Here is a 142,276-nt window from a genome sequence, read left to right on the forward strand (position 1 = left end):
CAGTGGTTGAGCATCTACCTTCGGCTCAGGGCATGATCCTGGGGCCCTGGGACAGAGTTGTGCATTGGGCTCCCCACGGGGAGCCTGCTTCTCCCTCTGCCTATGTCTCTGCCCCTCTCTCTGTATCTCTCATGAATAAATAAATAAAAAGAAAAGAAGCCTGTATGAGAGTGGCATAGGGGTTATGGGGGGCAAAGGACAAAGGGATCCTGAGGAAGAAATAATTTGGAGATGCTTCAGGCAGATGGCAGGCACCGAACGCCATCAACCAGATTGTTCAGGCTTTGCCAAAAAAGAGTTCAGCTCAGCAACTGCTCATGTTCACTGTCAGCCCAGGAGCTCTCTGCAGGAATGGAGGCTAGTGCTGCCTTCACCACCTGAGTGGTCGAGATAATTCTGCAGGTGCTCCAGCTTCAGCCCCTCGGCTCTGAGTGTACCTCTCCCAGTGCCCAGGCATGGAGTTCTCCACCATCCACAGAGCCCACAGCTCTTTCTGCCAACAACACGTATATATAATGATGGGATGAGAAAAAAATTCTGTGAGTCCATGGCTGGGATCTGAAATGCCCAGGAAAAAATACGTCAGAGAGTGGGTCCCTGGGAGGGAGGCAAAGAAGGAAGACATTTATATTCACAGACAATCCCGACCTACAGCAGTGCTCCGTGGTCAGCTACATTCCTCTTGGGACCTAGCTGCTATTTCGTTTTACATAGTCACAGAACCCCAGGAACTGGAGCCTGGAAAGGACCTAAGAGCTCCAGCCCAAGATTGTAGCCTTTTTTTTTTTTTTTTTTTGTCCTGGTTTGGAAGCCTTTGGATGAAATTTTATAGGTAATCTCAATTTGTAAATGAAGCAGAGAGCCCTGCTCTGGACTTTGGGGGATGGGCCTGGGACCACTCATTCCTGTGGGATTGCTGTCTGAGGGCTTGCAAGTCCTGATAACCCACCCACTTGTTTCATGAATGAAGGTTCTAAGTGGATAAATGAGGGCTCCCACCCTACCCATGAGTGTGCATGTGCAGGTACACACGCAACACACACACACACCAGATCAATCAGAGAATCCATATCAGGACTCAGGCTTCCTGAGAAAGAGTGCCTTAAAGGCACAGTGCTAGGGCACCTGGGTGGCTCAGTGGTTGATTATCTGCCTTCGGCTCAGGTCCTGAGATCGAGTCCTGCATGAGGTTCCCTGCAGGGAGCCTGCTTCTCCCTCTGCCTATGTCTTTGCCTCTCTCGAATATAAATAAATAAATAAATAAATAAATAAATAAATAAATAAATAAATAAATATCTTAAAAAAAAAAAAAAAGCACAGTGCTTTTCTTTGCTCTGTGGGGGAAGACTGTGGATGAGTGGGGCTTTCTAACCTGTGAGGCCACATCCATATCCAGAGACTTCTCTTGCCTAAGGACTGTACTAGACACCACCTCTCCACAGTGTTTCCAGATTGCCCAGCTAAATGCTTTTGTCCATTTGTGAACTCCCCTGGCCCTCAGATCTTCTTCCCATGTGGCCCTTGCCACTTCAGGGAACCCTGGACCATGCCAGGCTCCCATTCCCCATGCTGAATACTATACATGAGGTTTACTTCTTCCTCCTTATTTATAAATATCTATTTAAGAAAAAAATATCAAATTAAAAAAAATCATCTCACAAAACTGCTGGGTCGGCTTTGGTGCCTGCAAGTCTATCTATACTTTCCTTTTTCCTAAAACTGTTTCTGAAAACATGTAGACTGTCTTTTAGAACTGGATATCATTACCTTAACTATAAGGGAAGACAGGATACCCTGAGACTGAACTGGGTCTGCCAGGGTCCCTTCCGCCTGATTGAGCCAGTTCCCTTAAAACAGACTTGTCCTCTCCTTTCTCCCTGCTGCTGGAGCCAGGGTGGGGGCAGCTTGGCAGCCTTCAGAGTAGGCACAGCCCGCGGGCCCCTCCCTGGAGTGGTATCCTGCATGTCAGCTGCAGCGCTGAGCACGAGGGAGTCTAGCTTTCCCTGGGCCTGGGCAGAGCAGAAGCTCCAAGGCCCCTTTTCATTGCTTTCAGCTTTTTCCTTCCCCTTTTTCTTCCTGGGGCTGGGGGGGTGGGGAATGAGGCTTGGGATGAGGAAGCAACACAGTAGAAGCCTCTTAAGTTGGGCATAAGAGTCTGTCATCATAAAAGTGCTGGTTCTTATAAAAATAAGAGCCAGAGATTGAAGCAGTAGTACAAATACTATCCCCAAATCAATAGTTATCATATTCTCCCTTCTATTCTCTATGCTTACCTGCTACTCCCTTCCCCATCTTAAGGCACCTGAGGATTTTGCTTATTTCCTTTGTGGTTCCTGCCAAGGCCTACCGCAGGGAGCTTGGCACATGGTAGGAGCTTTGTAAATATTTGTGAATTAAGTTGTTGGCAGCGCATTTTACTTCTCTGCTTTGAAATGTGCTGAAATGAATATGAATCTATGTCGCCCGGAATTTCTACTTTTAAAAACTACTTTCCAGAAAGTGCAGGCTGGTGAAAAGGGAGCAGAGCTGAAATCTAACTTACGTCCAGCCCAGAATCTGTGAAAGGTGTGTGTGCTTGAATCTGAACCAATTTTGAAACTGTTCCATTTCTCCACATCTGGAAAGGGTTTGTAGCTATTCTGCAGATGCCCAGCTGTTTAGAGAGGGAGGCTAAAGGAAGAGCAAGTCACGAACACTAGTTCTCCCACCTTCTTGGTATCTGTCTGTGTTTTCAACAAATGTATGAGTGCTTCCTCTGTGCCAGGCACTGTTCTAGGTCCCCCAAGCACACAGCAGAAAAAACAGATACAGTTGTCTGATACTGTGGAGCCTACACCCTAATAGGTGGAGAGGAGAAAGACAGACAACACAAAATATGTGAAATACGTCTTTTGAAAAGCGCAATGGAGAAAACTAAAACTGCAAAGGGACTGAGCAATGCGATTTAAACCAGCAATGCTTAAGAGAGGCCTCCCCAAGAAGGTGCCTTCAGAGCAAGTGCCTGCTGGAAACGCAGAAGCCAGGCACAGGGACAATGGTCCAGGCAGAGAGACCGTACAAAGACCTGGAGGGAAGGACAGGCCTGGCACATTCTAGGAGCACCAAGAAGGCCTGCGACTGGAGCTGAGGGGATGAGGGGGAAAGGAATAGGTAGGAATTGCTTCCATGCTTATTCATAGGAAAGAAAAGAAATAGATGGTGATATTTTTAGTTATAAGGATCTTTGGATGCTTCTCAAACCATGCAGTCATGTGGATGCTTCTACCACCAATAAGAACTGCTGGTCTTTCTCCTAACCACTCACCTAACTACAGGAACTTATTGTGCTGTGTGCTGAATGTTACTATTTGACTTTTTTAGCTACTTTTTTGAGGCTACCTTTTTTTGGAGGTTATAAATGTCTTATTTCATATAAATTTTATTCTTTTCTGAATGTCCAGTAGGCACAGTCCTAGCTACTAGGGTTACAGCAATGAATAAATCAAAGTCCCTTTGACTTAAAGTAGGACCTAAAGTCCCTACTTTACATTCTAAATTTTCTGAGCTAATCTCTATGAAGACAACTGGCAATAGATAAATATATAATATAAGATTAAGTGGTGACAAAGTGTGTAAAGAAAAGTAACGCAGAGAAAGGAGACAGTGTGACGAGAGCTGATCTTTTAGAGGGACCAGGAAAGGCCTGGTTTTTGGCTAGGTGAGTGTCACTGGCATCATCTCCACACATAATATTTACAAGGCCTGTAATTTCACTTTCTTACCAAAATATGACCTCATAAAAGCCTGCATTACCCAGAGTTTATAAGAGGGAAATAGAAACGTGGTCTGTTGACAATACTGTCTGAGTACAGAGTAATGTCCTTTTCGCCAACCACGATCAGTCCAGTTCCTGATTTCAGAGCAGTTTGTCTCCACCAGCCAGCCTTGACTTCAAAGGCTGCTCTGGCCCTGAAGGCTGGCCTCCATCTGCCGGTCATCTGCTCGACGCCCCTCGTGCAGCTGCGGCGTGGCTCTGCTCCAGGGGCATCACGGTCCTGTCCCCATGGTTTGCCATGGGCCACTTACCCATCTGCTGCATCCCCAAGTACAAGTGACGCTTGCTCCTTGGTGGGGCTTCCAAAATGCTACCTCAGCCGTGATGGGAAGTTGGTTGACAGATGTTAAGTCAGTAACTCAGAGCAGAAAAGAGAGGGGGAAAATCCATGGTACCCTTTCATGGTACCTTAGACCTTACCTTTATATGTGATAGGTATGTAGCCCAGATAATCAAATTTCTAGGATAATTATGCAGGTTGAATCATTCAAAAAAAAACCTATTTAAGACTATTTTTTATTTCACACAAACTCAATTTTAGCTTTTGATTCTCTCTTCTTGCTCCAACAATTACAAAATTAGATTTTTCTCTCCCTTTTCATGGACAGATTATCAGCATCAACTCACTTACTGAACTGAAATATGCAATTTAGAATTTAGTTCTCTGTCCAGGCCAGTCCAACTGCCTCTGAAAGGACATTTGCTTCCCTGTCCCAGCAGCCTCTGATAGACATTGCTGGAAAGACTGAATGACACAACCAAACAGCCTTTAGACCAGAGGCAGTAGTTACTTTACATTCTAAATTATGTTCCCTTTAACTTGTAGATAAGCTGGTTGGGCCATTTTTACAAAAGACTGTGAAAATCACCAGATCATATAATAATTGATCAACTATTTACAGATATTCATCCATGGGACAATTTATATTTACTGGGTATCTGTGATGTACAGGAATTGTGAGGCAATGTCAGAAACGGTAAAATAAATCAGATACCAATTCTGTCCTCCAGGAAATTATAGTATTATTGGAGAACTAAAGCATATAACATAAGTAAATACAATGCATAAATAAATACATGGCAGCAAGCATCAAGTGCTATGAAGGAAGTACCAATGGAGTGTTGGAGCTCAGCAGAGAGAGACCCTGTACTCATTTGAAGGAATCCAGAAGTGCTCCAAGAAGAAGGTGGGAAACTTCCCAAGAAGCTGGGCCTTCAAAGAGCCATGAAGGGCAGCAGCATCTGAAACATAACCACCAGAACCACAATTTATTTATTGAGTACATGCTGTGTGTGTGATAGATACCATGCTAAAAGTCCTTGATAAACAGGAGTTTCATTTATTCCTCACTGCAACCCTTTGAGGTAGGTCTTATAATTCCCATCTCACAGACAGAAAGTAGGTGTAGAGAGGTAAGAAAAATTGCCTAAGATCATCCCTAGAATCCATACGTGGAGAAGCTAGAAATCACACTCCATCTCTTGCAGGTGAAGTCTCTCCACGTTAGATTACCCAACTGCCCTAAGGTAGGGGCACTTCCCCAGCCCAGATTCTGTTCCAGTCTTCTCCACTCCTGGTCATCCCTGCTCTCTCTCGCCCCCTTGTGTCACAGCGATTCATTGTCCCTGATTTCCCAGTCCCTGGCGGCCAGACCTCCACATCTTCCTACAAGTGGCTATGCGTCCTGATTGGATAACCAGGTCAACAAAATCCTAACTATTATTCGTTGGTTCTCCCAAGTGGCCCAATACCTTAATACAATAAAAATGATTATGATAACTACTCCTTGGAATTTCAAACATGATGTGAATGAGGAGGAGAAGTAGATGGTGTTATTTTGGAGAACTAAACAGTGATATTTTTAGTTATAAGGATCTTTGGACACGTCTCAAACCAGGCAGTCATGTGGATGCTTCTACCACCAACAAGAATTGTTAGTCTTTCTCCTAACCATGCACCTAACTACAATAACTTATTGTGCTGCATGTGCTGAATGTGACTATTTGAAATTTTTAGCTACTTTTTTGAGGCTACCTTTTTTGGAGGTTACCAGTGTCTTATTTCATATAAATTTTGTTCTTTTCTGAATGTCCAATAGGCACAGTTCTAGCTGCTAGGGATACAGCAATGAATACATCAAAGTCCCTTTCGTCCCTTTCTCTAATTTCTATGAAGACAACTGGCAATAGATAAATATATAATACAAGACTAAGAGGTAAGAAAGTGTGTAAAGAAAAGTAACTCAGAGAAAGGAGACAGTGTGAAGAGAGCGGATCTTTTAGAGGGACCAGGAAAGGCCTCTCTGAGCAGGTGTCATTTGAGAAGAAATTTGAATATAGGGAGGAAGGGAGCCATGGGAGAGGAAACTTTCAGAGACAGAACAGCAAGCCCAATCCCTCCAAGAGGGAGCAAACCCCATGTGTTTGAGGGATAGCAAGGAAGGGCCATGTAGAGCTTTAGAGAATGAATGAATGGGCTCTGGTAGGTTTTTTCCTTGGAAGTCTCTGTATACAGTGATGACCATATGTCTAATATTTCTCAGAAGGATTCTCATTTATGAATTTTATTCTTTTTAAATGATTCATTGAAGCTGTAACAAAATGTGATTTGATATGCATACCCTTGAAAGGTTTTCCAGAATAAATATAAATTTGGACATCAGAAAAAATGTCCTTTGTTATCTGTCTCAATTTGGGTTTTACAAAACTACTGTGTAAAGAGCCATGTGCTTCACCTTTAACTTCGGCCTCCTCCCTCCAGTTCTTGGTAACCCCCTGGGGTAAGAGGATTGAGGTCAATAGGCTTTAAGAAAAAATAGGCAGATATTCCAACTAGTCAGAAGAAAAATCTACAAATGAGTTGAATTTCTCAGATTTAGATAGATTCAATGTCAACCAAGAAGAAGAGGGCCTTAAGGGAGTGGAACATTGTCTTAGAGAAATTTCGGTTGCACGTACCTTGGCAACAGCTCCATGGAAACAGACCGAAGTCTAATAAAGTCTGTAGCAAAGGCCCACATTTTCTCATGTTAACTCTTTGAACTCTAGGCCATTTCTAAGCAGATAATCTCCAAGTCTGCCTTTTAACACTGGTCTGGTTGGCAAGTTAAGGGGCACATCCATCATCAGTCCTTGTCTGGGAGGTATTCAACCATTTGTGAAACAGACTGGTATAGTAAATTGATACATCCACAGAATTTTGAGTAATACCAAGAGACTGACCTTGGTTATTTCAAGATAAAACACATGAACCACACATGGCTACGCAAAAGAGATCTCATGTACACCCCACTCACACCAGGTCACAATTTCACATAGGCTGAAGTGAAAAGAGGATGAGTTGTAAAGTGTGAAACATCTGGGGTTTTTTTTTTTTTTTTCATACAAATTCTACAACTACAGTAAACCACAGTTGCAAATTTATAGTCATTATTGCTGCCCAAATTCTATATGGCTCATCTTAGTTGGATGACTTCAATTTCTTAGGGACACTACCTTTGAACATAAAGTTGCTCAGGAAGCATTTATTTTTATTTTTTAAAGATTTTATTTATTTATTTTTTCATGAGAGACACACACAGAGAGAGGCAGAGAGACACAGGCAAAGAGAGAAGCAGGCTCCTCACAGGGAGCCTGATGCGGGTCTCTATCTCAGGACTCCGGGATCACGACCTAAGCCAAAGGCAGACGCTCAACCACTGAGCCACCCAGGCACCCCCAAGAATCATTTACGAAGTGCCTATTGGTCACTAGGTAGTGCCTGAAAAAAAAAAGAAGAGAAAAATGAGGAGGTCTCCCTGCCTTTAAGGGAAGAGTTTTGCAAAAAGAACACTATATAACTGTAGAGAGGCACTGTGGAACCACAGAGGTAGGAAGAGTCTCCTACCCGTTGACCATAGACAGGCTATGGAGTCAATGAAAGCAACCCACTGGAAATGACATTAGGGTTATCTTGACATTTCCTGACCCCAAACACTCTGGTGTCTCCTCCCTGTATTTCCCCCATCAGGAAGGCCCTACTCCGGGCTGGCATTAGGCACAAATATCATAACCCTGCCTCCCTTCTTTGTCAGTAACTCTCCATGCTCATTCTTGAGCCTTCACTCCAGGTGAGTCACGTGAAAAGGCCTGAAGGAAAGGACTCTTTGCCTATGTATGGGCAAGGTCAAGGGAATAAATGAGGGATGATGGGGTACACTGAAGCTAGCAATCACAGAAAGCCATTACTCCCTGCAGAGTTACAGAGATAAGAGCAGCAAATAGTGTTATGGAGGCTCAGTGGGAGCTAGAACCACGAAGAAGGGATGATGCAGGGAAAAGTATACAGCAGAGGGACACAGCTACTAGCAGAGGCATTAGAGAATGAGGGCAAGGAGAAAGAAGGAAATACTGCAACCTCTCTTTCTTCCCTTCTCTCTGATCTCTCTCCCCTCCATGCCTCCCATTGGGTGAACCTAAACAGATATCAGCCTGCAAGAGCAACTAGGTGATGTGATCTACAGCAGTCAGCTTTCCAGGGCACAAGACAGGACCAAGAAGGACTAGAGTCTAAGGAGTCAAAAAGAGAATAAATAACAAGCACAAAGCTACCTCTCTTGCCCTGTATAGCTGACTGGTTTTATTTCAAACTCAACCAGTGATCAACATGCCAAATATCCACATCCAAAGGTGCTGTGACATTGTGATAAAGCCTGGAACTCTGAGCTCAAGACCTGTGTCTACTTTGGACTCTGTTCATTACATGAGCTGAGTCAACCTCCTTACTCCTCATCTTGAAGTGGCGATATTTTCTTAGCCTACCACAAAGGGTTAGTGAGACTCTCACATGCAAGATAATGTGTAGGGTAAATATTATGGTCGTATTACTGGAGAGTTCTTTGGCAACCAAATGTGATATATAAGCTTTGAGCTTCTAGTAATATCACCCATTTCCTCCATCTTCCCTTCCTCTTCCTGTCATTTGTCTCCTCTCCTTACCCCTAGTGTTTCCCATTTCTGACTGTGGTGGGATTTTCTGGATAAATTTCTATAGAAATTTATCCAGAAATGTCTGTCTTGTTCATTGTCGTATCTGCAAAAGTGTTTTGCATATAATACCTCATCAACCAACATTTGTGGAATTAATGCACAGATGATTTGAAAGACCTCTTGACTGTTGAGTTCTGAGTCACCACCTATGGTGGTCACCCAGACTGACTTCCAGACATTGCCTGCAAAACCACTCAGGAGTACCAGCTCCTTGCTGAGTGAGCAGTTGCTTAAGACAGAGAAGCCTGGTGCTTCCAGCCCATGGGCCTTCTCATGTATTTAGGGCAACAGAAGGCATTTGCTTTCCTAGGGACATGGATCCCCTGAAAAAAATTTAAAAATCCTCCTACTCAGTTGATACCTCTTTACACCCAGTAAACAAGTCCAGAACCATGGTTTTCTCTTTCTGGTATCTTCTGTGACAGATAGGGCTTATGGTGAGAACTAAGAAACAGAAATTAACCCAGGCAATGGATCTGCTTCACAATTCAGTGACTCTGAAACTCTGACCACATCCCCATCTCCCTGAGATTCACTAAGCTAGTAAAGAGAAACAAAAGGAAAGGAAAGGAGATGAGCAAAAAAGACAGGTAGCAATGTTCAGAAAGAAAGTGAGGAAGTTACCAGGAGGATCTTTCCAGAGTGGCTTCTACCCCTCAGAAAGTGAGTGACATCAAAAGTCTATACACATGAACCAGAAACAGTCTAGCTGGCCATCACTCCTGCAAGTCCTGGATTTAATAAACATACTTTCCCCCTCCTTGGTTTCATCATTTCACCACAGGTGTTAGGAAGACAAGCTGTCCCCTCCCAGGCTACCTCAGCTTTTGGGTTCAAAGCAAAGAGAAGTTGTGATACTCACAGGCTGTGCTTCACTGTTAATATAATGATGAGAGGTAATGAGAGAACCATCAGCCCCTCTGAAGTCCTTCTCTTTCGGAATCTTGGAATTGAAACACTGCCAGGTCCCCGTGGATTTTTCTAGAACCTTTACTCCATCAGCTCTTGCTCTTCAGTGACTTAACAACTGAGCAACACCCAAGGCCCTCTCCTAATAAAAATAGGGATAAATACTTTGTGTCATCAGTGGCTAGATAGAATAGAGAGACAAAATGGCTGTGCTGAGTGCCTTCCAAGGTGACTTCTAACCCTTCTCACACACTGCTGGCTCCTTTTAGTGTGCCTGTCTTGACTCTATTCCCAAGTTTTAAATATTTATGGAGCACAGCTATGTGCAAGGCACAGAAAGACTAACAATACCTGGTCCCTTAAGGAACTCAAAAGAAAAGAAGTCTTTAGATCTTCCCTGGAGCTTAGATTTTACCCAGGGTCAACAGAGAAGATTCACACAAAGCTTCTAGGAATTGGAACTCCCTGCTCTGCCTTCTTACAATCTTAGACCCCTTTTGTCTGATACAGTATGCTGGGTTATTTTTAGCTTAGGTCTATTTCCCTTGCTACTCTAGCACCCAGCACAATGAGCTCAAAAAATGCTTGTTGAATAAAGGAGGGCAAGAAAAAGTCCTAGAAAAAGATTCTGAGGGGCAGCCACTTAGCTTGCTTGATTAGCAATGCCCAGGATCAATCATGGCTATATCATCATCAGGAGAGCCTGGTACATTGGGAAACAGCAGCTTCAGCTTGTCCAGGGAGCTGGGGGACAGGCCCAGATGGGAAAGAGGAAGTAGAGGAGAATGAGGGAGATAGATGAGTGGAGGCAGGCTGGCTTGCACTGGGGCTCAGGGACCTGGGTCTGCATCCCAGCTGCTTGACTTTGGGCAGAATCCCAAATTGCACCAAGGCTCAGTATCTTCAACTTTAAAAGCAAATCCTGGCATATATTGCACAAGGTTGTTGAAGTATCAGAGAAGTTCTGTTTACTATGCATTTGGTAGGCAGCAGAACTATAAACATCAGTTTCCTTTTGTTGTAGGTTAAATAATGTCCCCACCCCATCACCCTAAAGATGGCCATATCCTAATCTCCAGAACCTGTGAAAATGTTACCTTACATGAGATTTAGCAGGTATGATTAAATCAAGAATCTTGAGATAGAAGATTATCCTAGATTATCCGGTGGCCCCACTGTAATGACAAGGGTAATGAAAAGGTCCTTGTAAAAGGAAGGCAAAGGGGTCAGATTCAGAGAAGATGTGACAATGGAAGCAAAGTTGAAGGGATGCCATTGTTGAAAGGGAACCTAAACCAAGAAACACAGACAGCCTCTAGAACTGGAAAGAGAAGGAACAGATTCTCCTCGAAGGCCCCAAGAAGGAATGCAACCCTCTCAACACTTCGATTTTAGCTCATGAGACCCACTTTCAAACTTCTGACCTCCAAAACTGTAAAAGAATACCTTTCTGCTGTTTTAGGTCACTAAGTTTATGGTCCTTTGTTATAGCAGCAACAGGAAACTATTTGTCTTTTATTTCCCTAAAGAAAAAAGGAGCCAAATAAAAAAAACCTAATATCTGGCAACCTTTCAGCCCCTCCTAGCACTTTCTCATCTCAGATCTTTATGTTTCTTCCCTTCCTTCTTCCTTCTCTCCTTTGTTCTTCCCTCCGTTCTTCATCTAACAATGCATTTTAAAAACTGGAGCAGCTTTAGTAGTCCTTAAACTCTTAAATAAATAGATCTGATGACAATCAAGATCCTGAAGGACAAATGAAGCCTGACCCACCCACTAAGCTGGGAATCACTGGGGTAGGGACGAGTCCTGTGAATTCTCCTTGGGAAGAACAAGCCTTCCCTCTGAGTATTTGTCTATCCTTAAATCTCAGGCTGTACTTTTCAGTGTCCTGTGCTTATCTTGTTCACTATGGATCCCTTTAATTGTGTCTTGGCTTTGTGCGCACGTGTGTGTGTGTGTGTGTCATGGTTTTTTAATACCTACGTATCATAAGGCCCATCTGAAGACTGATCCAATGGGACAGGTCATCCTCAAAAACCAAAAGATAAATTATTAAGTTAGCAGCAGGGGCTTGCTTGTTAAACAATGCTGTTTTCCATATAATGTAGTTTATCACAATTAATAGTTTCCTCTCAGCTATTTTAAAAAATTCAATAGGCGTGCATGTGCTCAAGCATATGAGTGCTTGTGTGTGTGTGTGTGTGTGTGTGTGTGTGTGCGCGCACAGGGGTATGTGTGTGAAGTCTGATCTGAGCCATTTTCTGTGCTTAGGTGAAATCAATTTGCTAATTTTTGAGCAAGACTAGCCCTTGTACAAATGGGCAGTAGAATCCTGTAGCAAAGAACACGGGTTTAGGAGTCAGACAAATTTGTTTTCAAATGGGGCTCTGCTACTTGTACCAAAGAGACTTCAGGCAAATTATCAACCTCTCTAAGCCTCAGATTTCTCATGTGGAAAATGAGGATAATAACAGAATCCTCCTAATAGAGTTGTTGTGAGGATTCAATGAGATCCTCAGTGGTGGAACCAAGAGATGACCCGTTACCTGTTGGGACTTTCAGGCACTATTATCACACAAACAATCACTGTCCATGCTCTTGAGCCATCCCAGATAAACTTGTAGTTTAAGAAAAGACAGTGGATCTATCTTGTAACCTCAGTTCAAGTCTCCTAGCCCCGCCAAATAAGTTCTAAAACCTTCCCTATGCAGAAATTCTGCAGCCACTTCTGAAGATTATGCATGGATATCACTTAGCACAATGTCTGGTACGTAGTAAGTAAATGTTAGCAATCATTGTTCCTATGTTTGTGATTCTCTCATTTACTAGGAGAGAATCCCTGTGCGCTGACAATTTCATAGAAAATGGTAAAAGTCAACCTGCCCTCCTACAATGGGTCACATTCACTGTTTGTCAAGGGGGTCATTGAATCCAATAACGTATTTTAACTTCTAATACTTACCAATATCCATTCATTCATGCATGCCTAAGTTGCCTTATTCTAGAAAGGATTTAAGACTGCTAACTTCTGATGTAGTTTTTGCATATGTGGTCACTTGGGTTTCTCACTTCTCTTTTTTTATTTTTTATTTTTTTACTTTTTGTATTTCTGATTATCTGAGTAAAAATTGCCAAGCTTTTAATATATTTCCTTTTTTGTACATATAAAAATTTCCTATGTATAAAAATGTTTGTATATATGTATAAATGTGTATATAAAATGAGCAAAGTGTACATATGTATAAATGTGTACAAAAAATGAACAGTGTATGTAAAAATGTATATCATATATATAATTTCATGTCTTGCTATATTCCATACCTAACATTACACACTTTTAAACATTTCTAATAACCACCAAATGTATATTCCAAAAATTCTTAATCATTTGGGTGTTTGAGTGACTCAGTCAATTAAGTGTCAGACTCTTGATTTCAGCTCAGATCTTGATCTCAGGGTCATGAATTCAAGCCCCACATTGGGCTCCACACTGGGCATGGAGCCTACTTAAAAAACAAAATTCTTCATCACTTTTTAGTGTTGGGATGTATAAGTTACCTAGAATTCCTCCTTATTTATTTTCAACCAGTGTGTAGAGGGTAAGAGTAGGAGATGTTGGTAACATCTAACAAGAAGAAAGAAAACATAACCACTGTGTGGCTATTTCCTGTGGTTGGGGTTGGGTAACAGCCAGCCATAGCTGGATCAATGGAAACCAGCATAAGTGAAAGTTTCCTGGAGCATTCTAGAACATACATATGCATATCAGGGTTTTTAAAAGATTGGGAAAATGATGAAGAGTGTAATACCTGATGTGTATGTAACATTTTTCTCCCTTACTCTGTGCTGTTTCAAAAAGGAATTTAGGATTAACTCTACAACAAAAAACAACCCAATTAAAAACTGAGCAAAAGGGATGTCTGGGTGGCTCAGTGGTTGAGCGTCTGCCTTCTGCTCAGGGTGTGATCCTGGGGTCCCAGGATTGAGTCCCACATCGGGCTCCCCACAGGAAGCCTACTTCTCCCTCTGCCTATGTCTCTGCCTCTCTCTCTTTTTTATGAATAAATACAATCTTTTTAAAAATAAAAATAAACTGGCAAAGAATTTGAGGGGCACTTGGCTGGCTCAGTCGGTAGAACATGTGACTCTTGATCTTGGGGTTGTGAGTTCGAGCCTCACATTGGGTGTAGAGATTACTTAAAAATAAAATCTTAAAAAAAAAGAATTTGAATGGACATTTCCCAAAGAAGATACACAAATGGCCAATAAGCACACAAAAAGATGCTCAACATCACTAATTATTAGAGAAATGTAAATCAAAACCACAAGATATTGCTTCACACCCGTTAGGATGGATGCTATTAAAAACAAACAAACAAAATAACAAGTGTTGGAAAGGATGTTGAGAAATTGAAACCCTCCTGCACTGTTAGTGGGATTGTAAAATGGTGCAGCCATTGTGGAAAACAGCCTGGTGGTTTCTCAGAAAATTAAAAATAGAATTAACATATGATCCAGCAATTCCACTTCTGGTTATATACCCAAAAGAATTGAAAGCAGGGTCTTGAAATAATATTTGTACCTATGTTCATGCTTCATTATTCACGATAGCCAAAAGGTGGAAGGAACCCAGATAACCATGGATGGATGAATGGATAAACAAAATATGGTATGTACACACAACTGAATATTATCCAGCCTTAGAAAGGAAGGAAATTCCAATACATGCTACAACATGAATGAACCTTGGGGACCTCATGCTAAGTAAAATAAGCCAATCACAAAAAGACAAACACTGTATGCTTTCAGTTATGGGATTTCTACAGCTGTCAAATTCACAGGCGCAGAAAGTAGAATGGTGGTTGGCAGGGGTTGGGGGAGGGAAGAATAGAGAGTTGTAATTGGAAGAGAGTTTTGTTTTTGCCAAGATGAAAAGAGTTCTGGAAATGGATTGAGCAACAATGTGAACGTACTTACCACTACTGAACTGTATACTTAAAAATGGTTAAGATGGTAAATTTTGTTATGTGTATTTTACCACAAAGGAAACATTTTTAATTACTTTTAAAAAAAGGGTTTAGGGTGCTTATAGTATTGCGCAGTTTCCAAAATGTTTTCACGTACAACATCCCAGTGGATCCTTAAAACAACCTAGTGAGGGAGCAGGTTGGGTATTTTCATTCCCATTTTAGAGTGGAAGAGATTCCCTTGTAGGAGTGTCATGGAGCCCCCACAGGTTTTAGGGGAAAGGGATGGCTCTGGTCTACCCTACCCCGGAATCCTTAATGATAGGATGTGATGTCATACTTTCTGATCCTCATCCTCATCTGATCCGTGGCCTAGTGGCCTGTGCCTGGGCCCCAGCAGGCTCGCTCCATCACTCACTCTCCTAACTGCAGACTCACTCAGGGACAGGAGGTTCTGCTGGATGCCCCAGGACTGTACAGAGATGGAGTGATAGCCTCTTTTCACAAAGGGACAGAATCTAAGTGTTATAGTTTGATGAGTTCTAACAAAGACATATAACTGTATAAGCCACACTGCTATCAGGATATAGAACATTTCCATCACCTCAGAACATTTCCTTTCCCAGTCAATACTCCCACCGCAAGGCAACTGTTTTGATTTTTTATTCCATGAGAATTTTTACTTTTTTTTTTTTTTTTTTTTTTTGTCAGGGGGATGGGAGGAGGTGGCTTTTTGCAGAGTGTTCTTCCTGAGTGATTGTTTATACCAGGACCTGGGGCCTGTTAAACTTAAAAAGAGAGAGAGAGAGAGAGAGAGAAGAAAAGAAAAAAAAGAAGTAGCTTCTTTTGTTCCTCCCTCATTTTAATTATAGCCTCCCTCTCCATGGGGCCTGTCTTTTGCACCAGTCTGAGAGTCCCTTGAAGGCAAGCACGAAGCCTATTCATCTCTGTGTCCTCAGGGCCTGGCACATAGTAAGAGCACAATACGTGCCAGGCACTCTTCTAAGCATTTTTCACACATCAATTTATTTAATCCTTGCGATGCTCTATGAGAAAGGTGTTATGATGCAGTCAGTCCATTTCACAGATGAGGACACTGAGAGACTTAACAGCTTGCCCAAGAAACCATAGCCAGAAGCAGCAGAATTGGGATTTGAGCTCAGGCAATCTCGCTCCAAGTAGGGCTCTTAATCGGTATTCTCATCTGCCCCTCAGTTACATGTGTTTGTTGAATGAATGAACAGTGATCCTTTTTCGCCTTCCCACCTCAATATCTCTGTAGCCCAATTAAATGGTTCACTCCCCAAAACTTCTTTTTCCCACATCTGGCCTCACTGCTTCTTCTGGGTCTCGGAGAAGCATGGAGACTTTCACCTCTTTCCTCCCTAGCCTCATTTACTACCTACCTGCTTACTCGTACTCACTAATCTTTGTCTTATACTTTTCCTTAAGCTCTTCTTTCTGGCTTACCTCTTCATTCAGGACATGGAACCCAAAACCACCCCTCAGATGATGGTGAAGGCCCTGATAAGACCTCCCACCAGCCCAGACTGCCTAGACCTTTTGAACTAAACCGTTACTCGTGCCTGCACACATAGACCATAGAGTGACCTCTGAGATGACCTACAACTACCATTACTTCATTATAATACTACAATATCTGCCCAAGGAGGAGCCAAACATACAACACATATAGGCATGTTTCCTTAAGGCACTTGAGCAACCTTACGCCCACCTCTACGTGTGAACAAGGCTTCCCCATCTAAATATTCATCCTAACCCTAAACAAAAGGAACCCATTCTACCTCTCGGGAAGTCATTCCCTGTGATCTCCTTATTTGCTGCAAATAATTTTTCAATGTGTGGCTACTCAATATGGTGCAGTTTCTGACTCACCAAGGCACAAACTCACGTTGGTTTGGTTGCACCTTTACAATTGCTGCCCCACTCTTTGGGAGACTAGGGGCTTACATGCATTATTATTTAACCTTCATGATAATCCACAAGCTAAATATTATTATTCTGTTTTCTGGATGAGAAACCAAATAACAAAATCCAGGTTCAAACAGGGTTTGTCTGGCTCTGAGGACTCTTCCATCTCCAAAAGGACTGGTGACCTTGAGAAAGTCACTTAACCTCCAAGAGTCTCAGATTTCTCATTCCTAAAATGAGGATAATAATGGTAATTACCTCATTATGAGAGCAACCGAGATAACAGCACAGTCCCTGACACACAGAAAGTGCTCAGTGATAATTAGCAATTAAAGTTCACAAAGCCTATAGTGTTCATGGATAGCATGAGAACTGGCTAATTGTAAGGACCGAAATGCTATCTGGAAGGGCTCTTGAACCACCGCTGGGAAGAAATTGCCATACCTGGCCCCCTGTTAGTCTCTCAAAGGAGGGCTCTCCAGGGAAGTGCTGTACACTGTATGAAAAAAATCACCTTACTGCTCACTTGGAGAATGCTCATTAGAAAATACATGCATTCTGGTGGAGAGTGCACAGTATCCGTAGCTCTGCCCTGCCTAGAGTGTGTGACCACAGGAAGTCTTGAAACCTCTGAACTTTGGTCATTTACAAATTGGAAATAATGCCTTCTCCCCAGGAATATTGAAATAACGCACATCCAGCCCATTAGGGCATTGAGGAACACACAGTAAGACCTACATAAAGGAGTTGTGCAACATAATCAAGAGTCAGATAAGGTATATGAGCGAGCTTTATGGCAAGGGCGAGATGGAATTAATTATAAATCAGTGAGAGTGACAAAACATGAGAGACAACTCTGGGAAACGAACAAGGGGTAGTGGAAGGGGAGGTGGGGGGGTTGGGGTGATGAGTGACGAGGGGGGCACTTGGCGGGATGAGAGCACTGGGTGTTATGCTATATGCTGGCAAATTGAACTCCAATAAAAAAAATAAAGTTATACCATAAAAAAATTATAAATCACATGTCATCAAAATAAAGTGTTAAAAGTGCAGGAAAGGTAAAAGGATAGTACGAATCAGGTCCTAGCGCAGAGCTTGAAACCCTAATTGGCCCCCCCAGTAGGGAGCAGGCAGCAGGGCGGGGCGGGGGCGGGGCCATACCGCGGGACCACGCCCACCCGCCTCAAGCCCCGCCTCCAGGGCTGCGTGACGCGCCGCCCAAGCCCCGCCGACGGGGGGCGGGGCTGGCCCTGGTCACGTGAGCGCGGGTGCGGAAGTGGTGCAGCGGGCGGCGTCTGTGGTTGGCCGCGGCCGCGGGTGCCGGGGGCGGGGTCAAGCCGGCCAGACGCGCCGGGAGGAGCCGGGGGAGGAGGCCGGCGCGGGGCCCGGCGTCAGGTTCGGGGATCCGGTGTGCCGGCCGAGCGAGCGCTGGAGCCGCGGCGGTCCGGTGCGCCCCGGCCTGCGCGCGCAGCTGCTCTGGGTTCCCCGGGCCGAGGCGCCGGCGGCTGCGGCAGGCCGGTGGGGTGGGCGGAGGGAGGCTCGGCGGGCGCGGGCGCCCTGTGCGCGGAGCAGGCGCGAGGCAGCCGGGGGCCGGGACGCCATGTCCATGGAGGACCCCTTCTTTGTGGTGAAAGGGTGAGTGTCCCCGAGGGCTCCGCTGGAGGAAGAGGTGGCGGTGCTGCCCGCCTGCACCTCCCCGCGCGTCGCGCTGGAGGGGGAGGGGAGACAAGTGGCGGCTATAGGGACGGCTTAGCTTGCAGGGCCGTGACCAAGCGTCCAGAGACGTGCCCTCCCCGTCCTACCTGGACTGTGAAACCCGCCGTGCGCCCCGAGCCAAGCCGCTGGGGCAAGGGGACGCCTTTAGGGCTGTGCGCGGAGATGCAACTTGTTTGGGGTTCGAGGGGATCAGCAGCTCTGCAGGCGGCGGGGGAGACAGTCGTCCCAGCCCTCGCTGGGGTTCTAGTGGAGCACGGGGCCCTACTTCGAAGGAGGGAAAACAGCATCTGGGCAGGAAAAGGGAAATGGCCCTCCTGAGCTTTGTAGTTGGCGTTGCTGGGGGGTGAACTCCCATTGTCCATTGAGTTTGGAGCGCCGGCCCCAGAGCGGTGAGACCACAACACGCCCAGAGGCGTCTGAGCACGTTTGCAGGCTGGGCTGCGGGGGAGCAGGGCTCCGGCAGACAACTCAGTTCAGTGGGGGCGTTTGTACTGAGTAATAGGAGGGGAGGGAAGCAGTCGTTCGAACTCGGCGATGATGTTGGAAGGAAAACAACATGAAATCAGCCAAACTAAACTTTCCTCAGCTTTCTATTAGCAACTGGGATTTTCCCACAGTGCTAAAGGAAGTGAGGGCTTTCTTTTTTAACTCCCTGATTTCATCCAGGCTCTTTGACAGGTTTCCCCCATTTCTTATCCAGCCTTTCAGAACAGGACTGCCTTAACTTATTTTTCCTCCCCCCCCCTCCCCCGCCCCCTATGAGCTGTCCTGACTCCATCTTTGATTGCTCGGTTGTTTGGAGATACAAACTTTCTTTGCATTCTGTTATCTTTGGAGCCATTAGGCAAATGCAAAAAAGATGGATTCGCATGCTGTTGTAACTTGTCAGCTTTATGTTTTAAATGTCAGTCATGGAAAAAATCCGAGAACTACGAAGATCCCAGGTACTAATAACCACGAAGTGTCCCTTTGCTTGCAACTAGTTGCTGCTACCTTCCTATTTCTGTAGTGGTAAAAGCTGACCAGTTGTTTGTGTTTTTTTGAGGCTTTTTCTCAGAAAATTTACATGGTTCTGTAGGTGAAGTCCTTTGTTATCCATGATACAATAAAAAAAAAAGCTTCATGACATTTCCCTAAAAGGTTTTTCTCTTCATCCTAAGGTAGATGGGGAAATGCAGAGTCATAGATTGATCAGTAATATGTGGCTCTCTACCTCGAAAATGTGTTGTTAGATTAGTTTAAGGGGTTAGTTTTTGAATGTTAAAGCCGTGTGTCTTTCCCTTGAATGAAAGTTCTTAATGCTTAGGTTGCAAAGATTACCTCTGGCAGTGGAAGCCAGGGATAATCAGAAATTTTTCGTTTGTTTGATTTTTAGTGAAATCTCTGAAAATGCTAAGCTCTGCCATCTTGGTCTTTTTTTCCTGGTGGTATCCAGTTGAGTCTCTCAGTGCTCGCTCACTGATCAGATATCACTGCTGTATTAGAACATTGGCCCGGATTCTTGGTTGACTTTTGTATCCTTTTGGCTCATGTCCTTAAGGTGTCTGAAGGAAGGGATTCACAATACCTTCTGCTGTAAAAGGTAAAGTTAGCCACATGGGTGTGTCCAGACTGTGATAGAATATCTGGGGGACTGTGTACCTCTGTTTATTAAAAGTATTGAAAATGCATCGCAGAATGTGGAAAGATTAAATGCTTAAATTGTGGCCCTTTGCCCAGAAGCTGATGGTTCTGAGAAGCAGCTTACCCCCCAAATTAAGTAGAAATGACAGGTGATAAATTAAGCACTGAAGCGAATCTTACAGGTTAAGTGCCCCGGAAGTTCTGAGAAAAGCAACTCATTAGAAATGGTTAGGATTGGAAAAGCTTTTAGAAGGAGTAATAGGTCTTGAATTAGGTTTTGAAGATAGGTAGAATTGAGATAACTCAGGCCTGTGTCTCATCTGGACTCTTATTAAAAAGAGTCTCTTAATTGGTCTGCCTACTTCTAGTCATCTGCCCTTGATTATATTGGGTTAGTGCTGTCTAAAATATAATATGGGCCATATATGTCATTTTATATTCCCTAGTAGCCAGGTTAAAAAGTAAAAAGAGAGGCACTTGGATGGCCTAGTCGGTGGAGCATGCTACTCGATCTCGGAGGCATGAGTTCAAGCCCCACATTGGGCATAGCGCTCACTTAAAAAAAGTAAAAAGAAACTGGTGAAATTAATTTTAATGTCATCTTTAATGTAGTCAAAATATCTCAGCATGTGGTTAATATAAAGATTATAACGGGATATTTTACTCTTTTGTACTAAATTTTCTAATTTGGAGTGTATTTTACACATATAGCCCATCTCAATTTGGACACTGAATTTTTCATCAGAAATATTTGTTCTATATTTAGAGTTCGTTAAATTTATAGAGTTGAAAATGTAGATTCACATACCCAAACATTCCAAACGTACTTGAAAATTTTCCAGTTACTGAAATGCTTATCAGTTTTTAAGTTGAAATTAATTGAAATTTAAAAGGTAGTTCCTTGGTCACACCAGTGCACTGCAGGCGTTCAGTCATCACATGTGAGGCCCACATTGGGCAGCAGAGGTATAGCTCTTGGGCAGGGGCTCCCTACTTAACATTAGTTAGTGGCTGGCTGTTGCATACAGAATAAAGTCCAAGCACTTCTTGACCACCACGATCCAGCCTTCCAGACCTCCACCCACTCTGCCTACCCACAGCTCAGAGTTCCAGCAAGGTCAGACTGAGTGATTGTGACCACAGTACTGGGTGCTCTTACTCCACATACACTCACTTTGCCTGGTTCACCCACTAAGTTTTGAAGATTCAGTGTAAGCATCTGCCCAGCCTCCAGGAAGTGCTTCCCCTTGGCACTTGTAACACGTTTTTGCACCTCTTCCTCTGGCTGTCTTTCATTATTATATTAGACTCTGAGCTCTGAGGGTTGGGACTGTTTATTTTTCCTGTATTTCCAGCCCAACACCTTGAATATGCAGCATAAATGTTAAATAAATACTCGTGGTGGTGGTGGTGGTGCTGGTGGTTAAGGAGTAGTGATTCATGGGTGGGCACATTGCCAGCAAATGCCCTGAGATGAGCATTGTGTATTAGAAATTATCAAGGAGAGCATCCCAGGTGGTGTAGGAAGTTTATTTAGGGGAAGTAATAATAATAGCTAACATTTAAAGGACGCAACTCTGATGCAGGCATTTTGTGCTAAGTAAGCAGTTTATAAAAATTTTCACTTGATGGGAACAGCTCTGCAATGTGGATACTAGCCACATTTTAGAGATGAGGAACTGAGGGAGCACAGAGGGGTTAAGTTATTGGCCTGGGGTCACACAGCTAATAAGTGGTAGACCCAGGATTCCAATTTGAACTGCCTGATTCTACACGGTTAATACTTCATAGTACAGGTAGAAGAGGGTATAAGGTAGAAGCCATTGGAGATTTTTAAATCTGGGAAAAGGCATGAAATTGGGAGTTTTAGGAATATTGATTTGGTAGTACTGTTGGATGCATCAGTATGAGGGAAAGATTTAAAGGGGGACCAGTTAGCTGTTTTCGTCTGGATCTGCAATTCTTAATGCCTCAATGTTTGAGACTAGTTTTGTGAGGTTTTGACACTATCGATGTCCTGTTCAGAGCAGAGGAGAACACCACCACATGGGACAGCTAAGCTCTTAGGGCACATGTGGCCCTCACCTGGTGTAGACATTCACAGTGGTATTTACACCAGAACTCAGGTCCCTGAAACTCCAGGTGCTACTGAATCACCTCTGGCCTGCCCTTAACTTGTAGCCTCTCTGGTAGATCCTCTCCATGTGTTCTCACTGGGTGAGCTTGATTATTCCCATTGTGTCCGGTACTCCCTGTCTATCTCTGCACATCCAGGTCGCTCTGGCCCTGCTCTCTCACCTCCCTACGAATGCTGGACCAGACCTTCCTTCTCTCAGCTGTCCACTCCTGACTCCGCATTCTCATTCAGTCCCGTGTCCACTTACTTGGTCATCCTATCCTATCAGTGCCATCCCTCGGATATTTCTGGAATCTTCTCTCCCTCTCTAGTTATGGTTCTGCTATCCTAGTTCATGTCCTTGTTCTCTCCCACCTTGATTCCTATAAGCAACTTCTTCAGCAGGCCTTGCATTGCTACCAGATGTGTCCACAGAGACATGATCAGGTCATTTCTCTATTCAGCATCCTTTATTCTAAATACTTATTGAGTGTCTGGTTTTGTTTGCTGGGAGCTAAGGGTACAGCAGTGAACAGACAACATCCCATCCTTATGGAGCTTACATTCTAAGAACAGGAAACAAATACATGCATGATATGTCAGGTGGTGATCAGTTCTGTAAGAATAAAGGTGGGTAATAAGAAATGAAAAGTGGGTTCTGGATGTAATTTTTCTTTTTATCTGACTTTTTATCAGGAGGCAGTGGAGTTTGGTGAAACAACTGATTTTTGGTAATCGGGCTGACCCAACATTGGCATCTCACTTTTCAATTACTTGGTGTAACTTTTGTCAGTTCTCCTGTTTGAACCTATTTGTACAAAATGGCTTAGCAATATACAAAATTGACTTAACAATACCGTTTTATTGGTCATAAGGATTAAATGACTTAATGCGTGTAAATTGCCTAGCAGTTGGGGCATATATTAAAATAAACATTTTCCTTTGAATGTCTTTTGTTTGTTTACATCCAGATAAACTGCCCTTTCTGAGAGGAAAGACCATTTTTGAGTAACATTTAAACATTTAAAATAATGTCAAACTAATATATGCTTATTTTAGAAACTCTAGGAAACAAAAATAAAAAAAGAATAAAAATGTGTTGAAATGCAACCATCCAGAAATAATTTGTTAAAATTTTGATGTATTTTTGTTTTCTTTCTTTCTTTCTTTCTCTTTCTTTCTTTCTTTCTTTCTTTCTTTCTTTCTTTCTTTCTTTCTTTCTTTTCTAGATTTTATTTATTTGTTATTGAGAGACACACAGAGAGAGAGACAGAGACATAGAGGGAGAAGCAGGCTCCATGCAGGAAGCTTGATGTGGGACTCGATCCCGGAACTCCGGGATCACACCCTGAGCCAAAGGTGGATGCTCAACCACTTGGCCACCCAGGCGTCCCTAATCTTTTTCTTTCTATTAATAGTTTTAGGTTATACTTTTCATTAGTTTTTGATCTCTTACTATATATCAGGCACTGTGCTAAGAACCTAATTATCTTTTTTTTTTTTAAGATTTTATTTATTTATTCATGAAAAGCACACAGAGAGAGAGAGGCCGAGACACAGGCAGAGGGAGAAGCAGGCTCCATGCAGGGAGCCTGATGTGGGACTCGATTCTGGGTCTCCAGGATCACACCCCAGGCTGAAGGTGGCACTAAACCTCTGAGCCGCTGGGGCTGCCCCCTAATTATCTTTTTAATCCTTATGAAGTAAGTACTAGTACTACTATCATTTTCCAAATGAAGAAAAAGAAACCGTAAAAACAACAACAACAAAACTTCAGGCTTACAAGCTTATAAGTGGAAAAGCCAGGATTTATATTTGTGTGTATTATTATTGAATAATTATTTTAGAAATTTGGTATAATCTTTTTATCTGTTTTTTTTCCATTGAGGCATTTTATTTGCATGTATGTATTACATCCCTAGATAAAGCTATCCCAGGATTTTCCTTCCTGTGTGTTTTTGTCTTGCTTCTTGATGGTCCATGATATCCGCTGAGGTTGTCAGTACAATGAAACCAAACTGGTAGGATGGGAACAAATTATTCTGCCATTTTTCTAGATCTTTGAGTTGTACATCACATCTAGGGCTGATCACACCTGTTTAACCTGCCTATGAGGTTCACAATAATTTTCCCAGCTCTGTGATCGTCAGTGATTTCAAATTTGCCAATGTAACCATGCTTCATCATCACAGTTAGGAACCAGACAATGACTTTGGAGCATGGCCTAATAAGAACCTGGCGTTTGCCTCTCTTTTCAGCATCGTTAATGCTCTTCAGAGCATCTGCTATGACATTCATGTGCACATTATGGCAGCACAGAAAAATGGCGGAAAGAGGATGGGAGGGCCATCTGTATTTTTCTATATCCTTAAAATGTCTTCAGTGGAGTGGGCTTTTAATGACCTCATTGTATTTTGTCATATAATTGTAATATAAATTACAGCCTAGGACGACAGTTATGATGTTTCTAATTTTTCACAATTACAAGTATAGTGGCAAGGAGAATGAATGCCTGACAGGTCTTTATTGCTGCTTCTGTTTATTTCCATAGCCTGCATCCCTGTAGCAGAATTCCTAATATGGAGCATAAGCACATTTTCAAAGCTTCTGAGGCGTATTACCAGATTGCCCTCCAGAATACACTGCTATCTCCACTCTCTCCCCCACCCCATCCATTTCCCCTGATCTCTTAATAATACTGGGCTCATTTTAAGTAATCTTTACTAATATGTGAGGTGAAAAAAATACCATATTTGAATTCTGTTATTTCCATCTTTGTCTTTAGTAGGGACTCATGCAGTGCTTGTTTGATGAGTGAATCCATTTTGAGTTTTGGGTTCTGTATTTTTCCCTCTCTTGTTGGCAGCCTTTTAGAATTTGCAACTTCTAATCGAACCGGCCAAGAAAACCACAAAATGAAGCATTGGGATATTAGGGTCTGTTGGTACCCAGTGAGCCTCTCCTGTAGGTAAAAGGCATGAATGTTGTGGCTTTTTAATATTTTGTTGTTTTGGAGGCTTTGTATGCCTGAATAAGGATAATTTCCAGGTTCTTGGCTGTGGATCAATGTTGAAATAATGGCATAAGTAAGCAGATGAGCAATATGGTATATATTATGTTGTATTCTCTAACCAATACTTGTCCATATGTGCAGCCTTTTTAACTCTAGATTATGAGTTCCTTGAAGGCAGGCAGCGTGCATTGTATTCACAATGTTGAGAAAACTGTTTATTGGTATAATCAGTGAAAAAGAAGTCTCTTGTTTGCAAGGTAATTTTAGTCTAATAAAATTGAATGTAAGTCAAATCTCACATTCTACTTTTTAAAATCAGAATCAGATGTTTCACGATAAGAACTTTGCAAACATGTGTTACAAATTTATGGCATGTCTAATACTGTATTTGGCTGACATTGTAGTCTCGTGGGACAAGACTATGCAGATACACAGAGTGTAGGTGAAAGACAATATGCATCGTGTGTAAGATTTTAGAGTTGAGATGTTGGAGACTGAAGTAGGGAAAGACCCCTGTGGGAATGTTGGTCAAGGACATTTTAGTGAAGCAAGTATAGGGGCTCATTCTAGCCCTTAGAAGAAATGTCTGCTGTTCATTTGCAGATATGTAGGGACTCTTGGATGGGGAAGCAGCAAGCAGAAGTCTAGAGCCAGGAACCAGAAAAGGGAGGACAGGCAGGAGACCTGCCAACTGACACAGATTTTGTTTTCGTGAGAAATCAGGTTGAATATTAAAGTCGGCCAGTTTGCAGGGGTGAGGGGGCGAGAGAACTTACCCGGTTGAGTTTAAATGTACTCTGTTTCCTATTGTAAGTTCTTAATCAGGAGGCAGTTTTAACTAGCAGTTACTGTTTACTCACCTGTGGGCAAGCAACTGTTAAGGGCTCAAACCGTGATCTTCTAATTCCACAAAGGAGGTAGATTTGTCTGGAGGCTTAGCAAAGATGGGATTGGATAGGTCTTGGTACTGGAAGGCACTTCATAGTCAGGGTCAGAAGCATTTGAGGCAAACAGCCAAGATGTCTGAGCCCCAGTTCTCCTGCTTGTTCAATGAGTGCAGAACTAGATGTTTTGAAAGTTCCTTCCATATCTAAAGTCCAGTGATTGGGCTTAGGTGAGAAGTTTAAGAGGAAGAGTGTCTAGACAAGTTTCAAATCTTGGAAAATAGAGGCACTATTGACTGACAACAGGAAGCTAGAGAAGGAAGCAGTTTTTTTTTTTTTTTTTCTATTTTATCTTTTTTGTTTGAATACTTGCTTTTTTTGTGTGTTATGGTTTGATTTAGTTTTTTTGGTTTTGTTTTTTGTTTTTTCTGTAGGCAGGATAGGATCAGTTTGGTTTTAGGCAAATGGAATGTCTTCTAGGCAACTGAAAATATAGGAGTTAATCCTGTGTGAGTGGCTAGGGTTGATAAAGCAGTTGGGAAATCTTCAGCTGAAAGGGATCTTTTGAACCTGAGTATTGATATGCACCTAGTAGCTATAAAAAGTGCTGAGAAACAGGAGGACCAAGCAGAGGAAGAAGAAAGAGAAAACTGGTAGAAACCAGAAGAACACAATGACACAAAAACAAAGGAAGTGAGAATTTCAAGCAAACAGATACAAAGGCTGTAGTGGCAAGTACATTGAAAGTGAGCATGAGTTCAAGCTCATCGTGACTTTGACCTACCATGCCATCGGTAGTAGAAGTCCTATCCCAGGGGAGTTGTGGAAGCAGCCGCAAATTGAGGTCAAAATTGTATGCAACTGTAGATAACTAAGTAGAGACAGTTTTTACCCCACAAGAGTAATTGCAAAAGGTGTCACAGTGCAGTTGAGTTTGGAAATGACAGTGAGGTCAAGTGAAAGTGTGTGTGTTTCCCCTTAAATACAAAAGATGTGAGTATGGAAATCAAGAAGTCAAGAGCTCCTCCCTTACCTAGCATGAGAGATTGGTAGTGGAGTGAGGTTGGTAGGATATGGGGCCAGTGCAGCGGGAGGGGTGGTGGCGGGGGATATGGTTGCAGAGGCTCACACAGCCTGGGTTTTCCAGGATTCATTACTAGAATGGAAACCATCTGCCTTTCCTAGCCTCTCAGTATATTGATGAAATAGGAACCTCTCTGTAAAGAGTCATGCAGAATGAGCACTGCCCCAGATACTGATATTGTGGCAGATTGTATTTTTCCAAAGGTGACCACCCCAGTATATATCCTGCCCCATTTGCTTTTCTTAAGTTGTGAAACTGGCATTCTTCTATCAAGCTGCAATCCTAGTCCCTTTCCCTGGAACCCGGGTAGACCTTTGTAACTGCCTCACCTGACAGAATGAAGCGGAAATACCACTGCTTGACCCAAAGCTCAAATCCTAGAAGAGAGGCAGTACAGCGTCCACCTGCATCTTTCTGACTCAGGACACAAGGCTGGGGTGTCCAGAGCGAACATGTAAGAAGTCCAGCTATCCCAAAGTGACTGTGCTAGGGAGAGCACGTCAAGAGACATAGACACAGAAGATACTACCAAGGAGCCTATGTTCTTGCAGCCACACTGTGCAGCAGGGACCAGGCATCTCTTCTATATTTGGCATGATTTCCTGACCCACAGAATCCGTGAGCATAATAAATGTTTGTTTTACACCACTGCATTTTGGGGTGCTCGTTATACAACCACGGTAACTGGAACAGATGCCAATTCAGTCTTATCAGCAAGATCAAAGATGAAAGAAATCAGAAGGCTGATGGGGGTTGCAGCTACAGTTATCTGGCAACTTGTTGGCATAACCAAATGCAGATTCTGTGAAACCAAATCTCCCTAATGGCTGAGATACTCCTTTCTCCAACTTTATTGAGAAACTTGGTGAGATCTAGATAAGAAAACTGATTTTTGTGGATATCTAGATGTAATGCCCTCAGCCCTTGAGGTTGGTTGGGATGTTGGGCCCTTCTCCATGGTGGAACAGACTAGAATGTTGTCTGCAAGAGACTTGGCTAGCAATGACAGGGTTAGTGTTTGGCTTGCTTCCGAAACAAACTAGGTTAGTCCTGACAGTGTCAACTTTTTATTTATAATGAGTGGAAGAATCTGATGCTTTAATGACTTCATTTTTGCCCAAATGATACATTCTTCAAAGATGTGGACTATGTTTTCACTTTTGACAGTTGGTTTTGACAGTTCCCTGGGCATTGAGGCAGGCTACAGTGAAGGACCTTCATTCTGGTGTTCATGGAGTTTAATCCGTGAGGATATGACAGCTCCCTTGATTTTGATCAACCATTTGGTGGACAGCAAGGCAGAAGAGCTTCAGCTCTAGCATTTTCTAACACTATGACACTAGTTGCCCATGAACTGTGTAAGACAGAACTGACTTTGGAAACATCTGCAACAGATGGGCAGCAGAAAATCTGTGACTATTGTGGGGACCTTTTCTGGGTTAGGAGCTAAACCCATACTTCCTAGGAAAGTAATTAGCAAGTTTTTGGTGGAATGGGGCCAGACAGGATTCAGAGCTGTTGGTGAGCTGCTCATTATTAACCATGGAGTTTGCTAAGCTAAAGAGCTCCAAAAATTCAAGGTATACCTGGCCCATCATGGAAAGTTCTGGGTGTAAGACTTAAGTCATCCCCTTCACATAGTTGAAAGAAAAATCTCAAATAGGTAAACCAGACTTCACCGAGAAAGAAAGCCGTGTTTTGTGATTTTGACCTTTCTGCAGACTATAGACAAAAGTGGATCTCTGTTGCCTAAGGAGTCAGCAGCTGTAGCCATCTGGTCCGGGTGCTGTGCTCCTCACGGGGTGCTGTGCTCACATGGGCCATGTGTGTGGGGAGTGCCTAACTAGCCACTTTTTTTTTTTTTTTTTTAAACTAGCCACTTTTTAAAGTAGCTACTCCTTTGCCCTTCCTGAGAAAGCAGTCTGAAGAAAACTCAGTGGGCTCTTCTTCCCTTTGTTAAAACCCTCACAAGAGGCGTCTGGGTGGCTCAGTGGCTGTGCATCTGCCTTTGGCTCAGGTCGTGATCCCAGGGTCCTGGGATCGAGTTCCGAATCAGGCTCCCTGTCTCCCTCTACCTATGTTTCTGCCTCTCTCTTGTGTGTCTCTCATGAATAAATAAATAAAATCCTCACAAATCTGAAACATGATACTGTTATATACTCCTCTTCTTTTTTATTTATTTTTTTAAGATTTTATTTATTTATTCAGAGAGACAGAGAGAGAGGCAGAGACACAGGCAGATGGAGAAGCAGGCATCATACAGAGAGCCTGACATGGGACCCGATCCAGGGTCTCCAGGATCACTCCCTGGGCTGCAGGTGGCGCTAAACCGCTGCACCACCTGGGCTGCCCCATACTCCTCTTTTTATTGTTGCTTTCCTCTGTCCTGTTAATTGATCTATCTGGAATGCCTAATGATTGCAGATACTTAGTTTCAGATATTTACAAATGCTTCCTAATTGAGGAAGTTGTATCACTAGAGTTTCACACATTATTAGTTGTGTCTTGTGGCTCTTGAAAGTGATCAGAAATCCCAGGTTCTCACAGTGAGATACCACCTCACACCAGTGAGAATGGTGAAAATGAACAAGACAGGAAACAACAAATGTTGGAAAGGATGTGGAGAAAGGGGAACCCTCTTGCACTGTTGGTGGCAATGTGAACTGGTGCAGCCACTCTGGAAAACTGTGTGGAGGTTCCTCAAAGAGCTAATAATAGAACTGCCCTACGACCCAGCAATTGCACTGCTGAGGATTTACCCCGACAATACAGATGCAGTGAAATGCTGGGACACCTGCACCCCGATGTTTATAGCAGCAATGTCCACAGTAGCCAAACTGTGGAAGGAGCCTCGGTGTCCATCAAAAGATGAATGGATAAAGAAGTTGTGGTCTATATATGCAATGGAATATTACTCAGCCATTAGGAATGATGAATACCCACCATTTGCTTCGACCTGGATAGAACTGGAGGGTATTTAATGCTGAGTGAAGTAAGTCAGTCGGAGAAAGACACACATTATATGGTCTCATTCATTTGGGGAATATAAAAAATAGTGAAAGGGAATAAAGGGGAAATGAGAGAAAATGAGTGGGGAAATATCAGTGAGGGTGACAGATCATGGGAGACTCCTCTAACTCTGGGAAACGAACAAGGGGTGGTGGAAAGGGAGGTGGTTGGGGGGATGGGGTGACTGGACAGGCACTGAGGGGGCCACTTGGTGGGATGAGCACTGGGTGGCATGCTATATGTTGGCATGTCAAACTCCAATAAAAATATACAAAAAAAAATCCCAGGTTCTCGAGAAAATTCTGGTTACCATTAATATTTGGCTTAAAAAAGGATTTGTGACACATGGTGTTTTCTACTCTCCTTTCATGCCTTCTTTTCCAGGCTAGCCCTAAGCTGTAGTGCAGTTGGGAAATGTTTTAACTTTGAGGGACCCCACGAGCTACTTGCTAAAATAGGATTCCTTGACACACTGCAGGTTTGGGCTTTTCTAGATTTGAACCATTGCTGATAGTTCCCACCTTTGTAATTCCTTGAAACATTTGTCTTAGAAATGGAAAATAATAAAGAATGAGTAATTTTTTTTAAAAAAGAAAGTTGCAAAATAATGACTGCTTTGCCTTTCTTATATCTGGGCCACTAACTGAAAACTAAAGATGAAACCTCTTTAGTGGTTTGGGAGATTGGGAGTGGACTAAGCCAGGTCAGTGGCCAAGGCTGTGGGATGTTGAATATTATTCTGGGATTGCTTTGTGGCGTTTTTCTGATTCCTGCCATTTCTTTGATGTCTTCTTCATAACATGCTTGATTTCACTCTGTGCTGTTAGAACTGGACCCATCCATGTGCCACCCTCCCCCTCACATCTGATTATCAGTGTCTTAGGAGTTGTGGTTATGAACTATGAAAGTGTGGTCCTTGGATCTCAAGGGGTTCTCGACCCTTTCACAGAGGAGCCCTTAGCTTAAAACACTTTTCATAATAACTCAGATGTTTACTTTTTCACCGTGCTGACATTTATACCAATGATGCAGAAAGCTGTGGCAGGTAAAACTACCGGTGCCTTAGTCTAGGTCAGGGTAGTGGCACCAAACTGTACTGGTAGTCACTGTGCTCCTCCTTCGCAGTGAAAAAGGGAAAAAAAGTCATATTTCCTTAAAACTGTTCTTCATGGGATGCCTGGGTGGCTCAGCAGTTAAAGCATTTGCCTTTGGTGCAGGGTGTGATCCTGGAGTCCTGGGATCGAGTCCCATATCAGGCTCCCTCCATGGAGCCTGCTTCTCTCTCTGCCTGTGTCTCTGCCTCTCTTTCTCTCTGTGTCTCTCATGAATAAATAAAGTCTTTAAAAAACAAAAACTGGGGCAGCCCAGGTGGCTCAGCAGTTTAGCACCGTCTTCGGCCCAGGTGGTGGTCCTGGAGACCCAGGATTGAGTCCCATGTCAGGCACCCTGCATGAAGCCTGCTTCTCCCTTTGCCTGTGTCTCTACCTCTCTCTGTGTGTCTCTCATGAATAAATAAATGAAATAAAAAAAAAAAAACCCACAAAAACTGTTCTTCATGAAACAGTAAAAATTATTAATCATATCATATCTTGATTCTCAAAGATACTTTCAGTTTTATTAAGTTATAATTTACCTGCAATAAGATTGACCCTAATTTTTAGCGTACAGTTCTTCAAAATTCAACAAATGGATACAGTCGTGCGTAACCACCACCTCCATGAATAACATATAGGACAGATCCATCCCCCCTAAAAGTTTCTCTATGTCCCTCTGTAACCAAACTAACATGAATTTGCTCCTTGGTGAGTCACAGATAAAAACTATACCAGGTGATGTCATGAGCACTAGGTGTTATATACAACTGATGAATCACTGAACTCTACCTCTGAAACTGATGATACACTATATTATATGTTAATGAATTGAATTTAAATAAAATAAAATGAAAAAAAAATATGACACCAGGCAAGTTGTCGCACAGAGGAAACTATTTGCAGCAAATAAGGGGATCACGGGGAATAACTTCCAAAGCTGTGACACCTGGAGCAAGCATGGGTGGGTTCCTTTTATTTAAGATTAGGATGAATGTTTAAAAAGGGAGCCTTGTCATCCTATGTAGAGGTGGGTGGAAGGCCAAGCATGTGCCTTAAGGAAACATGCCCCTGCGTACACTGTATGTTGTGTAAATGAGGCTTGTGCTCCCCCTTGGGTAGAGATTTTAAGTTACAGTGAAGTAAGGGTAGTTGCCGGTTAATCTAGAGGTCCCTCCATGGTCCATCTGTGTGGGCTTGAGTGAGGGGTTATGCTTAAACTGGTCTGGGTGGTCTGGGCTGTGGGGAGGGTCTTGTCAGGTGAGTCACTATTTCTTGAGGGGTGGTAGTTTTCAGTTTTTGGTGATTATGACTAAAGCTACTCTAAGAATTTGCAGGTGGTTGTGTGAACATAAGTTTTTATGTCACCTAGAAGTGAGATTGTTGGGTCATATGGTAAGCATATGTTTAAGAAAGAGCTACATTATTTTCCAAAGTGGCTGTACCATTTTGCATTGCCACTGGAAATGCATGGGAGTTCCACTTAGTCCGCCATCTGGACAGTACTTTGGCATCGTCAGTTGTTTGTTTTAAGCCATTTTAAGTTTGTGGTAGTATCTCATTGTGGATTTAATTTGCATTTTTTCTGATAACTAATGGTAATGAACATCTTGTGTGCTTAGCTGTCACCTGTATGTCATCTTTGGTGAAGCGACTGTTCACATCTTTTGCCCGTTTCCTCCCCCCCCCCATTTCTTAATTGGATTTGTTTTCTTGTTAAGTTTTGAGAGTTTTAAAAAAATTATATTCTAGATAAAAGACACTGATCAGTTATTTAATTCATAAATATTTTCTCCCAGCCTTAATACACATTTTACTATTCTGCATGACAAGATGAGAGTATGCCAAAGCATTTTTGCTATATTGTGAAATAAGATGGCTGTCTCCGAGAAAAGCAATTTGTGATTGAGTTGCTAGCTGAAATAGCTCTTTTTTTTTCTCCACAGATTCTCATTTTTTTTTTAATTTTTTAATTTATTTATGATAGTCACACAGGGAGAGAGAGGCAGAGACATAGGCAGAGGGAGAAGCAGGCTCCATGCACCGGGAGCCTGACGTGGGATTCAATCCTGGGTCTCCAGGATCGCGCCCTGGGCCAAAGGCAGGCGCCAAACCGCTGCGCCACCCAGGGATCCCAGATTCTCATTTTTACTTGAAAGAATGCCTGGCAAACTGGTTATTGAGACTTACATATGTTCTCAAATTTCAACATTATCTAAAAAGTAGTTGAGATATTTTCTCAAAAATGAATAAAGTGATCCTGTCACTTAATGGAAAACAATTGACAATTGTTTCCAATTTTGGCTGGTGATAAAATTAGAACTTTTTTAAAAAATAGAATTTTGGAAAGCTTCTAAGAACTGCTATCATCTTATAGGTTCTCAATAGTTAAGGTTTTTTTTTGGGGGGGGGGCAGAAGTTTATTAAGTAGAGATACAGAGAAAGCTCTCAGAAGTGAGAGGGGTCCCAACAGGGTTGCCCAATAGTTAAGTTTTTCTGATGAGCTTGGTGGAGATATTATATGATTTTGGATATTGTGTAGTGAAAACGGCATTTGCGAGACCTGTGTGATACTGAGTTAACTAATACTTTCCAGATGACCAGACCAGTACATGTGATAAAGTCAAACATGGGTAGGTAAAAGACCCATTCAAAATACCAGGTAGGACAATGGATTATAATGCATGAAGGGTTCAAAAAGTCTCTGATACAGTTTCATGTTCCACATTGCAACTAAGGTGGCGCAGCGGTTTGGCACCTGCCTTTGGCCCAGGGCGGGATCCTGGAGACCCGGGATCGAATCCCACATCAGGCTCCCGGTGCATGGAGCCTGCTTCTCCCTCTGCCTGTGTCTCTGCCTCTCTCTCTCTCTCTCTGTGACTATCATAAATAAATTTAAAAAAATTAAAAAAAAAAAAAAAAAAGAAACTGCCACTTTGTTGAGTTTTGGTATAGCGCCAAAAAGGAATATCCACAATTATCTAAAAAGGCTATTAAAACACTCCTCTGTTTTCCATCTGTCTATATGAGGCTGGATTTCCCTCATATATTTCAACAAAACAGGTCAACAGACTGAACATAGAAGGAGATAATGAGAATCCGCTGTCTTCTGTTAAACCAGATATTAAAGAGATCTGCAAACGTGAAAAACTGTATTTTTTTTGTTTTAGAAATTTGTGTTTTTTGCAAAAACATTAACATGTAGCAGCCTCATTATATTTGATTACTTGATCAATACTTTTTTTTAAATGCCTGTTTGAGTTTCTAATATGGTAAATGGCGATAGATAAGTAGCCCACATCAATCTAAGTTCTTTGGGGTCTTCATTAATTTTGAAGGGTCCAAAGGAGCCCTGAGATCAAACAAAGGTATGGATTGCTACTTAAGAGAATTTAATTCCAGCATCATGGCTGTGTTCTGGTGGTGGAGCATGTGGTATGCCCTGGCCTGAGGCTTCTTTGGTTTAAGGCTTCTAGTTCTCAAAAAGGAATTTATATTTACCTTACAGAATTGCTTATTCTTAAATTTTTCAAGATGAGATATCATTATAGATACCTCTAACTCTCTTCCACTCTTACAAATAAACCAAGTACCTCGTACTATGGGAAGATATGTACCTCTTTCTCCACCAAATCAACCAGAAACCTTACTAGAAAGTAAAAACACTTCATGCTTCCCCTTTTTCTGTTAAATAGTTTCTCATTAGCACTGAAAGTATAAGGCTGAGATGGGAGGAACAATGAGAGGACTCTGCTAACCCACAAACCAGGTGTTGAAGAGACCTCCTGGAGAGATGTCACTGTTGGCCACATAGCTCAATGAGATATTAAGCCTGGCCCAAAAGCTGTATTCTCTATTTAACACTCAACTTTTAGCTCTCATGAGTATTCTTAAACTGAAATATTCTTGTAGGGCACCTTTCTTCATCTTGTTACTGCTTTATCTTTTGGTACTTAAACTGTCAGAGGGAATAGGATGCATGCAGTTTCTGTCTTAAAGCTATAGGCAGCAAACACCTCAAGTGAACACCCAGAACTGGTTTAGAAATCATTGAAGGATCAAAGCAGATCTCTTAGTTTAGGTGCATGAAGATTATCTTTGTACACAAGAGACCATATGGTTACAAAATGATTCCTTTTTGGCTTTTATATGCAGTAGTATTCAATTATAACATTTAAATTGTGGCTATAGACCCATTGTTAGAAGGCCAGATTTTTTTTTTCTTTTCTGTGTCTATCTTTATTAGCTTTTTCAAAAAGTTACAGTGTCATTCTCACTACGCCAATATAGAATGCTACCTCAAGAGTGGTTGGTCTTTTTTTTTTTTTTTTAATCTCACTTTTATTTATTTCTTTTTCCGAGTTTTAATTTAAATTTCAGTTAATCTACAGTATAATACTAGTTTTAGGTATAGAATTGAATGATTCAACACTTCTATACATCACTGGGTGCTCATCAGGACAAGTGTCCTTCATCCCATCACCTGTTCAACCCAAATCTCTCCTCCCCCATCTCCCCACTGGTAACCATCAGTGTGTTCTCTACAGTTAAGAGTCTGCTTCTTGGTTTTCCTCTCTTCCCCATCAACCCATGTTCCTTTTTTTTGTTTCTTAAATTCCACATATGAATGAAATCATATAGTATTTGTCTTTTTCTAACTTTGCTTAGCGTAACACTCTCTAGCTCCATTCAAGTCAAATGACAGATTTCATTCTTTTTATGGTTGAGTAATATTCCTCTGTATGTGTATCTGTGTATCTTCTTTATCCATTCATCAGTTGATGGACACTTGGGCTTTTTCCATAATTTGGATATTGTTGATAATGCTGCTATAAAACATCAGGGTGCATGTAACCCTTCAAATTAGTATTTTTGTATCCTTTGGGTAAATACCTAGTAGTGTAATTGCTGGATTTTAGGGTAGTTGTATTTTTAACTTTTTTGAGGAACCTCCATACTGTTTCCAGATTGGCTGCACCAGTTTGCATTCCTGCCAACAGAGGATGAGGGTTCCCCTTTCTCCACATCCTCACCAACATCTATTGTTTCCTGTGTTGTTAATTTTAGCCATTTTGGCTGGTGTGAGGTGATATCTCCTTGTAATTTTGAGGTGTTTTCTTGATGATGAGTGATGTTGAGCATCTTTTCATGTGTCTGTTGGCCATCTGTATGTCTTCTCTGGAAAATGTCTATTCATGTCTTCTGCCCATTTCTTAACGGGATTATTTGTTTTTTGGGTATTGAGTTTGTTCTTTATAGATTTTGGATACTAACCCTTTATCAGATATGTCACTTGCAAATATCTCCTCCCATTCTGAAGGTTGCTTTTTAGTTTTGTTAATTGTTTCCTTAGCTTTGCAGAAGCTTTTTATTTTGATAAAGTCCCAGTAGTTTGTTTTTGCTTCTCTTGCCTCAGGAGACATACCTAGTAAGAAGTTGCTATGGCCAATATCAAAGAGGTTGCTGCCTGTGTTCTCTAGGATTATGATGATTTTCTCTCTCACATTTAGGTCTTTTACTCATCTTGAATTTGTTTTTGTGTATAGTGTAAGAAAGTGGCCCAGTTTCATTCTTCTGCATGTTGCTGTCCAGTTTTCCCAACACCATTTGTGGAAGAGACTGTCTTTTTTCCCATTGGATATTCTTTCCTGCTTTGTCAGAGATTAGTTGACCATATACTTGTGGGTCCATTCTGGGTTTTCTATTCTGTTCCATTGATCTCTGTATCTATTTTTGTGCCAGTATCATATTTTTTCTGTTGATAGCTACAGCTTTGTAATATAGCTTGAAGTCCAGAATTGTGAGGCCTCTGGCTTTGTTTTTCTTTTTTCTTTTAAAGATTTTACTTATTTATTCATGAGGGTCACAGAGAGAGGCAGAGACTTAGGCAGAGGGAGAAGCAGGCTCCCTATAGGGAGCCCTATGTGTGTGTGTGGTGGGGGGGTTGGGGGGGGGAATTGATCCCAGGACCCCGGCCTGGATCACTTGAGACAAAGGCAGATACTCAAGGACTGAGCAACACCCAGGTGCCCCTGTTTTGCTTTTTCAAGATTGCTTTGGCTATGTGGGCTCTTTTGTGGTTCCATATACATTTTAGGATTGTTTGTTCTATCTGAAAAATACTGTTGGTAGTTTGTTAGGGATACCACTTAATGTGTAGGTTGCTTTGGGTAGTATAGACATTTTGGCAATATTTGTTCTCCCAAGCCTTGAGAATGGAAATGGAGAAAATTTTTAAAGCCTTGTGGCTATATCTAATTTGAAAGCATTCTCAATCATACCATTTAATGGCCTAGTTTAATTTTTCTAAGCCAGAAACACACTCATTTGCTATATGTATGTTGTATACCTATATATGTTTAAAGCTATAATATTAGAAAATCTTCTAGTGAGATTTTGGATTTAAAAATGTCTCAGATTAAAGACAAGCTGCTGAATGGGAAAAAATATTTACAAATGACATATCTGATAAAGGGTTAGTGTCCAAAATATATAAAAGATTGATACAGCTCAACACCCCCCAAAAACCAATTAAAAATGAGCAGAAGACATGAGCAGGCGTTTCTCCAAAGAAGACATATGGATGGCCAAGGGACACATGAAAAGATGTTCAACATCACTCATCATCAGGGAAATGCAAATCAAAACTACAATGAGATATTACCTCACACCTGTCAGAATGGCTAAAACCAAAAACGCAAGAAACAAGTGTTAGCGAGGATGCAAAGAAATATGAACCCTCATGCACTGCTGGTGGGAGTGCAAATTGGTGTAGCCACTGTGGAAAACAGTATAGCAGTTCCTCAAAAATAGGACTACCCAACCACCCAGGAATTGCACTACTAGATATTTACTAAAAAAATACAAATACAGTAATTTAAAGGGTTACATGTACCCTTATGTTTATTGTAGCATTATTTACAATAACCAAGATACAGAAGCAGCCCAAGTATCCATTGATAGATGAATGGGTAAAGAAGATGTGGTGTGTATATACACATACACACACACACACACACACACACACACAATGAAACATGATGTAGCCAAAAAAGAAATGAAATCTTGCCATTTGGAGAACAACATGGATAGAGCTAGAGGATATAATGCTAAGTGAAATAAGTCAGTGAGAGAAAGACAAATACCATACGATTTCACTCATATGTGGAATTTACGAAACAAATGGGCAGCAGAGAAAAAGACAAATCAAGAAACAGACTCATTGACTATGGAGAACAAACTGATGGTCACCAGAGGGGAGGTAGATGGGGGGATGGGTGAAAAAGGTGATGGGGATTAGGAGTATACTTACCATGATGAGCACGGAGTAATGTATGAAATTTTTGAATCACTGTATTGTATACCTGAAACTCACCTAATACTGTATGTTAACTATACTGGAATTAAAAAAAAATTAAGTCTCAGATTAAAATACTTCCCTTCTGATAAAGAAGATGTGCTTTATGTATACAATGGAATATTACTCAGCCATTAGAAATGACAAATACCCACCATTTGCTTCGATGTGGATGGAACTGGAGGGTATTATGCTGAGTGAAATAAGTCAATCAGAGAAGGACAAACATTATATGGTCTCATTTATTTGAATATAAATAATAGTGAAAGGGAATAGAGGGGAAGGGAGAAGAAATGGGTAGGAAATATCAGAAAGGGAGACAGAATATGGAAGACTCCTAACTCTGGGAAACGAACTAGGAGTGGTGGAAGGGGAGGAGGGCGGGAGGTGGGGGTGACTGGGTGGCGGGCACTGAGGGGGGCACTTGACAGGATGAGCACTGGGTGTTATTCTGTATGTTGGCAAATTGAACACCAATAAAAAATAAATTTATTATTAAAAAATAATAATAAAATAAAATACTTCCCTTCTGAAAGACTAGCTACGTAAGTAACCCTTCTTCTACCCTTTTCACCCACACCACCCCTCGCTCCCCAAGAAAAGGAAAGCTGTGTTAGGATTTGTTCATATGAATATAAATTACTATCACACCAAATGGCAGCATATGTTAATGTTAATGTGGCACTTCAGTTAATTTGTAGGATTGCTTCTTATGTGACTTTTTAAGTATAGTCTGTTGAGAGAAAAATTAAATTTTGTCCTTCTGAAATAAATTTGAAATAGCTACTTAAATAATGACTATTTTATTCCAAGATCAGTTTAGAATATAATACAGTTATTTTTAAAGGGTTGAACTTTGATATTTGTCCGGGAGGAGCTTTCTCTAAAGCTCAGAAAACACTTTTGGGAATGGTAGTTGCTGAATATGGTATATGATCATAAGTGTTAACTTACGTCAGGCAGTAGTTAACTTGTTCATGGAACATGTTGTCTGTGATTTCTGTCCTTTCCCTTCACCTTGATTACAGAGAGGTACAGAAAGCAGTCAACACTGCCCAGGGATTATTTCAGAGATGGACAGAGCTCCTCCAAGATCCCTCTACAGCAACGAGGGAAGAAATCGACTGGACCACCAATGAGCTGAGAAACAATCTCCGGAGTATAGAATGGGATTTGGAGGACCTTGATGAGACCATCAATATCCTTTTCTATGGTGCCTATGCCTTTGGGGTAAACAGAACAAGTTTACAAGTGAACAAGTTTTTCTCAAGATGTCTCAAGTACATCAATTAGATATTTCCTTTTATAATTGATTGATGTTGCTCTTATTTGTATCATGCCACACTTGGAATAATTGCCTAGTAAACGAAGGCATAGGGGCCACATTCATCTATGGTGTGTGATAAATCCGGCACTGTAAGACATTATATAGTGCAGTGGTTATAAGCTCGGACCCTGAAGTCAGACTGTGTGTTCAAGTCCTGGCGACACCAGTTACTGACTGTATGACTCTGGGCACGTTGCTCTCTGCTTCAGTTTCCTCCTTGGTAGAAAGTTAGGGTAATCGTAGTACCTGTCTCATAGGGTTGTTGCAAGGTTAGCAGGTAAGTGTGGTGCCTGCTACACAGTGAGCTTCTGTGAGTGTCAGCAGTCATTATTACATAGACGTGAATACAGACCAGTGTCCTACCTTGTTAATTAGGAACCAAAAGAAAATCCTTTTGTGGACTTTTTTCCTGTTCAAGAAGTGATGTTACAATGCCACTGTCCATCAGAGAGGCATTTTGTATCATGAAACTGCACTTAGTAAAAGTAGATCTGTTACGTTAAGTCATGCTGTTGGTGTTCACTATGTCCACTGACCTAACTGATGAACCAGAGAACCATAGCATTTTTCTTCAGGTGGAAAAATTCCAGTTAATCACAAATTTTGAAGATCTGCCAGTTGCATATTCTCAATTCTCTCTTGTTCTCTCTATAAGTGCAATCTAGGAAACCAGCTTTTCAGGTTCATATAGAGTTGATGTGTGGAGGGCATAATCTTTATATTTCTGTTAATCATAGTGATCCTAGATGCTTTTTAAATTATTTAAAAAGTAGGTTGTTAAAAATTAGTGGAGCAAAATGAGAGGGTAGAATCAGAAGCACAGGTACAGGGAGATACTTGAGATGGAGGGAAGAGAAGAAAATTGGGGACACAGAAAATTGTGAGAGAAAAGGGGCAGCAGTGTTAGCAGATCCATGCACACCTTGGAGATAGTGCGAGTTTGGCTACAGACCATAGCAGTAAAGTTGAGTATCGTGGTAAAGCAATTCAAGTGAATTTTTTGGGTTTCCTGGTGCATATTAAAAGTTGTGTCAACACTATACTGTAGTTTGTTAAGTGCAATAGTATTTCATCCAAAAAGTGTGTGTGTGTGTGTGTGTGTGTGTATATATATATATATATATATATATATATATATATATATATATATATCTTAATTTAAAAATACTTTATTACTGGGGCACTTGGCTGGCTTAGTCAGTAGGTAGAGCATGTGACTCTTTTTTTTTTTTTTTTTTTTTTGAGCATGTGACTCTTGATCTTGGTGTTATAAGCTCAAGCCCCACGTTGGGTGTAGAGATTACTTAAAATCTTTAAAAAAAAATACTTCATTGCTAAAAAATTCCTAGTCATCATCTAAGCTTTCAGTGAGTCACAATCAATCAGATCACCATAACAACTACAATAATGAAAAAGCTTGAAATACTGAGAGAATTACCAAAATGTCACACAGGGGCATGAAGTGAGCGAATGCTATTGGAAAAATGACACCGATAGACTTGTTCGACACAAGGTTGCCAGAAGCCTTCGATTTGTAAAAAACAAAACAAAACAAACCAGTGTCTGCTAAGCGCAGTAAAACGAAGTACAATAAAATGAGATATGCCTGTGTATTCATCATTCATTCAGCAAATAATCATTGCGTGTACCACAGGCTAGATATTTTGTTAGATACTGAGATTGGATTTTTTTTTTTAAGATTTTATTTATTCATGTGACACAGAGAGAGCCAGAGACCTAGGCAGACGGAGATGCAGGCTCCCCATGGGAGTCCGATGCAAGACTCGATCCCAGGTCCCCAGGATCACCATCTGAGCCGAAAGCAGACAGTCAACCACTGAGCCACCCAGGTGTCCCTGAGATTGGATTAAGGCAAAACAGTATACCAGCCCTCACAGACCAGATGGTGGGGAGTGGCGAGGAGCTCAAAGGACAGGGGAACAGACATTGATCAAATAACGCTATATATTTAGCAGACTATAAGAGAAAAGACCAGAGAGCCATGCGAGTATCTGACAGGGGGCGGCAGGACCAGACTGGGAGTGAGGAGATTAGGAGAATGTTGAAAGAAAAATTGAATTTTGTCCTTCTCAGATAAACTTGATATAGCTACTTAAATAATGACTTCAGTTTGTACATTTGGGGATTAAGAGTACCCTTATCATAATGAGCACTGAATAATGTGTGAGATTGTTGAATCATTGTGTTGTACACCAGAAGAAGCCTCAGCCTCTGGATTAATAAGCAGGGTTAGCTTCTTGACATGAGTAGAGTGGTTTGGAATAGCAGATGAAAAAGGCATGCGAAGCTGTCCTGGGAAAGGTAGTCTATAGTCAGAAAAGAGTAGCTACCAAATGCTGGCAGGTGTCTGGGAGAGTGTAATTCAGCTGTAGTCAGCCAGCCATGGATTCCTAGTGAACTCAGCAGAGGCTGTGTTTCCTAACCCGGTGGGTCTTCTCCATTTGGAGGCACAGAGATCCTCATAGTGGTGGGAGGAGAAGGTTTGAGAATGATGTGTGGCAAGTTGACTATGTCTTAAGAAAACATTTAAGCTGGATACTGTTGCTTGCCTCTGAGAGATTTTGTGGTTTAACATGATGTTGTTGTTAGGCTTCTAATGATAAAATTGCTTTCCCTTGACTTTTTGACCCACGCATAGTTGAAGCAAACCCTAGAAAATTCAACCTCGATGCGACTGAATTGAGTATAAGAAAAACCTTCATCACAAGTACTCGGCAGGTTGTCAGGGTAAGAAATATGATCTAATGTGTTATTTGTGCAAGACATAGCTACTCTTCTCAGAACTTTTTCTTAATTGTAAACTAGTAGGTTTAACTCTGAAACCGCTTTTTAGTATGAATGAAATGCCAATATCCCTCACAGTTTCTCTGATTCAAATAAAGAAACTTGTTTTTAGTATTGTCAGGCTTATTTCTTAGAGCAAAAATGAGAGTAGATGACTGGCTTTGGGGAGGTTACTTTCCTTGGCTGTCCTTCCTCCAAACCAGTGATCTCTTTGCCTTGTTACTTCTTGGTATACTGTATTTTTGGACAAAAGGAAGAATTACTATTGTAGAAACCATTTGGTTTCTTGATTGATTGGTAATCACTTTACATTGTGAAGAGTGACTCTTACCGGGTTTGGATAGCGGCCTCTTCCACCATCTGAATTGTTTCTGGAACTTTTGCAACCCATGTTACTGACATTTCCATATACAACTGCTTGACAGCCTTTCGGGAGCTGTCCAGAGCAAGCATCCATCAGAATGTAAAATCCAACTGAACAAGTCTTTAGTTGCAAATTATAGAGCTAATAACCTATTGTTTAAAAAAATAAAAAAACCTAAGAGAAAATATAATTTAAGTCAAATCTCGTCTCCTTGAGATATGTTTGTATTTTGAAACTATATGGCTAAGCCATTTGATTAGCATAACTAGATGTAAGAGAACCAGCTGTCTTTAACATATGTACTAGAAAGCAGCTTCCTTGAATAAAGAAACTTGGGATCATACCAGCGCTAACATATGGCTTTTTAGGAGTCATCTTAGGCAGGAACCTTAGTATGTGTTTGCCAAAGACTTTATGTCATGTGATTTCCTTTTGAAATTATTTCAAATGGTAGGTTATCACTGAACTTTAACTAATTCTTGTTTCTTCTTTTATTCATTAGTTGCCTTTCTATATACATATATCTAAATTATTGTTAAATAAGCCCACACTTTAATGGGCCAGTAACCTTTTTGGACCTAGGTACACCATCTCTATACACTGAGCATTTGGGTTAGACACCCCTAATTGCTTGCCAGTTCAGAATGCTATTCTGATAAGAAAGCCCCTTATTCTAATAAGATATATTCCCAATTATTTATTTTATAAATATAGTTTGCTTTTTAAATTTTTTGTAATAGATTTTCTGAAAGATACTTTTTTTTTTTTTTTAAGATTTATTTATTTATTCATGAGAGAGAGAGAAAGAGGCAGAGACATAGGCAGAGGGAGAAGCAGGCTCCCTACAGGGGGCCCGATGTGGGACTCTATCCTGGATCCTGGGATCACACCCTCAGCCAAAGGCAGATGCTCAACCACTGGGCCACCCAGGCATCCCACGAAACACACTAATGTAGAGGCTGGTATTTAAGTGGCACCTTGCAGTGAAGCATATATTCCTGAATTCAGTCATTGTATTTGTTCCTTTTGCAAGATAGTACTTTGCAAATTGAAATTCAGAGGTAAATGTATTATAAGTTAAGTTGGTATAATTAGAAGTAGAAACCAAAGTTCATTTTCTAATACTTGAAAAGGTTTTTTCAAGTACATTCTTTGAAAGAAATATTTTAAATCCAGTCCATCTTTCATAGTGTTGTAGTCCTTTTAGAGTTGAAGTCTTCTAAATCATAGTTAACTATATATATATATTTTTTTCATACTTAACTGTATAATCCAACTGAGCATTATACAGTTTTTAATCGTTCTTGTTTTAATTATGACCCCTTTGGGGGAAGCTGTTCTTGTTTGCTGGTTATAGGTTAACAGTACCTAACTGAGCTTTTGCTGATCTTGTTTTAATAAATTCTAATTGAAACTCTGTAAAAAGAGAAGGAGGTAGTAATGATGCTAACTTGATTTTCTTTTTAAAGCACCATGTGTTGATTGAATATTATTGCAGTTAGCTAAGCAGCCTTCATATACAGAGATCTCTGGGTTCTAGTTGGAGGAGCTAGAGTGGGATCAGAAAGTGAGCAGATTGGGGAAAGGAGACTTAAGACCAAGCTCCGATTTTGGGATTTGTGTATCACAAGATTATGGAGTTTACATAACCATTAACCATTGTTAACCATTATCAGGAGGTTTTCATTTAGTTGCTCCAAAAAGAATACATTTTGATCCACAATTGATGCCAGTTGTGCTTTCTCCTTCTTAGGCAGGAGAGTCAGCGATACATTGTACATTTGTGTGTGTGTGGTTGTTTTCTCTGAAGAATTACGTCTTGTTTTTCTTTTCAATGAACATTCATTGGTTTTGCTTTTATTTTTTTTAAAGATTTATTTATTTATTTATTTATTTATTCATGATAGACATAGAGAGAGAGAGAGAGGCAGAGACACAGGAGGAGGGAAAAGCAGGCTCCATGCCAGGAGCCCGACATGGGACTCGATCCCGGGACTCCAGGATCAGGCCCTGGGCCAAAGACAGGCGTTAAACTGCTGAGCCACCCAGGGATCCTTGGTTTTGCTTTTAGAAGCCTCCCTTGTTTCAAGAGTCTTGTTTATGTATGTTTCCCCAAATGTCTTTTAAGGTTGTACCATTTGTCCTAGGTTTGTCCTAAGTTTTGCTCGCAGTTTTTACTGAAGAAAGGAAAATATACTTTTTTGTGTGTGTTAATATAGCCTTTGATATTTTTTTTAATTTTTATTTATTTATGATAGTCACACACAGAGAGAGAGAGAGGGGTGGGGGGCAGAGACATAGGCAGAGGGAGAAGCAGACTCCATGCACCGGGAGCCCAACGTGGGATTCGATCCCGGGTCTCCAGGATCGTGCCCTGGGCCAAAGGCAGGTGCCAAACCGCTGCGCCACCCAGGGATCCCAGCCTTTGATATTTTTGAAGTAATCATTTTTACATTTTGGAGTTACCTACTCATCAGTGATTTACATGTGCAGTTTTTCTGTTGTGAAAATATGTACCAGAAGTGATCTCATTTTAACCTAGTAGAGGAAGGTTTTGCAGTGTATGACAAGAGGGACACAGCGAATGAACTGCTAGGGAACCTAAGTTCTAGGCTCATCTGTGACCTTAATAAATTTCATCATGGCAAGTCACTTAGCCTCTCTAGGCTTGACATATTATCAACTAAATGGTCCTCACAGACATTCTCTAACTTTAACTTTTTAAAGGCAAGGAGAACTATACACCCCCCTGGGGAGGAAAAAAAACTTGTTCCAACCCAAGAATTGTTTATGTTTCATCATAAGACAGATATGATTAACTAAAAAGGGTGAGGTGTGTGCGGTCTGAGCACAGAGGACATTGGCACATGAGACTTCTGAGTGGGAAGTACTGGGATATATAGTGTCCCATTCAGTGATTTCAGAGGACACTCTGAAATGAGAACAAGAGTGTAAATAACGGATATTTATTGTTCTTTTGGCAGATGAACCAAATTATATTGGTGCTAGGTGTTTCTTGTCTGCCGGTTCTAAATTTCACGTGTTAGAGAGAAAATAATTGATTATGGTTTTGGCCTGATGGATTATGATAGAATACCCTTATTAAACTGGTCAGTAACTTAGCTTAAAATTCCAAACCCTAATAAGAAGTAATCTGTTGTGTGGTATCTCACAGCTTTTAACCTATGTAGAAAAAATGCCATCCTGTGGAAGTGAAAGCTGGGCACCTTACCTGCTGCTGTGGCCACACACAGGATGAATACTGCACAGCAATTGGAGAAGTCACAGCCATCAGGGCTAACTGCCCCCTGCCCACACACACACACATATTTTATTAAGCAGAAACTTTAAAAACTGGAACTTTTAAAATATATATTTCCTTAAAGTAATACATGTTCATTAAAGAAAATTAGAAGAAAGTCATAAGAGGAAAAAAAAGGAAAAGAAACCAAAGCTCAAAATAATAAACACAGAACTTTGTTATATTTTCTCATTTTCGTAACGCATAATAGTTGTATTTTTAGAGTGATCATACTGTTAAGCAATCATAAGCATTTTTATTTTTTTAAATTAAAGGAAATCCATACCTGTTTTTAAAATGCAAATAATTTTGCCATATGAGAAAGGTGAAAATGCTCCCTCATTCTGTAATTCCCCACTCCCTAGAAATAATCACTGTTAACAGTTTTACATGTTTTCTCTAGCCATTGTATGACCCTGAAATAGACCCTTAAAAGAAATGGCATATTAGTCTGGGTTTAATCTGAGTTACTACTCTCTTGTTTGGACATAGTGCTTATTTCTATATTTCTTTCATATTATAAATAACCTTGCAGTGTACATCTTTGCTTTTTTTGGTGGGGCATATATTTTACTTTACATTAACACTTTTTTTTTTTTTTAAGATTTTATTTATCTATTCATGAGACAGACAGAGAGAGAGAGAGGCAGAGACACAGGCAGAGGGAGAAGCAGGCTCCATGCAGGAAGCCCAATGAGGGACTCAATCCTAGGACTCCAGGATCACACCCTGAGCTGAAGATGGCACTAAACTGCTGAGCCACCCAGGGATCCCAACATTTTTTTTTTAAGATTTTGTTTTTAAGTAATCTCCACATGCAACGTGGGACTCTAATTCACAACCCTACAATCAAGAGTTGCATGCTCTACCAACTGAGCCAGCCAGGCGCCCTCTTTATATTGTTTTCTTTTTCTTTTTTTTTTTTTTCTTAAAATAAATCCTAGTAGTGGACTTGATAGGTCAAGGCCATGAATATTTGATACAAATATCAAGGCTCTTGATACAAAACATCAAGTTTTTTCAGAGTCCAGTTTACCTTCCAGCCATTGTTCCAGAACAGTAGTGTTTTGTTGTTGTTTTTTACATTTTTATTGAGGTATAACAATAGAGGAAAGTGCACGTATCCCAAGTATACAGCTTTAAGAGTTTGTAAACTGATCATAGCCATGGAAACAGCACCCAGAAGCATTCCAGTACATTCCTAGTACCCCGTAGAAGGTTCCTTGTGCTCCTTTACATTCTATATTTCCCTGTTCACTGTCCTGACTTCTAACAGCAAAAACACATCCTACAGATGAAGTTCAAAGTTTAATTGAACTTCAGTTACTTTTTCCATACACGTGTTGATATTTTCATTATGCAAGTAATGTTCGTTGTCTTGAAAAAGACTATTATAAAATATATTAAATGCATTTTTAAAGCATATATTATCCAAATCTATGAACATTTCAGATATTTGCTCTGTATAGTTAATAATATATATAGGATTGTACTATTATTATTATTTGAATATCTGAATATCATCTTAAGCTCTAATTGATAATTAGGAGCCCACAGGCCAGGAAATAATTAGGTGACAGTCTCACTTTAAGGCTTCTAGAATCTAGACCAGAGCAACTGAAACTTCAGAATTCATAAGACTCACCTGGGCACTTGTTAGCTGTACCTTAGAGTCTGCCTAAGTAGGTCTGGGTGGGGTCCAGGGACCTGCATTTTTTTTTTTTTTTTTAAGATTTTATTTGAGAGAGCATGCAAGCACAAGTGGGGGGGTGGAGGTGAGGGAGAGAGTGAATCTCAAGCAGACTCCACGCTGAACGTGGAGCCCAACTCAGGGATCAGTCTCATAGCCCTGAGATCATGACCTGTGCTGAAATCAAGAGTCAGACAGTTAACCAACTGAGCCACCCGGGTACCTGAGGGATCTGCATTTTTAACACCCATCTCAGGTGACTGACTCAAGTAAATCTCACACATTTAAGAAATATGGCTTCTGTCACTGAATTCCCTTTGTTTTAAATATACCAATATCTTGTCTTTATTTTTATGGTGAATATTTTCTTTTACTAAGTGTATTTTTCTCAGTTTCTATGGATGGGTTTTTATTTTTTGTCTCTTAAGGTTTGTCAACAGATGAAATAGGTGGAGAATCCTAGAATTTCTGGGTCAGCTGCACCCTAGATGGAGCACCCCTCAGATGTGCTACCTACCCTGTGTCATTACCAAGGGCTCATGTATCCTCTTGCTGAAGGCCCCCAACTGTGAGGAGCTTGCTCCTTCTGGATGCACCCTTTCTTATCTGGGGCAACACTGCTGCATCGTGACAAGTTTTAATAAAATGATCTCTTTACTTTTGCCCTGCCTAAGTAACACTTTTTTTCTACAGAAAAACCAAAATCTAGATCATGAACCAGAACACTCTATGGCCCTGCTTAAAATATTTTTAAGGCCTTCTTCCCATTGCTTTTGCACAGAGGCCTACAATCTATGTAAGAATGGTTTTATGTTTTTTAAAGGATAGTTAGAAAACCCACACACAACAAAGAGCATATGACAGGGTCTGAATGTTCACTGTCTACTCCTTTACAAACAAAGTTTGCCCACCTGCCTCAGGATAAAATCTCAGTGGCCTGAAGGTCCTGCATGTGGGACCAAGCTTCTCTTCTGTCCCCGACCCCGAACATGCAGTTGGCTCCTTCAGCCACCCTAACCTGCCTTCTCTAGAGCTAAGGGTACCTTTGTATTTTCTGTTCCTTTTGCCCAGAATTCTCAGCCTTTAGCTCTTCTGGTGGTTGGCTCATTCTTACCCTTTAGATCTCAATTCCAGTGTTACCTCCCATCCTTCTGAAGTGATGTCCATCACCCATTCAATTCCAGCCCTTTTTGTTCCCTTCCTTCCCAACACAGTGATTACCCTTAGATGTGTCTGTGGGATTGCTGTTTGCCTCTTCTCCACTGCAGTATCCACTCCACGTGGGCAGGGGCTTTGCCTGTATTACTCTCTGCTCCAGGTGGGCGCATATTAGGCTTGAGTAAGCATTTGCCAAACATAAAAATGGGTGCTTAGAAAGTTGAAGCAAGGTGATTATTATTCTGACATACCATGGTAGGAATTAGGAAAACTGTGGAATGTCTGATTTGCTGTTCGCATGTCATGGGTCTTGGAAGAAGCCTCTAGGAGCTGAATACCTCAACATTTGCATTTATATAATAGCCTACTTGCCAACAGAAAATTGTATCAAGTATTTTGGCAACTTTTTTTTTTTTTTAAAGAAAATTTGTATTACAGTAATCATGTATTCATTTCAAATCATTTGAACGTCTACTGGGTTGTGTTTTCTTAAAAATATTTCAATTTTTTTTTTTAAGATTTTATTTATTTATTCATGAGAATACACAGAGAGGAGAGAGAGAGAGAGGCAGAGACACAGGCAGAGGAAGAAGCAGGCTCCATGCAGGGAGCCCAACGTGAGACTCAATCCCGGGTCTCCAGGATCACACCCTGGGCTGAAGTCGGTGCTAAACCACTGAGCCACCCGGGCTACCCGGGTTGTGGTTTTAAATATAAGAAAAAAGGGTTGTATTTAATAAAGTATTTTGCTTTAGGTTGAGTAATGGGTCTGTCAGTTTTTCTTTCCATATAAACTTATTTTTGCTGCTGCTCTGGAAATTCACTCTTGTGTTAGAAATACTCTAGACTGGTGGTGCCTGGCTGGCTCAGTTAGTAGTACATGTGACTTTTGATCTTGGGGTGGTGAGTTTGAGCCCTGCATTGGGTGTAGATTATGAAAGGAAGGTAGGAGAGTCTATACTGCACATGAATCCAATTCAGAAATCAAATAAATAAAATAGAATACTAGAAAGTATTCCCTGGTGCTTAATGGTAAATATACTTGATCCTACAGTGTGTGGTTTTTTTCACATGTGTTCTGTTTGCAGATGCTAGCCCTTGAGCACAGGCTTCTGTGTTTGTGCCCCAGGATTGCCATTTACTGACCGTGTGACCTTAAGAAAGGATCTTAGCCTTTTTAGATCTCAGTCTTCTTACCTATAAAATGCAAATAATACAGCTTCACAGGGTCATTATGAAAACTCAGTAATAATGTGTGTAACCATACCATGGTGTTCCCAGCCTGTGGTAGATAACCAGGAAGTATCAGTTCTCTTCCTCTTTCTTCCTGTTTGAATTTAATGTCCATGTTACTCCTTTTTAAGGGAACGGGAGTCTTTTATTTGCTTTATTTTTGAGACTTACAAGCTAAAGAATGCTGTCTCTTTGTTTTAAAAAAAAATTCACAGTAATGTATGTATTTTGCTAGCATGTAAAATGTTAATCATGATTTTGTTTTCATGTGTTTTCTGGTCTTCTACTCATCTCATTAGGACATGAAGGATCAGATGTCAGCTTCATCTGTGCAGGCATTAGCTGAACGAAAAAACAGACAGGTGAGTAAACACCTGAACGCACAGTATCAATCAAAGAAAATCGCATGGTTAGGTATTTGGAATTAAGAAATGCTGACGTCTGTGTATAGTGTGTTCAGGCAGAAGGCCTGTATGTGCTGAGCCTGGAGTGAGGCCGGCAGGTGTTGCAAAAGTCTGATCCCTTTGCCCCAGCCCTGTCCTCTGTCTATCCCTTGCTCACGCCCTCTATTTCTCTGGTCAGGGCTCCCATAGCACCCTCTGCTTATCCCTGTAGCCCATATACACAGCCATTCACTCTGCACGTGTTGCACACATTCTGTGTGCCAGGCTCTGGTAAGTGCTATAATTGCTTCCTCTCTTCTTTTTTTCTCTGCTGGACCCCAAGCTCCTTGAAAGTGAGGAGCAGTCGTGTCGGGCTGTTTTTAAATCTCCAGCTGTTGTTACATTGCCCATAGAACTTAACTAGACATTTAATGGGTGAAATTTTATGTAAAGATATGAGAGGAACCTTACATGTGTGTTAGATCAAATATTTCATTGTTGTAAGTATTTTTTTGAGATGAGGTCCAGTTTTTATTAGTTGTTACAGATAAATTATGAAACCTGATTTCAGAAATGCAAGTACACATGATGACATATCAAAAATAAAAGCTGCAAGAGACTAGTCCTTGATTTTTAAGTATCTTTTTTTAAAAGATTTATTTATTTCAAAGGGGAGTGGGGCACGTGTGTACACATGCTACTGGGGGGAGAAGTAGAGGGAGAGAATCTGAAGCAGACTCCCTGCTGAGCAGAGAACCTAACACAGGACTTGATTACAGGACCTGTGAGATCATGACCTGAGCTAAAACCAAGAGTCAAATATTCAATTGACTGAGCCACCCATGTGCCCCTTAAGTATCTTTTTAAAATTAGACAGTTTGGATAGAAATTCCTTTCCAACAGATAAAATCCTTTTAAAAATATATAATAGTCACCTAAAATTTAGATTTAACTTCAATTCTTTTCAGACTTTATAAAGTTACCGATAGTCCATTTAGTAGACTGTTAATTCAAGGAACAGCTCATCATTTTTAACTAGGAATTGGTAAATCCTTACTTTAGACCTGTGGGTGTTTGTTGACCCATTAAATTTGAAAACAAGTATTGTAAGAGTTCAGAGAAAGGGAAGGGGTTCTCCAGATACCATTTCACCTAATTTTCCTGTTTCCTCTCCCTGCATTTCATTCTTCCAGTTATTGTTGTGGTTTCTTCTTCCTGTCTCCCTCCCTTCCTCTTGCCAGTGATGCTAGGAAAAGCCAGGCGCTAACCCGGCTCATCTGGCATGAACCCTTGAAAGAAGATAAGGGCATGGCCATGGCTGGTAGAGTTCCCTTTTGTCCTCACTGGAGCTTACAGAAGTTGAGTGACCGTACCCAGAGCAGTTGTGACAGTGAGATAAGGAACACTTGGCCTCCATTACTCCAAACTTGAATTGTTTTATTCTCTACTACTATTCTTTACTCTATTACATAGTAGTAGTAAAAGTGGAACTCGCTTAAATGTGTACTTAGACATTGCCTTTCCACGTATGGCTTGGAATTTTGTTTTTGGTGTTGAGTAAAATGTCACAGAGTCACAAATTTTCAGGGAACGGCAGGGCCAGTTTTCTCTAAGCACTCCAGCAGGCAGCCTGCCTCACTGCTTCATGCCAGGACCTCCTGCTCTGGCACCTGCGCACAGGCTGGTCTTCCGGTGCTCTGGGCCCTCTCCATCTTCGTTCCCATGAAAGTAGATTCCTGGAAGGCAGACTGATGAAATCGAATCTGCTTCACAATAAAGCATATAGCTAACTTAACGGCATGACATATGTCCACCTAAGTGTAGACCAGAAAAAAACAGACCCGATGGTGACCCCAGGAGCATACAAGGCTGGCGGAGACTCCAGTTCTCTGTCGGTAGCCTCATGATGTGCTATATATAAACTTTTTCTGACCTTGAAAAAACTGTCACTTGGCCTCAGTGTCCTCCATAGATTCTTAGAGTCTTTGCCTTAGAATGAGCAGGCTCTTTTAAACTTCACAGCCCTGAGATTAGGTTGAGTAGAGCCATGTACAAAAGGCCTTGGGTCTACGTTATACCAAAGACAGTCCCCATCCAGCCTCTTGACTGGACTGAGGAGGCCTTGGGCTGCTGGCAGCTCTCGTGACGTCCTGATCCTCTTCTCAGAACTCCCTCAGAACTTAGGCTCTGCGTCTTGAGCTTCCCTGAGCCCCATTCCTGAAGTGTGGCTGTTTGAAGTCAGTCACCTCCGAAATCAGGTGAGGAGGTCCGTGTCTGTTTGGAGGGGCTTTCAAAGGCCTTTTCAGACAGAGAACCAAGTAATCAGGCTTTAAACAGTTCTGGAGATAAAAAATACCCGGTAAAAAGATTGGCAGTTCCACAAGGAAAGGATCTGACCCAGCACAGCATCTTTTGGTTCTTTGTGCAGGGCTAGTATGAGCAGTAACTTTGACCAACTAGTCAGACAGGCTCGTGGGGCTCCCAGTCAGAGCCCACTATGAGAATGAGCTCTCATATTTCTGGCCAGCTTCTTCATGGAGGGCAGACTTATCCCTTTTCCAGACTTATCCTGTTCTGGCTACAAACTTCCTTGAATTCATATTGGGAAACCTGACCCTAGCGAAGAGCTCTGACTTCAGCACCAGTGCTTGCCTGGGCTGTCAGGGTCAGGCGCTCATTTGTGACCATGCCTGCTTGTGAAATAACCACCGCCCCCCCCCCCCCCCCCACACCAGCTCCTGCTTGGGAAGCCTGTAGCCTTTTAGTTCAGCTGAAGGGCACTGGCATCTATTCATGGGTAAAATTGAACAGACATTGGTGGTTCTTGTGCCTTCTGTGCATGAGGGGCTGTGATTTAGCTTGTCATTCCAGGCAGCTCTCTCTGCCTCCTTCCGAAGAAACCCAAAAACTTTCTTGGCTCATACTTGAATAAAAAGGACTCTAGATCCTGTGGAATGAGATTAGAACCTATGGATCTCTGATGAACTTCCAATGGTGGTAGGAAGAGCTGGCCTGAAGAGACCAAGTGCTTTTAGATTGTAAAGCAGTATACAGATGGGCGTTTGTTGACTTAGAGTTGACCTTTATTTGTATTTTCATGGGACAAAGCCCATTTCTGAGTCCCATCGGGAGAGCTTAGAGGCAGCGGGTGCCCTTCCTGGCATTCCTGAAATTGTGCCACGCAGGCACCAACCTACACCACTGGACAAAAGGCTGACCCGGTGGAAAAATGCATTGTGAGCAACATGTGAACTCTTTCTGTCACGGTGGTGGAGCTTTTCAGATAGTAATGGCTTGTTTCCCCTGACCCGGCTGCCCCCCACCCTGTTCTGCTCTCACAGGCACTGCTAGGGGACAGCGGTGGCCAGAACTGGAGCACGGGGACAACAGACAAATACGGGCGCCTCGATCGTGAGCTCCAGCTAGCTAACTCCCATTTCATTGAGGAGCAGCAGGCACAGCAACAGGTACCTGAGAAGCTGCTGGCTGAGGGTGGGGGTCAGGGCACCTCCCTCCGTTCTTCTGCCAGCCAGGGACTAGAGCCTGTCCTGTGGCTGCCTGTGTCTCCATGTGCAACGATTGTGTATACGAAGGGCTTTTAAGACCTCCTTCAGAGCACGACCTTTTCAAGAGAACCAAGCTTGATTAGCTCTCTTAGGAAAAGCAAACCAGACATCCAAAACTGACAGACAAGGCCATTGATTTAAAAAAAAAAAAAACACACACACACAAACCCCAGCAACCTCTTCCCCCGCCTCCACTCAGTTTTTTGTTCATTTCAACAAAACACTTTCAGAAAGATCGAGTCCTTGTTTTTTTGTTGAAAATTATTGTTGGTTCTATTATATGTAAAAATGATTGCTTTGGTGGAGGTTACAGGGTAGAAGGAAAATGAGATTGATTATGTTTACATCGTTACTTTAGATATATGTTATATTTTAAAAAGGAGGCTAATAATAATGTTTCTAAGGATTTGAAGATTATCTATCCATTGAACCTATTGCTTCTTAAATACTATGTTTTACGTATACATGTAGGTTTGTATGTTCTTTTTCCATTGGCCTGCCGGTTTAACTACTTGTCTACTTAAATTGCTATTAATCAAGCAAACTTTTTTTTTAATGTAAAAAATGAAGAGGCTACAACACAATTAGAAGTAATTATTTATCACTCGGTAGTTGTCCTTGAGGCAGCCTACTGCCACAGGGCCTCCTCTAGTTTGTCCTTGAGGAGGAAGGAAAGGACTCATGCAGTTTTCCCACATTCACAGATTTGCTGGCCTCTCTCTTGTAGTCAGGCCATGGCAGTCTGTTGTGGATTGAGACCTTGACCCTGGCGGTGGGCTTCCTCTTCCTCAACATCCCATGTCTCAGTGGCCACAGCACAGGTGCTTTTGACCCTGCTCTGTTCCCTCATTGGACTTGAGTCAACCAGAGTAAATCGCTCTTGGTGGTTTCCAGGCCTGCTGACTGTTCACAAGTTGGATCAGCAGAAAGTATCAGTAGCTTGACAACCCAGCCTTTTGAGCAGCGTGTTCTCAGAGGCGATGGTCTGGTCCTTCGATTTCTGGGCTTTGCTTCTGAATGAGAATTGTCCCAAGTTGGCAAGGAAGCTAGCAGCTGCTAGAGTACTGGGCTTGGAACCAGGTAAGATGGATTTTAATTGCTTATTTCCCATTTCTCTGGCACCAGTTGATCGTGGAACAGCAGGATGAGCAGTTGGAGCTGGTCTCTGGCAGCATTGGGGTGCTGAAGAACATGTCCCAGCGCATCGGAGGGGAGCTGGAGGAACAGGCAGTGTGAGTATTGACACGCCCCTCTCGCTGCAGTGAAATTGAGGGGCAAAGCCATCTCACGGGACCCCTAAAAAGCCTGACAGTTACATGGCTAGTAAAACCAAAAGCTGTTTCACTTCTATAGCTGCATCTTTATTCTGTCTTACAGACTAGTCTCTCTGCAAAGAAGCAAATTTATCAGATAAAATTTTCAACAGGGTTTGGGCAAAAAGTTACTATCATGATTATTTTACCCCCTGCAAAAACAGATACAGATTCCTCTAAGCGGATTCTCAGGGTGTTGTGATGAATGGGACTATGAGACAGATATGGCTGTGTAACCTCCCTGGAGAGGATAGGACATGAGCTGACTTCACTCTATCATCCCATGACTCTCCCACTCCATCGAACAGAACTTCTGGCTCTGCATCTTAAATTTTAACTTAATGGAAAAAAGTTTATAAATGTAGCTTCAATTAATAAAAAAAAATCTTCCCTCTCAAAAAGTAAAAACAAAGCAAATGAAAACATAACTGGGTTTATTTGGTTTTCCTTCAGCGCAGTCTCCTTTTGTGCTCAGAAGTAGACACACCAAAAGCATCATTCTTAAATGCTTTCACTTCATAAATTTCTTTCTGAAAAAATAAGAGCATCCTGTAGGGTATTTCAGAACCTCTCCTATCTCAGTGTTGAATTCAGCCTTCTACATTCATTCTTCATAAATTCAGACTGGGTGTTTGTTCTGTTAGGAGGTGCTGGGTATCCATAGAGGACCAAACAGAACAGTCCCTGCCATCAGAGAGTTTACCATATACCGCTTTGAACAGACATTCTACAAATGGTGCAAGTCATTAAGAGATGACAGAGAAATAAGGAGGAAGAGCATGGTGCCTTGAGAGCCCTCACCCAGCTCAGGCTGCATACCTGACTTAGCCCAGGTCGTCCCTGAGAAGTTGTGTTGAACTGGAATCTGAAGGATGTGTGGAAAGTGGCCCAGGAGAGGGGTGCAAGCAAGGAGAGGGTCAACCAGGAGTTAGAGTGAGAGAGAGTGCATGGGACAGAATGGTCTGGTGTGTGTAGAACATGTGGGTAGAAAGGAGAGGGTCGCAGAAGTCAAGATAGGGAGACTGAGAACAGAGCAGGGAGGTCTTAGAAGCCCGTTAAGGGGTTAGGATTTTCCCACCTGAGGGGGATAAGAAACATGAAGATTATGTTGGGAGTAATGCCACGGACGGGTTTATGTTCTGGGCAGACCCATCTAGCTGCGGCTTAGGTAACGAACAGTAGTGTAGCAAGACTGGAGGCAGGGGCACCTGGGAGGACACTGGAAGAGTAGTAGTCTAGGCATGCGTGTTCATTTTCTGTCTAAAATGCATTCTTCCATACTCTGGTTTCTCTTCAGATTGTATAAATCTTTCACCATTTAAAATGCATTCTTCTCCTAAAATTCCATTTGCAGAGGGAAAAGGACTAATTGCCTGAACTCCTTGGGGTTCGGTAGATGACAGAGAAGCCTGGCCGACTTCAGTTAAAGATGGTGACTTGACCACACCTAACACACCTGTCTCACCTCTTCCCTAGAGCCCACTAGAGCATGAGCAGAGGGATTTTTTTTAAACTGGTTTAAACCTGTGGTGACATAGAACATGAAATAAAGAACAATAACCATAACATTTTAGGTCTTAGAAAGTAGGGAAATCAATGGCTACTGATTCAACAGTCCATAGAAAGCCAAATCCTCCACCAGCTGTGGGGGGGAACACTCACCGTGATAGTGTGAGCCCCACGGAGCGCACTCATCACATTGTGACACACTCATACTGGAAGCAAGGGGGAAGAGAAGTGGGATGGTTACAGAGATGGGGAAGAAGTGGGGCAGAGCTAAGCCCTACCTTCTGCATGTAGCACCTGTAGGACAGGATTCTGGTGTAAGCATGTTACTTTGACGCAGGGAGAAAGCACCCAAGGAATAGTGGGAGGGGTTGGCAGCAGGTGTCTGAGGGGACAAGAAACAGTTGGGTTTTTTTTCTTATAAAAAACCTTAACACGCTATTTAGCTCTTTAAACTGTGTATAACTTTGGTAAAAATAATAATAATAATTATTATTATTATTATAATTAAATTAAAATACCTGGGCGTTGGACTTTGACCTATGTTCTCCACTACTGGTAGCCACTGGCAACTGTGACCATTGAATACATAAAATGTGGTCATCCGGAACTGAGTGAGATGTGCCCTGAGTCTAAATGCAGATTTTGAAGACTTCTATGAAAAGAAATGTAAAGTAGTTTGTGAGTGATTTTTCTTATATTAATTACATTTTGGAATGATAATATTTGGGATATATTAGGCCAAATAAAACAGATTATTAAAATTCATTTCAAAAAAAAATAAAATAAAATTCATTTCATCTTTTTGTTTTATTTTTTATTTTATATTTTAATTTTTTTTTTCATCTTTTTGTTTTAAATGTGGCTACTAACAAGTGTTAAATAGCATATCGGACTCACAGTTTCTTTTGGACAGTGCTGACTTAGATCTGGGCTAGAAACCTAATTTCATGGGTGTCCTTGGGCTAGGGGTTGGGTGACTGGCCTTTCTGTCCTCAGTAGGAAAAGTCATGCCCAGCATACAAAGGTGGCTCTTGTTTTTCAGTATTTGGCCCAGCCCGGGTAGGTCTGCAGCTGCAGGGCCAAGACGCTACCAGGATCTTAGAGGAGCTAATAATGTGTTAATTTGAAATTTCAGGTAAGGGACAAAGATTTAGTTGTCAACATGGAGTTTATTTAATAATTGACTTAATGAGGAGTTGGTTACCTGAGTCCTACAGGGCTGTCAGGTGCCTCAGGTGGGCACAGACCAAGCACAGTAGTTTTTAGCTTCCATTGATGTTGTCAGAGTAAGGAAGCCTTTTTAATAAGACCTCTGGAAAAAAAAAAAAGAAGGACCTCTGGTACTAATTGGTATGTTACGTTCCATACTCAGGATAATCATAGGTTAACCCCAAGTTGAAAAGTCTGGAACGTTTTGTATTTTATGAAATAAACACCGTTGGAATAAGGATTTTGGTGTTTTCTTTCCCTGCTGCAACTTCAACAGCAAGTTCCTGGAGCCGCTTTTCTTAGTGGGCAAACACTGACTTCTCTGTGGGTATAGATGAGGAGTGCACGCTGTCAGGAAGGTCAGTCCCAGGGCCTCCCAGCTTTATGACAAAGCACAGAATGCACTAAAGGAGACATTACGTGATTAAAGTGTATTTAGCTCATATCACCATAAAGTGCTTTGTGTTATGACCTGGTGCTCACAAGACCCTGACAGGGAAGCTACCCCATTTTACAGATGTGGAAACAGTGCCAAAGAGTTGTGAGGCACCTTGTCAAGGTAGCAAGGGAAGCAAGTGGCAAAGCTTGGTTGTCTGACTTCACACAGCCTCTTTCTAGTGTACTGCATTGCCACTGAGTTTGTATTATTATATAGTCAGGTCCACGCTTCCTGGTCTACAATTCCAAAATCCAGAAAGCTCTAAAAAATCTTCTAAAAAAAGTTTTCAGCAAGCTCATACTACAAAAAACCTGACCTGAATTCTTATTTTTTCAGTTTTCTCTGCAGAAATGTGAACATGTTTGATGATGAGGTCTGCCCCAGACCCTGCTTGAGGATATTGGCTCATATACAGCTCATGTAACTTACTGCTTTTTAAGTTCCACAAATTTTGAAATCAAAAACATCTAGGGCTAAGGATTTTGGATAATAGATTTGGAGCTCGAATCCCAAAGTTACCTGTTTTAGGTTTGCTAAACCTGAGGTGTAGTTCCCGTTTTAATTCCACAGCCAGTGCATCGCCAGGACTTTGTGCTTACCGGCTACCGTTCTGTGTCTGCTTCTCTTTCTAGTATGTTGGATGATTTTTCTCATGAGTTGGAGAGCACTCAGTCTCGGCTGGACAACGTGATGAAGAAACTTGCAAAAGTATCTCACATGACCAGTGGTATGTATGGCATTTAAACCTTAAGAATTCCCACTTAATTCTAGAAACACAGTCTGTAGGATTCTCATAGGTGTGACCCCTCAGATCTTTCCCATGACACATTTCTGGTCCTGCTTTCTGGTCAGAGAAGGACACTAGTGTGCATGGGCCTTATCTGCCACTGTGGCCTTCACCTGAGATGTGGGCTTTGTGTTCTCCCATCCCATGAGGCTGGTGGTGGTGAGTAGCTTTTCTCCTGGCGGATCAACTCTCTTTGCAATTACAAAATCCTCTTATTTTTTCTATTTCCTTGCAAGAACAGGGAACTTTTTATAAAACAGTAATTAAGAAGCCAGTTACTGTTTCTCCCGGACTGGCTTTCTTTTATTGAGAAACTCCCACCATTTCTTTCTTTTTCTTTTTCTTTTTTCTTTTTTTTAAAGATTTATTTATTTATTTATTCATGAGAGGCACAGAGAGAGAGAGAGAGAGAGAGAGAGGCAGAGACACAGGCAGAGGGAGAAGCAGGCTCCACGCAGGGAGCCCGATGCGGGACTCGATCCCGGGTCTCCAGGATCAGGCCCTGGGCTGAAGGCGGCACTAAACTGCTGAGCCACCGGGGCTGCCCCACTCCTACCATTTCAAAATAAGATGGCCTTGCAGATCTAATTTAAATGGTTTTCCTTTAAATCCGTAGTGGAATACTCCAGCGGATTTGCCCTGGGATGGGGATGAAGAAGTAACAGTTTTCAAATCAGTCACTATATAGGAAGATATGTTCCAATGATTCGTTTTTGTTTTGTTTTGTTTTGTTTTTATTGCAACAACCCACTTCCCCTAGTACATTAGAAATAATATATTTTAAATCAAAGAAAATCCAGTATCTCCTTTTTTCTTTAGTTGGTGGGGGTGCTTGGTGAAGGGAGAAAGGAACTAAACTCCTTGAGGTGATGTAGGTGTTCTTGAACCAGAGCACCCAGCACCCCACTGGAACCTCCCGTTTCTTGACACCTCGTTCTTTGGGTTTCCTCTCATCAAGTCTGTGTTGCAGGGTCTAATAGTTCAACCTTTTGAGCTGAGACTTCAATACAAATGTATATTTGCTTTCCAACAAGTCAATTCATAGTCAAGTTCTAGAACAGTTGTCTGGGGCTCAGCTTCTTATCTGTAAGGGAAAAAAAAGTAGGCTGATGCCTGCCTCTCAAGATCATTGCGAAGATTAAATGAAATAATAGTAATTAGTGTACAGATGTTTAACAGTGTCTCCCATATATTACTACTTAGTAAATGTTTGGTTTTTTAAAAAAATACAAAGCAGAATATGGCCCTCCAGGGCAAAGGACCTGTTATATCCAAAATAGAGGGAGGCTCGGAGCCAGACTTTTAGTTCCTTCTTTCTCTCCAGGGACAGATAACTTGATGCTGTAGCAAGTCATTGCCTAAAAGCAGGCACCAGCTTAGTTCATCTTTCACACGCTTCAGAGAAAGGTTTACAAAACCTTCTTCCTTCTTCCTCTCTCTACTCTTCCACCTTCAGCTCTCTACTTTGAAAAAGAAAGATTAATGAAGTATTATATAACCAGTTTAAACACGAGGCCTCTCACCAGTGTATGTATTACTCACAAAGTCAAGTAGCTACTTCAGCACCAGTTTTGTTTGGGGAAGAGCAAAGAACAAAGATGCACTGTGTCTTTGTTTCTCAGCATTCCGGGTATGAATAATTTAGAAAAGTACTTGCATTGTGATAAGCCGTTCAGTGTGTATAAATAGCACTGAGCCTTGCTTATGCTTTATTCTCCTTTAGCCTAAAAGAAAAGTTTAGGGAGCAGAGTAGGGACTTCAGTTACATTTGTTTAAGAAGAAGAGCCAGGAAACCAAGCATTCAGCCTGGAAGACCCTTCAGTTTGGACAGCTTGCTTGTGGTTTTCATTTTAATCTTTGCTCACTCGCAAAAGAAAGATTGCGTGAGGGTTCCCGCTCCGTGGTGCTGGCTTCAATTTGGCAACAAGGCAATTGGTATTTGTCTCTGTTCTCCTCCATCACTTTTGGGCAAGTTCACCACCTTTTAATCTGTGCCTAAAGTATATTAAGTACACACGGCAGTTGGATTAGGCGGTAAGTGAGCACACATGCTGAATGATCTTGAAGAGCCAGGATCTGGTTCCTTCCTCCCTTCACCAACCACCCCCACCAACTAAAGAAAAAAGGAGGTACTGGATTTTCTTTGATTTAGAGCCAGAACACTTGCCCTCCCCGTGGCTGGCTGCTCCACAGCAGAGGTCAGCCAAGATGCCACACCTGCCTTTGTGAGTGACCCAAGTAAAGTTTATTCTTTTGAGTGGATACAGGGGTTTTCTTCCCTCACTTTCCAAAATTCTGTTATCTTTTCTCTCTAGGGCAGAAAAATATACTGGAAGGGGAAAGAAACCTGCCATTAGAATTCTCTTTGTTCCTGTCTGACTTTTTGAGGCAGGTCTTGAACATGCAAAACTGGTTAGGCTTTTCCCTTGAGAGCACAGAAGCCTTTGGGTAGTACTGACACCTTCTGGGGAGAAGTCAGCTGGGGTACCAGCTCCCAGAGGTTACGTGGTTCATGCTCTATCACAGCAGCTTAGCACTTCGGAGGAAAGTGGCTTTAAAAAAGTGTTCCTGGGTTGTGCTGGCCTGTGTGACCCAACTTCTCGATGAAAAACCCCCATTTAATGGAGTTGTGGAAGAAGTGACTGGAGGTGGGAGGGGATTGGGTAGAGGCTGATGGAAAGCCAAAAAGTGGACAATTGGTTCAATATTGGGTTTAAGAATGCAGGACAGGGGGAGGGGCAGGGATCTATATGAGGTTGGGGGGTGCTCAGGAAGCAATTACCTTGACTGTTTTGTCTTGGAGGAATATCGACTAATCATTTTATTTCCTTTAAAGATTTTATTATTTCTTTATTTGACAGAACGTGTGCACTCACCAAGCAGGGGAGGGGCAGGGAGAGGGAGAAGCAGGCTCCCTGCTTAGCAGGGAGCCTGATAGGGGCTTGATCCCAGGACCCTGAGATCATGACCTGAGCTGAAGGCAGACACTTAACCAACTAAGCCACCCAGGTGCCCCTTGACTAATCATTTTAATGAGAGTGTTTTTAATTTATCGTAAACATTTTTAAATATATGAAAAAATGCTCGATACTCAAGTTTTCTTGGCCAGTGAAGTGACAGTTAAACAGATTAAAAATATTATCTGGGGTGCTTGGGTGGCTCAGTCGCTTAAGCATCTGCGTTCAGCTCAGGTCATGATCTCAGGGTCCTGGGATCGAGCCCCGCATCTTCTCCCTCTCCCACTCCCTTTGCTTGTGCTCTCTCTCTGTCAAATAAATGAATAAAATCTAATATATATATATATAATCTGAGTAGGTTGATTCTGCCTCCCATGCCCATTGGACGAGTCCTTGTTCAGGTACGAAACCAACAGACTTGGGATCTTTGCCCTTATCACACTTAACTGAGTTTCTAGCATGTCTGAAGTAGAACAAAGTGATCACGACTAAGAAGGTACTTGCTTTCCTTATTATCAGTTGGTGGCTATCTATTGGCCAGTTCTAAGATTTTGCTATCCATGACATTTAAATAATTTGTGTGCTTGGTTTGTGGACTTAGCATTGCTTTGTAGAAAGATTTGCAATCTATTGTCCTAGATTCAGACCTTTAGATAATGTGATTCTCAATAGCTATGGTGTGCTGGAATCTGTGGGCTTTCAAATAAACTTTTGATGAATCCGTATACCTTTATATTTCTGTTTAAATGGAGTGGTCACCTCTAGCATTTCAACTGTGTTTTCATAAGCCAGCCGAATTCTCAGTCTGACTCTTTGTTTTGTTTTATATATATATATATTTATATATATTTTGTTTTATATATATATTTTTTTAAGTTTGATTTGCCAACATATACTATAACACCCAGTGCTCATCCCATCAAGTGCCCCCCTCAGTGCCCGTCACCCCGTCACCCCAACCTCCTGCCCACCTCCCCTTCCATTTCCCCTTGTTCATTTCCCAGAGTTAGGAGTCTCTCATGTTTTGTTACCCTCTCTGATTTTTCCCACTCAGTTTCCCTCCTTTCCCCTATAATCCCTTTCACTATTTCTTATATTCCCCGAATGAGTGAAACCATATGATGTTTGTCCTTCTCCGATTGACTTACTTCACTCAGCATAATACCCTCCAGTTCCATCCAGGTCGAAGCAAATGGTGGGTATTCGTCGTTTCTGGTGGCTGAGTAATATTCCATTGTATACATAGTATACATAGACCACATCCTCTTTATCCATTCATCTTTCAATGGACATTGAGGCTCCTTCCACAGTTCGGCTATTGTGGACATTGCTGCTATAAACATCGGGGAGCAGGTGTCCCGGCGTCTCACTGCATCTGTATCTTCGGGGTAAATCCCCAGCAGTGCAATTGCTGGGTCGTAGGGCAGGTCTATTTTTAACTCTTTGAGGAGCCTCCACACAGTTTTCCAGAGTGGCTGCACCAGTTCACATTCCCACCAACAGTGCAAGAGGGTTCCCCTTTCTCCACATCCTCTCCAACATTTGTTGTTTCCTGTCTTGTTAATTTTCCCCATTCTCACTGGTGTGAGGTGGTATCTCATTGTGGTTTTGATTTGTATTCCCGAGGGCAAGTGATGCAGAGCATTTTCTCATGTGCTTGTTACGCCAGCCAAATTCTATCAGTCTGACCCTTTGTGGAACACGCAGAGCACATCTACAGAAAGACTGCTTGTTCTTTCTACACCTGCACGAGTAAAGGAGGCATCCTGGCAATGGCAGCATCCTGGACCCCACACCCCGCAGGGCCCAGAGTGGATGAGGGTATTTGTGTTTATTTTCACCAAGTCCTGCCAGACAGCTGCTGTGCAGAGTGAGGGCACTGCCATCAGGGCTGTAGGTGGAGCTGGGACTCCTCTGGGGCCTGCCTGGGCCTTTTTGGCCTTCAGAGCCTCGTTGCTCTCGGACATTCACGTGGACTCTGACCACTTTCCTTCCGGTACTTGTTCTGAAGTGTCAGTAGGGCAGAAGGTTTCAGATAAGACATTCCACTTTCATTTACAGGTAAGCCATGCAGGTTATTGGTTAAGTCCTTTTCTTTCCTGTCCAGGTGTGGGTGTCATGTTGATCATGCTCATGATCCTCAGAGCTTGCGTTTTCTGCTCTTTGTTTCCCAAAGTGACCAGCAGGTGCTTTTATCCTCTTTCCATTCTCCCATAGTGCTCGTTGAGGAAAGAACATGATTATTGTTGAATGAAATGATTTGACTTTGGTATGAGGTTAAAGCCGATGGGCTTTGATCTGCGATGCCAATGGCAACATCTTTCCAGGGACATGGTACCCATCAGCAGCAGCACGCTGAGAGCCACAGATTTTTTTTTTAAGATTTTATTTATTTATTCATGAGAGACAGAGAGGCAGAGACACAGGCAGAGGGAGAAGCAGACTCCATGCAGGGAGCCCGATGTGGGACTCAATCCTGGGTCTCCAGGATCACAACTTGGGCTGAAGGCAGCACTAAACCGCTGAGCCACTCAGGCTGCCCGAGCCACAGATTTTAATTAAAGATTTGAGACACAAAGCACGAACTTATTAGAGGCGTGATTTCAGGGGGCTGGCAGAGCTGTGGATGCACAAGCAGTGCAGGCCGAGGTACCTGGTACCTGGGGCAGGTTCCAGCTCCCCTGTGACCTGCCATTTGCGCGGTCTGTCCCTTTCTACTTCCAGGTGTTGTATGTGACGCAGCCTTGAGGAGCATAGGTCCCGGGCTCTAATCCTCGTATCCTGCCTTCCAGATCGGCGCCAGTGGTGCGCCATAGCCGTCCTCTTCGTGGTCCTGCTGGTCGTGCTGCTCTTCTTCTTAGTGCTGTGACGGCAGTGCCGCGCCTGCGCACGGACCCCCGGGGAGGCGGGAAGCAACACCCCGGCCGCGCCGCCGGCTCCCACACTCCTCTCTGGAAAACACAGCCTGTGCTGACCTCCCTCCCCGTGACCCCACCACCGAGGCAGCTGCTCTGACCCGGCGCCGGCAGGGCCCCTGGGAGAAGGAAGCAGACGACTGTGCACTCCTGGCGCCGCCTGTCCCCTTCTGAGGATGAGGACGGCTCACCACTGCTTTGCCTCCCGGGCCTTGTGCCCCCTGGACAGTCTTGAGGAACCCGGCAAGGTTTGCAGACTCAACTAGTGCTTGCTATTGCTCATTCCATCCATCTTTGGCAGCTCTTTTCTCCTGCCCAGACCACCCTCCCCCTGCACCCTGGCTCAGACCCCGGCCTGGAGAGCACTGTGGGGCATGTGGGCTCCTGGGGAGGCCTCATTTCCTGTCGTGGCAGCGGCCTTGCCCCCCCACCCCCACCCCCACCCCCAGCTGCTTGCTAATGGGGACAGAAGGCCCAGAAGCAGTTTGTGATAGAAAATGCAGTGATCCATTTTTCAGGGATAAGTGCTGGGATAAAATTGCTTTTCCAGGCTCATTATTTTGTGGTAGAAGTAGCTAATGGTAAATAATGCAAAGCACTAGGCTTTGGGGGTGCTAACAAGCTGTTGGCTTGAACTGAAGGGAGGAGAGGGCAGAAGGACCCAGGGTTTGCACAGCTGAGGGAAGGGTGGCCGAGGTTGCGGGAGGTCGGAGCCCTGCCAAATTCATGTCGCTGTCCTGGTGCAACTTGTATTTTTAGGACACCCCTCACCTGTATGGCTGCCGCGCAGCTCAGCCGAACACTCGGATGGTCTGGATCCTGGGCCAGCCTCGTGGCCGGTTGGCTAGGTCATTCCTGTGGTACTCTGCTTTGGGCTGGGGGTGGGGGTGGGGGGGTGGTTAGTACACGGCAGTACAGCGACACTCAGAAACCATAATGACCAAAAAGGCTAGTTCTGGACTGGACTCCTCTTACCCTGTGAATAATGACAAGAATGGGTAGGTGAACTTGGGTGTTTTTTTTTTTTTTGCCTCCTAAGAGGACAACTCAGTTTTTTATCCATTCAAATCACTGAGCCAATCCAAATTTAAAGAACGGATGCTTTAATTGAGTTTTAGTAGCTGAAACTGCTGAGATGCTAAACTTCAAGCTTCCGATGACTTTTTAAACGCCTCCAACGTCCCCGCATTGGTAGGATATTTTTATAACCTCCCTGATGCTGTCACCAATGTTGAAGCGGCAGCCGACCCGGAGCCTGGTGGCAGGGGCCCCGCACTCTCCCCACCACCTTCTTCTGCACTTGGAAAGCACAGCAACGTCTGGATAGAGCTCTAGCTTTGACTTCCTGTTTCCTCCTCTGTTGGGGCCTATTCCTCAGCACACTCATTCTTTTTTTCTTTTTTCTTTTTTTCTTGTTTTGTCTGTTTCTTGGGGTTTTTTGTTGTTGTTTATTTGCTTTGGGCTTCCACCCCCTCCCTTTTTTCGTGATTTGCAATGATGTACTTGCCCAGCTGACTTTTGAATTGCACTTTTTAATAAATATTTGTAACAATTTTTTAAAGAAGGGTATTTTCTCATGGTTAGGATCATGGTAGGTAAGGAAATCTGCCTCTTGACGAAAGCTAAAAGCAGATTTATACAACTCAAAGGGTGGTTGACATCCACGTTTACACTCAATTCTATTTGATATATAAATAAGTTATTTTTTTTCAAATTAGCAAAAAAAAGATTACTACAAAGGGCTTCAGATGTAGGGTACTAGATTATTTTACAAGTTTTGAGACTCATTCAAATAGTCTTCTCTAAACTTAGAACAGGGATGGTCCTTAGATTTGCATAACAATGTACAGGTCTTTGTTAAACTTAAATGGGGACCTTGTCTCAGTACTGTAATCCACACTCCACATGAGAAGAGGCAGCCGGCGTCCTAATGACCTGTATGATTTTGCTGTTTAAAAGCCATGCTCTTTTCCTGTTACCAGGTTTAGTGTGTCCTGCACAACTGTCATGTGTGTCAGTGGGGCTTGTTGGGAGCATGCCTGGTCATTAATGAGGAAGATGCTTCCCTGATGTCGGGGGGCCAAGTGTTGTGACCCAGAGACTTAATTATTAAATGTCTGGATATATTTAGAATCGGCATGATGACCTCACTTAATTTCAAGTGTTTGCTAAACAGTGGCTATTGTAGACCAGACTCCTGCTGAAGCTGAATAGGGAATTATTTAGGAGGAGAAAGTTTACTTTAAAATCCAAGCACTGCCTGCGTTCTCCCCCCAGGCACCACTGTCCCCCTGCCTCAGAGGAACTGCTCTATGACAGGCAGCCTCTTCTGTATTGGTCAGAGCCGGGCTCTGCCCCAAGCAGAGCTTCTGGCACAGCCAGCTTGATCCTGGGGCTGACCCTGTTGTGTCCGAACTGGGCATCACTACAGACGAGTGTTCATTTGAAAGTCTCTGCTCAAACTGCAAACCATGGCAGTGAGAGGGAACAAGCCAGAGGCTTAGGTTGATTTTTGAGAACAAATGGTTTCCTCGTCAGTGATCCTAACACTGCTGGGCTTTAGCAGGCACCTGAGTGGTCCCCGTGCTCCCCCCTGTAGAGTGGGGAGAGAAGTAGACCCTGTGACACCCTGCACTGCTTGGAGGCACATCCTGTATAAAGCTTTTCCCTCCAGCCTCTGCACCTCGACACATAGTCATCATTTCTAAGGAACTGGCATAAATGATGTGCTCCATAAGTGATGGATAAATGAGAGCTCCACTTACGTTTGTTGGTTTATTGGAAGAACGGTTTTCTAATCAGCTGATTGGGGGGGGGTGGCGGCTGGGGAGCAAACCATTGAGAGAGTTTGCCAGAGTGGGGATCCAGCTGGAAAACTGAAATACCTTTAGTTTTTAGTCCTCATTTTTCATCTTGCCTTTGTGTGGACGAAGAACTCCCGGCGCTCTGTGTGTGCCCGCTGCTGGGTGGCAATTGGAAGTCACAGCGTGTGTGTTACACGAGGATCTTCACGCCAGAGCCGAAGGGGGAGAAACTTGGTAGCTTGCCCATTATTCTCTGCTTTTAGCCAGAGTTAAACAGACTGATGGGTCTGGTAGCCAACAACTTGGCAACTTCCACTCCTTCTCACCTCGTGAGATTCAGGGCTGTGAAGAGAAATCTAGTCTAACTCCAACAGAAATCTGTCTCTGTTAAGTATTTTACCTTCTGTAAGTGAAGGTGGCAGAGCCAAGATCTTTCTCTTGGTAATTTCCCTGGCTATAGAGTGAGACCATTACCTTTCTAGAGAATTCTGAGCATTTGAAGATCTAGGAACTGAATTATATATAAGAGTTGCTTTTCAGCTCAGTGAACTCGGACTGCTTGGCTTCACCTTGTACTAGTAGCAGGATGAACTTGGAAGCAAAACCAAAGTGGGACAGCCTGAAAAGTGGAAGTCCTGAAACACAGCACGCACCACGTCCCTCTTTGTCTTCCTCTTGCTGGCATTTCTTTCCCTCCCAGGTTTTGTAAGAGTAACGTTTTTGTGAAAAGCCTATTCTTTCTCCATCAAGAGCAGAGAGAGGTGAAACCAAAGGGCTTGCAGACACCCAGCCCCTCCATCACGCAGCACCACCCTGCCCGAAGTCCATTCATGAAGATGGCACCCCGCTGAAGGGACCTGGGTGGCCAAGGTTGCGTTTGGGGGGTGACACCTCAGGCTTCTCCCAGGGCCTCTGCTTCTGAGTGGAGGGCAGCTGCAGCATCAGGCTGGCCTGTCCAGCTGTCCTTTACCCAGACCCCAGCCTTCACAAACTTACTTGCACTTAAAGTGAAGAGGACTTCTTCCTGCCAGGCCCCCGTCGGTGTATTGTATGGAAACGTGGACACTGGCCTCTCTGTGTTTCCTTGCTGTGATACTCACTGGGAAGCTGCTGTCTGGTGTCAAGTCCAGAAAATCAGGGAAATTCTGAGTAGAACAGCCATTCCAACTCAGCTTGGCCCTCTTGTTTTAGAGATGAGCCCAGCACAGCTCCCCCAGTAGACACGGGAGGCATTTGCTGTGCCGCACTCTGGACCTGGCCCCAGGGAGCGCGTACACTGTCTGCAACAAGTGACCTTGGCCACATAACAAGGTAGGCTGGTTGTGACCTGTCATGCACACCCCTCACCCCAGCCATTTGGTGGGTTGTTTTTTGTTTTGTTCTGCTTTGCTTTTGGACAAGCACTGAAGCTCTAAAAGTTCCAGTGGTGCCTTGGCCATGTTGCTGCCATCTATCTACATGCGGCAACTCTTCGTTATGTTATAGTCTCTTTACTAATCCAGGTGCGTGGGGAGGTGGGAAAAAAAGAAGACTTGGTTGCTCTGTGACATGAGCTAATGCTTTGGTGCTGTTTTCCTTCCCATGTGACCTTTGTCCAGAAATGCCCTTTCCCCAAGGCTGTGTAGACGGGAACTGTGCTGAGATGGTGATGGGCCCAGTTATCTGCCCGGCATTTTGATGGACCTGGCCTGCCCAACTGCAGCCAGTCCCATGTGAGAAAGTGTATTTTATCCTTTTTTTTTTTTTTTTTTAGGTTATGAGTTCTTGAACCCAGAAGCCACTTGATTATCCCCAGGGGTGTTAGAAATATGACCATCAGCCCATTGTTCGCTGACCAAAGCTCTCAAGCCTTGTGTAGCCCTGGTAGTAGCCCGGTGCTCCACAGGAGGCAGGCTTTCTGTCAGCCCTGGGGTGAGACCACATTCACGATCATTCTTTCTGTTCTGCAGAAAGTGGGTTTTAGCTGAGACCCTGCTACTGAACAGGAATTGCAACCTTGTAGGTAAAGTGTGCTCTGGGGGAGGCAGAAGTTCTAGTCCTTAGGAAAAGAAAGTATCTGTCCAGGGTGGGGAGGGGCCAGCCAGGTGTCCCCCACTAAAATAGGTTAGTGGAACGCGCTTGCTGGGAGAATGCCCCGGATGAGGAAAGGGCCAAAGACAGCAAGCTGTAAATGATTGTGGATTCGCTTTTTGTAAGTGGAAATATACTTTCACTGGCTCATTTGTAATCAGAAATTAGTGTAATGAAAAAATCAAATGTGTAATGATAGGTGGCAGTGCTCAGTGGGACTTAAACCATTGTGTTTTTCTTCAAAGGATAAATAACCTACAGTGTTTTATTTCTAAATATCTAGAAGGTACAAACTAAAGAAGTGAGATCAAAGATGAGAATTGCAAATGCCTGGGTGATTTCCAGGTGGTAGCCCAGGTGCCAGTTTTCACCCTTCGCCACAGGTAGATGCATTCTTGCTCTTTCTACAGGCTGGGTCTCCAAGTGTGATGTGGGACCAGCCAAGGTGGTATTGCCCGGGAGCTTGCTAGAAATGCAGGTTGTCAGGCCCCACACCTGCTGGATCACAAACTCTGGGGAGTGCACAAGCCTTCCAAGGGGGTTCTGACGCCCACTCTAGTTTCAGAATCACTGCTATTGCGTCGTGGAATTTAGGCTACAGTAAACCATCCCTGCATATTAAAACCTCTTCCACAGCTTTGAGTGTAATCCTGACATTAAACAAACTGATGACACTATACACTTGAAAACTTTTTAAAAATACTTGTGTAAGAAAAATCTCAACTAGCCGTCTTTCAAAGTGGTATTTTTACACCCTGAAGTCTATCAGTAATGTTTCTTACTTCTGCTCTTGAAATCATGTTACAGCTGTACAAAGAACACTGTTCAGTATTAAAAGAGAAATGGAGAGACCATGACCTTTGTCTTGGGTTCTTTTATTTATTTATTTTTTTTGTCGTTTTTAAGTTCTGTTTTGTTTGTTTGTTTTTATTTCCCCTCATGCCTACACACAGCTCCCTCTTCCTGCCCCCACTAATAAGCACAGACATATGGATACGTCTGGGGTGGGGAAAGTATGTGGCTATTGGAGGATCTGAATTATAGAATTGTGCTTTTTTTTTTTTAAGATTTTATTTATTCATGAGACACAGAGAGAGGCAGAGACATAGGCAGAGGGAGAAGCAGGCTCTACGCAGGGAGCCCGATGTGGGATCGATGTGGGACTCGATCCCGGGACTCCAGGATTACGCCCTGAGGCGAAGCCAGGTGCTAAACCGCTGAGCCACCCAAGGATCCCCAATAAAATTGTACTTTCTTTGGCTGGGCAAGTTGCAGGAATTACTAAACCCCAAAATAACCACACTGTGTATTCAGAATGCAGCACAGTTTCAGATGGGACAAAGGAGTGTGTAGGGAGCAGAAAAACAACACAAAAAAACCTGAGTCTTATTTCCCCCTTCACCAAAGTATTGGCCAACATGAATATTGGTCACCCCAGTTGGTAGTTGAAAGAAACTGCCTTCAGTTCTATATGGGACAAGGTGACCAGGCTACATAAGCTCCTTAAGGACACGGATCTTCATCATTCCATTTGGCATCATCATCCTCACTTCTGTTAACACCTTCTGTGTGTCTGGCACTGTTCTAGGGACTTCGTCAGTATTAATGCAGATGATCCTTAAAATGGCTGTAGGAAGTAGTGAAGTATCCTCCTCGAATACTACCTCAGTATATGTGCATGAGAAAACTAGGACACAACTAATTTCTCAAGGTCGCACAGCTGATGAGAGGCAGAGCCACTTACTATATCCCCAGCACCTGGCACAGAAATTGGGTCATGGTGGGGCATCTTGGGTCACCACCATCCTCGGTTGCTCAGCGGTTTAGCGCCGCCTTCAGCCCAGGGCCTGATCCTGGAAAACTGGGATCAAGTCCCACGCCGGGCTCCCTGCATGGAGCCTGCTTCTCCCTCTGTCTGTGTCTCTGCCTCTCTCTCTCTCTCTCTCTCTCTCTCTCTCTCTCGTGAATAAATAAATAAAATATTAAAAAAGAAAAGAAAAGAAATTGGGACATCAGTGCTTTCTGAGTCCCCAGTTCGACTTCCCTCAAATGTAACAGCTAGGAGTGTTAACACAAACCAACAATAGGCAGCCTTGCCAGAAGAAAGTGCTTATTTTGAGAGTTATAGTTAATATTGAGGAGGAAGGGATTTAGGAGGAGGAAATGATTATGTGTGCCCCCTGATAAAAGCAAATCAGCCCCCATCCCCTGCCTAAGGAAATGACTGTGTGGTGTGGACAAGGGGAAAAAGCAGGAATCTACAAGGCTGAGGGCTCTGGACCGACCAGCACCTTGACTCCACTCCTACTCTGCTGTGCAGCAAAAGAGTGATTTGCTGTCTTTCAAAAGGTCCCCCTGCTGGCTACAAATCTCACATAAACTCACTAAAAATACGAGATAAGACCTGAGGCAGGAATGAAACTCGTGGGAAGGGAAGGCCTGTCTCTACTGCCGTACTGTTGCACTGTCCAAGAGCACACACTTCAAATCTATAAACCTTGATCCTTGCATCTCTGGGTGTCCCTTGTCTGGAAACAGGGACCCTTCTAACCAGATGACCCAGCTGGAACATGAGTGGCGCCTCCATTTGGTGCAGATGCCGGCAGAGCCTGAGCACAGACATCCGCACCAACTTGATCTCTCAGCAGGTGATGTGCTCCAGGAGCTTGGATGTGAGAAATCCAAATCCAACCTTTCTGACTTCTGCAGTGATACTCCCTTTGCTCACCACACCATCAGACGCTTTCACAAAAGTTCACATTAAGGTTGTCACTCTTACAAGGGGTCGTCAACTCTTACAAGAACAAATTTCTCAAATGTTATATCTAATTAGCAGCTAAAACTTGAGCCAACATGTGATGAGAATCTGATGGGCTGGCGTGTCTTTGACCCAGGCATCAGGGACATGATGAGGAGTGAAATTTCTGTCTTCACTTAATTCCCACAACCCCGTGAGGGAAATCCCAGGGAGGCCCACTTCCTACCTGAAAACAGGCGTGGAGCAATCAGAGTTCAATGAGGAAGTGGAGCGTCAGGATGAGAACCCAGGTCTGACTGGACGTTAGGAGGCCAGCCTCCCTTCACAGAAAAAGCAGCGCCGTTCAGATTTGAGTAGTGGCCAGCACTTCGCTCCGCTTTCTAACCAGAGAAGCGGTAAAAGCTGAGGAGAGGACGAGGAATCAAAAGAGCTGCGGTGTGAGTTAGCGGCGGTTTACAGCGCTGAGCTGGAAGTGCTGAGGATAAACCAGGTCACCAGGAGCCTTGGACTTGACCGCATCTCATGCCCGCCGTAGAGTTCAAGAAATCCACTAGTCGAGGACCTCGAGCAGGTTAGCCTCGCTGATAAAATGTTCTGGAGCTTTCCTTTGGCTGGAAATGTGCAAAAAAGTAAGGAAGCCAAACTCACTATATGAACTCAGAAGAACCTGGAGACGCAGCCTGAGGAGCCCAGGGTGAGAATCAAAGTTGTGGCATCTGCTGCGATCGCCCGCAAGCGCCAGCATTCCTTGCTCCTGAGGTAACACCGGGCTGGGGAGCCCACGGCTGGCTCTTCTGGAAAGCCTTTCTGCTCCCCAGGTGGAGCGGGGCCTCCTGCCTGGGGCTTCCATTGTAGCCCTTGGCACACTGGTTTGTCTCTCCTCACAGCTGTAGCTGTCTCCACCCTGGGGACACGGGCAACCCGAGGGCAGGGCGGGCCTCTCCCCACTACCTGGCTCCCGGCCAGGCCCCTAAGGACAGCCCCACACTGCGAGTCGGGGCCTGAGCCCAGATTGCAGAAGGACAAGACAAAGGCAGGCCCAGCGGGCAGCCAGGCCTCCGCGGGAGAGCCCCGGATGTCCTCCAGGCCTGGCAGGGCAGCTGTTGAAGCCTGGCTCCGTGGGCAGAGATTCCGAGCCAATGCCAGCAGCCCCTTCCTAGGGCGCAGCTCGCCGACCTGGCCGGCCCACAGCCTGTGAAAGCTGGGCAGAGCTGCTTGCCAAGGAAGGCTGTTGCCATTTCTAAGCAGGTGCTCTGGCTCTATGGGAAGGAGGGAAACTTCAGAGAGGATGGCAGGGAAGGAGAGGGAGGGAGGGGAGGACGGGACCCGGTGGCAGCAGGGCCTTCTGAATAGCTCCAGAACCAGCCTGGGGATTTGGGGTGGGAACTGGGTTGAGCAGATGGACCAGGGAAATCCAGTTGTTGCCAGGTGAGTTTGGTGGAGGACAAGCAAGAAATTCTATTTGCAAAGAGCCGCGATAAAGACCGCTTGTACCCGATTATATGGGAGCTAAGGGATGGGGGCCAACGTCAGCATGCAGGTGTCCCGGAATGCTGCCCAGGACAGGCACCCCTAACGTTTTTGAAGGCAGCCAAGGTGGACAAGGGGAAGGGTGTTCCAGCAAAGGCACAGGGTAAGCAGCGCCAGGTGGGTGAGTGCGTGGGTAGGGGCGTGGCCGGACCGTGAACGAACAGCCCGAGCTCCTGCCCATAAATACTCACCCGGAATCCCACAGCACCGGGCTGGTTCGGAGCACTAGGAAGTGCGGTCACAGCATTCCCCCTGACTCTGGGACACGGCCTCTCGGCGACAAGGATGTGGGATCAGGGTTGCCTCTTCCCCCAGGCGTGGGGCAGCGCAGTCCGGGAAGGTCCCCGCAGCCTCCTGAGCAGTGAGCCACCCGAGAGGTCCCCGCGAGTGGGGAGGCCGCCTCCCCGGGCCTCGGGCCTTGGCCCCCAGGGCGTGTGTTTCCCTGCGCTCTGGAGCAGGGTCCAGGGTCGTGAGGACCCTCTAAATTACAACTCAGGACAGCCCTGCCACCCCCACCCCCACCCCTGGAAGAGGCGATTGTCAAACAAGATCTACACTTGCTTGTGCCAATGAATCTCTGATGGTTTTTAAATGTTGGTCTCCACCCACAAAGTAGATTTTGCGACCCATGAGTGGGTTACGCCTGCATTTAGGAAACACTGTTCTGGTAAGTGAGCCATCCCTTCCCTCCCACCCCCCACCCCCCCCCAGAGGGGAGCTGGGAGCACCAAAGCCAATTCCATGAAGAAAAACTGAAGCCAACGCCCCACACCCCGCCCTGAAGGTCAGCAGCGGGGTGGGCCCAGCCAGGAGCCCGGGGCCCCCTGCGCCCCGCCATCTGTGAGTGCGGGAGGGGTGCTGGAGGGCCCTCCGGATGAGGTGAGCCCCACAGGGCCCCAGGAGGGAGGACGCACTGTGGCTGGGATCACAGAGGACCGGGTGCAAATCCAACCTCCGCTAGCCACTTGCGCTGTGCCCTTGGTTAAGTAATTTTTAGCCTGAATCTCGGGCCCTAGTTTGTAACCTGGAGAGAGTACTGCCTCCCTCGCAGAGTTGCTGGAAGGATTCAGAATTGAATCTTTGATGTCCCCATCCGAGCTGCGGAGCATCCGAGGTGCAGACAGCGCAGGCTGGGGGAGGGCACAGCCACCGTTCGCCCCGAGTCAACCTGGATTCCCAAACTCCGAGTGGTGACTGCGGTTTCCTTGCCTGACACTCGGGACACAGCGCACACGGGGTCCCTATTCCCGCACTACCTCCGTCCCCCAACACGTGCTGTCCCCAGTCACCTGGCTTCTGTCCCATCCACCATCACCAGGCAGACCTCCGGGCTGTCCTCTCCCTGTCCCCCCAGCCGAGCGCCCCTGGAGGGCAAAGTGGGGGCCAGTCGGCGCCCAGTAGGTGTCCCGAGTGTGTTGGGGAATCTACCAGAGGCTGGGGTGTGGGGGGGTTACACACACCCCCAGCCTCTGGCGGATTCCAGCTCCAGCCATCCCGGGACTCTAACTGGCCTGGAAGGACACGGGGGACGGGTCGAGGGTGGGGGTGCGCGACAAAGGCCAGGCAGCGGGCGTGGAGGGCAACCGAGCAGAGGGCGACAGAGATGCCTGTGCTGCCAGGACGAGCAAGTTCCCCCCTGGAGCTGCGCAGTCGCCTCCTGGTCGCCCCCCACCTCCCCACCCCCGTCACCCTGTCTGAGGCCCGGGCTCCAGCCACTTTCTGTTCTGCCGAGGCCCAAAGTCTGGCCCCTCTGCAGAGAGCTCCGGCCCACAATACCCATCCTCTGCGTGGGCGGGGGTGCGGGTCATGGGTCAGACACAGGAAAAAGCCACACCTTTGACGTGCTGCTTATCTTCTATACACCAACGTCCTTTCCCGCATCCTTCCTGTAGGTTCCTGCTGGTGTCACAAACCCTGTGTGGGTGCCCCGGTGGGTAAGCCTCCCTCCCCCAGCCCTCGGGTGATCTACCCCAGGCTGCACCAGGCACCAGCCTCTCCTGCTGCCCACACCTGCAGTAACGTCTGTGTCTTCCCTACCCTGTGGCCGCTGGAGCCGGGCCTTATCACCTCCCTGAGCTCCTGTCGCAGGGCCTGGCTCCAGGTTAACACACTAGGTTCTAAGTGGGAACGTTCTGATGGTTTTGTGGGTGACACAGGGCTAACCTGATTAGCAGCTCCCCAGGCAGAGCAGATTGGGATGGTCAGACAGGTGTCCGGAGGAATGAACGTCCCCCGACCCACACAAGTCATGACCCCCGGCACCACTTCACTCAACAAGCCCAGGGCTACTTCGCACACAGGCCAGAGTGTCTACTCCCCTCTGTCAAGCTTTTCTCGGGGGTGTGGAAGGGGTGGCAGCAGTAGGAGGAGCGGGCCCTGAGTCAGAGAGACCAGGTCTGAATGCCCTGTCATTGTCGCCCCACTTGGTTCTCCATCTGTGTGAAGATGAGACACAGAGCATACCTGGTGGGTCTATTTTTAAGAACTGAACAAGATGTGTGGGAGCCCGACCCTGCCCCTGGGGAGGTAATAGAAGCAGATGCTCAGTATTCCTTAGAGACCTTTCCCAGGCCCCGGCTGGAGCCCTTCTTCCCTTTCTTCCCAGCTGGAGCTGGAAAAGCATGTTGTCCATGATCACCACGCAGAGAAAACAGAGGCGCCCTTACCCCTAGAAGCGTTAGTTCTACAGGAAGCTTTGCCAAAGTTTCATGACCTCAAGGCCAGGACCTGGGGTACAGGAGCCGCCAGTGTTTCCCCATGAGTGTCGTTTCTGACATGGGGCCATTCCCAAGTTTGGGAGGCCCAGGTTGCTCTCTGAGATGTCCCAGCACCCTCTTTCCCCCTGCAGGCCCAAACACTTGTTCCTCCTCTTCCGCAACCCCTACCCCCTCCGCGCCCCGCACCACCTTCCCCTCAGGCCACACAGGCCAATCATTTTAGCGAAGGCTGTATGTTTACCAAGTTCTAGAACAGCCCTGAAGCTGCCCTCTGCACCCCCAACCCCATCACCTATGCATAGCCCCTAGCTCCAACCTGTCTTCTGTTCAGAAATGCATCTTGCCCAAGGCTCCTCTCCCAGCCAAAGGACTCTGGAGGCTTCTGCATCTACCCTGGCTGTCACCCCAACCCCAGGGTGACCGCCCCAGCCTTTTTTCTGCCAGCCCAAGACAGCTAACTGCTGTCCTTGTGTCCTCCCTCCCTGTTCCCTCACCCCAGCCCCCTGCTCTTGGCCATTCAAGATCAAGTGAGCATCCAGCCCAGAATTCAACGAGCAAGAAAAGCTTCATCTTTGCTTTTTAATAATTTAAGACTGACATACAGCCATTCATTCCCAGAGAGTCCCAACCCCTAGCGCAGGGAACCACCCAGGTGGGACAGCCCATCCCCCTGCCTGTACCCTGTCATTGCTCTCCCTGTTGGCCACCCTCCGCAGCTGCCACCAGGGACTCTGGGCGGAGAGCTTGTGGCTGGGGACAGCCTGGCACCCGCTGCAGCCTGTGCGCACACTGCACGGGAGAAGGAAGACGGGCCCTCACCGCCAGCGCCAGCCTCCCCTGGGCAGTCCCACTGGTCCCAGCTGCACTTCCCTGAAATTGGTCTTGGTTTCAGTGTTTTCTCCCTTCAACCTTATATATCACAAAAATTTCCCGGAGTCTTAATATCCTGGCTACCAGATGACGTCTCCCAGATGATCTCCCACCAGGGCACATATGCCAGTTTCCAGAAGGAGAGCAAAGGTGTCGAATGGGACATGGAAGAAATTAGATTTAAAGGCAGGCTCAAGGCCAATATGGCCAAGCACCTTCTTTGGTTCTGGAGTGTGGAGGCTCTGATAGAGAGTGGGGTGAGGAGTCAAGCAGGGGCTAACCCAGGTACCCCTGAAACTCTCTCCTCCCCCTGCCCACAAAGGTACAAAAAGATGTTGACACCGCTTCTGGCACAGAAGGAGATCCCTGTTTTCTTTCCTCAGTTCGGCATAAATTAACATCCTTGAACAAAACACAGCGACAGGCTCCTGCCCTCACCGAGGCCCTGCCGCAGCCTAAGGGGTTACGCGCCACTGTGACCTCTCTGGGTCCAAGATGCAGCTTTGTGCAGTGCGTTTCCAGCCGGCCCTCCTGGGGCAGTTCAGGGCTTCTGAGAGGGTGGCAGTGAGGGCACAAGCACCTGTGTGTCACCGAGGGACAGGCCTCTGCCTCAGCACACGGATTGACAAACTCTCTGCGTGGGCCAGGAGCTCCCTAACGTGAGCCAAGCCCAGTCCTGCGACCTTGGCCCCATTGACCTCGAGGATCTCGTCCCCGACCCCCAGCAGCCCCGAGTACAGCTTGGCCGCGCTCGCATCAGCCATCTCCTGCACGTAGAACCCTGCAAAGGAAAACGGAACGAGTGAACACATGAAATCCAGAGTGCGGCCCTGTGGACTGCTGACCGGGTGGGCGCGGTGCAGGGGGTCGGGAGCAGGTGCTCATACGGGCACTGCTCCCATGTGCACAGGTGCACACACACACACACACCCTCATTATTCTACCTCACAACCACAACCGGCTTTCGACACAGATACAGCGTGCCCGCCCTCATGGGATAATTTCATTTCTCTGTCTCCTCTTTTAAAAAGAGGCACAAATGGTGCTTTACTAAAATAATGCTTTATGCAAATAATGCTTTAAGCTGTTATCATTCGTGTACACCCCAGTGTGAATGAGGCCATCTTTTTCTGAGATGAGCTTTGGCTGTGGAATAGGAAGGAAACAGATGTTTGAAATGAAGAAAAAGACCTACTACACGCCTGCCACGGTGCTAGGTGGGATTCACAGATGTGGTCCAGCTGCTGCCTTCAAGTAGCTCGAGTGGTGGGAAGTAAGTTCAAGTAATGAACGTGGCTGAGGTCAAATCGAAACTTGGTTTGCCCTGGCCTCCATCTTCCTCAGATGTGGTTCCTCACTGGGATTTGGAGGCATCTGGGCAAAAGCCCATGATGCATAAATTCTACACCCTATTTAAAGGCCATGGCGGCTCACTTGTCCCTTATTCCCACACATCTCCCCCGCACTGTCTGGCCAGCATGACCATCCCCTTGGGTCTCTCGGGTGCAGAGTGACCTGGGGAGAGCCTACTTCTCCCCCTCTCCCTGCGCCTGATTTGGGGAACCCACATCAGTGCAGCAGGCTCTGTGGGGCCTTGGGGCTGGCTAGCCTGCGTTCCTTGGGACTCTCCTGGCTTCAAAGTACAGAAGACTCTTATGGAGGTGCCCCTCTCACCTCAACTTTCTCTGAGAACCAGACCCCCCCTTCAGCTAAGAGAGTGAAGGCTCTTTCAGGGAAAGCTGGGCTCCACGCTGCCCCCCAGGCTGAGCCAACACAGGTGATCCGAAAGCTCAAGCCCAGGGTGTGGACTGTGTGCAGTGACACCAAGAATTGCATGGGCCCGCTCAGTGCCACCTTCAATGCTCTCATGGCTCCCCAGGCTCCCCAGCCCCGGCCGGGCTGGCCGCACACTGCTCTCTCCTTCTGCTTCCTAGAATCAGCTTCCTCAGAAAGGGCCTGAGATGTCCATAGAACACAAGGGGTGAAAACTGGGGCAGGAAAAATGCAGACCACTTAGTCTGGTCTTTGAGCTGAAAAGATCATTTCCTGTGACTAGCATGAGGCAGTACATATGAAATGTTCAACAAATGTTGACTAGTGTATGATTAATGGTAAAAATATTTCTAGAATGTAAAAGGAAGAAAAGAAGGAAGGAAGGAGAAGAAAGAAAAAGAAAGAAGAAAGGAAAGAAAGAAAGAAAGAAAGAAAGAAAGAAAGAAAGAAAGAAAGAAAGAAAGAAGAGAAAGAAAGAAAGAGAAGAGAAGAGAAGAGAAAAAGAAAAGAAAAGGAAAGAAAAGAAAAAAGAAAAGAAAAGAGCAGGCCTGAGAGGGCCTCTCCTCTGGTGCCTCAGTCACTGGCCTGAAGGTATTTAACACACTTGGACTAGTGGGAAGTCCTCCCTCTGCTCCCCCAGCCCCGCAGGAGCTTCGTTCAGCCCAGCTCCCGGCAAACCTTCCAGAGCAAACCTCTGAAATGTGGGTTTGAAAGCACTAAAATCTCCTTCCAGGCACCTGAAGTTGGTAGCTCTGAGTCCAGCAAAACCAACCCCCTGACACATTCCCCCTCCTGGGTGTGACTTGTAGAACTCTCTCTCTCTCTCTCTCTCTCTCTCTCTCTCTCTCTCTCTCGGGGCCTGCCTGTTGGCCAAGCCGAGTGTTTGCCGCGAGGCTGCTCCCTCCTGGCCCAGTGGGCCTTGGGCCCAGCCCCTGCCCGGTGTCGGCCCCCCCAGTCCAGGTGCCCTCCCAGTTGCCGGCCCATCCACGTGTCAGACGCGTGGAGAGAGGGCAGGTAAGGAGGGCAGGGGACGTGCCTACAGAAAGGGCTGCTGTACAGCAGGACGTGCATGTGGGGAGCGACGGGAAACCCCAAACGCATGTAGCCAGAGCTGGACCAGACAGTGACGTCGTGCCAGCCGTTCTGGGGAGACCCGGGGTAGGCTGCACAAGGGAGAGTCATGACAAAAGTATGACGGAGAGACGGCTGTTGTAGGTATTTATTCTGCTGGAAATGGCCTCTGTTAAGCACGTATGCTCTGTGTGGTAGTCACAAGCAGAAGGCGAAGCCTGTTCTCGTGCTTGTCTAGAATCAGATGTGACCGCCAGCCAGGGAACACCAGCGTCCTGACGCTTTAGCGAGGAGTGCGGCCCAGCCCCAGCTCACGGCCCCTCTGAGGCCCAGCAGAGGCGGCCCTTGGCTGTCGGAGGACGGTCTGCGGCCAGGAGGCACCAGCGCCAGTCATGCTCCGCGTACCTGGGGGTGGCCGCGTGATACCCAACGGCCAAGTGCAGCAGCAGGAGCAGGGCGCCACCTGGGCAGGACAGGGAAGAGCTCGTACCTCAGGTGAGGGGTGCCCTGGGCTGCGGGCCGGGCCAGAGCCCAAGGAGCCCTTGGTCATTAGAGACGTCAGCTCCGGGACCGTCTGCCAGGGGGCCTGGCGGGACTGCGGGGAGGATGAAGGGCGCAGCACAAGGCCCGGGGTGTGTGACCTCACGTGGACAGACGGTGCAGATCGCGGTGCGGTCCCTGCCGGGTCCTGCTCCCCAGACACAAATTCTCTTTGCACCTCACCGAATGCTCTTATGACTCGTGCAGGCAGGTGGCTATGTATAGCTCACAGATGAGGGAACTGAGGCTCAGAGAGGGTAAGTGACCTGCTCGGGTCACACCAGCAGAGGCTCTGGAGTCCAAGGGCCGCGGCATCTAAGTCTCTGCCGCCCCCACCTGAGGGAAGGGGAAGCTAAAGGTAAAGGTGCAGGAGCTGACAGCCCGCCAGTGCTTTCTGACCGTCAGGCTAGATCCACACATGCCGTCTCCCGTGAGACAGACAGGTACCTCCTGAGGTCCACAGCGGGGAGACCCTCGTCCTCTTCCCCTCACGCTCACGTCAAATCCATCAGCAAACTGAGTCAAACTGCCCTCGAGTCAAGCTGAAGGCAACCACTTCTCACATCTCCGCTGCCTCCCCGGCCCGAGCCGCCACCGCCAAGTCTTTCCACTGAAATAGCTTTAAAATGGGTCTCCCGGTCCACCCTCAGCCCACCAGCACCTGTCCGCAGCCCGGTAGTCGGTCAGCGACACGGTTACGAGGGCAAACCGGAGCACGCCAGTCCCTGCTTCGCAGCCCTGGGGCTCCCGGCTCCCCGGGGGAGAGCCAAAGCCTCCGAGCTCGGCGCCTGTCCCCCCTCGCTGCTCCGTGCAGATCCGCACTGCCACCCGGACAGCCACGCTCGTTGCCACCCTCCGGCCTCGCGCGGGCCCTTCCCTCGGCCGGGACTGCTCTTTCTCCAGACACCAACCGGCCGCTCTGCTCCGAAAAGCCGCCCACCGGCACCCGCCCCGCCCGGGCCCGCCCCGCTGTCTGGATTTGTGCCTTGGTCCATTCTGCTGTCTGGCCCAGATAACGGACAACATAGACAAATGCATACCTTTTCGTAGACACAGTCTATCTCCCTCACTGAAATGGGGACTCCTGAGGACAGGATTTTTTTTCTGTTCCGTTTACAGGGAACCCAATATACCCAGGATCTAAAACGCCTAGTAGGGGGCAGCCCTGGTGGCGCAGCGGTTTAGCGCCGCCTTCAGCCCAGGGTGTGATCCTGGACACCCGGGATCGAGTCCCACGTCGGGCCCCCTGCATGGAGCCTGCTTCTCTCTCCGTGTGTCTCTCATGAATAAACAAATAAAACCTTTTTAAAAAATAAGTAAAAATAAAACACCTAGTAGGTGCTCAACACACACTTGTGGAAACGAGTGGTGGAACAGATGTAAGGACTCGCTGCGGCCTGCCAGTCCGGCAGCAGGCAGATTTTTTTCCAGGTTAGATGACTTTGACCTGGGAGATGAGAGCACAGGACTAAACCCTCCTCGGCAGGGCGCAGGGCGCAGCCAGCGCGGGATCCCTGGGAACGTCACCGTCTGGAGCCAGCGCTGAGGGAGGGACCTGGACGCACCGACAGGCAGGCACATTCCACATGCCCAGACATGCTCAGCAGCTGGAGGAAGGGAGCCGTGAAACACACCAGCCACATCAAAGGGATCCTCGAGAACCACCAAGCACGATCTCCCCTGGGCGCGCCACAAAGAAGGTGGCCTTCGAGATTCCAATTCTAGGATGTCCCCAGTGGCAGAGGGGCCCTAGAGCGAGGCTTGCCATCCTACCCACCCCAGCAGCCCCACACCTGCCTCTTCCAAAAGAGCCCCCGAAGGGAGAATTCTAGTCCTTTCGCTAAGAGGCCGTCTGAGTCTGGAGCTCCACTTCTCAGCCACAGACTGGAAATGACCAGAGCCAAAAGCGGTTTGCTAAGGTCCCAGGGATATGCAGCCCGGAAAGGGGAGGCGGCATACCTGAGTCGCGGCGCCCGTTCCCGGAGGCCACACAGAAGCCAAAAGTGCCCTCCGGGGAGCGCTGTAGCTGCAGCTGGGTTGTGCCATCTGGGAACACCTCCACCACGCGGCCCACCGTGCGCACCTGGCTGGGGGCGCTCACGTCCTCCACACTGAGGGCACGCCCGGATGAGGCCTTGGCTGGTCTGCCAGGGGACAGGAGACGGAATGAGTGCAGAGGGCTGGGCACGCGGGCCCGACTACTCCCTGCCTTAAGGATGACGGATGCCTCTTGCCTGGCCTCAACCAGCAAAAACAATGTGCTAAGAGGAAGACTGGAGGGATGTCACAGCTGTCTGAGGCTCCGCAAAGCCTGCTGCAGAACCAGAAGCCCCCACTACCCCCCTGCCTGTAAACACAATTCTAAATCTTTGTGGGTGCAGAGACCTCTCTGAAAAATCTAACAAAAGATATAATGTTATATAAAATTTCCAGGAGGGTCTCATCAGAGGGTGGGAGTTCTCTAGGCAGGGTCACAGGCCAAGTGTCTCTTTGGGGGCCCTGTCTCTGGATCTCTAATCAGACCTTTGGCTTTGGCTGGCTAAGGAAGCTCTCTGAACATTGTGATTTTAGGATGTCATTAGACAGTAGAGGGATGGAGGCATCAAACCTTCCAACTCTGCCCATTCCACCAATCTTCTCAGAGCTCAGGTGCCCAGGACAAGACACTGAAGTGTGGGCCACCAGATTCCAGTGGCAGCTGAGGCAGGATGGAGTGAAGCTTACAGCCCCACCATCCACACTCTGAGTTTACCCCCGCATACCACTTGCCCACTCTCACCTGCCAGCTGCACTGTGCTCCCCCGGCTCCCCCACCATGTAGAGGCTGGACCGGTCCCCCTTTCCACTCAGCAGAGAATGGAGGTTCTGAAAGGAGGCAGCTTTCCGATGTTGATGAGAGGGTGACACCTGGTGGTAAAGGTCCAATATTGCAGGTGAGAAAAGTCACAGGTCCAGGGCTTGGCAGGGGCCTGACCCCAACCATGAGCCTGAGGGCTTTTTAAGAAAGTAAGGATACAAGCTTTTTTCACTACTTTAAAGTCCCCATCAGGAATCACCATAATTTACTCAAGTAGATGGGTCTATACAGGGGATCTGAAGGTTCAATTTTTTTTTTTGGCTGAGATAACTTAGTGCTAGAAGAGTAGTACTGGAATACTTTCACTGATGAAGAAAATCACGGGACACCTGGGTGGCTCAGCGGTTTAGCGCCACCTTTGGCCCAGGGGTAGGATCGAGTCCCATGTTGGGCTCCCTGCATGGAACCTGCTTCTCTCTCTCTCTGCCTCTCTCTGTGTCTCTCATGAGTAAATAAATAAAATCTTAAAAAAAAGAAAAGAAAATCTCATTTTCTCATTAAGAAAAAAGTGAAAGCAAATTAATTACAAAGTAATAGATACGACTCCAGAGCTAAAATACTAAATATTTTGTGATTCTTAGTATCCCTTTTATGATTGTTGACATTTAAAAAATTTTTATCTAAGGACTTGCAGGAAAAATGGTGGAGTACAAAGACCCTAAGCTCACTTTGTCCCATGGATACAATTAGATAACACACACATCATGAAAAACCCCATAAACAACCCAAAGACTGGCAGAACAGACTCTCCACAGCTAAATGTGGAAGAGTCCACATTGAAGATGGTAGGACAGGATGGAGATTCACTCAGGAGCTAAATGAACCTTCGGGACCATCCAAGGGAGGAAGGAAGGGACGCTTGGTGTAGAGAGAGGGGAGGACCAGACCCCTTACACCAGGCATACCAGGCATGAGGAACCTGCACAGGGAAGATGAATGCTCATAACATTTGGCTTTGAAAACCAGAGAGGCCTAATTTCAGGAGTTCTTAAAATCAGTGGAGCTTAACAGTGGAGCTTTAAAAATCACTGGGCTTGGCTCTGGGAGACCTGGGTAGATGTTAGGAAACTGACTCCTACCCTTAAAGAGACAGCACAACAAACAGCCCCACTGAGATACAGTGTAGAGAAGCAGCAGTTTCAAAATGTTTACTAATCTCAGAGCCTGTGCTGGAAGGGCAGGGATCTTTGGGAGACTTCTCTAGGAACAAAAGAGCTGGCAGGTACCATTTCCCTTCCCTGCCCTGCAGCCTAGACACAGGAACAGCTGGGAGAACCAGCACAGCACCAACACTCTCCACCTAACTTGCTAACAGCACGGCCCACCCCCTTGTTCTCCTGTGAACATGCCCTCTCCAATACACCTTTGGCCAGAGTCCTTCCAGAGTGGTGCCACAAGTCCAGCAGGGTTCAAAGCAGCCCCAGCAGTGACTCCTGCCCTGGGGAGAGGGGGAAATAACTAACTCAGACACCAGTCTGAGACTGTGGCCCCAGCAGTGGGCCAGGAGCAGACATCTAGTTTGACTGTAAGCCCCACCAATAAAAAGCTTCTCAGAGGACAACACAGAGCAAGCATCCTGTAGTTCAGTACTACTGTATTTTTGGCAAATGCCATTCTGACTCAACTCAAGCCTAAGGCAGTCCAAGAGCAGCCCACTTACACCACAGGAACCAAACACTGCCCACAACAAGTAAAGAGAACCATTGCAGATGACTGGACTGAAGGCAAAAGAAGTTCAGCCACAACAGTAGGGTGCATGCCACACATATAAGAGACAGATCTGATGTGCCAGGTTCTGGTGAACAGGGACACTGCACTGCAGGGCACTAGAGGACCTCTTCTTCGTAAGGCCACTACTTTCAAGAGCAGAAGAAATAGCTGACTTTCCTAACACATAGAAACAGACACAAAGAGCTAGACAAAATGAGAAGACAAATACATCCCAAATGAAACAGTAGGACAAAATCACAGCAAGAGAGCTAAATGAAAGAGATAAGTAATATGCCTGCTAAAGAATTTAAAGTAATGGTAAGGGGCACTTGGGTGGCTTGGTCGGTTAACTGTCTGACTCTTGATTTTGGCTCAAGTCTTGATCTCTGGGTTGTGAGATTGAGTCCTGTATCAGTCCTGTATCACTGGGTGTAGAAACTGCTTGAGATTCTCTCTCTCCCTCTCCTTCTCCCTCTGCCCCTCCAGCTCCTTCCTCTCTCTCCTTCTCTAATAATAATAATAATAATAATAATAATAATAATAATAATATTAAATTGAAAAAAGTAATGGTCATAAAGATATTCATTGAACTTGAGAAAAGAGTAAAGGACCTCAATGAGACTCTTACCAAAGAGATAGGAAACATAAAAAAGAAATAATCAGAGATAAAGAACTCAATAACTGAAATTAAAAATATACTAGGGGCAGCCTGGATGGCTCAGCAGTTTAGCACCGCCTTCAGTCCAGGACCTGATCCTGGAGACCCGGGATCTAGTCCCACGTCGGGCTCCCTGTGTCGGGCTCCCTGCTTCTCCCTCTGCCTGTGTCTCTGCCTCTCTCTCTCTCTCTCTCTCTCTCTCCCTCTTTGTGTGTGTGTGCCTCTCATGAATAAATAAATAAAATCTTTTTAAAAAATAATAAAAATAAAAATATACTAGGTGAAATAAATAGTACACTAAAGAAAGCAGAACGGATCAGTGACTTGGAGGATAGAAAGCAATCAAGATAAACAGCAGAGAGAAAAATAATAGAAGAAGTGAAAATAGACTTAGGGAACTCAATGACACCATCAAGCAAAATAACATTCTCATTGTAGGGATCCCAGAAGGAAAGAGAGAGAAAAGGAAGTGGAAAACTTTCTGAATCTGGGGAAGAAAACAGAAATCCAGAGCCAGGAGGCAGAGAGTCCCCAACAAAATCAGCCTAAGGAAGTCCACACCAGGACACACAGTAACTAAAAAAGTAAAAAGTAGTGATAAAGAGATTTTAAAGCAGCAAAAGAAAACAGTTACATATAAGGGAAACCCCATAAGGCTATCAGGTGATTTTTCAGCAGAAACTTTACAGGCCAGAAAGAAGGGGCATGATATATTTAAAGCAGTGAAAGAGAAAAAAAACCTCTATCCAGCAAAGCTGTCATTCAGAATAGAAGGAGAGATAAAGAGTTTCCCAGACAAGTTAAAGAACTTCATAACCACTAAGCCTGCCCTACAAGAAATGTTGAAGGAACTTTTTGAGTGGAAAGGAAAGACCATAAGTAGGAGTAAGAAAAACAGGAAGCACAAAAGCAGTAAAATTAAGTATATCTATAAAGAAATCAGTCAAGGGATTCATAAAATAAAAAGATGTAAAGTGTGTCATCATATACTTAAAATATGGAATGGGGGATCCCTGGGTGGCGCAGCAGTTTGGCGCCTGCCTTTGGCCCAGGGTGCGATCCTGGAGACCCGGGATCAAGTCCCACATCGGGCTCCCGGTGCATGGAGCCTGCTTCTCCCTCTGCCTATGTCTCTGCCTCTCTCTCTCTCTCTCTCTCTCTGTGTGACTATCATAAATAAATTTTTAAAAATGTGGAATGGTGGGAGAGGAGTAAAGAGTGGGTTCAAAGTGAAGCAATCATCAACTTAATAAAGACCGCTATATATAGAAGATGTTATACACAAACCTAACAGTAACCACAAATCCAGAACCAGTAATTGATATGCAAAAAATAAAGAGAAAGAAATCCAAGTATATCACTAAAAGAAACCAGCAAACCTTGAGAGAAAAGAGCGAGAGAAGAAAGGAATAGAAAAGAACTATAAAAACAACCATAAAATAAAATAGCAATAAGTACATGTGTAGCAATAATTACTTTGAATGTAAATGGAGTAAATGCTTCAATCAAAAGACACAGGCTGATGGAATGGATTGAAAACCTAGAGCTGCTGCCTACAGGGAGACTCAATTCAGACCTAGAGACACATGCAGATTGAAAGTGAGAGGATGGAGAAATATTTATTTTATCAAAAAATAATGTGAAAAAATGTGCAAAAAAATGTGAAAAGAAAGCCAAGGTAGCAATACTTATATTGAACAAAATATACTTTAAAACAAAGATGGTACCAAGAGACAAATAAGGACAATACATAATCATTAAAGGGACAATCCAATAAGAAGATATAACAATCATAAATATCTATGTACCCAACATGGAAGCACCCAAATTCTCAAAGCAGTTGATAACAAACATAAAGGAAGAAATCAACAGAAATAATCAACAGTAATAACAGTAGGGGATTTTAACACCCCATTTACATCAGTGAACAGGTCATCCAAACAGAAAATCAACCAAGACACGGTGGTTTTGAATGACACTTTGGACCAGATGGATCTAACAGATGCATTCAGAACATTCCATCCTATAACAGCAGAATATAATCCTTTTCGAGTGCACATGAAACATTATCCAGAAGAGATCACGTACTAGACCACAAAACAAGTCCCAACAATTCAAAAAGACTGAAGTCATACCATGTATCTTTTCTGACTACAATGCTGTGAAACTAGAAATCAATTACAAGAAAAAATCTGGAAAGGACACAAATACATGGAGGTTAAATCAAAGAGGAGGGGTGCCTGGGTGGCTCAGTTAGTTAAATGGCTGACTCTTGATTTTGGCTCAGGTCATGATCTCATGGTCCTAGGATTGAGTCCCATGTCGGGCTCTCTACTCAGCATGGGCTCTGCTTGAGATTCTCTCTCTCCCTCTCCCTCTACCCCTCCCTACCACTCTCTCTCTCTCTCAAATAAATATTAAAAAAAATAAATAAAGAAATAAGGAAACAAAAAATACATGGAGACAAATGAAAATGAAAACATAATGGTCCAAAATCTTTGGGATTACAACAAAAGCTGTTCGAAGAGGGAAGTTTATAGCAATACAAGCCTACCTCAAGACGCAAGAGAAATCTCAAACAAGCTAACCTTGCATCTAAAGGAGCTAGAAAAGAGAATAACAAACAAAACCCAAAACCAGTAGAAGGAAGGAAATAATAAATATTAGAGCAGAAATAAATGACTAAACAGAAACTAAAAAACCAGGCGCCTCGGTGGTTCAGTCAGTTAAGCATCTGCCTTCAGCTCAGATCATGTCCCAGGGTCCTGGGATCGAACCCAGGATCAGGCTTCCTGCTCAGCAGGGAGCCTGCTTCACCCTCCCTCTCTCTACTTGCCGCTCCCCCTACTTGTGCACACACTCTCTCTCTGTCAAATAAGTAAATAAAATCTTTTTAAAAAAGAAAAGAAGTAAGATACATGATCAAGAGGTTTAGAGCGGCCCTAAGCTTGTGTCAGAGTTCAGGAAGGCTTTCTGGGAGAAGTCATGCTTAACTCAGACCTGAAAGGCCAAAGGGTCTTCTGCACGGAGGAGAGAGAGGACAGCATTCCAGATGCAGGGTCAAATGTCAAAAAGCCACAGCCACCAGGGCACGGGGGAGCCACCAGTGTGGTCGGCTGTGGGAACAGGAGGGCAAAATGAAAACGAAACCAGGGCAGCACCTGCCCACACTCGGCGGCCGGGGGGTCTAAGGCATAGGAGACGGTCTAAAGGAGATAAACACCCCTCAGATGTGTCACATTCTGGGTGAGACGGATTCTTGTCTTATCTTCTTTTTTCACTTCTTGAGCAATTCTTTCTGCTGCGCAGTCCTCCCTGCACGTGCTCCCACCCCTTGTCGGCCAGCTTTCTTTCTCTCTTTGCCCGCTTGGCTTACGTTGCTGATGACCTCTCTGCCACACTCACGGTGTCATCATCTCCCTTGAAGGGTTTACAGGGATGGAAGGTCTGAAGGTGATACATCGCATGCCAGGGCTCAGACGCAGAGGGGCCAAACCTAACTTCCTGGGAAAAGTGGATTCTCGGGGCACAGCGCCACTTGAGGCTTTGCTCCCCAGCTTATGATCACTTGGCTTCTGTTTCTTTGCCTTCCGTCCATTCATCCAGCAAATATTTTTAAAAATATTTTCTTTCTTTTTTTAAAGATTTTATTTATTTATTCATGAGAGACACAGAAAGAGAGAGAGGCAGAGACACAGGCAGAGGGAGAAGCAGGCTCCATGCAGGGAGCCTGACATGGAACTAGATCCTGGGTCTCCAGGATCAGGCCCTGGGCTGAAGGCAGTGCTAAACCGCTGAGCCACCCGGGCTGCCCTCATCCAGCACGTACTAGGTACTGTTCCTGGTACAAGACAACCAATGGCATTTTCATTCGGCCCACATTCCCTTCCCTACTTCAGCCTGAAAAGTGAAAGCCTCTATTGCCCCAAACCACAGTCGCCTGCTTTGTTCTGCCCAGGGGCAGAGCAGGGGGCGGGGAACAGAAGAACAAATAGAATACCTGGAAAAACCTGGAACAGAGCAGGCTTTTCAGAAACCTAGCTGAGAGTAAGCACACCGTAGCTGGCTTGCTGTTGGTTGATCAGCTGGCACCCGGGGAGAACTTGAGCTAGCTACCCTGCACTCCCTCCCTCGCTCACTCGTTCACTCTCTCTGTCTTAAATATGTATTATATAGTAGCCACTGTGCTCAGTACAGGTATCCCTCACTTTTTGACAGTTTGCTTTTATGAAAGACCTACATGAGTGCCTGTTTTCACGAACTGAAAGAAATTTGGAGGATTTTCATTTTTGTGGGGGGAAAAAAAGGTGAAAAGCAAAAATAGTATTCAGTGTTTGTTTTGGCATTCTAGAGCAGTGAGGGTGGTCCCATCGAGCCCCCGAGACCCCCAGGATGACACTCAGCATTTTAGCACTAAGCCACCCCAGCTTTTTTTTTTTTTAAGATTTTATTTATTTATTCATAGACACAGAGAGAGGGGCAGAGACACAGACAGAGGGAGAAGCAGGCTCCATGTAGGAAGCCCGATGTGGGACTCGATCCGGGTCTCCAGGATCACACCCCAGGCTGCAGGCGGCGCCAAACCACTGCGCCACCGGGGCTGCCCCAGCCACGCCAGCTTTAAATGGCACCTGTGAGCAACTGTGCTCTATCTCAATTTATTTGTGCATCCGTCAGCAAGAAGTGTCCTAGGGTATCAGAAAAGCCTGAGAGAGATTATATTTTGGGTGTGGGAGTGTTCAGAATTTTTCCATATTAATTAATGGTCACTGCTTCGTTGATTTATGCCATTGTGGCTTACAGAAGTTTTTGTAGGGACTCTAATTTTGGACAGCAGGTGAAACCTGTACTGGGAATATAAAGATCAGTGTTCCCGCAAAGAATTCACACTCCAGTGAGGGGAGACAGACAAAAATCAATTAAAATACTATGTGGCAAGTTCCCCAAAGGAGGGAAGCACAGGATAAGATGGGGAACACAGAGCAGAGGGCCAACTAGCTCAGCCCAAGAAAGGACTGGAATTGGCTTCTTGGAGGAGGCAATCCTTGAAGCACTGATGGATGAGCAGATGGTAGCAGGGAGAGAAGGTGGGAGAAACATCTCAGGTGAAGGTTCAAAGTCAGCATGTGGCCTGATTACAGAACAGCAAGGTCAAGGACAGCGGAGAGGGTGTTAGAAGGAGAGTGATGAGAGATGAAGGCAGATCCCAGAAGCCCTTTGGCCGTGTCAGGTGGTCTGAACTTTACCCTGCAGGCGATCAGGGGCCCAAGGCAGATGTTCTGTAAGGGGGTAGCATAACCAGATCTGCACATCAGGACCATTGTGGAAGGAGGCGGAGAAAGACATGGCAGGGATGCCAGTCAGGGGGCCGCTGTGTTAGTCTGCGTGTGAAGTTATCTGTGCTAGACTAAGAGAGGCACTGTGACCGTGGAGAAGGTTCCAGAATGACCAGACAGTAGACTGTAGGCCTTGGCAAAGGTGGCAGAGTCGAGGGGGAGAGAGAGGGAGGAGGAGGAGCTTAGGGCGAGCTCATGCCGGGGCAGCCGGCTGGAAGGACAGACCGTGGGGTGCTGCCTTGGTGCCCAGGGGGAGCCAGGTCTCATGGATCAACCGCAGGGAGCCCTGCAGCTTCCCTTTCTCCACCTGGGTGCCTTGGGCAGCATCCTCCTCACTTCACATCTCCTGTCACCTTCCATCCCAGTGGCGGCTACACCACCACTGGGGCCCTCACCCCTTGGCCCTCTGACTCACCAGGCGGAGGGACTGTAACGACGGCGCTTTCTTCACTCTGGGGGAGCCGGGGTGTGACGCCGGGCCAGGCGCAGGGGACTGCAGCTGCTCCACACTGTAGCTGCGGGCCTTGCCCAGCTTGGGCCTAGTGCCCTGGCCCAGGGCAGAGAAGAGCTTCTTCAGCCCCAGGGTGGAAGCCAGGCTGCTGCTGCTTTTCTTGCTCCTGTCAGAAGGGGCAGCGCTGGGAGGGCCAGGTCCGGCACTGACACCCGGTAATACTCTGAAATGCAAGGGTGGACATGAAGCGGGCAGGGGTCGGCTAGGGGACAGAGGCCAGAACAGAGTGCCCCTCAGGCTCCTGGGGGCCCCAGGAGAGCCAGCACCCATGGCTCGTGGAGGACATGACAGCTGGCTGCTGAGAGGCTGAGAGGACATCTGCAGGATGCTCTGCTCGGGCAGCTCCTAGGGAGGAGGGCAAAGGCAAGACCCTGGGCATCACACTCAACTATGGGCCCACCCACCCATTTGTTCCATTCATTCATGCAGTATTGCCTCAGAGCCTCTGTGCCTTCTAGAAACAACAGGGGGTATATGGTAAACAAGACAGACCAAGTCCTTACTCTCAGCTAGTAAACGAAGGAGAAAAACCAACAGCACAGTGGCAGGTCTTTCTGAGAAGATGGTGTCTAGGCTGGGGGCTAAATGATAAGGAGGAGCCGTCCTGCCGAGGCCAGAAGTGAGAATCCCTGCGGGAGGCAGCATAGAAGACAGGAAGCTCCAGGACAAGAAGAGGTCCCATGGTTCCAGAGCACGATGAGGCCAGGCCACCAGCACCGGGAGGAGGGGAGCAAGAGGGGGAAGAGGTGCCAGAGGAGGTCAGGCAGGCGGGCCGGATTACACAGAGCACATAAGCCAAGGTAAGGGGCTCGGATTCTATTCCAGGTGAGAGAAAAAACCACTGGGGGTTTTCAGCAAGAGAAATGACATAATTTAATGGCAGTTTAAAAAAGATATCTTTGACTGCTGTGCTGAGAATGAAGTGTAGGAACGAGAGTGAAGGCAGAGAGCAGATGGGGGTGTTGGAGTTGTCCGAAGTCATGGAGCTCAGACCAGGAGAAAGGCAAGAAAGGGGGATGCAGGAGCCGGAGGGGACATGCCAGCAGATCAGGCCAGAAGGAGGAGAGTGGCCGAGGTCATGCCATCGTGGGTACAGCATTGTGTGGATGGTGTGTTTGCCAGGAAGGGGACCTGAGGAAGCAGGTGCATCAAGGCCTCTGAGACACCCTAGTGGAGAAGCCAGGGGAAACCAGATGGAGGGATCTGGGGTTTTGGGGAACACACAGCGCCAGAGATGGAGATTTGGCTCTTGGTGTCACTGGGAATGGTGTGTAGTGCAGAAAAGAATGTCCTGGCCAGAGCACTGGCTCACCCAGGCTTTGGGGACCCAGGGCAAGGACTCCGACCCTCAGTGCTAAAGGAGAGAATGAATGGAAAGGTGAATGCCAGGCTGTTTCCTCAGTATCTGCTTGTTTCCAAGCCCTGAAATAGAAACAAGCCCTTGCAGACAGCCCCATCCTGGGAGCACCCTGAGGGTGGGGACTGTCTGGTCAGCTGCACCCAGCAGAGTACCTGGAGCTTGAGGCTTGGTGAATGAATCAGCACGTACATCAGGCTGGGAAAGGAGTATTAAGGTGCCATGCCTGGAATAAGTCTAGGAATCCTCTAAGGATTTGGGAGTCATGGGGTTAGGTATGCCAGTGGGGTCTCTTTCTCCACCCAGCACCCCTAGCCTCCCACCTTCTGCAGTCAGGGCTCTTGCTCCTGTCACTCACCGGGATGACACTTGCCCTCCAGAACTCAACTCTGTCCTCGGCAGGTCTCCCTCTGGTTCCTGGCTGGACTCTGGCTCCTCTGAGGTCAAGGAGAGGGTGATGCTCATGGAGCTGACAGTGCCAACAGCTGCCGAGCCGAGAAAGCCCTGGACTCCTCCTGCAACAACCACAGCCCTCCCGTGTCACTACGCCATCCCGAAATTAAAAAGAAACAATGTGAGATAATTTGCGCAACTCTGACAGCCTTCCCAGCTGATGTTGTGAACCCCTGAAAGCCCCTTAGGCCCTCGACCCGTGGATGGAGGATGACAGTGACCGCCCCCACCCCATACCGTTCCGCACCTCAAAAGCAGCAGCTTGGCAGGCCTCGGGACAGGTCATGGTCAGGGGTGGGGACAAGCCCAACAAGAGCAGCAGGAGCCCCAGAAGAGCAATGGAGGCAGTGGTGAGACACCCACAAAGCAGGGTGGGCATGAGGGGTCTTGTTTACTGCTGTACCCATCACCCCAGCACAGCAACTGGTACACAGTAGACGATCAATAAATGTCTACAATGAAGGAGCTGCTGGTGATAAGTCACGTCCCTCCTATAGCAAGAGACATAGCTGGGAACGGGGAAATTTTGCATTCCTGGGATGGAAACCACAATCTTGTTGGTTGAAATACCTAACAGCTTTCACGACAGGACCATTTCTGGAGCATTTGTGACGTGCTAGGCAATGAATTAAACCCTCTACAGAGATCATTCCGTGGGTTCTAGGAGATAGGTTCTCCTATGACCCCGGGTTACAGAGGAAGAGCCCGGAGCACAAAAGGCCTACGTGGTGTGCCCGGGACCTCCTGGCTGATGAGAGGAGGAGACTGAGAAGGTGAAGGCCAAGTGGCCCAGGAAGGCCACCGGCTGGCGGAATAGAAGCTCCCCAGGAAGTGGCTGGCGGCGGCCAGCAGCCGGCCTAGAGCCCACCCCACAGCAGAAAGCACACCTTAGAACGGGGCAGGCGGCCCAGGGCGCGACCTGCTTTCTTAAGGCTCCTGTCAGCAGGGGAGGGAGAGGAAAGGTGTCTGTGTCCCCGTGTGCACCAGAGGGGGTGGCCAACACACCAGGGCGTAGGGTGCTTGGCACCCACGTCTTCAGTAAGGTCAGCACAACCTATCAGCTCTCTGCTGTCCTCCGCTGTGTTTCCAAGCCATCCCGACCCCAGGCCTGTCACAGTGCTGGACACGCCAGGGTAGGCTACGGGGGCAGACCTGTTGTCTCTGCCTCAGAGTGAATGGCCGAGTTACTCACCTCAGATCACAGCATTAAGGATCAGAGCTTAGGGCCGCTGATGCCCAGGCTGTGCCCACAATACAAGGATCTCTTTCTGGGGCAGAGTTGACTCCCTCTACACCCTTTTGCAGCCCTTCCTGCTGAAGCCAACAAGCCTGCCCAGGAGGGCTGAGGGCCTCGGAGGGCTCTGCCCCCTGGTCCCTGGGTCCTCCAGACAGCACGTCTACTGCCCATAGAAGGTGTCAAGGGCAGGACTCTTGCTGAATAAATTCACTTATGCATCCCCACCCCCACCTCCAGTGCCTGGTATGGGGCCTGGCACTTAACAGGTGCTCAGTGTTGAACGAAAGAAAGAGGGAATGAATGAAACGAAGATGTTGAAGGAAAGGGCCTCAATCCTGTGATGATCAGGCATTTACTGCTTTAAGCAAATAGTGAATCTGGAGCTGTTGTATCATTCCTGCTCTGTTGGTAGTAAACTTCCCTTAAAGCCCAGGCCTCCAGCAGCCGCAGACCCTGACACCTCAGGGTCCCCCGCAGTCGGAGGGCCTCACGGCCTCTCTGCCTTCTCCTCCCCAGCAGGAGTTGGCTAATCTGCGACCAGGCTGATGTGGAGTCGTCTTCCGCCAAGCCCACAGACCCCGCAGCTTCCAGAACACCTGCCACTGCTCTGAAGGGCTCCAAGAGGCTGTCGGGAGTGCGCATATAGCTATGTCACGGATTCAGATAAAAAGCAAGGGCGGGCTCAGAGCGCCTGGCCCGGGGTCTCTGCTTACCGGTGGTGCTGCGGCTCTCCTGGCTACAGGGGCCCTCCTCCGCCTTGCCCTCGGGGACAGCTCCTCCCCAGGACTCTTGCGGCCCTGGGGGCACGCTGTTGTTGCAGTTGTTGGTGGACAGGGCCAGCAGGGGCTGCCTGACTGCGGGGCCGTGGGGCTGGGTCTGTGCAGGGGAGCGCTCACAGGTCCTGGGAATCACACTTCTTGAAAGAGGCAGAGGGGTGTCCGCAGGCTCTCCGGGTTCACTCAGCCTGCGGGGCCCAGCCAGGGCTGCCTTCCTGTGAGACACCGGGGAGGTGACTTTCCTTGAAGATGGAGGGGTTGGCACCCAGGCTTCGGGGGAGAAGGAAGAGGTTGGCTGCTGGGCCTGGCGCAGGGCAGGGGCCTCTGCGTGGCTCTGTTGCAGGGAGGAAGCAGAGACGGTCTCCAGAGACTCTGGGCTTTCTGCAGCTGGGGTTTGTCTGCCCGGTGACCCCGGTCCCCGCTTCATGGAAGGGGCGGGCGGATAGGCTGTCCTGCCCGGAGCCCAGGAATCCACCGGGTGGACCCAGTGATTTCCCAGCGCTGGCCCAGGCTGCCACTGGGACCCCAGGGAAGGCCTTTTAGATTCCGGGACAGGAGGCTTAGCGAAGGCGTCTTCCCTGGGAGACAGAGTCCCCTCGGGCACCTGTCCCCTGCCTTCTCTGACCCTGACCTCGGCTGCACCCTCCGCGTGATCAACCCCGGGCAGGTGGTGCGGGGCCGCAGCGCCCCAGGGCAGCTCCGGGCCGGCCTTCCGCAACCAGCTGGGGCCTCCCCGAGGCCTGGAGCCCCGCAGGCGCGGGCTGCTGCCTCGGCCCTGGCCGCGGGCCCGGCTGGGGCGCGAGGGCCCGGCCTCCTCGCCGTCGGTCCTGCAGCCGTCCGACGTGTCGGTGCTGTCGGGCGCAGAATCGGCCTCCTCGCGGCGCGGCGCGGCTCCGGCTCCGGCTCCGGCTCCGGCTCCGGCTCCGGCGTGCGCTTCCCGGATCCCTGCCGGGTGGCACCCGGGCTCGGCCGGGCGGAGCCTCGAGGGGGCGCTGGAGCCCCGAGAGCTCAGGGGCTGCGCGGGCACCGCCTGCGCCGCCTCCCGGAGCGCCCTGGGGTCGGGGCTCGCCTGCGCGGGGGCGTCCGTGCGGCTGCCGCAGGCCCGGCACGTCCTGGGCGGCGGCGCGGGGACCGCCCCGCGCTCCAGGCGGCCCAGCAGCCGGCCGAGCGCCCCTGCGCCGTCGGAGCGCGCCAGGCCCCCGCGCCCGTAGCGGCCCAGGTCGGGCTCGGAGCGCGGCGGGCCCCGGGAGGCCGCCGGCCGCTGCCGCTGCTGCAGCCGCTCCTGGTAGCGGGACTCGGCGTCGCGGGCCGACTCGTCCTCGAAGCGCACGCGGGACGGGGAGGCGCCGCGCCTGGGCCACCGCCCGCTGCTGGACTCCCCGCTGGAGGAGTCACTCGTGTGCCCGTTCTGGGGGCTGCCTCTGCAGGCCTGCGGCGTCCGCGGGTCCGGGGCGGGGCTGCTCCGGTCGTCTCTGACGGGAGGACGGGAGGAGACAGGTCAGAGAGGGAAGAGGCGGCCCGGCCCGGGGGCACCGCTGCCCTCGGCGCTCCAGCGTCACCCACACCCGGGGCCTGGGGAGGCAGGGAGCAAACCGGGGCACTTCCAAGCCCATCTTGATCCCGAGACTGGGCACCAAACCAAATCAATAGGATCTTCTTTACTTTTGGCTTTCCTCCTGTTGCCTGGCTCAGCCTGAGTCAAGATGAAACATTATGTTGAACACAGGATGTACGGAAGGATGATAGCCAAGTCCTCATAGTGGGGGGGGGGGGGGGGTGCGCGCGCGCAGGCACACGTGCACTAGGGCACACATTTAAGAGGAAGTGAGCCTGGCATTCTTGGGCATCTGGTAAGGGATGACTTGTCCCAATGCTGGATTTGCTATAAAAGTTTAATGGGAAGAGTGAATTATGTCTCTACAGAGACTGTGTGGGGCCTCAAGTCAGGATTTCTAAGCTTTCTTGCTCCCGAAACTGCCCACTCAGGGTTCCTAATCATCTTGCTCAGACACAATTTCGACAGACCGACACCAGTGCTTCTCCTTGGACTCCCCATCTTGTCTGTTCCAGCACCCACCTTCTCCCGCCCTCCTCAGCCGCTCACACACACTCTGAAATGCTGTGAGGACAAGCGCTGTGCTAAGAAGAGTCATCACATTGTGTCACCAACCTTTGCTCTGGGAAACACTGTGTGGTGGTCAAGTGCTGCTCAGCTCAAGAAGACACCCACACAAATCTCACACCAGGGCCCCCTGGAGCCAGGTGGCCTGAATTTCCAGGCATTTCCTAATCAAAGGCTACCTAAGTAAGGTCTGTTCGTCCCTTCCTTTTCCCTGCAGTGGCTTCCCCATCAATCTCCTGCTCCATGTTTGGGATTCACACTGGACCGCAGCCTCTTATCCTGCCTCCTGTCTGTCTGTTGGTCCTCTTGGAGCACAGCTCTGTCACACCATCCCCCAAAGGGGGACACAGGATCCGCTTCACAGTCTTTGTGCTGAAAATACAGGCGCTTGGCCTTCCTCACTGTTTTCGTCTCCAGCTCCCCCCACCCCTTTACAGGGCCACGAGGCTGCCTACCTCATCAACCTCATGCAGCCCTCTTGCATCATTTCCTGGAGCCTTTTTTCTTAACTTGCCTGCATTTGAATCCTATCTGTGAAATGTTACCTGGTGTATAGACATACCATGTTAATCTTATGTGCCAACTTGAGGGATGTCTGGGTGGCTCAGTCAGTTAAGCGTCTGCCTTCGGCTCAGATCATGATTCCAGGACCCTGGCATTGAGCCCTACATTGGGCTCCATGCTCACTGGGGAGCCTGCTACTCCCTTGTGTTATCTCTCTCTCTCTCTCTCTCTCAAATAAATAAAATCTTAAAAAAATAAAATGTCTATGAAAAAAAGAATTTAAAAAATATGTGTCAACTTGATTGGTACCACGGTGCCCAGGTACTTGGGTCAAACATTATTCCGGATGTTTTAGTGAAGACATTTTTTGGATAAGATTAGCATTTAGATGTTTGAACTTTGTATAAAGCTGACACCCTCCACGATACGGTTGACCTCATCCAATCAGTTGAGGGTCTTAAGAACACAAATACTGATCTTCCCTGAGCAAGAAGAAATTCTGCTAGTAGACTGCCTTTAGATTCGAGTTGCTACTCTTCCCTGAATCTGAAGCCTGCCAGCCTACTCTGCAGATTTTGGACTTATCATGTCTCCATGATCACATGACTCAATTCCTTAAAATAAATCTCTCTCTCTCTCTCTCTCTCTCTCTCTATATATATATATATATATACACACACACACACACCCTGTTGGTTCTTCCTCTGAAGAAACCTGACTAATGCACCATGATAATATCTCCCTCCTCTGAACACCTGTACCACTCATTTGTCACCACAGACCCACAAGGTGTTAGTGCTGGAAGGCACTGCCATGACCACATGGTCCCTCCTCATTCCTATAAAGGAGAGGCCAGGGCAGCCCAGGTGGCTCAGCAGTTTAGCGCCACCTTCAGCCCAGGGCATGATCCTGGAGACCTGGGATGGAGTCCCACGTCGGGCTCCCTGCATGGATCCCGCTTCTCCCTCTGCCTGTGTCTTGGCCTCTCTCTTTCTCTGTGTGTCTCTTGTGAATAAATAAATAAAATCTTAAAAAAAAAAAAAAAAGGAGAGGCCACAAAAGACCAGTTTCCAGACTGAGTGGCACCTAAGCAACTGGAAAGGCAAGCTGTGGATATTTTTTCTCCCTCAGATGGAGCCACAAAAATAGAACTAGACACTGACCATGCTGGTGGTCTAGTCCTACCTAGAGACAGGAGCCTGGATTTCAGAGACCCGCCACTTCTTTCCCATTGCCCAGAAGTGTGCCCATATACACGGTTATCTATACTGGTATACTTCATGTGCTATGGTACTGTTCCTAGTCCTCAAAGTGTCTACAAAGCCTTCCCTGACCTTACCTCCCTCCTCTCCACACCCTCATCTCCCCAAGCAGAGAAGGACACCCTTCTCCAATAGCACTCTGTACATAGCACAATTTGCTCAAGCTGCCTGGACACACCAACAACTTATTATTTTTTAAATATTTTATTTATTTATTCATGACAGACACAGAGAGAGAGAGGAAGAGACAGAGGCAGAGGGAGAAGCAGGCTCCATGTGGGAAGCCTGATGGGGGTGGAACTCGATCCCAGGACCCCAGGATAACAACCTGAGCTGAAGGCAGACGCTCAACCACTGAGCCACCCAGATGCCCCAGCCAACAACTTATAATGAAATGTATGTTGGTGATTAGTGGATTTACTAATCCTTCCTCTAATTGGATGCTTTGGTGATTCTGGAAGAAGAATGGCAATGCTTTCAAAAAGGCTGCCTTAATGTGAGTTCCTCCCTCACCAAGTTTACAGTTACCCCAGCAGAAGGACAAATATGGTATATAATTAAAAAGAAAGGAGTTCAGATAACATCAGGAAGAAACCATACATGCTTAACAACTACTATTAAAGCACGCCGGCTGGTGGGGAGAATGGCCACTGAACTGGCTGCCATCTAGGCCTCTACATGGACAGAGCATTTACCGGACTGGACACACTGTCCTTCCCCACTGTACTTTCTGTATGAATAAATGGCCTTGCCTGTATGGCTCAGGTGAACATGACTGTGCCCCGGGGGATGTCACTGGCCATTCCTTTTCTTTTTTTTTTTTTTTTTAAAGATTTTATTTACTTATTCATGAGAGACACAGACAGAGAGAGAGGCAGAGACACAGGCAGAGGGAGAAGCAGGCTCCATGCAGGGAGCCCGACATAGGACTTGATCCCGGTTCTCCAGGATCAGGCCCTGGGCCAAAGGTGGCGCCAAACCGCCGAGCCACGGGGGCTGCTCTAGTCACTGGCCATTCCTAACCATCCCCTCCCTCGGTGCCTTGACGGTAAAGCCACTGACTAGCCTCCCAATCTTAGTGGATTGGAATGGTCTGGATTGCCGAGGGTGTGGAATATGATGCATAAAGGTTACCCTTTGGAATCAAAAGGTGCTCTGAGAGGTCAGAGTTAAATTGTTCAAGACTGATTCTCTGCAAAACTCTATAGGAATCAGCTATGTCTAAAAATTAAGGCACTCCTTCCCTCACCCATGCCCTGTCAGACAGACTACAAGCTCAAATGTCAGACTGCAGGACTCTGATCACACAGGGGAGGGGCTGGTGGTCACCTAACTGGATGCTGAGCCTGCAGAATAAAGCTACAGTCAAGGCCCTGCCATGCCATACTAAGGAGGGGTGAACACTTCCTAGATCTTGCAGCTTCAAGTGCCACAGTGCAGGCACTGGGGGGCTCCTTGGAGGCTGAACCTTTAGCCAACATTTAGGTTGGCTAAATGTTTACCCTGCCCTAGGATGCAACCCCTGGCTCCAGTATTTTCTCTCAATTAACATTGCTTCAGGAGGAATTTTTCTTTTTTTTTTTTTAAGAACTACTGCTAAGCAAGTGGAACTGCCTACTTTGAGACCTGAGCAGAGCCTGTGCTTAAAAGCACTGCTTTGAGGAATACCGCAGGGTTGTCTGTCATTCTGTTTTCTGGAACTCACATTCAGATGGGGCCAATTTATCCATTAGGCACAACAGCCACAGAGTCTATGGGCCACAATACTTGGCAGGAACCCATGAAAATGTTTTAATTTCTTTTCAAGTCAGAAGAAAACAAATTTTTAAGTCTAAGAAAACATTCCAATACACACTACCCTTAAACCAGCATGATCATAAACTATACTTTTTAACTTTTTTTTTTTTGTGGAGGAAGGCAGAGAAGGCAAGAGTGCCTGGGACCCCCAAAAGTCATAATGTGGGTCTGCATTCAGAGAGGGGTATGCAGCAGGGAGATGCAGGCTTCTTGGCTAGGATCGCCCTCTGCTGAGGACGGTTTGGGGTCTCCCTGCTTGTCTCAACATGGCCAGGGAAGTCCCTGTGATCCGTGTGCGGATGACAGTTTTCTGCTGGTCCTGTGAAGCCCTGGAGACTCAAGCTCTTACCCCTGAGGACCCTACCTGCACCTGTATCTCTCCCGCTGCTCACAATCTGAGGAAGGCGCTGTGGGACACTCACTCTGGTGGGGTCGCTGTGCATGCAGGGGGTCCTGGGTCAGCTCTCCAGAGCATTCTAGCCAAGGACAGGAAGGCTCTGGTCAGAGACACAGCATCACCTCCCCTCCCCCAGAAACAAGAGGCAGCACAGCCAGCAGAAGCCCCACCCCTGCAGCACACCCCCACCCCACCGCAGGGAAAGGCCCCCTGGGAGATTCAGTACACTGGCCGACACAAGCAACCCCTGTGCGGGCCCCAGAGGGCACTGCCCTGCAAGGCTGACAGGATGCAGGCTGTACTTTGTGGGGAGGAAAAAGAAAGCCTCAGCTTTAAAGGCCGTACATTCCTAAGGTAATAAGGGAATGTGCCGTCAGCCACATCGGTGACCTTAACTTTTACATACACGAGGGTGAATTGAGTCATCCTGGAATTTATGCCAAAAGTAGAAATAACATCTTTGTTCTAAAAGGAGAAATGAAGGAGAGTTTGGTCACATAAGTTACCCTCAACTCTGCTGCAGAAACCAGAGGCCTCTGCCAACAGTGCTGGGAACGGGGCATACTGGTATGCTGAGGGTTCTGGAGACAGGTGCACAGTGAATAAGACACTTTGGCCTCAAACGAGTACCCTACCGGCCACGCTCCCCCAGCTGCCTCCTGTACCACCCCTCTTGGAGAGGATTCTGTAGGGCCCAACAGCTGGAGTTCGAAGGCCTCCATGGGAAGGCCCCTTTCTGGAAGCCCACTTCTAACAGTGCCGTCCTTACCACACAATCAGTGCAACCTGCACGAGCTCCATAGTCTTAACGTAGCCACCACCTGACACAGGACAACAGCACCCGTGGTGCTCCCCTCCCACACCCTGCCTCTTGCTGACATGCTCTGCCCTCCTGGTATTTAGGAACACCAGCTGAGGCATGCCTGTCCCCAAAATGGCAAGAGCCTGTGTTTCCAGGAGCCGCTCCATTTCTACACTGATTTGCTTCCAGAAAATGCAGTTACTGCTACCTCTTCAACTCCTGGAAAAGCCTGTCTGTTCAGGCCTGCCCCAGCCACCTCCAGCCAGACCGACGATAAAGGAGGCCTTCTGGAGACGGTCTGACCTACCCCCACCCTCCCATCCATCTTTCACCGAGCTGCTCTTGGGAAGGAGTGATGCCTCTGGGCTGAAGGCGGGGGAGGGCGCAGGGGCACTCCTGCATCTGACTCAGGCCTGGGGCCTGTGTGGCATCTCCATGTGAACTCAGCAGGGCTCTCCAGGGCGATCTGACAAGCATAACCTTTAGAAGCATCTGCAGCAAGCCATCTGGCCTTGATATTTCAGCTACACCCTCTGAGGATTCACCAGGGCTGCCAAGTCGAAGTAATTCTTTTCTGGACACAGCAGCTGCTAAAGTGGGTCACCTTGCATTTCTATAGCATTTCGATGGCCAGGGGACAGCCTGACAAAAGGGAACGTGCTTTAAGGTTAGTGACTGGGGTTGTTATGAGCTGCTCGTGTAATCTGGGGAACAGGAGGTGTCCAAGAGGACCTTTACACAGTCACATCTGTTCTGCAAATAGTCTTCTTGACTATTCTGCGGCTACTTGACCCAGCCTAAGGATCTATAGAAAGTGGAACAGAGAGAGGGCTCTGTGAAAGTCTAAGGGCTGAGCTCCATATACATGCAGAGAAGAATAGTTTGGATGCTTCAGAGAAGCTATGCCCATTCCTAACTAGTGCCCTCCAAGTGGAGGGAGACAAGGCACGGTTGTAGAAATAAAAGGGTAGCCTGTTTGGCACTTCTTGCCAGGATTTAGGATCTCCTGAGCCCCTCTCTGAGGGGCCACGATGACACTGAACACAGGGGCAGGCCTCAGCCCTCTATTCATGCTGGAGTCATCTCAATGGTGCCATGACTGTCCACGGCCTTCAACGAGCGGGCTCAGTGTTCCCCATCAAAGAGCATATGGTCCAGTTCCACAGAGAACCCTCGCTCCCTCTAGTACCACTCGGTGATGGAAACCAGCACACCCAGCATTCCCATCATGGTGGCAAAAGCACAGCCTTTGTCAACGGCACAGATGTCCTGCTTCGGGGCTGACTCAACATGGCATGGGCTGGCAGCTCCAAGTCAGGCCCACCCAGGGGCACTGGCTCTGGTGTGTGAAGTCCAAGTGTAAGTGGTTCCTTGAGGGGCATGGCATATGGAATGGCACAATGATGGGGACGGGGTGTCACTCCAGGAGCAGCCACCTATGTGAAGTGCTGGTCTGAATGCCCTTGAACTTGTTCTCTTCATGTCCAGTGGGTTCACCCTCACCCCTGGCCCCAGCATCATGAAAGCAGGATAATGCCCCAACCTGTCTTTCTGACTCCTCTCCATCTCTACAGACCTCATATCCAACTGCCTGATAAGCATTTCTAGTGCATATTCCATGGGCAACACCCTCCAAAGCCTGACCTGGACCTCGACTTCACCCCTTAGCTAATGCCCCCCCAAAACCGCCAGATACCCCGTCAGATCCTGGGTTTTCATCCTGGATGCCTCCCCTTCTCACACTTCCACATCCAGTTAACTAAAGGATTACTAGAAAGAGAGAATGCTCACATGGTGCTCAGTATGCACCAGCAGAGTTCTAAACACCGGACGTGTATTACTTCACAAAACCCTCTCACCAGCCCTGTAAGACTGGTACTACGATAATTCCCATTCTGCAGATGATGAAACTGAGGCACAGAGACTTCCCGAAGGCATACAGCCGGTAAGTGGCAGAGCCTGAATTCAAACACAGTGGTCTGGTTCCAGGGTCTCTGCTGCCTCAGTAAACCTGCCTGCTTCTGACTCTCGGCAATCTCTTGTCTCCACCTCCTCCTCCCTGTCACACCTCACCAGGATTACAGGGCCGCCCCCAGATCAAATACATCCCTGCAGCCAAAACAGCTTTACTGAGGGGCAAATGTGATCATGCTCTCCACCAGCTAAAAATCTTTCAGTGGCTCCTAGCTATTACTGGAGACGTCGAACTGTTCCGCAGGCCTGGAAGCCTCCATGACGGGCCTCCACTGAGCTCCCTGGCCTTCAAGCCACTCTTCTCTCCCCCATGAACTCGGTGTTTCTGCTCAGGGTTTCTGCTCTGGGCTGCTCACCACCCCGGCCTCCATCCTCTGCCCTACGAAGATAGGTATCTCCTTCAAGCCCCCCCTCAGAGGCCCTCTGGAGCCTCTGCTGCCCTTTCCGAATGGTGGTAGGGGTTTCCTGCCCTGCATGCACATCTCTCCTCTCCTACCCCACAGTCCACAGAATTGTCCTGATCTGTTTGCCTGTCTTCCTCCCTGGAGATTGTGACATCTGTCCCCCAGGGAGCTCGGATCATGTGTCATTCACCTGTGACTACTCGATGTCTGACACTTGACAGTTAAGGTGTGTTGACCGACTAAATGAATTAATTCAAGGGCCTCACATGGGAGCCATAGCCAGAGGGAGGAGCGAGCGGCGACATTTGGGCTCCTTCCTACCTCTCCTCCCTGCCACGGCCCTCCTCGGCCAGTCTGGCCAGGGCCCCACTCACCGGCTGCCCCGGGCGACAGTGGGCACGATATCATGGCTGGCACGGAGGGGCCGGGTCCTGGCCTTCATGCGGGCACGCTGCAGCAGATGCTTGGCTTCCTCATGCCTGTGGCTCAGCACAGACTCCGGCTTGGGACCAAAGGTCCTGCAGGGTTGCACACAGGCCAGAGCGGGCGGGGGAGGGATTAGAAGAAAATAACACGGATTAGAAGGGCTTTCACAGCACTGAGCCCCGCTATGCCGGGAAAAGCCTGCATGTGCAGCCTTCCTCGTCCAGCTCCCACACAGAGGCAGCAGCCTGAGGGCCACGGCCTAGGGCAATGGCCCTGAGGGTCTCTGGACAGGGTCGGGGAGCTAGCCCACCTTGGACATCTGCTCTGGGTCTGGAGGCAGAGAGCCCAGGAGGATCTAAGAAGGGTAGGGGAATCTCCAGATTATTCTATTGTCCCTTCCCTGGGCAGGCAGCGGGAGTTATCTGGGAGAACGGGGGAAGGGCCTGGCGTGGTTGGACTGGGCCTGTGCCCAGCCAGATGGTCTTTACACACATCACCTCCCTCTCTCCTTCTGCCTCTCTTTGCACCCACACGCACCCACGCAAGCCCCCACCGCAGACATGAGGAGTCAGGCCGCAGCCCGTTGCATTCTGCTCCTTTGGGGGAATGACATTTCTATAAATCCTGGTGCTTGCTTGCCTCAGTCCCAATCCAAACCCGTCAGGCATCGGCTCAGGGCGGAGAGAAATGAAGCTGGACCCACACCAAGCCAGCAAATGGCTCGATTTTCGTAATAATAAGGGTCCTCTACCAGCCCAGCACCCCCGCCCCCAGATGTGCGGCCTCCCCGGCCCATCCAGAGCTGCAGCCCTTTCTCAGAGCTGTCCCGCAGGCTGTGCCAGCCAGCAGCACCAGGGTAGAGCAGTAACCGCAGCCCACAGCCTCCCACTGCCAACCTTCTCTCTCCACAGAGCTCTCTCTCCCCAGCCAGGCGGGCACAGGGCAGGTGTGCTCTCCGCTTGACAGATGAGGGTGTTCCGCCACAGACAGGAACATTTGGCACGTTGCTCAAGGTCGAACATCCATGGAGAGCAAAGCAGATGATCGCCAGCCCCACCGCCTCTGGTATCCTTCCCACACCCTGGGTCTCCTCCTCCCTCCCATCCCCGGATCCCAGGGCAGGCTGAGAATGTTTGTGGCTGGAGTCAGACACATTTTGATGTGACTTCAGCGTCCCCCGCGGCTCACTGTCCTCACTGTCATATATGCGGGGCTGTCCTCACCAGGGAGGCTCCTCAAAAAAGAGAACTCAGGCAGGTAGAGGCTCACCCAGGCCTAGATCCCAGACTGCAGCCCCCCAAATCCCTCATCTTACCCACTGCACAGGTGACCCGGAGAAAGGGGCCTGAGGGGGAAGGAAGCGAGCAGTTTCCTGGATGACAGGTGACAGATGTGGGTGGGAAATGGCATAACTCGGGAGCCTCCTTGGGACATCCTTGGACAAGCTCTGAGCAGCCGATGGTTCTTTCTTTTTTCTTTTCTTTTCTTGCTTGCTTTCGTCTTTCTTTCTTTGTTGCTCATTATTTGCACCTAACCTTGCTTTGGGGCCCAAGGGAAAAAAAAAAAAACAAACCCAAACTGCTACAATAAAGGCACCATCTGTGCATCTGAACCCCGGCAGGGCCCAGGCAGAGTTTTGGAAATCAGGAGGGTTTGCTGGAGTGACGTGAAAGTGAATCTCCAGGCCTGCGGCCCCGTGAAGCCTCCTTTGGCAGGAGAGGCCTCGCTTTGCACAGCTTCCCAAGCAGGCAGCTCCTCCAACGCACTGCTGAGAGCAGCTGCGCTCCCTGGGGCGCCTGCTCCGACAGCAGAGATAATGAGGTTACCAGCCCGAGAGACGCCCCTGCAGCCGCCGGCCTCTGGCTGCGGGCCCGCGCGCTCGGAGCCTTCCGGTGACAGCTGTGGTTCCCCGGCTGTCGGAGGGCATTTGTCACAAGACCTGGTGGGCAGGCAGGAGGGCCCCCAGGCAGCTGGCCAGATGCTGCCAGGACTGGCCTTGCCCTCAGGTTTTTAACTGTCTCTCCAGCTTTGCTGTTTCTTTTCTACTCCCTCTACTTGGAGCTGTTAATTCTTTATTTTTCTTCCTTCCTTCCTTCCTTCCTCTTTCTTTCTTCTTTCTTTCTTTCTTTCTTTCTTTCTTTCTTTCTTTCTTTCTTTCTTTCTTTCTTTCTTTCTTCTTTCTTTCTTTCTTCTTTCTTTCTTTCATCCTTTCTTTTTTCCTTCTTCTTCTTTTTTTTTTTTTTTTTTTTTTTGTCATCAGCTGCCCTGCTTTGGTTCCTGGCAGACAAAGCTGCTTTCTCCAATGATTAGAAAAGTAAGGCTTTTTAGGCTCCTGAAGGCATCCATGTAGTAACATGTTGAGTAGGGAGGGGAGTGGCAGCCACTTTCACAGATGGCAGTCAAGGTGAGCAGGGCAGGAACTCCTGGCCACGACCAGCCCGACCAGCCAGCCGGGTGGAGAGGAACAGGGGTGGGGGGTGCAAGCAGCTGCAGTGCAGGGGATGCTGAGCCTCTCCCAGCCTAACTGCCCGCCCCCGATCCATCGCTGCACCATGCTGGTCTGCCCGAGGGGTGCCAGCCCTGCCAGGCAGACAGGTTCAGACTCTACCATCTGAGGGAGGCTTTCCAGTCTAATCTGGCCCTGGCCTCTGCCAAGGGCACACACAGCCCTCGAGCCAACCCCTCCCCATCATGGACCATACCCCACAATCTCAGCTCCCACATTTGTAGAAGTTTCTTGGAAGGGCGGGGGCAGTCAGTGCATGGCTGGGCTTAGGCAATTCCATCTCAGAAGAGACAGCTTTGCTACCCTCTTGAAAGCTGGCATGTCTGGGACTCATTAGCTCAGCAGGCAGGGCATGGGGATAAAAGGCCTGAGTGCTCATCCTCCCTGGGCCTTAGTCTCCCCGTTGGTAAACAGTGGGAGCTGGGGTGGGGGTGGGGGACTCGCACCGTGACCTCATGAGTTCAGGTCTTGGCCAGGTGGTCTGGTGTACCACAGGGTTGGGTGAGGGGATTTTGACGTCCTCTCCCTGGGGAGTTCACACCACAGATATTTGGCCACCAAGAAGCAGCAATACCTACAAGGAACTAATTGCTGGGGACAGTGGGAGTGTCACATGGGGATTGTGGCCCTTCCCTCTGTCCCTCCAAGCACCAATGTCCCAAGCTGATTTCAAGGACAAAGGTAGCATGAGCCCCCATCTGGCCTGTCCATCCAAGCCAGTTTCCTGGTGAGGAAACAGGCTTAGCTCCCACCTCAGCTCCCCTCATGGCCAGACAGGTGGAGATCTCAAGTCAGGACAGCCACCACTCCTCTTCTAGCCAAGGGTGGAGATCAATAGGACAGAATGGCTTCTTTCTGCAGCCATCATAATCCTGGATTAAAATAATAAGCTCCAGCAAGTCTGGGTCTAACCCTTTCATCCCAGGAACCTCAATCAGGGAAATCATTTGGAATATAAAGAGATCTGATAGTTCCCAGATTCCAGGATGCAGTGGGGGAGAGGGGGAACATATAGCATACAGAACATATACATCTGGGCATCTTTTATGCCCAGAATTTGTTTCATCTTTATATACAATGAAGCTTCTAGATGACCGAGGACTGAGCTCTCCCACTGTTACACTGTGTGTAGTTTCCCAAGTGAGGAAAAGAGAAATGATGGGCCTGACATGGATCCCTGACTGCATGCAGCACGAGGGTGGGATGCTATCCAGAGTGCACTATCACAGCCGTCTTCCTCCTGGGGCTGCAGGACACTGACAGGCGGGAGCCAGCGTGCTGGTGACAAGAGTAGTTCTGGGGCAGCCTAACTGGGTCCTAATGCTGGGCTGCCCCTTACAAGCAGGTCACCCTGGCAGGTTACTTTGGGAATAAGCCTCAGTTTCCTCATTTGCTAACTAAGGGCTCAGTCGATAAATGAGTTCAGCTCCTCAAAAGAGCTTATCACAGAGCCGGGCACTGGGGAAGATTCGATCAGTGCTAGCATCACTAGTACTCTCGCTCTTATTGTCAGTGCTGTTATTTTAAGTTACTCTCCCTCTCGTGAACAAAGGATGGAATCCCTAACCGTGAACTGAAATTCCTGCCGAAGAGATCACCTTGTCGTCTGCAAGGGGAAGGTATGTTTGGAAGGGAAATCATCTTAAAGCTCAAGAACGGTTGGTGGTTTTGCCCTAGACAGCTCTTGACAGAGCTTCACAGAAAGGGCAGTGTCCATAGAATGGGAGCCAGAGGGCACTGGTTGCAGAGGAAAGCTGTTGCCCGGAGAAGGAACACATACTTCCTAACAGAGAAGGAAGAGGGCATCCTTAAGAATGGCTGCTGTCGGATACACCTATCGCACTTAACACTTTGAAGAGGATCTGCTTGGAGGCAAGCAGAGCTTCCTGAAGACGCCAACTTCTTACTTAGGGGGAGCAGAGTGGTTGGCTCTGTTCTTGCCTTCTTGAAGGCTAACAAATGCCCTATGGGGCTGCCCCTCTGGTGAGGAGGGGAGGCAGGTGCTCAAGACATCCCCAAATAGGAGGGAGAGTGGCCAACTCAACTCTAGAGGCCAGGAAGGAGGGCTTCCTCTTCTTGAACTTCAGCCTAAACCCCCACAGATGGTCTATGGGAAACGAGCTTTCTACAGCCTCTGTATGTGAGTGTGGTCATGACAGCTCCAAGTGGCACTAGGTGTGCATCAGGGCTTCAAGCGTTAGCATCCTTCCTTCTCCACCCAAGACTTAGGATACTAGATAATCGAGAGCACGGTATTTGAACACTAGTGAGTGGCTTAATTTTTTTTTTTTAACTCCTGGTAGGCTTGGGAGTGCCAAGGGGGCTTTCTTCCAGTTTCCCTCTATGTCTGTATATCTGAGTTGAGGGGCAGGATGGCGGTGGCTGGGGATATGCAGGACAGGCTGCGGCTCTGCTATCCTTCACTACTCCCTTGCCTCAGGAGGTCCTCAGTTACCCCTGCAGCCCTGAGAATTCTGGGGATGCACAGGAGTAGCTCTTCTCCCATGCTCACCCCCACGACTCATCATGCCCCCGGATCCTAGGGACCGAGAAGATCCAGAACCTGACCACTAAGCCAGAGTGACCTCCAAATCCTCTCACCAGCTCTGTAGCTGGCCACAGGGCCCAGGGTCCGCACTGTCCAAAGATGTGGTCATCCTACGGAGGCACTGGGTACAGTAGGAGGAAGACAGTGAATGTCTCTCTGTATCCTACTGCCCAACCCAAGTCTCAATTCCAAAGGTCTCCATAAATGGAGAGCCAGCCTTCCCACCCTATATCCTGATAGTATCCATGCATTCCGCTTCAGCCTTGTGGAAAGCATCCCTGCAGGTCCCACCCATCTGGAGTGTCCTCTCCTGTTTCCATCCAGATCCTATCAGGCCCACCTACACTCCTGCGTGTGTGCCTCTGCCAAAGATTTTCTGAGCGCCTGTTCTGTGCAGCTGCCTGGCAGGCAACCGGGCCCTGGAGATAAGATCGGCAGTTTTCGCCCCCAAGGAGCTCCAGGAGGAGACCCACCAGCAGGATCTATGGCCAGAGCTGGTGCAGGCAAAGATGGCAGTGAGCGCAAAAATGGACAATTCCCTCTGAAATCCTACACAGTGGTCGGGTCACAGGGTGCTCTCCAAAAATGCTAGTGAATATGTTAAGTTTTAAAAAGCCAGAGATTTTCTCCCAGCCGTGGGCCTGACCACTTGAACCACAGGCCAGGCCTCTGAAATTCTTGGGGGCTCCCTGCCTGCCTCCCTTTAAACTGAAGTCTATAAACTGCTTTGGGGCAGGGAGTTTTGACCTCTAGCAATCTCAACGGGCGCCTGAAAAGTGGGACCCACCAGGGTGTGAGCTGCTGCAGGCTGGCACTCGGCCTTCTCTTCTCATGAAGCGGTGTGAGTACGGGACACTGGGCTTTCCTTGAGCCTCAGCGTCTGAAATGGGCATGATTCCGCCGCAGGGATGGGGACACAGTCCACAACCTAGGGGATCCTCGGAGTTTCCCTCGTTATTAGAGCACACACAAAACACAAGCCCAGAGACTCTCCATTTTCCCCAGAGCAGAGCAATAATTAAAGCCCTGCAGACCCGCTTGAGGGTCTGGGGCACTGATCACACACGGAAGGTGTTGGGATCCCTGGGTGGCGCAGCGGTTTGGTGCGGGCCTTTGGCCCAGGGCGCGATCCTGGAGACCCAGGATCGAATCCCATGTTGGGCTCCCGGTGCATGGAGCCTGCTTCTCCCTCTGCCTGTGTCTCTGCCTCTCTGTCTCTCTCTCTCTCTCTGTGACTATCATAAATAGATAAAAATTTAAAAAAAGGAAAAAAAAAAAAAAAAAGGAAGGTGCTGATTTGAGCCAGAGAGGGCCTCAAGGGGGCGCCCTGGCACCTGCAGTTGCCCAACGCCCGGTGCTTTTTGCTCCTGACTCCCTTCCGTGCAGGGCCGGGGCTGAGGATTGCGTTGATTGCTGCTGCATCTCCAGCTTCGCATATGTCTTGCACAAGCCGGGGTAGCTTGGGATCCTAGGGCAATCTGAGAGGCCAAGCTGGTCCTGGCCATTTTATGGGGATGGGATGCCCACGGGCTGCTAAGAATGGAAGAGGGCAGAGTCCCCCTGAGCAGAGCACCCGCTTCACTCTCTTCCCCACTCCTGTCTCTGACAGCCTGTGAACAGGTGGCTGACTGCACCGGTCCCCGTTCGCCCTCTCTGAAGTGCTCATCTCCCACCTCATCCTCTCCCCGAATCAGAACCGGACTTCCCAAGTCATCTCAACAGTGGCTTGAGAGAGAAACAAGATCAGGCCGTGGAGCCTGTCACCTCCCCTTCTCTGCCTATCCCCAAGAACACCCGGCAGGCACTGGGGCAGGCACCCGAGGAGTGGCCTATGGGGTGCAAAAAGGACAGCTGTGGCAGTGTGGCATAAGCAGCTCTGCCTGCAAATCCTGGTTCCCATACGTAATAGTTGTAGGACCCTGGGCAAGTCACTTTACCTCTCCCCAGAGGGGTCTCTTTGTCAGGGAAACAATCACTACAGTTAGTTATTAGGATAAAGTGAGAATGTGGGCAGAGCACTTAGCACAGGCCCCGGCACACAAGAGGGGCCGCAAGAGGTTGGTGCTGGCATGGTCTTCTGGAGGGAAGGACTGGCGATGGGCATGGTCCAGCTCTCCAGGACTCCACCTTCTCTTGCCCCTCAGTAGAGGGGACAGCCCTGGGGTCAGTGTCGGAGGTCTCCTCTGCATTTGGCCCTTAGCATTTAGGGTCTCAGGGCACCTCTTTTGTTCCTGCAGCACCTCAGGTATCCCACCCACATGGCCGACTCTCTCAGTGCCTGCCCCCCACCCGAGGCTGGCCCGCACCCCCATCACACAGTGACAACTGTCTTGGGCTCTGCGGTAACCATCATTTCATGAGCTTCTTGTCTTATCACCATGCAAAGTAGTAACAACTGTAGACAATTATAACCAAATATGTGTTAGATGAACGTGGTCAAATAGATATTTGACCGCAATACGGAAAGGCACTGTTGCTAAACCTGAGCGTGAAGCCGGACCTTTTCTGCCTCAGACCCTCAGAGGAGATCTGAGGCCTCAGGGCCAGAGCATGTCCTGACCCCCTGAAGGGCAGCCCCCATGATGCCCGGCCACAGCTTCAGAACACTCCACTGCCAGGGCCCTAGGCCCCTCTGCACGGACGCTAAATCCCCAGGACAGCAGACCCATTGGCACTCCTGGATGACAGCTGAGAGAAGCACGCCTTATTTCAGAGGTCTCTTGGGAAGCTCAGCCATACAGAAAAGGCATCAATAAAGCAATCCCCCTTAGGGGACAGGCGGAACCTGCAGTGTCTTAGGGATTACTTTAATATCTGCCCAGGAGACTCAGGAGTAGAACCAAACGAGGAGGGCAGCGCTGGTGGCTCAGCGGTTTAGCGCTGCCTTCGGCCCAGGGCCTGATCCTAGAGACTCAGGATCGAGTCCCACATCGGGCTCCCTGCATGGAGCCTGCGTCTCCCTCTGCCTGTGTCTCTGCCTCTCTCTCTCTCTCTCTCTCTCTCTCTCTCTCTCTGTGTGTGTCTCTCATGAATACATAAATAAAATCTTTAAAAAAAAAAAAAAAGTACCAAATGAGGAGCTCTGTCCAAGGTCGGGGTCGGGGGTCCCAAGACATGGCTGCTGTTTCTTTCATCCTTGAACTAGATACATTCCCTGGCCCTTCGGCCTGGATGTCTGTTAAGTAGGGGCCTGAGCATAGGCTGCCGAAAGAGGTCAATGGGGCACTCTGCATGACCTTCCAAACAAACCAGAGGACAAAGTTTTTCCCCATGCCAACTCTATGCCCAGATATATGCTGGGCACACTCCTAAAGCTCACTAAGACAACTTCTTTCTCCACACAGACACACACACACACACACACACAACTTGCCCATCATACATATACACATATGTGCACACACCTGCACATCCTACACCTGCACACATATACCCTCCCTGAACCCTAAAATGTTGCAAGTGGCCTGGCAATTTAAACAATAGCCCAGAAATCCCCATCCTGAGGATTCTACACAAATGCCACCTCTGCACAAGACTAGGGGGAAAGTCCCTTCCTTCGCCATGGTTGAGGTTGTCCTCCATTAAGACAGATATTTTTTATTACTTATTATCCAGTAAGCAAGTCAGGAGTTTTGGTTTCTCCTTTCAACAGTGACCTCTGGACAAAACCCCCCAGTGGCCACATCTTCCAGGTGGGCCTCTCTCTGGACCGGGGAGGAAAGGTGTGAGCAGTGGCAGGCAGCACCAGCTGCAGGAAGTGGAGGCCCCAGTTGCCTCCTCTATGGGCTTCCTGGGAAGGAGGAGGGGACAAGCGGAGGACAGGGTGTCGCTGAGGACCACAGTCCTTTCTGCAGTCACACTCCTCCACGCCGTGGCCAGGCTACGGGGGGACCTGGCAGAGGGGAGTTAATGATGATTCCCAGTCATAAATAATGAGGGACCGAAGGAGCCAGACAGTCCCCTCTCCACCAGGCCCTAGGCTAAGACCCCTGCAAAGGCCAAGCAGACGCTGGATGACCTGAATCTGGGCAGCCTTCGATTTGTGAAAGCAGGACCCGGGGCCCCCATCCACGTTTTCTGGAGGGCAGGTCAAACAAAGTGAAATTTATTTAGGGAATGGCCTGGTGATGAAGAAGCAACAAGGCTGACCTCTACCCTCCACAGAAACCAGAAGATCTTCACCAAGTGACGTCACTGCACAGCTGGCAATACGGAGCCAGGGGCTCGGCCAAGACTGAGGCCAACCTCTGAGTGGGCTCGAGGGGTGGCAGGTCTGGCCCACGATGGCCCCACTGCCCCACAGAGCACACATCCTGCCAGGTCAGGACACCACTCACTCCGGAAAGTGGTCCCACTGCCCTGACCACCCCGCTGTGCCAGCTGCCCAGAGACATTGGTGGAGGGGCTGCAGCAAAATCTGTGGGACGTCACAGGTGAAGCTGGGAGAGATGAACCCCTTTACAGGAGCCAGCACACCACTCAGATGGGAAAGGAACTGGGCAGTAAAAGCTTTGCATTTGTGGACTTGCCCTCAGGATTTTCCCAACCATTCTCTCGTGTTAGCCTCACCACACTCCAGAGGGATACTATCTGGGCCGCTTTAAAGATGCAGAGACAGAGCCCTGGGCTGGGGAAAGGACTCCCAGGGACTCCGAGCTGGTCATTGGCAGTGTTTCAGGCACCGTGCCCTGTACCCACGGGTCTTCCTCAAGCAGCATCTGGGCACCAGTGGGCACTGGTGGAGACTGACCCCTTCCCTGGGGTTTCCGATACAAGGGTCCACGGTGGCCCACCGTCCTCCGGTCTGCTGGTGTGGAGGCAGGGGGCAGGCCTGCCTACCTCTTGCTTTCTCCTCTGTCCTGGTGCTGGGCAAACGAGGGGGCCACGGCAAGGAGGGCGGGAGAGGATGGGTGCCCCCCATCCTGGGGCACCTGTTCTCACCTGTTCTGCTCTGAGTCCTGCAGGGAGATGCCGGAGTCCCAGTCCACGTCCCCTGCTGGCCGCTCTAGGACACAGAACAGAAGCGGAGATGAGGGCGGAGCCAGAAACTGGGCTCTCAGCTGCCACTTAATAAACAGAGAAGAAAGTTTCTTCCAGAAGCAGTTTACTCCCCACATAAATTCAACCCTACTCTGTGTCTCAGCCTAAGAAGTGGAGACACAGCTTGTCATGGTGGCATCTGGTGGGCACTGCCATGGGCCAAGGGGACCGTGTGGGTCCTCTCAGGTGTGGGGTGAGGAACGGACTTTTGGAGTGGGAGGAAGGAGGTGAAAGAAGGCTTTCTTGGGCCTGAATATTTACACATCCCTGCAGTGCTGCTGCCTGAGTGCAGCCCACCGGACGGAACGCCTGACCTCTCTGTGGGTAGGTTTTCCACCAGGAGCCAGTGAGGTCCGCTGGGAGCTGGGGGCAAGTCACTGGAGGAAGGTGCAAAAAGCCACCCTGGCAAGGGCTGGAAGCCACAGGGAAGAAATAAATCATGGTAGCCTCCTCCCCAAGCACAGAGGGCAGCCTCCAATTGGTCTGGGGGTCCTGGGGCTCTTTAGCAGACAGGCTCGCTTGGGAGGTGGTAACGAATCTACGTCAAAGTAAGAAGAGGACATCTTGAGAAATGAGGTGGCAGGCAGCTGCGCTCATCTCCATCTCCCACCCCACCCTCCATAGGTATCCTCCATCCCCTCGTCTCCTCCTGGACTCCCTCCTGCCTCCCGCCACCCAGATCTACAGAGTGAGCCTCACCTGGTGGTACACCTCTGTCCCAGGATGGAGTCCAGGCTGGGATTCCCACATTGGGGGGGGCCTGACCCCCAACATTTAGCATCTCCTGCAGCAGAAGGCGGTTCCTCTCCACCCGGTCAGACAGGGACAAGGGACTGCCACCAGTGCCCAGAGCCCCCAGGTCTCCAGCTCGCCAGAGGCCCCCTAGCAGGGCTGGCCTGGGAACAAAGTCCTCCTCGCAGGTCAGAGATAAGTTGTCCAGGTCTCCCCCCATGATAAGACCATCCTGAAGGGTGTATGACCTTCCTTTCCGCAGGTTGGGCATGACGGTGATTTTGTTACAAGGACCAGGGCCCCCAGGCTGGCCTGGAGTGACTCTGTGGACAGGGCTCTCTTGCAAAGAGCCAGGCCCGGGCAGCAGGCAATGCTCATTGTCAGGCAATGCCTGTACTGCTTCTGGAGGCCACGGGCTCCTCCCATTCCAGCACTCAGGCCCAGGAGAAGGCGGCCTGGGGGGTCTGGGCCCCCTGTTCCTGGCAGGTTCCTCCTTGTTGACTTCGCCGTCCAGCTGCCCACAGGTCAGACTCTGAGCAGGGAGGACCACCTCAGCCTCTGGCAGGGAAGACCCCTCCGACAGAGGCCCGGCTCCACCCACCTTGACTCGCCTACATTTGGGTTTCTTGGGTGGCTGCTCGTGAGAAGCGAGGCAGGGGCTCAGCCCCGGTTTGCCTGCCATCATTTGTTCCTTCAAGGCCCTCACTTTGGACTCCAGCACAGAGGGACCTTGGAGCTGTAGCCCCCATGCCCTGGGATGCTGGGGTGTCAATAGGCCGGGTGTTCTGTTTTCCAGAGAGCAGGACCAGGGTCTTGGGAGGTGTCCATTATCCAGCTGTGGCTCAGGACCACCTCTCTCCACAGCTGAGGTCATCTCCATGGAGCTAGCTGTTGCGCTCCCTATTTGGGTCCCTCTGGAGGAGAAAACAGAAAGAGCTCCTGAGACCCAGCATGGCTAGTAGCTCCAGCAACCTCCTGGGTCCCCAAAGTGCCTTGGCATGGAGCCCTGTCCACATGAGAACAACCTGGGAACAGAGCTTTAAAAAGTATAAAACAGGGGCACCCGGGTGGCTGAATCAGTTCAGCATCAGCTCAGGTCAGGATCTCAGGGTCCAGGGGCTGAGCCCCGAGTCAGGCTCCCTGTGAGCAGGGAGTGTGCTTCTCCCTCTCCTCTCTGCTCATGCTTTCTCTTGCTATCTCTCTGCCTCTCAAATAAGTAAATAAATCTTAAAAAATAAAAAAATAAAGGGGAGAGAAGCATAAATCATTGGATGGCACAAATAAGTTATTCACTGAGTTTTTTGCTTCCAAGTCTGAGCAGTGGTCTAGTTTTTCTAACCCCATTTTACAGATGGGGCACAATGAAGCTTCAAACAACAGCCAAGTGTGGACCAGAGTGAAAACAGGGGCCAGACCTCCCAACCCCCAGGCTCCATCTCTGCTGACAGGCCGTCTCAGTGGAGGATGTCAACATCGGCTAGGAGCCAACAAGCTCTTCCCTTCCTAACCGGAGCCAAGGCGGATCAGGGACCTCAGGAAGATACCACACAGGATGGGACCCTCTGCTTGAAGGCGCCCGGCTGTGTACAAGCCACAGCACGCGCGCGGGGCTGTGCTCCAGGGGACTCCCATCCACATCTGCTCTGGGCCAGGCAGGCCTGCGAGAGCTTTCAAACACCCTCACACACTCTGCCAGAAGGGGATTATCTTCCTCGTTTTTCACAGACAGAGAAACTGAGGCACCTAGCGATTCAGTCAACTAAAAGGAACTAAAAGGAAGTTGGATTAGGGATGCAAATCTCCTCCCACGGCCCGGGCTCTCTCCAAGCACTCAGTGATCAGGTGATCACTTATCCCCCACTCCCCTCATTCTGTAGAGGAGACTACCCCTCATCTGGAGAGTTTAAGGGACTTGCCAGAAATACACAGCTCCTCGGTGGCATCGTTGATGTCAATGTCTTCACCCAGAATGCAAGTGAGCAGGGGACAGTGGGGCCAGCAGGGAGCAGCGGCTCAGGGCACTAATATCTACCCCACCCTCTGAGAAAATGCTCCTTTAACATCATGCAGTTAGATGTGTCCCACGTGAAGTAAACACGCATTCACAGAAACCCATTTCTACATAAGTCACAAATTGGGAGTTAGTTTTTTCACTTCATCATTAACTAAAAGTTCACCATAAAGTTCTCCGAAATGGCAAGTCCCTCTGTAGTCCTTTGTTACAATTCGTTTCATGCCCGTTTCAGGACTGTACATGGTCCATGAAGCAAAACACAGACAGAATGCAAACGCCCCATCAGCCGAGGCTGTGAAGTGTGAGGAGTATCTTCAGGAGGGCGGGATCACTTCCTCCCACCAGTTGATCTAGAATTTACCAACTTTTTCTTTGCAGCCCAGCCACCGAATCCTCTCTTCTGAAAGTTCAGTTCGGAAAGCAGGGCATTCGGGGCAATGCCAGCCCGACACAGACAGCCTTCTGAGGGGCAGCCCGTGGACCCGCATCCCCGCGCAGGCCGGCTCCCCGCGCCCTCCCAGCCTCCCCCCCCTCCTCGTCCTCCCAGCCTCCCCCCTCGCACCCTCCCAGCCTCCCTCCCGCGCCCTCCCAGCCTCCCCCCTCCCAGCCTCCTCCACCCAGCACCCTCCCAGCCTCCCCCCCGTCGTCCTCCCAGCCTGCCCCCTCCCAGCCTCCCCCTCCCCATCTCCCCCCCCCCCCGCTCCCTCCCGCGTACTCACTGGGGGCCGCCGCCCGCGGGCTGCGCCGCCCCCTCCATCCCGCGGCGCGGCCCTGCTCGGGCCCTGCGCGCTGGGTCGGGGCCGCCTCCTGCCTGCGGGGCCGCGGGGGCAGCGGGCGCGGCCGGGGCTGCAGGGCGGCGGCATGGGCGGCGGGCTCCAGGCCCTGCCAGCGCCCGGGGAGGCCGGCAGCCGAGCGAGCGAGCGCGGGGGCAGAAGGCGGGGCGGCGGAAGGGGCTGGAGCAGCGGGGCCGGGCCCCACGGCGGCCCCGGGGCGGAGGACGAGCGGGCGCGGGGCGCGGGGCGCGGGGCGCGGGGCGCGGGGCGCGGGGCGCGGCCGGGCAGGCTCCCGGGAGGCGTGCGCCTCCAGCCGGGGCTCGGGAGGGGGCCCGGTGGCTGCGGGTGGAAGCTGAGGAATGCCCTTTGTTTGGACAGCTTCTCCAGAGAACTCGGCCGCCCTCTCCTCCGAGGTCAAGGTCATCTGCTGTGCTTTCCCGAGGCGCGAGGGTCCCCGAGTGAGGCCGGGCCCGACCGGGGGGAGCGGCCCCTGCGCTGCCAGCCCCTGGGGCGGGGATCCGGTTCTCAGAGCCCCGGGGACCCCTGGAGAGACCCTGTCACTTTTTCCACATCTGGGAGGAAGTAGCGGCAAAGGGCTTTACCTCCCGCCGGGGCCTAAGGCCCTAAGCAACGTGCTTTCCTTCTCTTTCCACCCAGAGGGAGGTAACGGAATCTCACCTGTTTCCAAACATTTGTCGCAAAGGACAGGAAACAACAAGAGAGTTAGGAACCCAGGAGATTCCAGAAATCTCTCCAAAGGGAAAGTGCTCATTCATCTTTCCTTCAGCCGGACGAGCTTCTCGCTCAAGCGTGGGTGGCTCTCCTATTCGTACTTGGGTACTGCTGTCACCAATCTAGAGGACAGGCACAGCAAGGGTAAGGACCACGCAACGTGCCAAGTGCCTGCGTCCAGGTGGAAGGAAGGGATGGTTTGCAGGGGCAGCCTGGCTCATGAGTGAGGAGGGCTCACCCTGCAGTAGGTGGAGGCCTCTGGGCAAGACACTGGCCCCCCAGGCCTGAGAGAAGCTGTTAGAGGAGCTGTGCTAGATTGGCCTTGTGCTAGTTTAGGAACCTGCCGGACTACCTAGGGCAAACCCTCTGTGTTACAGAACAGGCCCAGGTCATACACCTCTCGTGTCAGGTGGTCTCCAAAGCCTGGGGTCAGTGCTCTTGCAAGTGACTGCCCCCCTCCCTCCCTCTTCCCAGAGCAAGCTCTTCCTCCAACGGGGCACTTACTGCTGTTTGTTAGTATGGGTCACTTCATAATACAGCAATGCTCCGTTTATGGACCTAGCGCCCACCTGGCATTGAGCCAAGCGCTTTACATTCCTTATCTCCTATGGCAACCCTGAAAGATGAGTAGTTTATTATCTCCTTTCTACAGATTAGGAAACTGAGTTAGGAGATCTTCTCAAGATCACAGAGCTAGTAAGTGGTAGGCTTTCTAGAGTCCGAGACCCTTGCATCAACCACACCACACAATGCTGTGGCCAGCTCTCTGTATGTGTGTGTTCAGCGTGGAAAGAGTTAGTTTAAAAAAATAAAAAAAAACTGTGAAGTGCTGTGAGACCAAAAATAGACTGCCGCAGTGGTCTGGTCCTTCCTGTCTGGATACTTTCTGCCTTCCTTATTCCTGCAATCCAAGGTAAAGTCCTATAATCTTTTAAGATTCCTTCCTCTCTCTTCCATGTGCAACATCCTAACAACAATACTATTACCATTATTGGAGAAATTCTATGAGCTAAGGTACTCCATATAGGATCCTTTAGATCTTTACAACAGTCTCCCAAAGTCAGTGTAGTGTCTCGGGATAAGGTTATGGGGGTATAGAGAGGTTAAGGGACTTGCCTGAGGCCACCCGGCTAATACAGTCAGAGTCTGAATCCAGTCCTGTCCCGCTCCAAGATCTTCTGCCTTCTGCTTCCTTTCAGAGGCATCTCAGAGTTCAGACTCTTAGAGGTAACTTCATGACTCCTGTTCCCCACCCCCACCCCCCCATCCCTGAAGTTAATGATCTGTAAAGCAAGTTTCTGAAAGTTCCAGCAAAGGCTTAATGTTTAGAGGAAACCTGCCCCTCCCACCTTTTGAGATGCAAATAATCACTTTCAGTTTACTCATTAAATTTGTTGCTTTACACTTAGTATAGGGGGGATGGGTGTGACATCTAGACAGAGGTTTTAAAAGCCACCTACAAATACCAACAAGCAAGCCCCCAGGAGCTATTAAATTATCACAACATTCACACGTCTGAAGGCATTTCTCATTCATCTGGATTCTGTTTGGTTCAGCAAATATCCGTTGAGTTTCTACTACTACATGCCAGACACTGGAAAGACAAAATGTAATACCAGAGGCCCTGTCCTTGAGGAATTTCTGGTCAAGCTGGGCAGGGGAAGGGAAACAGAAACTTCCTGTGTAAGTGCTCCCCAGTCAGGCTCACACAGGGCCGTGGGGTAGGTCTGCTCCCAGGAACGGCTGAGGTGTGTGACTGAGGTGCATGTGGGGTTGGAGGGGTATCACGGAGAGCTGGGTCTTGGAGAAAGAGCCAGAGGGGGAAGGGTGGGAGAGCCGTTTCTGTCAGAGAACTTGGCATAAACACAGGCATCCAGGTGTGACACTGCCCGGTTTCACTGGTCCTACTTGTAAAAGTAGGGCTGGCAAAGGCAAAAGCAGGGCTGAAGCTGCAAAGCAGGGGTGGCATGCCTGGCTCGAGGGTACCTGGGGTTTGGGTGAGGAGCTTGGATGCTGTCCTGTGAAGTGGGAGACCCTAGGAGGTGAGCTACTTTGCGCATGGCACGTCTCTGGACTGGAGAACTACCTTATGTCCTGCGTATCAGAGTCCGCCGTTACCATTTCTTGGAGAGACATCGAGGAGGATCACAAACACATGGTATGTAGCGATCACACAGCCTTCTTCCTCCATGTAGACAACTGGGGAAACCTCCTCCCACTTAGCCTGAAAACACGGCCTCACCCCTCCTCCCCGCCTTCCCCCAACATGCTCTGAACACGCAGCCTTGAATAAGGAGCCGTGTGGGATGTGGAAATCGGGTTTCACTTAGGTTAAAGGGATGGGTGAGAGATGGCCCCTCAGGGTCACACCATTAGAGGTGGGTGGCGTGGGAATGGGGTGGGAGGGACGCCTCTGCCATCGCTCCACCGTCCTGCCTGGAGGAGCTGGTCACCCCCGTGTCGGCCGCAGGCCACCCGGGCTGAGGAGCACACAGTGGTGGTTGGTCCTGGCAGCGGCTCCTGGGGATACTGTTCACAGTTCTGGGGGCTTCCCTCAGGCCCTCCCCTTTTCTTTCCAGCCCAGGCCCAAGAGAGCCCTGGGACTTTCTCCCCTGTGCCTGCCTCTCCCCTGCTTCGAACTCTCTGCCCCCCTCCCCAGCCCTGCTGTGTCCTGGGCCGGTGTGGCTCTCCTGGGGCCCTGTGAGAGGGGCTTCTGACCTCCAGGCTGGACTAAGCCCCGGAGTCGGCCTCCTCATAGGCTTCCCAAGTGCTTTTGGGGCCCAGTCGGCTTGGAGAAGCACACGCCCGCCTTCCAACTCAAACCCCTTTGTAAGGCCCCTGGGCCTCAGGCTTCAGCCACACGGAACTGCTTCTGGCTCCCCTGGCTGGCGCTGCCGATTCGTGTCCCCTCGTCCTTGCCCAGGCTCTCCTTCAGCCTGAGGCACCCTGCCTCACTCCACAGCCGGGCCAGTCTGGCTGTCTCCTGCTAGGCCTCCGCACGGCTCAAATGGCCCCTCCTCGGGGAAGTCTTCCCCAGTACTTTCCACAGCCAGACCAGGTTAGAGCCCCCTGGGCCTGCTGCTGCCAGACCATTTATCACACTGACGCTTCGCAGAGTGCGTCCCGATCTGGATCTGTGTCCCTGGCCCCTGACACGTGCTTGCCACATAAAAGGTATTGACTAAATGCCAGGCAGTTGAAAGAAAGAAAGAAAGAAAAAAAAAAACCCTGTCAGGCAAGGATGCCTGACAGGAAAAGAGGGGAGAGGCCACTGCTTGCTGAAAGGATGAAGGTCATTTTCAAAGGATTTGGTTTATTTGCTCGACATGGCCAGTTCGGCCCCCAGGGTCTCTGAGAAAGTCCATCCCTGGCAGGGCCAGGACTGGCACCCAGGCTTCCTGACTGCCTCTCATTTGCACCCGATGCCCAGGCCTGCTTGCCCCCTGACCTTCCTCCCTCTTCCCACGATGGTCATTGATCATAGACAGTGGTATAGGCATTAGCCTTCAATTCTGAGTGAGCCTGGAAATTTGGAGATAAAACAGCTGTCAGAAGCAAAGGATAGGGGAGGAGAGAGGTGCAGATAATGAGCGAGAAGCACAAACAAGGTGGGAGAGGATTCCAGAAATATGTACAGTCCGGCAACATGACAAGTGGGCACCTCCAGAGAGCAACCATCTTGTTATGTGTCTCTATACACTCCAACACACACACACACACACACACACACACACACACACGAACACATGTATGCCATGCTCTCCTATGCCACACCTGCCTGAATCGGCCAAATCCCAAGGAGAACAGAAGCATGGTGCTTACCTGGCCGGGGTAGCCTGAACCACTCCCCCACGCTGGTGGGAGGGAGCCCCCTGGGCCCTTCACTGCCTGAGATCCCAACTCACCATGCGTCTGCCCTGACTCTGCCAGGCATCTGTTCCCACGCCCGAGCACCCAAACCATAGCTCTTCATTGCATAATCCTAATCACAGGGAAATGACTGGGATTAGGAAAATATTTTAATACTTTCCTTTCTACTCTACCATGCCTGCTCTGGGGATGGCGGCATCCATAGGAGGAGAGGACACCTGGCTTTAACCTACCTTCGATATCACTATCGTGTTGGCCGAGTCACTTTTCTCATCTACAAGATGAAGCCGATTCAGGGAGAGAGATATTGGAGGATGACGGAGACCTGAACTCATGTTTGTGACAGTTTTTCCTCTTGAGAAAAGACAGAAAAGTGCTTGGAAATATATTGATAATTTGCCTAAGACATATGAGACAAATAAATTGGTATAATCCAGGAAAATACTAGCCCATTTAGAAGTCACCTTTATATCAAAAGGCATTTACAAGAAAAGTAATGGCAACATTGTTCACAATTCAAAATAACTGAAAACATTCCAAATGGTTACCAATAGTAGAAAGGATGATTTTGGTGTATTTGTAAAATGGAACATTAGAGATCAATGACAATGAACAAATAGTAACTGCACAGAACAACGTGGCTGATTCTTACAGGCTGCTGAGCAAACAGAGCAAGAAAAAAGAAACAGATGAAACTAAACGATAAATTCTTTAGAGACACACACCAATGCATATGAGATAAAACTAATGGAGAGCAAGAGAATTATTAACACAGATAATTATATAATGGCCTCCTCAGTGTGGGAAGAGAATGGCAGATAACAATTGGGGTGAAGAGTTTCAGAGGCAGAGGTAATGCTTTATTGAAGTGTGTGGTGAATATATGGATGTTTACTTTATTATTCTTTACAATGTACGTTATATACACACACATCACATGTACAATGTATATAATACATAGTATATATAATGTACATACAGCGTATTTCATAATTTATAAATATGAACACTATATGAAAAAACCCCACTTCACCATATATGTGAAAGAAGACCTAAGTGAATGGAGAAATATTTACTGAGGGATCATAGCACTTTTTGTATATTTTGAAGACGAAAATTTTCATTGAATTTAAAGATTTAAATGGGATTTCACTCAAGATCCCATATATAGGCAAGAAAATTTAAGAAAAAGATTTTATAAGAGAAAGGAAAGAAAAAGAAAAGGAAAAGGAATGGAGGTTTATTATACAAAATATAAAATTGCATTATAAGTTTATAATAAAATAGGAAATGATGACAAAATAAACCATCAGAGCAACGTAACACAATGTATATATATAATATGTATATAGTATGTGTACATAGTATACATCGTATATTTATGCACATAGTATAAAAACAGATCCTACATTTTCTTCATCTAATAAAGGATATTTACCAAAAACATATATAACTAATATGATACCCAGTAGTGAAATATGGAACACTTTTCCTGAGTTTGGGAACAAGGAAAGGATATCCAGTACCATCACTTCTATTTAGTGTTGTAATGGAAGCCCTATCCAGTGCAATACAGCTAGAAAAAGAAAAAAAAGTATAAATAAAGAAGCAAATAAAATTATTTGCTGATTACGTGATTTTAGAAAAATCCAAAAGAAACTACAGACTCTTAAAATTAAGATGTAAATTTAGCTAGGCTTCTGGCTACAAAATCAATATATAAAAATCTATTGCATTTCTATGTACTTAGCAAGAAATAAGGTGAAAGTGAGATTTATAAAAAAATAATAATAATAAAGAATAAAAACATCCAAAACCAACAAATGCCTAGGAACAAAATCTGATAAAGATCATTAGCAAGACTTTTGCATTGAAAACTACAAAAGGGGGGCACCTGTGTGGCTCAGTCGGTTAAGCATCGGACTCTTGATTTCAGCTCAGTTCATGATCTCAGCGGGGAGTCTGCTTGTCTCCCTCTCCCCGTGCCCCTCTCCCTGCTCACTCACTACCTCTCTCTATATATAAAATAACAAAATCTTTAAAAGAGGAAAGTAAAAGGGTGCCTGGGTGGCTCAGTTGGTTAAACGTCTGCCTTTGCCTTCAGCTCTGGTCGTGATCCCAGGGTCCTGGGATGGAGCCTTCATCAGGTGCCTTCCTCAGCAGGGAGTCTGTTCTTCCTTCTCTTCCTCTCCCTCCCCCCGTTGTGCTTTCTCTTTCTCATGTGTGCCCTCTCTCAAATGAATAAATAAAATCTTTTAAAAAACAAAACTACATGGGATGCCTGGGTGGCTCAGCGGTTAAGCATCTGCCTTTGGCCCAGAGTGTGATCCTGGAGTCCCAGGATTGAGTCCCACATCGGACTCCCTGCATGGAGCCTGCTTCTCCCTCTGCCTGTCTCTGCACTCTCTCTGTGTCTCTCATAAATAAATAAATAAAATATTTTTAAAAAATAAAATAAAAATAAATAAATAAATAAATAAACCAAAACTACAAACATTGAGAGAAATTAAAGAAATGTTATTCATAGATCAGAAAACTATTATTCCTCCAGAACCGATCTATATATTTGTTTGAGCCTGATAGTGGGTGGCTTACACAACAAAAATGTATTGTCTCACAGTTCTGGAGGCCAGAAGTCCAAAATCAAGGTCTCAGCAGGGCCATGCTCCATCTGAAGGCTTGAGGGAAGGATGTGTCTCAGCCCTCTCTTCTAGCTTCTGGTTGTTGCCCTGTGGCAATACAACTTCAGTCTTCACATGACGTTCTCACTGTGTGCGTGTCTGTGTCCAAATTTCCTCTTCTTATAAAGACATCAGTCATATTGGAGTAGGGACTCATGCTACTCTAGTGTGACCTCATCTTCACTAATCACATCAACAACAGTCCTATTTTCAAATAAGGTCACATTTCTAGGTATTGAGGGTTAGGACGTCAACATAAGAGTTTTGGGGGGCATAGTTCAACCCATAACAGTATTCCATGCATTCTGATCTACATTACAACCAGTTTTCTTTCAGGTAGCAATTGACAATCAAAACTTACATTCAAATGACTCTAATTCAGACAATGTTTCCCTGCTATTTAATTTTAGAGGACAACTTAGCACTGTCTTCTTGTGTAGCCCTCAAACACAAGAAGTGACTCTTCAAAATCGATCTCGTTTAATGAAATCTGCAACCAATATTATGAAATCCACAACTAATATTATGGTTATTTTTATTCCTACTTACTCTTGTTTTAAGTAAGCATCCTCCCTGATTTGTGGTATTGTTCCTTGCAGAGAACAGGGTTAAAGTCTCCTGGGTATCAGGGAGATAGAACTGGGGAAACAGTACTCCATAGTGGAGTAGAGATAAGAAGTCAGTAAACTATACCTTAGCCCTCTGAGTCAGATCCTATTCCTCGGTGGGGAAGAAGTTAGATATTATAGTCAATAATTATTTTATTCTATAATTCTCTTTCTTTCTTATTGTCCATCTCTCCTTCAAAAACAGACTCTGTCCCTATTGATCATTGAATCTCTAGCCCCTAGAAAAGCACTGTGAAATACGGTGGCCACACAGTGGGTTTCAAAGAGGTAACACAAGAAAAGAATGTAAAAATCTCACTAATAATGTCTTATATGGATTACATGTTGCAATGATACTGTTTTGGATGTATTTGCTTAAATAAAATATACTGTCTAATACTATCTGTAAATGCTTATATGTAATTTATGTATTTTTAGAGTATGACTGTTATATGTAATTTGAAATGACATACAGGGCTTGCATTTCTTTTTTTTTTTTTTTAAGATTTTTAATTTATTTATTCATCAGAGACACAGAGAGAGAGAGAAGCAGAGACACAGGCAGAGGGAGAAACAGGCTCCATGCAGGGAGCCCGACGTGGGACTCGATCCTGGGCCTCCAGGATCACGCTTGGGCTGAAGGCGGCGCTAAACCGCTGGGCCACCTGGGCTGCCCTTGCATTGTATTTCTACTGGACAGCTCTGCCCTACAATATTGCCTGGCACATAGTAAGCACTCAATAAATATTTATTGACTAGGTTAACAATAATTTGTATTATATTATTATTATAGCTAATATTTCTTTTTTTATTTAAAGATTTAATTTATTTGAGAGAGAGAGGAAGAACACAGAGCACAAGCGGGGAGAGGGAAGAGAGGGCTGAGAGAGAGGGAGAAGCAGACACCCCGCAGAGCAGGGAGCCCGACCCAGGGCCCGACCCCAGGACCTGAAATCATGACCTGAGCTGAAGGCAGGCGCTTAACCCCCTGAGCCACCCAGGTGTCCCATAGCTAACATTTCTTGAATGCCAACATGCTAAGACTATGCTAAGTGCTTCATTTTGCAGAATCTTCTCAACATGCCTCTCAGTAAGAACTCATAGATGAAGACATGAGGTATCGAACGGTCAAGTCACCTGCAGTAAGGGCAGCATCAGGACTCAGACCCAGGGGCAGCCTGGGGGGCTTAGCGGTTTAGCGCCGCCTGCAGCCCAGGGTGTGATCCTGGAGACCCGGAATCGAGACCCACGTCGGGCTCCCTGCGTGGAGCCTGCTTCTCCCTCTGCCTGTGTCTCTGCCTCTCTCTCTGTTTCTCATGAATAAATAAAATCTTAAAAAAAAAAAAAAAAAGGACTCAGACCCAAAGTGAGTGAACCACTGTCTGCCTCCAAAGACCATACAATTTAACCACTTTTCTCTACTGAGTTCCTGAGTCTCCGTGAAGTCTCAGACAACTCCAGAGCCTTGCACAGTCAGCCATGTGGTTAAAAACCATGTTAATTCTGTGGTTTGTCAATTAAAATGTTAAAAGGAAGCAACGTTGCTCGTTTCAGCTCCGAATGACTCTTTCCCTTAAATGATTACAGCTCCAGGCTTTGCATCTGCATAGTGATGGTGCCCTGCCCCCAAGTGCCAGGGCCCAGGGCTGCAGGATTTAGGACACTGCAGGCTTCTCACCGTGACCCCGCCCCTCTTGGATCTGTCTTTCCTGGTTCCCTCTTTCCTGGTTCTCCTCGCTCATTTCTAATTGCTCCTTTTTCGACCCTGCTGCCTGCCCCTGGTCGGTCGCCTGGAGCTCTTTCTCCCCACTCTTACATTGTGCAGGCTTCCAGAGGGACATCATCTGAGTCCAAGACATGTAAGCCGTCCACGTCCGCGTGCTGAAGAGCCCCCCTCTGCACCCTCATGGGGTGCCCTTTCTGCGGGGCAGGCCCCTCTATGCTGGTCCCCGACAGGTATTTATAAAGTTCCGACTTCATGCTGCATAACTGGGTGGAGGACACTCCCACCTATTCAGATACTTTACACTTGACATGCGAGGATCTGAACGGTTCATCTTCCCTTTCTCTGAAATCTTCTCCCAGAGAGCAGCCTCATCAATCACCCAAGCCAGCAATTTGAGAAGTTTCCTCTCCCTCACCTTCCAAGACAACAATGCTTCCCTCGCCTGGAGGTGCCCTGTCTCGGTCTCCCTGCCTCTGTTCCAGTCTGGAGCACCGGGATCTCCATCACAGAACTGAAGGCAGGAGAACCTGCCTCCTACCTGGCTGCCCTGCCCCAAGCCCATCTCCGTACGGTCATCTCCGTACAGCCACCTGGTGATCTTTCTCAGACCTGTGACCACAGTCCTCGTGACCAGGCGGTTCACAGCTGACTCACGGCACTGAAAGCTCCTCCACTCACCTCCTCCAACTTCGTCTCCTATCCTCCCACATCCTGTATGTACCCCACACTCCATCCACATCGCCCTGGAGTTCACGCTCCATGAACGACACGTCCGTGTACTCCCCACCTGCAGGATCCTTCCTTTCTCACCTGGAAGGTCTCTCCTTCACCTGGGGGAGCCCTCAGGAGCAACCCCCAGCCAGAGTAAAATACCCTTCCCTGTGTCCGAACACCACTCACTGCAGCGCCTTTTGGGTGGGTTTATTTCTTTGTCACTTGCATGAGCCCATAAGCTCTAAGCAGAGGTGAAGGCCAGAGCTTTGGAACCAGCCCACTTTGCATTTGTCACTTAGTCTAATTCACAAGGCAACTCTAGGAATGGATATTATCATTCCCGTTTTATAGATGAGTAAACCAAGGCTCAAAGAGACTAACTATTTTGCCCAAGGTCCCCAGCTGGCAAGTGGTGGTCCCAAGACGTCACAGGTTGTGTAGGGACTAATGTGGTCGAGGGTTAGGCTAAGGTCTGGGAATAAGCTGGATCAAGTGAGAGGATGGTGGAAATGCATTTGCTTGTTGAAGAGACTCTCTAAGGAGGTTTTCACACAGGGCTGGTGCACTGGGGTCCTGGATTGTGGGCACCCCTCCCCACATCGCCCCTCGCACACCCACTGCCATCCGCCCCTGTGCTCCTCTTGCGGAAGGTAAATGCCAGTGAGTAGCAGGTTACCTTCCAACAACCCTCCCAAGTCAGATTTTGCAGCGGAAGATGCCAAGACCATATTTAAAGAAGTCCAATGGAAATTATGTGTGGGCCTGAATTTGCCCACAGTGAACAAGGCGGATGAGCGACCCAGTCCCCAGGTCCCCAGGTCCACTCCAGGCTTGGAACACACCCATCCGGCTGCGTCTGCCTTTCAGGGAGAGCCCCACACATGGCCCCAGCAGATCGCTGTAGTCAGAGAGGTGCCCCCCAAGAATGCTTCCCTCTCAAGTCAGAGCCACCCCCAGTGCTCAAAGGGAAACAAGGCCTGAGTTGGGGGCGGTGGCCCAGGGCACGAGGACAGCTGTGCACCTCATACGCTCTCAGGAGCGGGCGGGGAGGGGGAAGAGCTGGCTTTGCCAGTGGAGGTCTACTGGGACCACGCAGAGTGGCTCAGTGTTGGGTGGGATTGGGGCTCCCCAGAACCTCAGAAGCTGTTTTGGGCAGAGGGGAAAGTTGGTGGGCTGCCCCAGGCGAGCAAGGATATGGGGCCTGGAGCCCTGCCAAGCCCTCGCTTCTGGCTCTGAGGAGCAGTGGGCCCTCTCTCCCTCCTGAAGACATTTCCCCTGGAGACACCAGGGGTCTCTGGCCGGGATCTCTCTGGCCCAGGCCACAAGATGTGGGCTTGTAGGGGCAACACCAGAGGAGGCCAGTCTACAGGGCACAGGGGAGCTGGCTCTTCCTGTGTGGAGGGTGCCTTAGATCTAGGATTCTCTGAAGCCTGTCGAGCCCCCAGTCTGTGTGCAGTTCCTCGTCCTGTGGTCCTGTGGGGTCCCTGCCTCCCGATTCCCTCCCGCCCCCACCAGCCTGGGAGATTTTGCTGAGGACACAAATGAACCTCAGAAGCAGAGCCCCTCTGAGCAGAATTCCCTCCATGTCTGTGGTCCCCTGCTAAGTTTTTCCAGGGTTAAATTAAGGTGCATGGTGGGTGGGATATGGAAGGAAAGACCCAAATTAGAGATGTCAAGGATTAGTCTCTAGCAGAGACTGGACCCCAGCTGGAGTCAGCTCTGGCTAAGCCACATCTACTGTTGGGGCCAAGCATTGGTCACTCTGTGGAGGTCACTCTCCTCATCTAGAAAGGGTGGACTGGACACCAGGGTCCCAAACTACTGTTCCTCAGAACCCCAGGGTTCCGTGAGGTATTAATAGGTCTTCTATGAAAAAGAGAATTCGTTCCCCTAAGTCGGGGTGATAATGTATGCTATCTCATACTCCTGGCAGGCCATTGGGCCCAAAGGCATTTCAAAGGCTCTGGGAAGTCCCCAGTGAAAACAAAACAAAATGAAAGGAAACCAGTTTACCTTTGTTTAACATTTTCCCAAAAGTAATCCACCATAGAAGCCATTTCCCTCAAAACAGCAATCAACATCCTAGGACACCCACTGGGGACAACCTGCCCAGGCGACCTCTCAGGTTTCTTCTTGCCCAGATAGGCTAGGCCTCCCCACCCCAGGGGGAGGAGCACTTAGCAGCTGTTCAGCAAATTCTAAGATCCCACAGAAAGGTCCACACTGCAAGTAGAAAAGCCTCCTTTGGGGGCAAGTGGCAGCCCCTCCCGGCTCTATTTTATTTTTTAAGAAAGCCTAGTGCTGTGAGTTAGAGACCAAAAAGGGGAGACTTAAAAAAAAAAAAAACAACTCAGTTTGTACTCTGATCCTTTGTCGTTTTAAGTCAATTCACTTTAAAACTAACAGCCTCAGTGTGCCCATCTGTGAAAAGGGAGAACTGAGGAGGCTTGATTGACACCCACTAAACATTAACCCTCACAAGTTCCCCACCTGGGGTCCCCAGACACCCAATGGCAAGAAAAGCATAAGCTATTTCCAATATTTAAAGAAGTCTAACGAAAATTATACATTTACCATGAGAAGTGTCTTTGCTTTTGACTGGTATTGTATCAACTCAGTATGGCAGTACTGGTTGTCATGGGGACAAGGATTATTATGCAATAGATATGGTTGGTTTGTTAAGACAATTTTTGTTTTTGTTTTTGTTTTTTTTTTACAAACTTAGTGTCTGTGAAAGTAATACAAAGATCAGCTGGTAAAGAGCTCCTGACTCAAGCGGTTGGGCCCAAAAACAGTTTAAAAATGCCAAGGTAGAGAGCAGATGGATGGATGGGAGGCAGAGGGAGGTTAGGGTGTCCCCAAGGAGTTCCTGGGAAGGGGGGATCCGGAGTTGTGCGCGGGAGCGTGCGTTGCAGGTTGTAAAGTGGCTGTGACCTGGTGGCCTTTTCAGAGCATATTGGGAAAGGGTCTCAGCGGGCTGAGACAGGTGGGGAGCACCACCTTTACTAAGCTGAGGGGAGCATAGCCTATTCCAGTGGGCTCAGGGAGCAGGACAAAGTGGATTCAAGGCCGCTTCTTAGAAGGCCTTCTGGCAGTTCCAATGTCTGCGGGTTTTCAAGCACTTGAAAGTTCTGATTTTATATGTGCAGAGTCCTGCCCCCTTGAGCCCTGGGTCACCTCTTCATACACATTTAGAGAGGCCAGTCTGTATGGTTCCTGGCTGTTTACTTTTCCCTCTAAGATTCTGTCCACTCAGATCACCTCACTAGATTCCTGTTCTCCTTTCTCCCCCTGGAGCCCCTTCCCCCAGCATTTCTCTTCCAACATCCAACTCATTTGGGTACCAGCCCTGGCAGCCCAGCCCATGAGCGGTCTCTCCAAAGCAGTGGTGAAAATCGTGGTTGGTAGATTCCTACACATCACCAAAAAGGTAGTTAGCTTTTTTTAATTCTTCAGAGCACCTAAAACAAAAATATCTTCCCCTTAATAATATTGATATCATCAATAATATATCTCTTGCTAAGAACTGGGCCCTGTCTGTGAAAAATTAGAGGGAACAAGAGGACACCGGAGGGGGATTCCATCTGCGCCAGGATCTGAACCAGGCTGGTGGCTTTAGCTAACTGGATAAAGCTGAAAAGGGTTTTTCTCTAGGGTATTTGAGAACAAAGCACTTTGTTGTGTGGTTTTTAAAAAATTATGTCAAATAAATAAATGCATAATCTGGGGTGGAGGAGTTAGCGATGAGGTTAACTATAGGGTAAAATATGAAAGACATTGACATGGACTAAAAAGATTATTGACTGTACTGTCTGCTGCATCCTTCCAGATTACCTGAGCTATTTTATAATTCTGTAAGTTGTAGAAAAATGCATAGTAATGCAAAAGACTTTTGTTCATAGAAATACCAGTTACATTTAGTGGAACTTAGCCCCTTATGAATACTGACCAGCAAAATATTGCTGATTCTGCATTTATTTGTAAATTTTTCTCAGCATTCCAGATGTCTATATATATTTGCGTTTTGGATTCTTTTTGAACGGGTTGTAACATTTTACTTGTTCTCTCCTTAATTAATGACTGAAATAAAATCTCTGACATGTGTTCATTTTATAGCTATATGAGAGGCACGATTACGCTTTTTAAGAAATTATCTTTTGACACATTCACAGAGGAAGGGCCATTTGAGGACACAGTGAGAAGCTAGTCACCCGCAAGCCAAGGAGAGAGGCCTCCGGAGTAACCAAATCTGCTGACAGCTTGATCTTGGACTTCCAGCCTCCAGAACAACACAAAATAAATTTCTGTGGTTTAAGCTACACAGTATGTAATATTTTGTTATGGTAGCCTTACCACACTAAGACTATATACCCAAGTTGTTTATCCATATACTTATTGATGGATATTTTCATCTTTTCAGTTTTGGGCAGTTATGAATAAAGCTGCTATTAACACAAAAATTATCTTTTGATGGATTTATTCAACTTATTTATTCAACTAATATTTCCTAATGTAAACTAGGCACTATGGTTGGACACCAAAGATAGAACAATAGATAGCATTCTAGCCCTTGAGAACAGTCTAGTATGGGGAATTTGAAGTGGTGGGTAGATTGACCAGTGACCAGATTTGGTAAAGATAAGGAGTGCTCTATTACTCAGCAATTTAATAAAGGATGAGATCTTGCCATTTGCAACAACACAGTATGCACCTAGGAGGTATTATACTAAGTACAACAAACCAGAGAAAGAAAAATACTGTATGATTTTACTTCTGTTGTGAAATCTAAGAAACAAAAGAAATGAACAAATAGGAAAAGCAGAAACAGACCCATAAGTACAGAGAACACATTACACTGATGGTTGCCAGAGAAGAGGAGGTGGGAAGATGGGCAAAATGGGTGAGGGGGACTGAGAGGTATCGTCTTCCAGTTATGGCATAAAGAAATCGTAGGGATGAAGGCACAGCATGAGGAATGCAGTCAATGATAATGCAATAGCTGTGTATATGGTGACAGATGGTGCTACCCTGGTGGTGAGCCCAGCATGATGTATGGAGTTGTTGGGTCACTATGTTATACATTTGTAACTAATGTAACATGGTGTGTTGACTATACTTCAATTTTAAAAAAGGGCAAAAAAAGATAAGGAGCCCTCTAATGGAGAGAGGTACAGGTGGAATAAATATAGGGGCCTGCTAGTCTCCTTGAAGGAGTGAGGTAGTGCTCCCTGGCACTGCCTGAGCAGGGGAAGATCAGGAGGGGAGAATTCTCTGGAGAATCAGCCTCTGCACAGAGGCAGAGAAACATGTTCCATTTTGAGGACAGATAGAGATAGGGGAGGACTACTAGCAGGTCAGATTTCAAAAGGCTTCGTGTCCTACAATTGCATAGGACTGATTGTAGGTAGTGTTTAAAATTACAGAAGAGAATAGAATTTTTGACTTTTCATATCTCCTGACATACCTAGGGGAACAAATAACCTGTCTAGCGCCCCCTGCAGCCCGGGGTGTGATCCTAGAGACCTGGGATTGAGTCCCGTTGGGCTCCCTGCATGGAGCCTGCTTCTCCCTCTGCCTGTGTCTCTGCCTCTTCTCTCTCTGTGTGTCTCTATGAATAAATAAATAAGTAAAAAATTTAAAAAAAACCAGCACACCTTTCCAGATTATCAGATTCTGGCCATGTTCCTTGTCTTCAAGTTATTTTTTGCCTTTTTGTAAATTTTAGGTAATTATATGTAATTTCTGTCTGTCTGGTAGTGATTCTTTTTTTTTTTTTTTTTGGTAGTGATTCTAATTGACTTCTTTCCCACTATAGAAAAAAGATTTGTTAAAAAAAAAAAAAAGATTTTCTTGAATTTCGTTTATATACACATACCCATCTCAGGACTTTGTCTGAGAGTCCTGATTTTTTTTTTTTTTTCTGAAAAGAAAATTCTTTTAACTCAGGTGACCTGGGCACCTTTGGTGCTCCCTTGCCCAATAGTGACTGTAGTTGGAGAGCTATAGAAACCTCAGCTTACAAAAGGGGCTCAGGGTCCCTAGAGATGGGACAGAAAGCAGAAAGTGGATGAATAAATATAATGGTTAGTGGGACCACTCCTGCTTCTCCTCTGTACTCAGGCCCTTGTGTCTTTTTTGAGGGCACAGTACCATATATAGCTTTTTGATTCACTGCATGTGCTGAATCTTGGAGGATGACACCCATACAGACTGTTGCCTCTGATGTGGTGCTTTATGTCTTCAGCCATTTCAGTGCTCTTTTGGACTGGCAGCTTCTAGGTGATGAATTATATGCTACAACAAAGTAAATCCCATGGTCATGAGCGCTCTCCCATAACTTCTATGCTGTAAAGTTGGTCCTCTGGTCTGAGGTGGTATCCCATGGAATCCCATGCCAGGGGATCCAACACTCTATAAGCCTTCATATGGTGGTGCTGGTTGAGACTCTGTGGTCAGGAAAGGCCAGGCCAACCCTGACATATTCAACCCCAATACATATTCATGACCTGAATATGTATCTCTTTTTCTAAGAACAGAGAACAGACTTCTGAATTTTCCAGGATGGAAAGCAACGTAGTCAACTTGCCACCCAGTGGCTGGTTTGTCTCTTGAGGAAGACCAACCAATATAGTGCCCTGCTGGGGATTCAGTGTTGGTCGCTGCTGTAGACAGGATAACTTTAGTAGCAGCAGTAGCCAAATTATCTTTGGTAAGTGAGAGTCTGTGCTGTTAGTCCATGAATAGCCTTCGTCTCTGCTCTCACACTTCGTTCATGTTTCTACTGTGCTAACACCAGAGTGGCTGGTGATAGAAGCTGGCTGAGGTCAGCGGGCTGAGTCATCTGTCTACTTGGTTTAGTTCTTCATCAATGGTGGATGTTCTCTGAGGATGTAAACATGTGATACAAAGATTTTCCTCCTTCAAGCCTGCTTCTAGAAGTCCATCCACATACTTCCATCCCAGGCCCCTTAATTTTCCAATTTTTCCTCATCAGCTAGCCAGGTCATTTGCCACTCTATATTCTATCCTTGGGATACTGCTTTTTTCTACACTGAGTGGATGACCAAGTGCACTACTCAAAGCTCTGACCATTGGGAGGGTTTATTACTGTCTTTTAAGGCTCCCCCTGTGTGAGGCTGTAGTATAGCTAACAATTTCAGCTTGCACTCACAAATAGAGATAACCCATCCATGAAACCACTCAGGTTTTCCCTCCTCTTTCAGTTGGTCTTACAGGGTCCCTCACACCACCCTAGATGTGCCCAGGAAGAGAACTCCTACACAATTGTGGTAGATGAGAGGGGATCTAGATTACCTGCTCATGGGGCCTGCTTGGACTCTCATCCTGTTGGTGCTCAATCCCGGAGGTACTGCTTCCGCTGTATGATGGATGGTTGCTGGGTTAGTCTCATTGGGTCTTATAGGACCCTGCATTGAAGGGGCAGTTTTAGCCCCAAAGTTAGTTGGTGATTCTCTCTACTAGGGCTTACTAATGGGTTAGGAGTTGTTTTCCAAAGGCATACGATTCTTCACTGCAGATGGCCTGGCCTTGCTGCAGAGCCCTGGGGGCTTGCCTGTGCTTCTCTAACTGGAGCTGGTCACAAGCCTCACCTGGTGTCTTTCCTCACCACTGATAGCTCTAATCCCATGAGGTTGGTCAGACCATATGGATCTGGATTGCCTGCATGGTAGCCTGGGCTGGCTGCAGAGGCCTTTTCTGCTCCGGGACTCACTTAAAGTTGGCTGTCTTCCATGTTACAAGGTGCATGAGCCAGAACAATATCTCTAGGTATTGAATATGCTGACTTGAGAACTTGAAGAGGATTACCAGGCCTGTTTCCTTCTTCATAGTGAGGTACAAGGTGTAATAATTTGTCTTTTGTTTTGCAGATGTCCTGGTTACTGGACCTGATTTGTAGCCTCCTGAAAATGTTACAGTTGTGGCAGGATCTGGAATTATTGCAGGGTTTGCTCCAACCCTCTGGGACACATGTCTTATGAAGGTCTCTAGCAAGCTAGCCACCTTTTGCTCATATGAACCAATCAATATAATATCACTGATGTAATAGATACATGTGATGTTCTATGGATGTCCAGCTGGTACAAATACGTTTGAACTTAGTATGACCTTGGAGCTAAACTGTTAATGTATATTATTTCCATGGAAATATGAATTGTTCATCTTTTGTTTTGACTGAAAGAATGCCTTCTCCCAGTCGATGGCTGCATACTATATGCTTGAGGTGGTATTGATTTGGTCTAATGAAGATACCACATCTGGCACTCTGCCTGCAACTAGGGTTATTATGTTGAGATTGTGATTTGGTGTCCCTTCCTATTCCATCTGGTTTCTTCAGGGACCAGACTGGTCAAATTAAGGATTGAGAGGAGGAGATGAATAGAATGTGACAATAAATCTCTATTCTCTTCTCTCCACAATATGACTTTACATTTATTTATATCTGGGGGTGGTGGTGGTGGTGTTGAGACTTCCACTTGGCCTTTCCCAATATGATAGCTCTTATTTTGCAGACCAAGGATGCAGAGTGGGGCTTGGGCCAACTGCCAAATAGGTCATTCCAGTTATATATTGGCAGACTGAGTAACTGGCCACTGAGTAGGTCCATGGATGCTGAGGATCTCTGTAAACTGGACATTAGTCAGGACTACACTTATTATCTGGCCCCCATAGGATCCACTCTAACAAGGGGGCCATGATGATTCAGGTCTTGGGCCATCACTGACAACTCATGCCCTATGTCCAACCATCCTTAAAATATCTGGGTATTCCCTTTCCCCTAATGCATAGTTTCCTAATCATTATTGTGTATACTTGCCATGATATTGCAGTGTTTTTCCTCCTATGGACCCAGCCATCTCTTCTGTTAGCAGCTCTGGTACTGAAAACTGGTGCAGGTTCAGAAATTGGCCAAGGGATTGTGACTTTATTGGGGGCAACTGCCCTCAGCTTTGAAGTTGTCCATCGTTGACTTCTACTAGTGTTACAGGCTCAGTAGTACAAGTTGGGTGACTGCCCATCTACTTTGTCTCTAGGGACACTGTTCTAGGAATTATTCTTGTAATTCTGACCTTGCAGTCATGACAGTTAATTGTGACTTCCTGGCTTTGGATGGTTTTGTGCTGCTACCTGGCTCTGTTGTTTCAGAGTCCTATCATCCCCATTGTTATCAGTCAACATTGTTCTGTGGTGGTGTCTTTACAGAAGAGTCACCTCTGAGTTTTTAGTGATGCTAGTGTATTCCTCAGGACCTTTGTCCATAGTGTGTTCTCTTGACCTTCCAGCCCTAAGTATATCCTGCATGCCTGTTCCCCCTGGGAATTTTAGCTCCATCCTTCACTGTCTGCAAAAGCAATTCTGGAAATTTAACTGCTTTGCATGGGCCATCACTCTTTCCATGTTTCTAGGAACTGGGCTAGTAGCAAGTTTATACCAACTCCTGGTATCTTTGCTAGGGAGTTAAATTCTGTAACTTCGGGAGCATTTCCAAGTCAAACATTCTTCTCTATTCACCCTCAGGATCTCCAACTCCTATCAGTATCTGTATACTGTCTTATGGCTCTTTTAGTGTATAGTCCTTATCTTCCCTTAGCTGGCTCAGTATGTCCCCAGCTGAGTTATGAGAATCCTGAGTGATGCATATGTTATCTTGCACAAGGGTCTTTAATGTCTCCCATCATGGAGTAGGGGTGAGAGTGCTAGTGAGGATTATGGGGAAATAGGTCCATAGACTCAGATTTTTTTCCCAGGGGCTTATGGAGTCAAAATCTTTTTGGGGGGCTGGGGAGTCCAACTAGATGTTACATCTGATGTGTCTGATTTTCCCAATGAGGATCCTGACGTTGCATAACAGACATGCCTTTGTTGTTTAACCATATTTGAAATTCAGCTACGCTATTAAGTCCTGGCTTGGCCTTCACTTTCTCTTCTTTCCCTTTGTCTCCCACTGTAGGAAATGAGAATGCTGTATGCAACCAGAGAGGCTGTTTCCACATCTGGCTGCCAATTAATTGCTTGGGACTTGCCCTCAGCTGTTCATTATCCTTCTGTAGGCATCAGTGACACTTAGAAAAGCCATCCAATCTCATTGCTCTATAGCTACTGTTTCCTCTCTACATGGATATGCAGTGATAACAGGAGTCCAGCTCTTCAAAATACAACTAAACATATCATTTCACCTAATACTTGAGATTCTGTGTGAGTGGAAAAAAATGAGCTGTTGCATCAATCCATTAGATGCCTAATACTACCTAAAAACAAAAGGCCATTTAAGATTATTTTTTAATTTAGTGAAAAGCTAACGAATTTTCCATCCTTGAAGTATATTTGCCCTAAACTCATACAAGTTAGTCCTAAGAAGAATCATGTCCGGGAAACCAAGAAACCCAAAGAGAAAAACACTCAACCACACAAACCATTTGCCAATGACAAAGGAGTCAGCAAACTGTTGTAAAACAGAGCTTGTAATAATGAAAAAAGGACAGAGTTTGTAACCAATCACTTATTTTCTTAAAAACACATAACCACATTAACTTTTTGCTTTATACAACCATCTAGAAACTATAAAACAGTACCACATTGTGCATTTAACCTACTTATCAAGAAGGGAACTCCACACATTGTAAGAATTCTACCCATATAAGAAGGAAAAAGGAGACAGCTAATAGCATAGTCACAGATACAACATGAGTCCAAGCAAGCATCAATTCTTTGACGTCACCTTTTCCATATACCAGAGTGGAGAGAGTAAGAAAGAAAGCAAGGGAGAAAAAAGAGGGAAAGAAGCACCCACAGAGGACTAATCACATTCCATAGTTACTTTTGACAACTATAGCTCAGGGTTTCATAGAGTAGTATCATTTGACCAACACAATGTGGTAGAGGGTGAAGGAAACATGAGTAGAGGGAGAAGGTTTGAAAAGACAGATACGTTTTACACCCTATTTCCCTCCTAAATAGTCTTCACTGATACAAGCTTCTGTGCTAATCCAGAATATAGCAAGAAATTAAATCTTAACAATGTGATAAAGCTTGAATTCTTCTCTTTTTGCAAATGTGAGTGGCTCACAGTTTTACTTTACAGTTAAAAAGAATAACAATATCAATGACCAATTACAGGTTTCTTTCAGGATTCCCTGACAATCTTTCTTCCTATTCCCACCATGCTGGTGTTGTTACAGGACAATCAGGGAAGTCTGGGTAGGAACTTCAGGAAGTTTGGGTAGTAAGATGGAATTCTTGCTCTTTTCTTAGAAGTCCACACCTTTCTGGTAGTAAGTCTTCCCTCTGATTTGTGGTGGTACAGAGGAAAGGGCATAGGAAGAACTAAGGTAATATGGTGGGAGTTTAGTCAAGTAACTGGTTTGAAGGTTTACAAGATGAGACTGTAATTAGCAGACACACTGAATCCAAGGCAAACAATTGGTTATTTGATTGTCCTCCTTAGGTTGATGGCACCATAAAAAAACCAAAGGTGGCTGTGAAATACTAATAAAACAAACCAAAGGTCTGCTACAAGGAAACACACTTTAGATGAAAATTAGTATAATGCTTCTTTTCACTTCAGGGGAAACTCTCATCTTGTCCCTCTCACTTCCTCTTCCACCTTACGTAAGCAAATACATTCTGGAAGGTTATTTTTAAGGAGCAACTCCGTATCAGAGTTTTGCCCATTCATACAAGGCCATTATGAACTATACCAATCAGCAGGCTCATTTCCATTTCCAGGCAAACTTCTCATATTGCTTAAATTAAACTCTTTACAATCAAATGAGATGATTTTACATTTTCATGTGTGGTAGAGTGTAGTTTAATGCCAGCTAAATTACTGGTCTGTAGCACTGACCATTACAAATTTCTTATGCTCTAATATAATCAATTCTATACATTACTTCGGTGCTCTGACATTAAATACATTGAAAATATGCAGAAAGTTAGCTTTTAAGATTTACTATCAAGATTGATACTTGAACATAGAAATATATTTAAGTATTTAAAATCTCATTTTAACTCTCCTAATCATTAATAAAATTTAGATGCATCATAAAATGAACTAAGCTGATAAATTTATCCTTCTTCACCTCTTTCTGAAATTCTAC

The 142,276-nt window shown here is 46.9% G+C and overlaps 4 protein-coding genes, 2 long non-coding RNA genes and 1 pseudogene across 10 annotated transcripts in view; 2 read left to right on the forward strand and 5 right to left on the reverse strand.

Moving 5' to 3' along the window:
• The window catches only part of LOC144316570 (major histocompatibility complex class I-related protein 1), a 4,677-nt gene extending 2,385 nt beyond the window's left edge, over positions 1 to 2,292 (reverse strand). Inside the window, 3 exon segments of the mRNA XM_077902573.1 lie at positions 378 to 418; positions 420 to 597; positions 2,274 to 2,292. Coding sequence (XP_077758699.1) covers positions 378 to 418; positions 420 to 597; positions 2,274 to 2,292 — 238 coding nt within the window.
• Positions 2,293 to 17,933: 15,641 nt separating this feature from the next.
• Positions 17,934 to 71,231, forward strand: STX6 (syntaxin 6). Of its 3 annotated transcripts, none has more exons than XM_077902068.1 (8): positions 17,934 to 18,286; positions 39,573 to 39,742; positions 42,525 to 42,619; positions 50,722 to 50,784; positions 54,147 to 54,272; positions 55,497 to 55,603; positions 59,474 to 59,568; positions 65,378 to 71,231. In XM_077902068.1, the coding sequence occupies exons 1-8, from the start codon at positions 18,252 to 18,254 to the stop codon at positions 65,452 to 65,454; spliced, it is 768 nt and encodes a 255-aa protein (XP_077758194.1). In that variant the 5' UTR covers positions 17,934 to 18,251; the 3' UTR covers positions 65,455 to 71,231. The 3 variants fall into 3 exon arrangements, with proteins under 3 accessions (XP_077758194.1, XP_077758193.1, XP_077758195.1); XM_077902067.1 differs by lacking the exon at positions 65,378 to 71,231 and adding an exon at positions 61,944 to 63,310 and having other exon boundaries at positions 18,018 to 18,286; XM_077902069.1 differs by lacking the exon at positions 65,378 to 71,231 and adding an exon at positions 65,310 to 65,371 and having other exon boundaries at positions 18,022 to 18,286.
• Positions 24,035 to 24,404, reverse strand: LOC144315245 (small ribosomal subunit protein uS8 pseudogene; annotated as a pseudogene).
• LOC144316294 (uncharacterized) lies at positions 60,265 to 75,323 on the reverse strand. 2 transcript variants are annotated; one of them, XR_013382135.1, is made up of 3 exons: positions 74,854 to 75,323; positions 73,359 to 73,743; positions 60,265 to 60,712 (listed from the first exon to the last, which is right to left on the reverse strand). It is a non-coding gene; the product is annotated as an uncharacterized LOC144316294 (long non-coding RNA). The 2 variants fall into 2 exon arrangements; XR_013382134.1 differs by lacking the exon at positions 60,265 to 60,712 and having other exon boundaries at positions 69,669 to 73,743.
• A 2,616-nt stretch (positions 75,324 to 77,939) lies between these two features.
• Positions 77,940 to 119,866, reverse strand: KIAA1614 (KIAA1614 ortholog). The gene is made up of 10 exons (XM_077902574.1): positions 119,776 to 119,866; positions 117,010 to 117,956; positions 116,212 to 116,275; positions 106,165 to 106,308; positions 96,466 to 98,000; positions 94,421 to 94,577; positions 92,610 to 92,868; positions 84,413 to 84,540; positions 83,593 to 83,777; positions 77,940 to 79,030 (listed from the first exon to the last, which is right to left on the reverse strand). Exons 1-10 carry the CDS (start codon positions 119,811 to 119,813, stop codon positions 78,837 to 78,839), a joined length of 3,651 nt encoding a protein of 1,216 aa, XP_077758700.1. The 5' UTR covers positions 119,814 to 119,866; the 3' UTR covers positions 77,940 to 78,836.
• Positions 119,867 to 132,842: 12,976 nt separating this feature from the next.
• Positions 132,843 to 140,265, forward strand: LOC144316299 (uncharacterized). Its single transcript, XR_013382141.1, has 4 exons — positions 132,843 to 132,970; positions 133,458 to 133,590; positions 134,333 to 134,483; positions 140,131 to 140,265. It is a non-coding gene; the product is annotated as an uncharacterized LOC144316299 (long non-coding RNA).
• A 358-nt stretch (positions 140,266 to 140,623) lies between these two features.
• XPR1 (xenotropic and polytropic retrovirus receptor 1) overlaps positions 140,624 to 142,276 on the reverse strand; it is a 218,528-nt gene continuing 216,875 nt past the window's right edge. For both annotated transcript variants that reach the window (XM_077902071.1, XM_077902072.1), the window contains one exon: positions 140,624 to 142,276. This exon is cut by the window's right edge and continues 4,219 nt beyond it. The gene's annotated coding sequence lies outside the window, so the exon portion shown is untranslated.

The sequence above is a fragment of the Canis aureus genome, chromosome 6, assembly GCF_053574225.1.
Source record: "Canis aureus isolate CA01 chromosome 6, VMU_Caureus_v.1.0, whole genome shotgun sequence".
NCBI classification, from domain to species: Eukaryota; Metazoa; Chordata; class Mammalia; order Carnivora; family Canidae; genus Canis; species Canis aureus.

Excerpts from the sequence above, each read along its gene's own strand:
- STX6 (XM_077902067.1), top strand. The coding sequence starts at position 18,252 with ATGTCCATGGAGGACCCCTTCTTTGTGGTGAAAGG. Across the intron at positions 55,604-59,473 it reads GAGCTGGAGGAACAGGCAGT|TATGTTGGATGATTTTTCTC; the intron begins GTGAGTATTGAC and ends TTCTCTTTCTAG. Across the intron at positions 59,569-61,943 it reads AGTATCTCACATGACCAGTG|GGCAGAAAAATATACTGGAA; the intron begins GTATGTATGGCA and ends TTTTCTCTCTAG.
- KIAA1614 (XM_077902574.1), bottom strand. The coding sequence starts at position 119,813 with ATGGAGGGGGCGGCGCAGCCCGCGGGCGGCGGCCCCCA. Across the intron at positions 117,957-119,775 it reads CCCGCGGGCGGCGGCCCCCA|AGGGACCCAAATAGGGAGCG; the intron begins GTGAGTACGCGG and ends TTTCTCCTCCAG. Across the intron at positions 106,309-116,211 it reads CAGGACTCAGAGCAGAACAG|GACCTTTGGTCCCAAGCCGG; the intron begins GTGAGAACAGGT and ends GCAACCCTGCAG.